Source organism: Oncorhynchus mykiss, chromosome 14 (genome assembly GCF_057628025.1).
Source record: "Oncorhynchus mykiss isolate SJ-2025 chromosome 14, ASM5762802v1, whole genome shotgun sequence".
Taxonomy (NCBI): domain Eukaryota; kingdom Metazoa; phylum Chordata; class Actinopteri; order Salmoniformes; family Salmonidae; genus Oncorhynchus; species Oncorhynchus mykiss.
The window spans coordinates 36,057,018-36,196,345 of record NC_143035.1 but is presented as its reverse complement, the minus strand read 5'-3'; the positions used below and the strand labels follow the sequence as shown (position 1 = coordinate 36,196,345).

The 139,328-nt window shown below is 43.6% G+C and overlaps 5 protein-coding genes across 46 annotated transcripts; 2 read left to right on the top strand and 3 right to left on the bottom strand.

Annotated features, from left to right (window-relative positions):
* Positions 1-2,427: 2,427 nt before the first annotated feature.
* LOC100305133 (TNFAIP3-interacting protein 1) lies at positions 2,428-44,002 on the top strand. Of its 32 annotated transcripts, none has more exons than XM_090198882.1 (19): positions 2,491-2,669; positions 8,397-8,687; positions 10,191-10,389; positions 12,386-12,535; positions 13,655-13,749; positions 22,865-22,921; positions 25,630-25,830; positions 27,825-27,919; positions 28,373-28,526; positions 30,922-31,023; positions 31,335-31,400; positions 32,407-32,538; positions 35,758-35,886; positions 35,981-36,124; positions 37,041-37,166; positions 37,400-37,483; positions 38,090-38,209; positions 38,549-38,639; positions 41,597-44,002. In XM_090198882.1, exons 3-19 carry the CDS (start codon positions 10,227-10,229, stop codon positions 41,659-41,661), a joined length of 1,974 nt encoding a protein of 657 aa, XP_090055008.1. In that variant the 5' UTR covers positions 2,491-2,669; positions 8,397-8,687; positions 10,191-10,226; the 3' UTR covers positions 41,662-44,002. The 32 variants fall into 32 exon arrangements, with proteins under 32 accessions (XP_090055009.1, XP_090055011.1, XP_090054995.1 ...); XM_090198878.1 differs by having other exon boundaries at positions 38,090-38,215; XM_090198868.1 differs by having other exon boundaries at positions 37,997-38,209.
* Positions 44,003-44,175: 173 nt separating this feature from the next.
* LOC110489202 (glutathione peroxidase 3-like) lies at positions 44,176-54,891 on the bottom strand. Its single transcript, XM_036943457.2, has 5 exons — positions 54,514-54,891; positions 51,252-51,402; positions 49,419-49,536; positions 48,502-48,601; positions 44,176-45,142 (listed from the first exon to the last, which is right to left on the bottom strand). Exons 1-5 carry the CDS (start codon positions 54,601-54,603, stop codon positions 44,912-44,914), a joined length of 690 nt encoding a protein of 229 aa, XP_036799352.1. The 5' UTR covers positions 54,604-54,891; the 3' UTR covers positions 44,176-44,911.
* Positions 54,892-59,510: 4,619 nt separating this feature from the next.
* gpr137 (G protein-coupled receptor 137) lies at positions 59,511-79,110 on the top strand. 5 transcript variants are annotated; one of them, XM_036943444.2, is made up of 8 exons: positions 59,511-59,721; positions 63,963-64,569; positions 64,811-64,866; positions 64,978-65,218; positions 74,229-74,378; positions 77,257-77,385; positions 77,512-77,627; positions 77,828-79,110. In XM_036943444.2, exons 2-8 carry the CDS (start codon positions 64,192-64,194, stop codon positions 77,925-77,927), a joined length of 1,170 nt encoding a protein of 389 aa, XP_036799339.2. In that variant the 5' UTR covers positions 59,511-59,721; positions 63,963-64,191; the 3' UTR covers positions 77,928-79,110. The 5 variants fall into 5 exon arrangements, 4 of the variants coding, with proteins under 4 accessions (XP_036799339.2, XP_036799341.2, XP_036799340.2 ...); XR_016486378.1 differs by having other exon boundaries at positions 59,634-59,721; positions 74,229-74,416; XM_036943446.2 differs by having other exon boundaries at positions 59,644-59,730.
* A 2-nt stretch (positions 79,111-79,112) lies between these two features.
* LOC110489190 (E3 ubiquitin-protein ligase synoviolin) lies at positions 79,113-95,213 on the bottom strand. 4 transcript variants are annotated; one of them, XM_036943438.2, is made up of 16 exons: positions 94,865-95,213; positions 92,714-92,865; positions 92,524-92,616; positions 92,067-92,219; positions 91,847-91,895; positions 91,323-91,426; positions 89,362-89,488; positions 87,338-87,437; positions 87,071-87,136; positions 86,787-86,903; positions 84,533-84,690; positions 82,602-82,751; positions 82,179-82,322; positions 81,715-81,898; positions 81,512-81,624; positions 79,113-81,375 (listed from the first exon to the last, which is right to left on the bottom strand). In XM_036943438.2, exons 1-16 carry the CDS (start codon positions 94,974-94,976, stop codon positions 81,176-81,178), a joined length of 2,022 nt encoding a protein of 673 aa, XP_036799333.2. In that variant the 5' UTR covers positions 94,977-95,213; the 3' UTR covers positions 79,113-81,175. The 4 variants fall into 4 exon arrangements, with proteins under 4 accessions (XP_036799333.2, XP_036799335.2, XP_036799334.2 ...); XM_036943440.2 differs by lacking the exon at positions 94,865-95,213 and adding an exon at positions 94,652-94,753; XM_036943439.2 differs by lacking the exon at positions 94,865-95,213 and adding an exon at positions 94,481-94,732.
* A 595-nt stretch (positions 95,214-95,808) lies between these two features.
* Positions 95,809-120,619, bottom strand: smad5 (SMAD family member 5). 4 transcript variants are annotated; one of them, XM_036943441.2, is made up of 9 exons: positions 120,242-120,458; positions 115,766-115,996; positions 115,336-115,529; positions 114,702-114,917; positions 113,728-114,006; positions 108,572-108,673; positions 104,334-104,555; positions 97,905-98,161; positions 95,809-97,595 (listed from the first exon to the last, which is right to left on the bottom strand). In XM_036943441.2, the coding sequence occupies exons 3-9, from the start codon at positions 115,520-115,522 to the stop codon at positions 97,452-97,454; spliced, it is 1,407 nt and encodes a 468-aa protein (XP_036799336.1). In that variant the 5' UTR covers positions 115,523-115,529; positions 115,766-115,996; positions 120,242-120,458; the 3' UTR covers positions 95,809-97,451. The 4 variants fall into 4 exon arrangements, with proteins under 4 accessions (XP_036799336.1, XP_090054987.1, XP_036799338.1 ...); XM_090198861.1 differs by having other exon boundaries at positions 113,734-114,006; positions 120,242-120,414; XM_036943443.2 differs by having other exon boundaries at positions 113,734-114,006; positions 115,336-115,996; positions 120,242-120,619.
* Between the last annotated feature and the right edge of the window lie 18,709 nt (positions 120,620-139,328).

The following is a 139,328-nucleotide window of genomic DNA, read 5'->3' as shown; positions in this document are numbered from 1 at the left end:
ACTGTATAATGTACTGTATGTTGTATGATGTACTGTAAGACGTACTGTTTGATATACTGTCTGATGTATGATGTTTAGTATGATGTATGATGTACTGTATGATGTATGATGTACTGGGTGATGTATCATGTACTGCATAACATATGATGTACTGAATGATATATGATGTACTGTATAACGTATGATGTACTGTATGATTTACTCTATGTGATGAGCTGTATTGGTGAGTGCAGCTGTTGTCAAGCCGTCTCAGAGTTAAAAGCGGAAAGAAGAAAGAAAGGGTTTTGAGAGAGGAGGAAATCCCCTACATCAGGCCAAGAGATCCATGGCAACATGTAGAGTGCAGTCTACACCGTGCAGCAGCTCAACACTGTTCATTTAAACTGCGCCGTGCAGCGGCTCAACACTCCTTCATTTACACTGCACCGTGCAGCAGCTCAACACTGTTCATTTAAACTGCACCCTGCAGCAGCTCAACACTCCTTCATTTACACTGCACCGTGCAGCAGCCCAACTGTTCATTTAAACTGCACCGTGCAGCAGCCCAACACTGTTCATATAAACTGCACCCTGCAGCAGCTCAACACTGTTCATTTAAACTGCACCGTGCAGCAGCCCAACATGGCTCATTTAAACTGCACCGTGCAGCAGCCCAAAACGGTTCATTTAAACTGCACCGTACAGCAGCCCAACACTGTTCATTTAAACTGCACCGTGCAGCAGCTCAACACTGTTCATTTAAACTGCACCGTGCAGCAGCCCAACACTGTTCATTTAAACTGCACCGTACAGCAGCCCAACACTGTTCATTTAAACTGCACCGTGCAGCAGCCCAACACTGTTAATTTAAACTGCACCCTGCAGCAGCCCAACACTGTTCATATAAACTGCGCCGTGCAGCAGCCCAACACTGTTCATATAAACTGCACCGTGCAGCAGCTCAACACTGTTCATTTAAACTGCACTGTGCAGCAGCCCAACACTGTTCATATAAACTGCACCCAGCAGCAGCCCAACACTGTTCATTTAAACTGCACCGTGCAGCAGCCCAACACTGTTCATTTAAACTGCACCGTGCAGCAGCCCAACACTGTTCATTTAAACTGCACCGTGCAGCAGCTCAACACTGTTCATTTAAACTGCACCGTGCAGCAGCTCAACACTGTTCATTTAAACTGCACCGTGCAGCAGCTCAACACTGTTCATTTAAACTGCACCGTGCAGCAGCTCAACACTGTTCATTTAAACTGCACCGTGCAGCAGTCCAACACTGTTCATTTAAACTGCACCGTGCAGCAGCTCAACACTGTTCATTTAAACTGCACCGTGCAGCAGCCCAACACTGTTCATTTAAACTGCACCGTGCAGCAGCCCAACACTGTTCATTTAAACTGCACCGTGCAGCAGCCCAACGCTGTTCATTTAAACTGCACCGTGCAGCAGCCCAACACTGTTCATTTAAACTGCACCGTGCAGCAGCCCAACGCTGTTCATTTAAACTACACCGTGCAGCAGCTCAACACTGTTCATTTAAACTGCACCGTGCAGCAGCTCAACACTGTTCATTTAAACTGCACCGTGCAGCAGCCCAACACTGTTCATTTAAACTGCACCGTGCAGCAGCCCAACGCTGTTCATTTAAACTACACCGTGCAGCAGCTCAACACTGTTCATTTAAACTGCACCGTGCAGCAGCTCAACACTGTTCATTTAAACTGCACCGTGCAGCAGCCCAACACTGTTCATTTAAACTGCACCGTGCAGCAGCCCAACGCTGTTCATTTAAACTGCACCGTGCAGCAGCCCAACACTGTTCATTTAAACTGCACCGTGCAGCAGTCCAACACTGTTCATTTAAACTGCACCGTGCAGCAGCTCAACACTGTTCATTTAAACTGCACCGTGCAGCAGCTCAACACTGTTCATTTAAACTGCACCGTGCAGCAGTCCAACACTGTTCATTTAAACTGCACCGTGCAGCAGCTCAACACTGTTCATTTAAACTGCACCGTGCAGCAGCTCAACACTGTTCATTTAAACTGCACCGTGCAGCAGCTCAACACTGTTCATTTAAACTGCACCGTGCAGCAGCTCAACACTGTTCATTTAAACTGCACCGTGCAGCAGCTCAACACTGTTCATTTAAACAAAGACAACAACCGCACAATTATCCCTATTTCATGTTAATTATTATACATTCATGGATTTTTTTTTTAATCTTTAATTTAACTAGGCAAGTTTAATATAAATGAGATTAAACTTGGTTATTAGGACTTGTGCAGTATGGACATTCATTTCTGTGTTATGTCAACTAAATGTGCAAAGAGACATTTAATTTCCAGCACACTTTAGTTTTGATTCGTAAAGAGTACATTGCAACACTAGTATTCCTGTGTAGAATATAACTAACACATACAGCAACAGACTGGGAGTATTTTGTGTCTGTTTCGCTGGTTGTGTTGTTCACTCTAGGCCAGACTACACTACTGCGCAGTTAGACGGAACCCAGGTCGTCCTGCTCTGTTCTCTTATGTTTAGGCTATGAACTGTATCAGGCCCTTTCTCTATGTGGGAATTCCCCACGTCTCTCTAAAAACATTGAAATAGCTTCCCCCGCTATTCACCAATTTCCTTAAAATGCGTCTCTCGGACACACGCTCAATGTGTGGGTGAGTTTATGTTTGTTCGCTTTTTTCCAAATTGTATATATAGATGTCATTTTGTTTGATGTCATAAGAGAGTTTGTCTAGGTTATAAAGAGTCCTGTGTTGAAGCTGTTTGACTCTGACTTGGTCACGCTGAATGAATCATCTAATGTGCGTACATGGGCGAATCAAGTTAGTAAAAAAAAAAATGCAATTTCATTTGTGAATGATTGTTAATATTAAATAGGTTAATTTAATCTAGAATAAAATTATAATTATTTCAGACAAATACATCAAAAATATAAATATGATACTCTTCCAGTAATCTAAAATTCATGTTTTGATGTTTATTTTACTAGGAAAGTCAGTTAAGAACAAATTCCTTATTTTCAATGACAGCCTAGGAACAGCCTTGTTCAGGGGCAGAATGACAGATTTTTACCTTGTCAGCTTGGGGATTCGATCCAGCAACCTTTCAGGTTACTAGCCCAACGCTCAAACCACGAGGCTACCTGCTGCCCCCAATGTAATATGGTATAAAAACATTTAATTCCATTTATGTGATGTCATAGTTTCTCTTTGACTGATTTGATTTGGCTTACCTTAGTATGGGAGTAATTATAGGTCATATTTGTTGTTTTAAGAAAAAATACATCCGAAATTATAACATAACATTTCTGTAATCACCCCCCCCCCCCCCCCCCCCCCAAAAAAATATGATAAACATGTTACTATTGGTGTGCATTAACAAGTAAATCTGAGTTATGAAAAACGAACCCTATACTGAACAGTGCAAATATCAGCCAGCTTTTCCAGACTTCCATTCAGCACATATCCAACCAAGCTACAGTCCAGGTGTGGACTTTTCACAGTATTTTGTGCTTGAGGAGAAGCCAAAAGTGAGCCATGTATTGCAGCAAATTCTTTGACGTTCATTCCTACAAAGAAGAAAATACATTTTGCTAACTTTTGATATTTAAAATATATAAATTTAAATGTTTTTGTGAAACTTGAATGACCAAAGTGCACAAGACCGAAATGAGAAACTGACCGTCTTCCCATGACCCAAATTGTCCTCCAACGACACAAATTAAGAAACAAAATTGTATGTGATTTTCAATGTTTTCTCATAACTGACGACCCACTTCTCACATGGCCACGGCCCACTAGATCAAGGGCCAGTGTCCACCTGGACAGATGAATCTGAGTCCTGGACTAAAAAAAATATTTAAATGGAGATTGGAGATGTGTGTTAGATCTGGCTCCATCTATTCTACTCTACTCTATTCTATTCTACTCTACTGTGCTCTATTCTACTCTATTCTATTATACTCTACTGTACTCTATTATACTATATTATATTATACTCTACTGTATTATACTCTACTCTGTTCTATTATACTCTACTGTACTCTATTCTCATCTATTCTACTTTACTGAACTCTATTCTACTCTACTGTACTCTATTCTACTCTACTGTACTCTATTCTACTTTACTGTACTCTATTCTACTCTATTCTATTCTACTCTACTGTGCTCTATTCTACTCTATTCTATTATACTCTACTGTACTCTATTATACTATATTCTATTATACTCTACTGTATTATACTCTACTCTGTTCTATTATACTCTACTGTACTCTATTCTCATCTATTCTACTTTACTGAACTCTATTCTACTCTACTGTACTCTATTCTACTCTACTGTACTCTATTCTACTTTACTGTACACAAAAAAATATATATTTTGAAATCACCTGCATTGAGCATGCTGGGAAACATGATGGCAGTGGTTTTGGTTAACATCGGTTATTAACAGACACTGGGGTCCTATTACACATTCTACTATACTCTATTCTACTCTACTGTACTGTATTCTACTCTATTATATTATACTCTACCGTACTCTATTCTACTATACTTTACTGTACTCTATTCTATTTTACTTTACTGTACTCTATTCTACTTTACTGTACTGTACTCTATTCTACTCTATTCTATTCTACTCTACTGTACTCTATTCTATTTTACTTTACTGTACTCTATTCTACTTTACTGTACTGTACTCTATTCTACTCTATTCTATTCTACTCTACTGTACTCTATTCTATTATTCTTTACTGTACTCTATCCTGCTCTACTGTACTCTATTCTACTCTACTGTACTCTATTTTACTTTACTGTACTCTATTCTGCTCTACTGTTCTCTATTCTACTCTATTTTACTTTACTGTACACTACTCTACTCTATTCTACTCTATTCTGCTCTACCGTACTCTACTATTCTACTCTATTCTGCTCTACCGTACTCTACTATTCTACTCTATTCTGCTCTACCGTACTCTACTATTCTGCTCTACCGTACTCTACTATTCTACTCTATTCTGCTCTATTCTGCTCTACCGTACTCTACTATTCTGCTCTACCGTACTCTACTATTCTGCTCTAACGTACTCTACTATTCTACTCTATTCTGCTCTACCGTACTCTACTATTCTGCTCTACCGTACTCTACTATTCTGCTCTACCGTACTCTACTATTCTGCTCTAACGTACTCTACTATTCTACTCTATTCTGCTCTACCGTACTCTACTATTCTGCTCTACCGTACTCTACTATTCTGCTCTACCGTACTCTACTATTCTACTCTATTCTGCTCTACCGTACTCTACTATTCTACTATATTCTGCTCTACCGTACTCTACTATTCTACTCTATTCTGCTCTACCGTACTCTACTATTCTACTCTATTCTGCTCTACCGTACTCTACTATTCTACTCTATTCTGCTCTACCGTACTCTACTATTCTGCTCTACCGTACTCTACTATTCTACTCTATTCTACTCTATTCTACTTTACTGTACTCTATTCTACTATACTCTATTCTACTCTACTGTACTGTATTCTACTCTATTATATTATACTCTGCCGTACTCTATTCTACTATACTTTACTGTGCTCTACCCTGCTCTACTGTACTCTATTATATTCTACTCTACTGTACTCTATTCTATTTTACTTTACTGTACTCTATTCTACTTTACTGTACTGTACTCTATTCTACTCTATTCTATTCTACTCTACTGTACTCTATTCTATTATTCTTTACTGTACTCTATCCTGCTCTACTGTACTCTATTCTACTCTACTGTACTCTATTTTACTTTACTGTACTCTATTCTACTCTACTGTTCTCTATTCTACTCTATTTTACTTTACTGTACACTACTCTACTCTATTCTACTCTATTCTGCTCTACCGTACTCTACTATTCTACTCTATTCTGCTCTACCGTACTCTACTATTCTGCTCTACCGTACTCTACTATTCTGCTCTACCGTACTCTACTATTCTACTCTATTCTGCTCTATTCTGCTCTACCGTACTCTACTATTCTGCTCTACCGTACTCTACTATTCTACTCTATTCTGCTCTACCGTACTCTACTATTCTGCTCTACCGTACTCTACTATTCTGCTCTACCGTACTCTACTATTCTACTCTATTCTGCTCTACCGTACTCTACTATTCTGCTCTACCGTACTCTACTATTCTGCTCTACCGTACTCTACTATTCTACTATATTCTGCTCTACCGTACTCTACTATTCTGCTCTACCGTACTCTACTATTCTACTCTATTATGCTCTACCGTACTCTACTATTCTACTCTATTCTGCTCTACCGTACTCTACTATTCTACTATATTCTAAACCAGTGAGCCAATGTTCAAGATAAGCAATAAAACAAAATTACTCTTGTTTAGCAAGACAACATTTGATGTTTTTCTTGATTCACAATATAAACATCGGTTACGTAACGCCAAATGGGAATTTTTGCAGCGCTAGAAGATTAATGTTGTCGAAAAACAGATTTGATTAAGCTTTAGCTCAGCGGGCTAACATTGTCTTTAGTCGCAACTGGGTTTGAACCTAGGTTGTCTGCGTGACACACGACTGGGTTTGATGGAAAGGGAAGAATGAAAAGATAGCAGTGTGCCAAGTTTTAACCATTGGGATGGTTACCTGGCCTGACATGAGTGAACTGTTGTGTCGCCCCCAGGGCCGCAAACAAAGTTTTTCAGTCTTGTAGGCCTTAAGGTTAGGGTGGAGTGCTGGTTATGGCCAGGGTTGGCTAGGTTACTTTCGAAATGTAATCCGTTACAATTTCTAGTTACCAGTCCAAAATTGCAATCAGTAATGTCAATTTTGCATTACCCAAACTCAGCAATGTAATCTGATTACATTCAGATGACCTTCCCTTTAAGAGGTATTCATTAGAAGATAAAAAGGATTCATGAAACACATTTGGTACGTTATCATAGTGGTCCCTGATTTGTAGTCAGATTCGCTGAGGTGGAACAAACTTAAACTTGCGCTTTTTTTCAATGCTGAATTGAATTTAGAAAACATCCTTTCAGAATTTAAAAGGAATCCAAGAAGTAATCATCTAGTTTTTCAAAAGCAGCGATAATCTGATTACAATATGTTTGCTGGTAATGTAACTGATTACAGTTACAGTTTTTTTTTGTAATCAGATTACATTACTCCTCAACCCTGAATATGGTGTCCAATGGGTCCTACAGACCATAGAGAATGAGAGAGGCCTCTAGTGGCCAAAAGGCTGTGTTAGCATGGCCAGCGCAATTTAGGGCTTCCACCATTTTAATGTAGTCAACTAGTTGGACTTCCAACTTCCTTGACTGATCCCTGTTGGTGACTCTGTACGACTCATGTCCAACCGGATCATCAGGAGGGATCAGCCAATCGTGAAGAAGAAAATGTATGTCTTCATAATGGAGATAGCCTCAATGACGCTGCCCATGCTGTCACAGACGCCATAATGGCACAGATACAAAAATTAGTGCTCTATCTATCTCTATGGTGCAGACGCACTGTCTCACCTATTTTTGTCAATAGCAGTTCATGTTTAGGCATTATTTTATTTTCATTATTGGTTTTGGTTGCATCTAGTGTTTGGAGGTCACCCATCATGAGATTCCAATCTTTATCAAGGTTGTTCCAAAGTTCATTGTGCATAGATAGAACATCATGGAAATAACAATTCAGCTTATTGTAGAGCTTTTAAAGAAGTAGTCAAGTCTATGTGACTGTACTACAGCCTCTGCCTAGAGGTGTGGAGCTGTGAAGGAGTAGTGAAGTCTATGTTACTGTACTACAGCCTCTGCCTAGAGGTGTGCTGTAAAGGAGTAGTGAATGTGTGACTGTACTACAGCCTCTGCCTAGAGGTGTGGAGCTGTGAAGGAGTAGTGGTCTATGTGACTGTACTACAGCCTCTGCCTAGAGGTGTGGAGCTGTAAAGGAGTAGTGAAGTCTATGTGACTGTACTACAGCCTCTGCCTAGAGGTGTGGAGCTGTGAAGGAGTAGTGAATGTGTGACTGTACTACAGCCTCTGCCTAGACGTGTGGAGCTAATAGCTAGAATCCATAGTTGCTACATCATTTTTTTTTACTAATAAATGAATTATATTTCCCGATTGATTCTTGAAGAATACAATTGGTAAATGCCTCATGAGATTAGTTTAACTGTCGTACCCCATCTGAACCCGAAATATAAACTTGTTTTACTCCAATGTTTATATGCCTCATAACAATATGTTATATCATGGATGGTCAGTCCTCCTTGCATCTATAGCTCTGTCTATGAATTCGAGAATGGTTACATAACTCCAGGTCAATATCAGAGGCGTGATAACAAAGTGTGTTGTCTGCTTTGTTATTGTTTCAGCTAACCGTTGTAGCTTTGAAGCCTTGGTGGTAGAAGGTAACCGGTCAAAGCCTTACTCTGACTGTAGTCGTGCAGTCCCAATCCCTACATTACCAAGGTTTGGAGCAAAACCCTGCACTGTCTCTTTAAAGATTACACCAGTCTGTGTCAAGCGTCTGCATTGGTCGGCCCGGTTGTCAACCACAGCTGTTTACATCAGACGAGAGCGAGGTGGACTTTCCCAGGTTACAGCAGAGACCACTTCCGCAATTGGTTGTCTGGGCAAATCGAAGGAGCCACTGAAGCAGAAAGGTAGCTAACACAAGCCAACGATCTCTTTGTTCTTTGGTTACCATGAAATTAATTTAAAGCTGGCTAGCTACGTTATCAGGAAACACACTGGTTTTGATGCGTAGCAAATGGCTAGTTAACGTTAGTTAGTTATCTGTAAGATATAATCTGTCATGTTAGCTAGTATTTGCATGACAATCAGCTAACGGGTTAGCCAGGTTATCTTGAAGAAATACTTTGACAGATAGCTAGCTAACGGATAATATGAATTAGCTATCGTTCAAGTAAGCATAATGTTAGCTTGCTAAACAGTCTGATGTCCTACTTGTTAGCTGACGGTTTTCCAACATCCTAGCATATAGCAACTGATGACTAACGTTAGCTAGCTTCATGGCTAGTCATTAACATGAACTAAACTAGTGTAACAGTCGGATGTTGCTACTAACTACTGAACCGCGACAGATGTTGTTCTCGCTTGTCATCTAATCAGGGACCTTTATATTTTCTGGACTGGACACTTTAGCCGTCTCTTCTAATCAATAATGAACGAAGAAAGAAAGAGAGGCCGAAAAGACGCCAGAGTGAGTTGGATGATGATGATGATGATGATGATGTGGTGTTGTAACGTGAGGTTGATGTCATCGCATCTCATGACAACATCCAGCTTCAATTGGTTGGAATGATGAAGTTTTCTAAAATAATGTCTTGTCTTTCATTTCATTATTATATTTTGCAACGGATGTCAACTGCACTAGCAAGGGTCTTTCAAATCATCTGGTTACTGTACAATGTCTTTGTTTCTCATCTGTCTGGCTGGAAGTTCAGTTTAAATATTGCATGGTCATTTTTCTGCGGGGCATTCTCCAGTGTGGCATTGTTACATCCTTGTTACATCCAACTCAATGACTTGAACACATCGGTGTGTGTGTACGTTACACATTCAAATGATTGTGTCTCAATAGCTTTTGCAGAAATCCCCTTTTGATGGTGGCGTTAAAGACTCTTTACTCTGTAAATGGTTTAGGGTGGGGAACCAACACAATGCTTGTTATATAACCAAACTTCTTCCCCTGTATAAGGTTAGTACTTCTCCTCCTGTATTAGGTAGTATGAGGTTAGTACTTCTCCTTAGGCAGTATGAGGTTAGTACTTTTCCTCATGTATGTGGTATGCATTTTGTTATGGCAGGCTAAACATCTCAATGTCTATTAGTTTCCCCCTTAGCCTTGTGTGATATAGCTATTGACTTAGCCTGGTCCCAGATCAGTTAGTTAACTCCTTGTCACTCATTGCCATGCCAAGGAGTTGATGTGATGGTAAAAACAGATCTGGGATCTGGCTACTGAAGTATAGGTTCTCCCATAACAAACGGTAAACATGACATTAGCCTATTTCCCCATACTGTCACAGAAGTTACTGAGCACAGTCAAAACACATTCCCTAACTGAAACCTCCCACACAGCTCTGCCTCTCTTTTTCTATTGGTTCTTTCCTATTGATGTTTCTGTTCTGTTGTTCCTTCAGTTCCCAGCACCATGCCTGGTAAGTGAATCAGTGGCAATGGAAGGAAAAGGGCCCTATCGTATCTACGACCCAGGCGGGGGTGAGGCTAAGCCCAGAGAGGCCAGGGAGGAGGGCAGCAGTGGTGGAGGGGGAAGCTACAGACTACTACTGGAAGAGAACAGCGTGCTCCGAGAGAGGATGAAGGGACTCAAGAGCTTAGGTCCGTACCTGCTTTTGTGATATAATACTACCTCTCTGGTCTAGATCACCAGCTCTTTATTAGGATCCTAATCTGATATATACTACCTCTCTGGTCTAGATCACCAGCTCTTTATTATGATCCTAATCTGATATATACTACCTCTGGTCTAGATCACCAGCTCTCTATTATTATCCTAATCTGATATATACTACCTCTCTGGTCTAGATCACCAGCTCTCTATTATTATCCTAATCTGATATATACTACCTCTCTGGTCTAGATCACCAGCTCTTTATTAGGATCCTAATCTGATATAATACTACCTCTCTGGTCTAGATCACCAGCTCTTTATTAGGATCCTAATCTGATATATACTACCTCTCTGGTCTAGATCACCAGCTCTTTATTAGGATCCTAATCTGATATATACTACCTCTCTGGTCTAGATCACCAGCTCTTTATTAGGATCCTAATCTGATATATACTACCTCTCTGGTCTAGATCACCAGCTCTTTATTAGGATCCTAATCTGATATATACTACCTCTGGTCTAGATCACCAGCTCTTTATTAGGATCCTAATCTGATATATACTACCTCTCTGGTCTAGATCACCAGCTCTTTATTAGGATCCTAATCTGATATATACTACCTCTCTGGTCTAGATCACCAGCTATTTATTAGGATCCTAATCTGATATATACTACCTCTCTGGTCTAGATCACCAGCTCTTTATTATGATCCTAATCTGATATATACTACCTCTGGTCTAGATCACCAGCTCTCTATTATTATCCTAATCTGATATATACTACCTCTCTGGTCTAGATCACCAGCTCTCTATTATTATCCTAATCTGATATATACTACCTCTCTGGTCTAGATCACCAGCTCTTTATTAGGATCCTAATCTGATATAATACTACCTCTCTGGTCTAGATCACCAGCTCTTTATTAGGATCCTAATCTGATATATACTACCTCTCTGGTCTAGATCACCAGCTCTTTATTAGGATCCTAATCTGATATATACTACCTCTCTGGTCTAGATCACCAGCTCTTTATTAGGATCCTAATCTGATATATACTACCTCTCTGGTCTAGATCACCAGCTCTTTATTAGGATCCTAATCTGATATATACTACCTCTGGTCTAGATCACCAGCTCTTTATTAGGATCCTAATCTGATATATACTACCTCTCTGGTCTAGATCACCAGCTCTTTATTAGGATCCTAATCTGATATATACTACCTCTCTGGTCTAGATCACCAGCTATTTATTAGGATCCTAATCTGATATATACTACCTCTCTGGTCTAGATCACCAGCTATTTATTAGAATCCTAATCTCTTGTGGACAGAATGTAATCAGGCATTTGACCACATTACGTAAGATTTTAGTTCGGGGAATTTCAAATGATTATATTCCATGTAAGACTACAGCTCTATAAACAACAACCCCCCCCCCCTTTCCATATATCTGTGTTAGTGTAGGTACTTGTGACGTTGTACCAATGCCACTGTAGACCTGAGACCATACCCTACACAACCACAACCCTCATCACACACTCATCTGTCTAGATTAGTGTTGTGACCTATACATTATAGCTACATATTCCATTCTCATAGCCTTGTAGGAACAATGTGGTTAGACCCGATTCCATTCTTTGGCTGTGTGCTGTAATGTTTGCACGGAGTTTCTCTGTCGTGACTTGGGACTAGTGAGTGTTGGCGTGGTCCATTCTTTGGCTGTGTGCTGTTTCTCTGTAATGAGTAATGTTCTCAGGGTCGGCATGATTTAGTTGTTAGTCATCAGAAACACTAGCTACTGTCTATCCATCACGTATTATAGGTCATGTAGACTGTGAATAACATATTCAGCTATATGCCACAACTCATAATGAACAAGTGACTAGGCCTACTTCAAATCAAGCTGTTTCTAGCTGTCTCTGGTGTGTAGGAGCAGTTTGTCACTGCTGTGAATACGGTTGTTACTAATGGTTTGGTGTGTAGGAGACCTGTTGGAGGAGTCTCAGTGGGAGGCTTCTAAGTTGCGTCAGCGTGTAGAGGAGCTGGTCAGAGACAACGAGGCCCTGAAGTCTTCTACCTCCAGCTTCGCTACCAGTCTGTGTATGGGAGGACCTGTTCAGACTGAGACACAAGGTATGCTATCAGAGATGGGTTTCTTACATGATTATTCATTATTTACAGCAGTACGTTATCATCAATGGCCCAGTGCAGTGAAAAACGTGATTGTCCTGTGTTTTTCTATATATTTACACTGTGAGTTGGAATAATTTTGTGAATATGACAATGCCATTTTAGTCTGCCGGCTGTTTGACAAGGCCGGCTGTTTGACAAGGCCGGCTGTTTGACAAGGCCGGCTGTTTGACAAGGCCGGCTGTTTGACAAGGCCGGCTGTTTGACAAGGCCGGCTGTTTGACAAGGCCGGCTGTTTGACAAGGCCAGCTGAAATTACAACCTGTTTTAGTTGGATGGAGTTTTGGCCTTCCATGGTGACATCACTATGCAGTCCATTTGTTATTAGACCAATAATAATCTCTCTGCCAACAATACATTTTCAGTTTCTCCCTCCCCGCTCAGACCACTCCCAGACAGTCCTAGCAAAATTCATTCTTGAGAAATTGCTCTTTGCTCAGGAACAATTTTTTGTTTCTTATTGACCAAATAATTTAATATTGAGGTAAAAACGTCTGCATTGGACCTGTAACAGCAAGCTTTTCCTGAGGTTTCTATAGGCGGTTGCTAACACTATATAATGACCATATAACGGCAGGTAGCCTAGTGGTTAGCGAGTTGAGCCAGTAACCGAAAGGTTGCTAGATCGCATCCCGAGCTGACAAGTTAAAAATCTGTCGTTCTGCCCCTGAACAAGGCAGTTAACTGTATAACGACCCTGTAGCAGTGGTGTGACTATATATAATGACCCTGTAACAGTGGTGTGACTATATATAATGACCCTGTAACAGTGGTGTGACTATATAACAGTGGTGTGACTATATATAACGACCCTGTAACAGTGGTGTGACTATATATAACGACCCTGTAACAGTGGTGTGACTATATATAATGACCCTGTAACAGTGGTGTGACTATATATAACGACCCTGTAACAGTGGTGTGACTATATATAACGACCCTGTAACAGTGGTGTGACTATATATAACGACCCTGTAACAGTGGTGTGACTATATAACGACCCTGTAACAGTGCTGCGACTATATATAACGACCCTGTAATGGTGACTCCTGACTGTTTCAGGTCAGGGGAAGCTTCACCGCCAGCCCAGTGTGGACCAGAGAGAGAGTCAGCCGTGTCTCTCAACGGGGAAGGCCCTAAATCATGAGCAGCCCAGCGTAAGTGAACAGATATTACTTTATAGCTTTAGAGTACTTCATATTTTCTAGATGTTATTTGATCAGGCTGAGCAGTCCAGCACATTAAGTACAGCCTTAGTAACCTACATCTGAAACCTAACATTCACATGTCAAGGTGGTGCTTTTAGGTCTGTCCCAACTGGTTTCTGGCTTCCAGCAAAGGCTAACTGAAAGTAGCAATAGTCTCTGGTTCTCTCTTTGTGTCCTGTTGTCTTACACTGCCGGGGTTAGTTAGACTGCCGGGGTTAGTTAGACTGCCGGGGTTAGTTAGACTGCCGGGGTTAGTTAGACTGCCGGGGTTAGTTAGACTGCCGGGGTTAGTTAGACCGCCGGGGTTAGTTAGACCGCCGGGGTTAGTTAGACCGCCGGGGTTAGTTAGACCGCCGGGGTTAGTTAGACCGCCGGGGTTAGTTAGACCGCCGGGGTTAGTTAGACTGCCGGGGTTAGGGTTGGTTAGACTGCCGGGGTTAGGGTTGGTTAGACTGCCGGGGTTAGGGTTAGTTAGACTGCCGGGGTTAGGGTTGGTTAGACTGCCGGGGTTAGGGTTGGTTAGACTGCCGGGGTTAAGGTTAGTTAGACTGCCGGGGTTAGGGTTGGTTAGTCTGCCGGGGTTAGGGTTGGTTAGACTGCCGGGGTTAGGGTTGGTTAGACTGCCGGGGTTAGGGTTAGTTACACTGCCGGGGTTAGGGTTGGTTAGACTGCCGGGGTTAGGGTTGGTTAGACTGCCGGGGTTAGGGTTAGTTAGACTGCCGGGGTTAGTTACACTGCCGGGGTTAGTGTTAGTTACACTGCCGGGGTTAGTTACACTGCCAGGGTTAGGGTTAGTTAGACTGCCGGGGTTAGGGTTAGTTAGACTGCCGGGGTTAGGGTTAGTTAGACTGCCGGGGTTAGGGTTAGTTAGACTGCCGGGGTTAGGGTTAGTTACACTGCCAGGGTTTGGGTTAGTTACACTGCCGGGGTTAGTTACACTGCCAGGGTTAGGGTTAGTTAGACTGCCGGGGTTAGGGTTAGTTAGACTGCCGGGGTTAGGGTTAGTTAGACTGCCAGGGTTAGGGTTAGTTACACTGCCAGGGTTAGTTACACTGCCAGGGTTTGGGTTAGTTACACTGCCAGGGTTTGGGTTAGTTACACTGCCAGGGTTTGGGTTAGTTACACTGCTAGGGTTAGTTACACTGCCAGGGTTTGGGTTAGTTACACTGCCGGGGTTAGTTACACTGCCAGGGTTAGGGTTAGTTACACTGCCGGGGTTAGGGTTAGTTACACTGCCGGGGTTAGGGTTAGTTACACTGCCGGGGTTAGGGTTAGTTACACTGCCGGGGTTAGGGTTAGTTACACTGCCGGGGTTAGGGTTAGTTACACTGCCGGGGTTAGGGTTAGTTACACTGCCGGGGTTAGGGTTAGTTACACTGCCGGGGTTAGGGTTAGTTACACTGCCGGGGTTAGGGTTAGTTACACTGCCGGGGTTAGGGTTAGTTACACTGCCGGGGTTAGGGTTAGTTACACTGCCGGGGTTAGGGTTAGTTACACTGCCGGGGTTAGGGTTAGTTACACCGCCGGGGTTAGGGTTAGTTACACCGCCGGGGTTAGGGTTAGTTACACTGCCGGGGTTAGGGTTAGTTACACTGCCGGGGTTAGGGTTAGTTAGACTGCCGGGGTTAGGGTTAGTTACACTGCCGGGGTTAGTTACACCGCCGGGGTTAGGGTTAGTTACACTGCCGGGGTTAGGGTTAGTTAGACTGCCGGGGTTAGGGTTAGTTACACTGCCGGGGTTAGGGTTAGTTACACTGCCGGGGTTAGGGTTAGTTACACTGCCGGGGTTAGGGTTAGTTACACTGCCGGGGTTAGGGTTAGTTACACTGCCGGGGTTAGGGTTAGTTAGACTGCCGGGGTTTGGGTTAGTTGCACTGCCGGGGTTTGGGTTAGTTACACTGCCAGGGTTAGTTGGACTGCCAGGGTTAGTTGGACTGCCAGGGTTAGTTGGACTGCCAGGGTTAGTTGGACTGCCAGGGTTAGTTGGACTGCCAGGGTTAGTTGGACTGCCAGGGTTAGTTACACTGCCAGAGTTAGTTACACTGCCAGGGTTAGTTACACTGCCAGGGTTAGAGTCAGTTACACTACCAGGGTTAGTTACACTGCCAGGGTTAGAGTCAGTTACACTACCAGGGTTAGTTACACTTCCGGGGTTAGAGTCAGTTACACTGCCGGGGTTAGTTAGACCGCCAGGGTTAGTTACACTGCCGGGGTTAGTTACACTGCCAGGGTTAGAGTCAGTTACACTGCCGGGGTTAGTTAGACCGCCGGGGTTAGTTAGACCGCCGGGGTTAGTTAGACCGCCGGGGTTAGTTAGACCGCCGGGGTTAGTTAGACCGCCGGGGTTAGTTAGACCGCCGGGGTTAGTTAGACCGCCGGGGTTAGTTAGACCGCCGGGGTTAGTTAGACCGCCGGGGTTAGTTAGACCGCCGGGGTTAGTTAGACCGCCGGGGTTAGTTAGACCGCCGGGGTTAGTTAGACCGCCGGGGTTAGTTAGACCGCCGGGGTTAGTTAGACTGCCGGGGTTAGTTGGACTGGTCATTCTTCAGCACCGTTGTACAACGGCTGTGCAGGTGCTTTATGTTCAGAGAGAGAGAGGGAGGGAGGGGTGGGAGGTCAGGGAGGGAGGGAGAGGGGGTGGGAGGGAGGGAGGGAGCTCCCGTCTCACTTTGTTCATGGTGCCAGCCGGACTTGTTTTCTTTGCAAGCAACTTTTTTGCCCAATGACAGTGAAGTTAAGAAATTGTCCGTGGTGCCAACCTAAGATACCAACAAGCCTCATCACCACATTCTCTGACACTCCCTCACCTGCGGCCTGATATGGATGTTTTCCTAGATATTGAAAGCTGTTCAGCATGTACAATTACACACACACACTCTCACTTTGTAGCCTGCTCCCAGTAGGCCAGAGCAGACTGATAAGACGGCTGGGATTCGGTGGACTGATATAGGGTACATACCTATTTAGAGATTTAACAAGGGCTCACAGTGTTCTAAATTCACAATTGATGAATATATAATTAGGCATGGTTTGTTAACCCCTCGCTCATCAACTCACCCATTTTCCTCAGCATACTACATTAGTTTCATCTGTTATATGTGTAAAATCAGTTTAGATTCAGTTTCAAGGCAATTATCGGGGTGATTATCATCTGGGCACTGCACTTTCAACTGCTGGGAGAAGTAGCACTGTTTACTGTCGGGAGAAGTAGCCCTGTTTACTGCTGGGAGAAGTAGCGGAGCAGGCCCTGTTTACTGTCGGGAGAAGTAGCAGAGCAGACCCTGTTTACTGTCGGGAGAAGTAGCAGAGCAGACCCTGTTTACTGTCGGGAGAAGTAGCCCTGTTTACTGCTGGGAGAAGTAGCGGAGCAGACCCTGTTTACTGTCGGGAGAAGTAGCGGAGCAGACCCTGTTTACTGTCGGGAGAAGTAGCAGAGCAGACCCTGTTTACTGTTGGGAGAAGTAGCCCTGTTTACTGCTGGGAGAAGTAGCGGAGCAGACCCTGTTTACTGTTGGGAGAAGTAGCCCTGTTTACTGCTGGGAGAAGTAGCGGAGCAGACCCTGTTTACTGTCGGGAGAAGTAGCGGAGCAGACCCTGTTTACTGTCGGGAGAAGTAGCCCTGTTTACTGTCGGGAGAAGTAGCAGAGCAGACCCTGTTTACTGTCGGGAGAAGTAGCAGAGCAGACCCTGTTTACTGTCGGGAGAAGTAGCAGAGCAGACCCTGTTTACTGTCGGGAGAAGTAGCCCTGTTTACTGCTGGGAGAAGTAGCGGAGCAGACCCTGTTTACTGTCGGGAGAAGTAGCCCTGTTTACTGTCGGGAGAAGTAGCAGAGCAGACCCTGTTTACTGTCGGGAGAAGTAGCAGAGCAGACCCTGTTTACTGTCGGGAGAAGTAGCGGAGCAGACCCTGTTTACTGTCGGGAGAAGTAGCGGAGCAGGCCCTGTTTACTGTCGGGAGAAGTAGCAGAGCAGGCCCTGTTTACTGTCGGGAGAAGTAGCAGAGCAGGCCCTGTTTACTGTTGGGAGAAGTAGCCCTGTTTACTGCTGGGAGAAGTAGCCCTGTTTACTGTCGGGAGAAGTAGCGGAGCAGGCCCTGTTTACTGTCGGGAGAAGTAGCGGAGCAGACCCTGTTTACTGTTGGGAGAAGTAGCCCTGTTTACTGCTGGGAGAAGTAGCGGAGCAGACCCTGTTTACTGTCGGGAGAAGTAGCAGAGCAGACCCTGTTTACTGTCGGGAGAAGTAGCAGAGCAGACCCTGTTTACTGTCGGGAGAAGTAGCGGAGCAGACCCTGTTTACTGTCGGGAGAAGTAGCAGAGCAGGCCCTGTTTACTGTCGGGAGAAGTAGCAGAGCAGACCCTGTTTACTGCTGGGAGAAGTAGCGGAGCAGACCCTGTTTACTGTCGGGAGAAGTAGCCCTGTTTACTGTCGGGAGAAGTAGCAGAGCAGACCCTGTTTACTGTCGGGAGAAGTAGCAGAGCAGACCCTGTTTACTGTCGGGAGAAGTAGCGGAGCAGGCCCTGTTTACTGTCGGGAGAAGTAGCGGAGCAAGCCCTGTTTACTGTCGGGAGAAGTAGCAGAGCAGACCCTGTTTACTGTCGGGAGAAGTAGCAGAGCAGACCCTGTTTACTGTCGGGAGAAGTAGCAGAGCAGGCCCTGTTTACTGTCGGGAGAAGTAGCAGAGCAGACCCTGTTTACTGTCGGGAGAAGTAATGGAGCAGGCCCTATTTACTGTCGGGAGAAGTAGCGGAGCAGGCCCTGTTTACTGTCGGGAGAAGTAGCCCTGTTTACTGTCGGGAGAAGTAGCAGAGCAGACCCTGTTTACTGTCGGGAGAAGTAGCAGAGCAGACCCTGTTTACTGTCGGGAGAAGTAGCGGAGCAGGCCCTGTTTACTGTCGGGAGAAGTAGCGGAGCAGGCCCTGTTTACTGTCGGGAGAAGTAGCAGAGCAGACCCTGTTTACTGTCGGGAGAAGTAGCAGAGCAGACCCTGTTTACTGTCGGGAGAAGTAGCAGAGCAGACCCTGTTTACTGTCGGGAGAAGTAGCGGAGCAGACCCTGTTTACTGTCGGGAGAAGTAGCAGAGCAGGCCCTGTTTACTGTCGGGAGAAGTAGCAGAGCAGGCCCTGTTTACTGTCGGGAGAAGTAGCAGAGCAGACCCTGTTTACTGTCGAGAGAAGTAATGGAGCAGGCCCTATTTACTGTCGGGAGAAGTAGCGGAGCAGGCCCTGTTTACTGTCGGGAGAAGTAGCAGAGCAGGCCCTGTTTACTGTCGGGAGAAGTAGCGGAGCAGGCCCTGTTTACTGTCGGGAGAAGTAGCAGAGCAGGCCCTGTTTACTGTCGGGAGAAGTAGCAGAGCAGGCCCTGTTTACTGTCGGGAGAAGTAGCAGAGCAGACCCTGTTTACTGTCGGGAGAAGTAGCAGAGCAGACCCTGTTTACTGTCGGGAGAAGTAGCAGAGCAGACCCTGTTTACTGTCGGGAGAAGTAGCAGAGCAGGCCCTGTTTACTGTCGGGAGAAGTAGCGGAGCAGGCCCTGTTTACTGTCGGGAGAAGTAGCGGAGCAGGCCCTGTTTACTGTCGGGAGAAGTAGCAGAGCAGGCCCTGTTTACTGTCGGGAGAAGTAGCAGAGCAGGCCCTGTTTACTGTTGGGAGAAGTAGCCCTGTTTACTGCTGGGAGAAGTAGCCCTGTTTACTGTCGGGAGAAGTAGCGGAGCAGGCCCTGTTTACTGTCGGGAGAAGTAGCGGAGCAGACCCTGTTTACTGTTGGGAGAAGTAGCCCTGTTTACTGCTGGGAGAAGTAGCGGAGCAGACCCTGTTTACTGTCGGGAGAAGTAGCAGAGCAGACCCTGTTTACTGTCGGGAGAAGTAGCAGAGCAGACCCTGTTTACTGTCGGGAGAAGTAGCGGAGCAGACCCTGTTTACTGTCGGGAGAAGTAGCAGAGCAGGCCCTGTTTACTGTCGGGAGAAGTAGCAGAGCAGACCCTGTTTACTGCTGGGAGAAGTAGCGGAGCAGACCCTGTTTACTGTCGGGAGAAGTAGCCCTGTTTACTGTCGGGAGAAGTAGCAGAGCAGACCCTGTTTACTGTCGGGAGAAGTAGCAGAGCAGACCCTGTTTACTGTCGGGAGAAGTAGCGGAGCAGGCCCTGTTTACTGTCGGGAGAAGTAGCGGAGCAAGCCCTGTTTACTGTCGGGAGAAGTAGCAGAGCAGACCCTGTTTACTGTCGGGAGAAGTAGCAGAGCAGACCCTGTTTACTGTCGGGAGAAGTAGCAGAGCAGGCCCTGTTTACTGTCGGGAGAAGTAGCAGAGCAGACCCTGTTTACTGTCGGGAGAAGTAATGGAGCAGGCCCTATTTACTGTCGGGAGAAGTAGCGGAGCAGGCCCTGTTTACTGTCGGGAGAAGTAGCCCTGTTTACTGTCGGGAGAAGTAGCAGAGCAGACCCTGTTTACTGTCGGGAGAAGTAGCAGAGCAGACCCTGTTTACTGTCGGGAGAAGTAGCGGAGCAGGCCCTGTTTACTGTCGGGAGAAGTAGCGGAGCAGGCCCTGTTTACTGTCGGGAGAAGTAGCAGAGCAGACCCTGTTTACTGTCGGGAGAAGTAGCAGAGCAGACCCTGTTTACTGTCGGGAGAAGTAGCAGAGCAGACCCTGTTTACTGTCGGGAGAAGTAGCGGAGCAGACCCTGTTTACTGTCGGGAGAAGTAGCAGAGCAGGCCCTGTTTACTGTCGGGAGAAGTAGCAGAGCAGGCCCTGTTTACTGTCGGGAGAAGTAGCAGAGCAGACCCTGTTTACTGTCGAGAGAAGTAATGGAGCAGGCCCTATTTACTGTCGGGAGAAGTAGCGGAGCAGGCCCTGTTTACTGTCGGGAGAAGTAGCAGAGCAGGCCCTGTTTACTGTCGGGAGAAGTAGCGGAGCAGGCCCTGTTTACTGTCGGGAGAAGTAGCAGAGCAGGCCCTGTTTACTGTCGGGAGAAGTAGCAGAGCAGGCCCTGTTTACTGTCGGGAGAAGTAGCAGAGCAGACCCTGTTTACTGTCGGGAGAAGTAGCAGAGCAGACCCTGTTTACTGTCGGGAGAAGTAGCAGAGCAGACCCTGTTTACTGTCGGGAGAAGTAGCAGAGCAGGCCCTGTTTACTGTCGGGAGAAGTAGCAGAGCAGGCCCTGTTTACTGTCGGGAGAAGTAGCGGAGCAGACCCTGTTTACTGTCGGGAGAAGTAGCCCTGTTTACTGTCGGGAGAAGTAGCAGACCCTGTTTACTGTCGGGAGAAGTAGCAGAGCAGGCCCTGTTTACTGTCGGGAGACCCACCTCTACGCAGACGACACCATTCTGTATACTTCTGGCCCTTCCTTGGACACTGCTATCTAACCTCCAAATGAGCTTCAATGCCATACAACACTCCTTCCGTGGCCTCCAACTGCTCTTAAACCTTAGCAAAACAAAATGCATGCTTTTCAACCTTTCGCTGCCTGCACCCGCACGCCTGACTAGCATCACCACCCTGAATGGTTCCGACCTAGAATATGTGGACATCTATAAGTACCTAGGTGTCTGGCTAGACTAAACTCTCCTTCCAGACTCATATCAAACATCTCCAATCTAAAATCAAATCTAGAGTCGGTTTTCTATTCCGCAACAAAGCCTCCTTCACTCATGCCGCCAAACTTACCCTAGTAAAACTGACTATCCTACCGATCCTCGACTTTGGCGATGTCATCTACAAAATAGCTTCCAATACTCTACTCAGCAAACTGGATGCAGTTTATCACAGTGCCATCCGTTTTGTTACTAAAGCACCTTATACCACCCACCACTGCGACCTGTATGCTCTAGTCGGCTGGCCCTCGCTACATATTTGTCGGCAGGCCCTCGCTACATATTCGTCGCCAGACCCACTGGCTCCAGGTCATCTACAAGTCCATGCAAGGTAAAGCTCCGCCTTATCTCAGTTCACTGGTCACGATGGCAACACCCACCCGTAGCACGCGCTCCAGCAGGTGTATCTCACTGATCATCCTTAAAGCCAACACCTCATTTGGCTGCCTTTTCTTCCAGTTCTCTGCTGCCTGTGACTGGAACGAATTGCAAAAATTGCTGAAGTTGGAGACTTACATTTCCCTCACTAACTTTAAACATCAGCTATCTGAGCAGCTAACCGATCGCTGCAGCTGTACATAGTCCATCTGTAAATAGCCCACACAATCTACCTACCTCATCCCCATACTGTTTTTATTTATTTACTTTTCTGCTTTTTTGCACACCAGTATCTCTACCTGCACACGACCTTTTGATCATTTATCACTCCAGTGTTAATCTGCAAAATTGTAATTATTCGCCTACCTCCTCATGCCTTTTGCACACAATGTATATAGACTCTCTTTTTTTCTACTGTGTTATTGACTTGTTTATTGTTTACTCCATGTGTAACTCTGTGTTGTTGTCTGTTGACACTGCTATGCTTTATCTTGGCCAGGTCGCAGTTGTAAATGAGAACTTGTTCTCAACTAGCCTACCTGGTTAAATAAAGGTGAAATAAAAAAAATTAAACTGTTGGGAGAAGTAGGGGGAAAACCATAAAAAAAATGACATGCCCTCCTGGAACTGCTTATAACTCTCGTTTTGTTTGTGATATTACGATTCTAACACCGACAGTGTGTTTATAGACTTATTTAGGAAAAATCAAGGACAGAGTGGGGCATGACTTACAAAATGGCAGAGACAAAAATCAAATTCACGAGCAGTCAAAATGACTGCTTTATCTGTTCTAGTGTTAAAGGGTTAGTTGTTTTTTTTGTTGCCATGAAGCCCTTTTTCTACTTACCTGGAGTCAGGCGAACTCGTGGATAACATTTTTATGTCTCTACGTGTAGTTTGAAGGAAGTTTCTAACTAGCGTTAGCGCAGCATGCTAGCTGTTCTCATAGACTTCCAGTGCCGTTGCGCTAATGCTAGTTAGCATTGGCTTGCCAAACTACCTCTAACTATCCTTCTCACTGGACGCAGATACATTAAAAATGCCATCCAGAAGTTCAGTCTGGATCTATTTACAGTTTGTCATTGTCCTGTTTGGTGCTTCTAGGAAGGTCTGTCAGAGTTTGAGGTGGTGAATATGGAGAAGACCTCTGATACCCAGACGGTAAGTACCATTTTTCACACGGGGCTAGCTAACAATAACGGGGCTCAAATGGGATGTTTGGAAACGATCCAGGTTCTTTATGTAATAGATTCAGTTTCATCCATAAAGGTGTGTGTGTGTGTGTGTAGCCTACATTCAGAACCACTCAATGCATCTGTTTGTGTCTAGAAGGATCACATTCAGCAAGATTGTAAAATGTGTATATTCAGTGCCTTCGGTTACAGACTTATTCTAAAATAGATGAAATAAATAAAAATCCTCAGCAATCTACACACACTACCACCTAATGACAAAGCGAAAACAGGATTTTAGACATTTTTGTAAATTTATTTTAAAAAATAAACATATGTTATTTACATAATTATTCAGACCCTTTGCGATGAGACTCAAAATTGAGCACAGGTGCATCCTGTTTCCATTGATCATCCTTGAGATGTTTCTACAACTTGATTGGAGTCCACCTGTGGGAAATTCAATTCATTGGACATGATTTGGAAAGGCACATCTCTGCAGCACTCTACCACAAAGGTCTGATTGGTGGAGCACTCCACCAATCAGACCTTTGTGGTAGAGTGGCCGGACTGAAGGCACTCGTCAGAGAAACAACATTCTCTTGTCTGAAAAGCTACTTGATGAAAACCTGCTCTGGACCTTAGACTGCGGGCGAAGGTTCGTCTTCCAACAGGACAATGACCCTAAGCACACAGCCAAGACAACACTGAAGTGGCTTCTGGACAAGTCTCTGAATGTCTTTGAGTGGCCCAGCCAGAGCCCAGACTTAAACCTGATCGAACATCTCTGAAAATAGCTTTGCAGCGACGCTCCCCATCCAACCTGACAGAGCTTGAGAGGATCTGCAGAGAAGAATGGGAGAAACTCCCAAAATACAGGTGTGCCAAGCTTGTAGCGTCATACTCAAGAAGACTCGAGGCTGTAATAGCTGCCAAAGGTGCTTCAACAAAGTACCGGAAGAAAGAGTCTGAATACTTAAGTAAATGTGATATTTCAGTTTAATTGCTTTATAAATTAGCAAACATTTCTACAATAGTGTTTTTGCTTTGTCATTATGGGATATTGTGTGTAGATTGATTTGAGGAATAAGGCTGTAACCTAACAATGTGGAAAAAACCCAAGGGGTCTGAGTACTTTCCAAATGCACTGTATTTGGTGTGTGTATATGTCATAACGTCTTGTCGAAACAGTTAAAACATACCTGGTGATGAATGTAAGAGCTTGAAAGCAGCTCCTCGAGTTTCATTTCCTTAGTTCTCTGTTCTCTCTGGTCATTTCTCCCATATCAGGAACTTCTGTCTCTTTTTGTTGTGAGTCAACCGCTAACTAACTCAATACTGGGAGCTCAACATGAGTCGTCAGCACAGGGAATGTCCACGATTATTACTGACTACACACACACACCTGCTGTTAGGGAATGCTTGACAGGGAAGAATATCAGTCACAGGATATTCCGGACAGATGTGGTATAGAGTCACATGGCATATGACCGTCACTGACATGCCTCATCACCCAAAGGATAGGAAACTAGGACGTATTTCCTCAAGGATAGGAAAACTATTTCTTCAAGGCTATACACTGAGCTTTTCTTATTTCATTTATTTATTTTGTATTTTATCCCCCCCCCCCCCCTTTCTACCAAATTGTTCAATCTTGTGTCATCGCTGTAACTCACCAACGGGCTCGGGAGAGGTGAAGGTGGAGTCCATACGTCCTTCGAAACATGACCTGCCAAACCGCGCTCCTTAACACCCGCCAGCTTAACCCGGAAGCCAGCCGCACCAATGTGTCGGAGGAAAACACCGTTCAACTGGCATCAGGGGTCAGCCCGAAGGAACCCGGCCCGCCACAAGGAGTCGCTAGAGTGCGATGAGCCAAGTAAAGCCCCGCCGGCCAAACCCTCCCCTAACCCGGACGACGCTGGGCCAAACCCTCCCCTAACCCGGACGACGCTGGGCCAATTGTGCGCCGTCCTATGGGACTCCCTACCGCGGTCGGTTGTGGCACAGCCCGGGATATGAACCCAGGACCGTAGTAACACCTCTAGCACTACTGCATGCAATGCAGTGCCTTAGACTTCTGCCCCACTCGGTAGCCCCCTACACTGAGCTTTTTAAATGTTTCCCCACCTCTGACTCAATCTTAATGGAGTTTTGCATTATAGGATAGGGAGCATAACTTACATGACCAGTCAATAGGACACAGTGGGACTGAGACTGACTATCTACAGGCTGTATGATTCAGATTGGACTTTTCCTTATTTTTATACATCCAGTATCCACAAAACTGGAGAGAGAAATCTGTTGTGTTTTGACATGACTTGATTAGTAGCCAGTCAGTATGGTGGTACAGAGACTCTGACAGTCCTGTCAGTATGGTGGTACAGAGGCTCTGACAGTCCTGTCAGTATGGTGGTACAGAGGCTCTGACAGTCCTGTTCTGTCCTGTCAGTATGATGGTACAGAGGCTCTGACAGTTCTGTTCTGTCCTGTCAGTATGATGGTACAGAGACTCTGACAGTTCTGTTCTGTCCTGTCAGTATGATGGTACAGAGGCTCTGACAGTCCTGACTGAGTCTTCTAGGTGTCGGTCTCAGGTCCTCTGTTGTTTTACTATTGTTTATCTTAATTTCATATTTGTCTAGAAATGTATTGTTTTGGAGGTGCTATATAAATAAAGTTTAATTTGATCTCCAGGCTGGTGCAGGAACAGGACAGCTTCCTCAGGAGAACCAGGAGTTAACCAGCCAGCTACAGCGTCTAGAGAGCTCCTTCAGTATCTTTGCTGAGGCGTCCAACCCCAACCAGCTCCTAGCCCACCTGGGACGCATGGCTGTCGAGTTCCACCACCTCTCCTCCAAGGTCCAGAAGAACGAGCAGAGGACCTCCCTCCTACAGGTAACTGACAGGGGAGAGGAGCAGCTTGGGAGAAAGCCAGGCAGGTAGACAAATGGCTAGGCAGGCAGAGAAGTTAACAGGTTGTGTCCACACAGGTATATTTTGAAAAGTAGAAATTCAGCATGTCACCTGTATAGCGAACAACAATTGTGTGTTTGTCATTCCCGAGGCTGAACTAAATTATGTTGCAAAACCATAGTCTTCCTGGGGTCCAACTAGTAAACACAACACCTCAAAATAAAATACAGAATATGCACAATATAATTAAAAATACAATACATATATATTTTTAAATGTCACGTGACAGTCCCTGTCGTGCAGTGAAGTGTTCTTATAATCTGGTTTCAATGCTAACTTGAGTTACCTGGAGTGGCAGAGTTCCATGTCGTCATGGCTCTATTTAACACTGCGTTTCCCAGCCTCTGTACAGGACCATCTGGCTGCATGGCTTGGTACTGATGAGTGTCTGGAACAGTGTACCAACTGCTTGAACGGACAGTTTGGTTCCAAGACCAACAGTGATGCAGGCTATCTCTCCTCAACTTTGAGCCCGGAGAGCTTGACATGCATGCAACTGACATTCGCCCTACATTTACATCTAAGTGCTGATCTGGTCTGATGAAACCAAGGTCTTTGGCCTGAATGCCAAGCGTCACATCTGGAGGAAACTTGGCACCATCCCTACGGTGAAGCATGGTGGTGGCAGCATCCCTACGGTGAGGCATGGTGGTGGCAGCATCATGCCGTGCGGATGTTTCTCAGCAGCAGGGACTAGGAGACTAGTTAGGATCGAGGGAAAGATGTACGGAGAAAAGTACAGAGATGCTTGATTAAAAACTTGCGCCAGAGCTCAGACTGGGGAGAAGGTTCACCTTCCAACAGGACAACGACCCTAAGCACACAGCCAAGACAATGCAGGAGTCGCTACAGGACAAGTCTCTGAATGTCTATGAGTGGACCATCCAGACCCCGGACTTGAACCAGATCTAACATCTCTGGAGAGACCTGAAAATTGCTGTGCAGCGACGCTCCCCATCCAACGTGGCAGAGCTTGAGGATCTGCAGAGAAGAATGGGAGAAACTTCTCAAATACAGGTGTGCCAAGCTTAAGTCTGCCTGTCCCTCCCGCTGAAAAACATCCCCACAGGACGATGCTGCCACCACCATGTACAACGTGGAAAAAGTCAAGGGGTCAGAATACTTTCAGACGGCGCTGTAATAGGATTTCCATGTCCTCTGCTGCTTATTATGACCGGGAGGACTGGAACGCTACCAAACTCACACCGTCAGTCTCTTAAGCAGTTCGCTGTGTTTGAGGTAATCCTTGAACCACTGCGGTTATGGTCACAAATGAGACATTCCTGTCCGAACCCCTTCTATAGCACGACATCGGGGCTGTAACGGTTCGAACCCCTTTCTATAGCACGGCATCGGGGCTGTAACGGTCCGAACCCCTTCTATAGCACGACATCGGGGCTGTAACGGTTCGAACCCCTTTCTATAGCACGGCATCGGGGCTGTAGCGGTCCGAACCGCTTCTGTAGCGCGACATCGGGGCTGTAACGGGGCGAACCCCTTCTGTAGCGCGACATCGGGCTGTAACGGTCCGAACCCCTTCTATAGCACGACATCGGGGCTGTAACGGTACGAACCCCTTCTATAGCGTGACATCGGGGCTGTAACGGTCCGAACCCCTTCTGAAGCGCGACATCGGGGCTGTAACGGTCCGAACCCCTTCTGTAGCGCGACATCGGGGCAGAGAGTGAGTGACTATGGTGCCAATATTAAAGAAATTGGCTGGAACAGTGGGGAGAAGGGAGGCCAAAGTCTCTCACCATTGATGTGCCCACGATGAGGATGGTGGATATGATATAATCTGATGGGGAAGGAAGTGCAGGAACCGAACAGGACTGCCTCGGTCAGGGGGAACGGTGTGTGACATGGTACAGGCGGAGAGTACTGTCTCACTAATGCGTGTCCCTCTGTTTGTCTAGACCCTTTGTGAGCAGCTCAGACAAGAGAACAGCGAGCTGAGAAAGAAGATGGAGGAAGACCTTCAGTACAGAAACGGAGACTTGGAACTACTGAGGTGAGTTGTATTTTCTGTGGATTCAGTTGGACTTCTTGCTCCCCAGGGGGAGAGGAGGCGTTTGAGTTTATTATTGTGAATTTAAACATGAATGTTGACTTTGCTGTTTTCTGCTCCCACGTGAAGTTTAGGACTTTGTTTGAGTTTAAATAAAGGCAATAAGCACTTGGTATTCGGTAAACAGTGAGTGGGCTTTTTCTTTTTAACGGTGATTCTCTGTCCAGCGACTACAGAGCTTCAAGTGAAGTGACAGTTGGTCAAAGTCTATCGTTTTTGATGATTCAGGAATTGCCCTAATATTCTCCCTACCTCAGTGTGGTCTTCCCAGAGGATGTCCTGGGGCTCTGCCAAGCTGCACATTACTCTACTAGACACTGGGATAGATATTCTAGATGTCTCTCTCTGTAACTGCCCAGTAACACTAACCCTGTTTTCACTGTCTGGTCACTGCAGACAGGAGAACCTGAAGCTGAAAGAGCTGGTAACGCTCTCGGGAGCAGGAGAGACCGCGGCAGAGAGCGAGGGGCAGCCAGAAGCCAAAGAAGATGTGGTGAAAGAGGAAACTGCCAGCGTTAGATCCAAGATGGAGGTCAGCACACCACAGAAGGTATGGAAATCCTGTGGCAGAATGGATGGAAGGGCACCTGTCTGGTTCAGAGGATTAAAAGCTGGGAGAGAGAGAGAGAGAGAGGGGGGGGGAAATGGATCAGCATAGATGTCTAGGAAGCCACAGCATCATTTCAGGATGTGTGTTGTTACAGTAAATACTGTAGATTTAAATCCTGTAATTTCCATATTGGGTGTTGTCAGTATGAGTCAGACCATTGCCAGGCATCACAGTAGTGGAGTAGTTAACGTGTTTACTTCATCCTCACGTACTGTACAGTAGGAGGATGTGACTGACTTCCCCATTTTCATATCACGTTGTAGTACTACTGTACTGTTGGTGTGTGATATTTCTCATATTGTCTCATTGGTCCGTGTAGAATGTCTGTGAGCGACTTCCCAGGTCTTTCTTGCAAATGTTTTAATTAAAAAAAAAGATCTATATGTTTTTTTTGTTTTATTCACAACATGTATAAATGGTGATCTGTAGTAGTAGTGCACGGAATTTAAGAGCAATAGCCCTGTCCTGTTGCAGTGGGCTCTGTGAATGATGTTTCATAGCCCTGTCCTGTTGCAGAGTGGGCTCTGTGAATGATGTTTCATAGCCCTGTCCTGTTGCAGAGTGGGCTCTGTGAATGATGTTTCATAGCCCTGTCCTGTTGCAGAGTGGGCTCTGTGAATGATGTTTCATAGCCCTGTCCTGTTGCAGTGGGCTCTGTGAATGATGTTTCATAGCCCTGTCCTGTTGCAGAGTGGGCTCTGTGAATGATGTTTCATAGCCCTGTCCTGTTGCAGAGTGGGCTCTGTGAATGATGTTTCATAGCCCTGTCCTGTTGCAGAGTGGGCTCTGTGAATGATGTTTCATAGCCCTGTCCTGTTGCAGAGTGGGCTCTGTGAATGATGTTTCATAGCCCTGTCCTGTTGCAGAGTGGGCTCTGTGAATGATGTTTCATAGCCCTGTCCTGTTGCAGAGTGGGCTCTGTGAATGATGTTTCATAGCCCTGTCCTGTTGCAGAGTGGGCTCTGTGAATGATGTTTCATAGCCCTGTCCTGTTGCAGAGTGGGCTCTGTGAATGATGTTTCATAGCCCTGTCCTGTTGCAGAGTGGGCTCTGTGAATGATGTTTCATAGCCCTGTCCTGTTGCAGAGCGGGCTCTGTGAATGATGTTTCATAGCCCTGTCCTGTTGCAGAGTGGGCTCTGTGAATGATGTTTCATAGCCCTGTCCTGTTGCAGAGTGGGCTCTGTGAATGATGTTTCATAGCCCTGTCCTGTTGCAGAGTGGGCTCTGTGAATGATGTTTCATAGCCCTGTCCTGTTGCAGAGTGGGCTCTGTGAATGATGTTTCATAGCCCTGTCCTGTTGCAGAGCGGGCTCTGTGAATGATGTTTCATAGCCCTGTCCTGTTGCAGAGTGGGCTCTGTGAATGATGTTTCATAGCCCTGTCCTGTTGCAGAGTGGGCTCTGTGAATGATGTTTCATAGCCCTGTCCTGTTGCAGAGTGGGCTCTGTGAATGATGTTTCGGGGTAGTATAGGTAGTTATTAAAGTGTATGCACAGATAATAAGAGTAGCAGCAGTGTAAAAGAGAGTGGGTGGGGCGGAGGCAATGCAAATAGTCTGGGTAGCCATTTGATTAGGTGTTCAGGGGTCTTATGTCTTGGGGGGAGAAGCTGTTTAGAAGCCTCTTGGACCTAGACTTGGCGCTCCGGTACCGCTTGCCTTACGGTAGCAGAGAGAACAGTCTCTCTCTCGGAGGACCTGAGCCCTAGGACCATGCCCCAGGAATACCTGACATGATGACTCCTTGCTGTCCCCAGTCCACCTGACTGTGCTGCTGCTCCAGTTTCAACTATTCTGCCTTATTATTATTCGACCATGTTGGTCATTTATGAACATTTGAACATCTTGACCATGTTTTGTTATAATCTCCACCCGGCACAGCCAGAAGAGGACTGGCCAGCCCTCATAGCCTGGTTCCTCTCTAGGTTTCTTCCTAGGGTCTGGCCTTTCTAGGGAGTTTTTCCTAGCCACCGTGCTTCTACACCTGCATTGCTTGCTGTTTGGGGTTTTAGGCTGGGTTTCTGTACAGCACTTTGAGATATCAGCTGATGTACGAAGGGCTATATAAATACATTTGATTTGATTTTGATTTGTGGCTGGAGTCTTTGACAATTTTTTTGGGGCCTTCCTCTGACACCGCCTGGTATAGAGGTCCTGGATGGCAGGAAGCTTGGCCCCGGGGATGTACTGGGCCGTCTCTTGACAATGTGATTGCTGACATGAAAAGATAAAATAAAAACATTTTGGGAATGTATCAACAAGGGACAAACCAAAAATAGTTTGAGTGCATTATTCCTTTTTAAAAATCGTCATGTTTTATATCCCTGTCCTACAGCAGAATGGGAATACCACAGAGAAGGAGAAAGCCCCGGCCAAGCCCTGTGACCCAGAGGCATACGAGAAGAAGATCAAGCTTCTAGAGAAGCAGAGGAAAGATGTGAGTCCCTCTCAACATTACATCAGCTGTCCTCTTTCCACATGGAAAGGTCTTTGAGAAGAAAAACAACATTTCTGGTTGCAGATCAAATGACACCCTATTCTCTTTATAGTGCACTACTTTTCACCAGGGTTCATACATAGTAGTGCACTATATAGGAAATAAGGTGCCATTTTGAAACGCACCCTTGCTTAGGTGTCCTGTTTAGTTGTTGGGAAGCCTGTGAAAAATGTATAAATTACGTATTGGTTTCAGTCATATTTCCGTTGTTGTGGTGGTGATGATGATGATGATGATGATGATGATAACAGGTACTGGAAGTGAACAAGCAGTGGGATGTCCAGTGGAACTCGATGAAGTCACAGTTTGAACAGAAGGTTTGTTATCTCACACACACACACACACACACACACACACACACACACACACACACACACGGAATACAGAAGAGATTATCTGAAAACACTCATAGTAACTTGATGGAAATGACATTAGTAACCTGAGGTACAGTCTTGTTTACTATGCAGTGTTTACACATAATTCGTAAAGTTTTCGGACCCCTTGACTTATTATTAAATTGTTTGTTTGTTTTTGAATCTACACACGCTATCCCATAATGACAAAGCAAAAACAGGGTTTTTTTGGGGGGGGGGGGGGGGCAAATGTATAAACAGAAATCGAAACTCGAAATCGAAACTCGAAATTGAGCTCAGGTGCATCTTTTTTTTCCATTGATCATCCTTGATGTTTCTACAACTTCAAGTCCACCTGGTAAATTCAATTGAGTACAGCTGGCACACATGTCATGAGCATGAAAGGGAATTGGTTATTATTGGAATGGCGCATACAAGAGGCTGTTGCTTCAAATCAACTGACTTTATTAAAACAAGGGACAGCAGGTTCTTTTAGATCGGTAAGGCTGGAAAAAGTTAGTAGTATCATGTGAAACGGTACTACGGTATTCTAAAATGTTTGGTATCATGACGTTTTGGTACTGTGATATTACCGTGGTACCAGTATAACATGCAACACTAGTTATAACTAACTTAAAGCAGGTACAGCCTTAGTGTTCACAGTAAACGCGGCCCTGGAAGTTGCACAGAATTTTCACAGCGTTCAAGATTGCACTTAGTAGACCAGAAATTTGCTCAGTGACAACAACAACAAAAAATTGAGGGAAAATTACCGTAGAATCTAACCCCCAAACCGCTCAACATATAGTTTTGCCATTTGGCCGTGTCTGTGGGTCTATACACTAACACAGCCCTGTGTAACTGCATAGACCTGCTCCAACACAGTTACTTTCTCTGCTACTCCAATCATCTCTATATAAAAAAAGACACCAATACCCCCTGTTTTAAAACTGTTTGAAAAAAACATCAGATCACAGACCTGCGTCAGCGGCTGGCGGACTCCCAGAAGGCCGTGCAGGAGCTGGAGGCAGAGCGAGAACAGAGGCAGCGGGACTACGATAAGAAGCTGCTGCTCGCCAAGTCCAAGATTGAGAACGTACAGGTGAGAACATACAGAAACCTAGTACAGACCCAACCATGTCAAGACGTATACAAACCCAACAACATTTTTGCTGTGTGTGTGTGTGTGTGTGTGTGTGTGTGTTGGTGAGTGTGCGGTCCTCACTGCTGGGAACTCATGCGTGTCAGTGTGGAGGAGAACTGCTCCAGCCCACTCAGCCACGGTCCATTGAGTGTCTCACCTGTCTGTTTGTCACAATGACCTATATATGAATGGACTCAATAGTGCATTTGAAGCCAAGGAAGTCATAGATTTATGTAGACATAACATGCACAGATTAAGCTACTCCAGGAAGTGACGTTGTAGGCTAGCTCAGTGCTACCCACTCTCATTGATTATCTCAAGTTGAGGGACGAGCGAGGTATTGCTAGGCTACCAGTAGTGACAATGGGCCTCTGTACATCTATGTAGATATTCTGTAAAAAAGCTGCCATTTCCAGCTACAATAGTCATTTTCAACATTAACAATGTCTACACTGTGTTTCTGATCATTTTGATGTTATTTTAATGGACAAAAAATATGCTTTTCTTTCAAAAACAAGGACATTTCAAAGTGATACCCAGTGAGGTTGCGTGCGCGCTTTAGCGCCTTGTTGCAAACAGGAATATATATGTATGTATGTATGTGTGTGTGTGTGTGTGTGTGTGTGTGTGTGTGTGTGTGTATGTATATATATATATATATATATATATATATATATATATATATATATATATATATATATATATATATATATATATATATATATATATATATATATATATATATATATATATATATGTGTGTATATATATATGTGTATATATATATATATATAACTTCATATATTTTATTTTTTTTGTAACTTCTGTTGTTGATCCATACTCATTTTTCTCCAATCACAGCCATTTAAACTCGGGACTGTTTTTAAAGTCACCATTGGCCTCTTGGTGAAATCCCTGAGCGGTTTCCTTCCTCTCGGGCAACTGAGTTAGGAAGGACTCCTGGATCTTTGTAGTGACTGGGAGTATTGATACACCATCCAAAGTGTAATAAATTTACCTCAAAGGGATATTCAATGTCTCATTTTTTTATTTGTCCCTGTCTACCAATAGGAGCCCTTCTTAGCAAGACATTAGAAAACCTCCCTGGTCTTTGTGGTTGAATCTGGGTTTGAAATTCACGACTTGACTGAAAACCTTTGCAATTATCTGTATTTGTGGGGTACAGAGATGAGGTAGTCGGTAGAAAAATCATGTTAAATACTATTATTACACACAGAAGCCGTGCAACTTATTATGTAACTTAAGCACACAACTTATTATGTAACTTAAGCACACAACTTATTATGTAACTTAAGCACACAACTTATTATGTAACTTAAGCACACAACTTATTATGTAACTTAAGCACACAACTTATTATGTAACTTAAGCACACAACTTATTATGTAACTTAAGCACACAACTTATTATGTAACTTAAGCACACAACTTATTATGTAACTTAAGCACACAACTTATTTAGGCTAACAAATGTGTTGAATACATTTCAGCTTTTCATATTTCATTTCATTTGTTTTTTAAAAAGCCACTTAGACATTATGTATGTGTGTGTGTGTGTGTGTGTGTGTGTGTGTGTGTGTGTGTGTGTGTGTGTGTGTGTGTGTGTAGGCCAGTGACAACAATCTAAATGTAATACATTTTAAATTCAGGCTGAAACAACAGAATGTGGGACAAGTCAAAAGGTCTGAATACTTCCTGAAGATGGTGTAGGGACAGGTTAAAGTGACTAGGTAAAATCAGGATAGATAATAAACAGTAGCAGAAGCGTGGGTGTTGTGTATTATGTGTGGGTAAAGTCCAGTGAGTGTACATAGAGCCGTTGCATGAGAGACCGTGCAAATAGTCCGTGTAGGCACTTGACTAACTGTTCAGCAGTCTGATGGCTTGGGGGATAGAAGCTGTTCAGCAGTCTTATGGCTTGGGGGATGGAAGCTGTTCAGCAGTCTGATGGCTTGGGGGATAGAAGCTGTTCAGCAGTCTTATGGCTTGGGGGATGGAAGCTGTTCAGCAGTCTGGCTTGGGGGATAGAAGCTGTTCAGCAGTCTGATGGCTTGGGGGATAGAAGCTGTTCAGCAGTCTTATGGCTTGGGGGATGGAAGCTGTTCAGCAGTCTGGCTTGGGGGATAGAAGCTGTTCAGCAGTCTGATGGCTTGGGGGATAGAAGCTGTTCAGCAGTCTTATGGCTTGGGGGATGGAAGCTGTTCAGCAGTCTTATGGCTTGGGGGATGGAAGCTGTTTAGCAGTCTTATGGCTTGGGGGATAGAAGCTGTTCAGCAGTCTTATGGCTTGGGGGATAGAAGCTGTTCAGCAGTCTTATGGCTTGGGGGTAGAAGCTGTTCAGGAGCCTTTTGGTCCCAGACTTGGCTCTCCGGTACCGCTTGCCGTGCGGTAGCGGAGCGAACTGGGATACACTCACTACCCTCTGTAACTCCTTATGATTGGATGCCAAGAGGTTGGCATACCAAGCGGTGATGCTGCAAGTCAAGATGCTCTCAATGTGCAGCTGTAGAATTTTTTTTTTGAGGATCTAAGGGCCCGTGCCAAATCTGTTCAGCCTCCTGCTGTGGAAGAGGCGTCGTCGTGCCCATCTTAACGACGGTGTTGTGTTCGGACCATGATAGGTCCTTAGTGATGTGGACACTGAGGAACTTCACTTTCGACTCGCTCCACTACTGTTGATGTGGATGGGGGTGTACTCTGCCCTCCGTTTCCTGTAGTCCACAATCAGCTCCTTTTTGTCTTGCTGACGTTGAGAGATGGTCAACAGACAGGTTTGAGGAAGGGAAAGGAGAAGAGGGGGAGAGTGGGACGAAGGGGTGAAAGGAGGGAGGGAAGAGAATGAGGTAGCGAGAGAGACAAAGGAGAAAAACGTCAACCCTCTGACACAGCTTTTCACATTGACTGAAAAAAAAAAAAGAAGCGAAAAACGTCAGCTACTGTGACATTTGACCTTTTTTTCAAAAACATGCCAGGATGATGTTTTCCTATGATATCATCGTTATTGAGAGAGGTGAACTTTAACCTGACAGTCTCTGACACATGGAACATTACTCGTCTGACTTTCACATCCTTCAGCCTGGATTTAAACTGTGAATGAACTCTGAAACAGTGGAGTTGAAGCAGGTTGTGCCAATGTTGTTGTATGTTGTGTTTTCAGGGGGAGAAGGAGTGTCTGAACTCTGAGACCACAGAGTTAAAGCAGAAGGTTCGTTACCTGCAGGATCAGCTGCTGCCCCTCAGTAAACAGAGAGAGTACCAGGAGAAAGAGATACAACGCCTCAACAGGGTCAGTACTGTGTGTGTGTGTGTGTGTGTGTGTACACTCTGTGTGTGTTGTGTGTGTTATCTAACTTACTCTCTCTCCCCCTGCCACCCTTCAGGCTCTAGAGGAGGCCTTGAACCTGCACCCTCCCCCCTCCTCCCAGCAGCCACCGGTCCAGGGCGCCAGCGGTAACCACGGTGATGGGCCTAGTAACTTGAGGAGGCAGGAGCTGCTCACCCAGATAGCAGTGTTAATGGAACAGGTCAGTCAGACACTTTCTGATCTAATTGATCCAGTTCAGTGATTGGCTATATTTCATGGACCAACTGGCATGTGTCTTTACTGATATTTTCAACCTGTCCCTGACAGAGTCTGTAATACCTACATGTTTCAAGCAGACCACCATAGTCTCTGTGCCCAAGAACGTGAAGGTAACTTGCCTAAATGACTACCGCCCCGTAGCACTCACGTCTGTAGCCATGAAATACTTTGAAAGGCTGGTCATGGCTCACATCACCATTATGTCAGAAACCCTAGACCCACTCCGCCTATAGGGAGGAGGTCAGAGACCTGGCAGTGTGGTGCCAGGACAACAACCTCTCCCTCAACGTGAGCAAGACAAAGGAGCTGATCGTGGACTACAGGAAACGGAGGACCGAACAACTCCCCCATTCACATCGACAGGGCTGTAGTGCAGCGCCAAGACAGTCGTGAAGAGGGCACGACAACGCCTATTCCCCCTCGGGGGATTGAAAAATGTGGCATGGGTCCTCAAAGTTCTACAGCTGCACCATCAAGAGCATCCTTTCTGGTTGCATCACCGCCTGGTAGGGCAACTGCTCGGCATCTGACCGTAAGGCGCTACAGAGGGTAGTGCGTACGGCTCAGTACGTCACCGGGGCCAAGCTTCCTGCCATCCAGGACCTCTATACTAGGAAGGAACCTGTACCCCTGCACATTGACTCAGTATCCCCTGTGTATATGCCTCGTTATTGTTAGTTTATTTTGTAATTTTCTTAACCAACAATGCACTTCAAGAAATAGAGTTTAAGGGCTTGTAAAGTAAGCATTTCACGTTAAGGTTGTATTCACGTACCTGGTGTCCCAGGTCTTCCCGAAAAAAAGTTGAACTCACCAACTTAGTATCCGAGGTAATCATCCTGCATCTACTCTCTCAGGTGAAGATCTTTGAGGAGGACTTCAGGAAAGAGAGGAGCGACAGGGAACGAATGAACGAGGAAAAGGAGGACTTGAGGAGACAGGTGGAGAGGCTGCAGGGTCAGGTGACCAACCTCACCAATCAGGTTAGGAGCTGCTTTCTGCTGTGTCCTAAATGGCACCCTATTCCCTATGTAGTGCACAATGCCACGGGCCCTGGTCAAAAGTAGTGTACCGTATAGGGATGAGGGCGCCACTTGGGACACAGACTGTTTCACAGCACTTTGCATTGAATAGGGAGGTTCTCATCTCCTCCACCTCCCATGTGTGGGTTTTCCTGATGTGTGTTCATAAATTTGAGTTGGTTTGTTCTTCTCAGCTTCACCAGGCCCAGAACGAGTGTCAGAGAGAGAGAACAGAGAGATGCAAGCTGGAGAGACTACAGATGCAGCATCATAAACAGGTACTGTAATCACCGGGCCTCAGTCCCTAATCATCTCCCATTATCGACAGATTTAGCTTGGCTTCAAATGGCTGTGGTGAACCTAGTCAATTAGCACAGGTGTTATAGGCTAACCCCTCAGTCCAACAGACAGACTTGTCTTCACATGGCTGTGGTGGTAAACCTATCAGTCTAGTTTCACCTAGCACTTAGACCCTCTTTTGAAGTAATGACAGCAATAGGATGGATTTAGATGAGTAAAAATGGCTGTGTGCTGTGCTTCACTTCCTTCCTGTCTGTTTTGAGGAGCACCAACTAGGGCATTGCTTTACTACAGTTATATCTCAAACTAGTGCAACATTCCTCTGCCTGCCTGGAAACAACCCCCTCTGTATTTCCAGACGTAGATCAACTAGATCTGTTGCATAAAATCCAAGTGACTGGGTGCTGTGCTTCCTCTACCTGCCTGCTTGCCCTGCATTACTCTGCTCTGACCGGGGTTACCGAGGTGTGTGTCCCTGTGTTCCCTGGTAGGGCCAGCAGCAGCAGGAGAGGCGTACCTCAGACCCCTCCTCAGGCAACATGAATGGCCCTCTGAGCCCTCCCTACTGTGGTCCCTTTGTGCAGGTGGCTCCAGGAGGAGGGCTGGACGGCTGGCCAATACACCCCAGGATACCCACCAACCCAACAGTTTCTGCCGGCAGCGTAGCGCCACCAGGACGTGGCGACTTCCCACCCCTCACAACGGTAAGGGTCCGTATCACAATATATCAGCGGGAAAAAAATATGTGTTTCTTCCTAGTTCAGGTAGTCTGTCCCCATTTCGGTCCTTTTGGTTCCTAGTGAATATGGTAACCTAATCCCAAATGGACCCCTAGCCGCTACTCTTAGATCATAGCTGCTGACAGAGGAGCTTTTTTCCCCCCTTGCCAGTAAGCAGCTACTTGCTCTTTGGAGGCTTCGGCCGGGTTACTGTAAAGCACTTTGTGACAACTTTGGATTACAGTTAAAGGACTTAACTTAAAGGACTATATGAATAACATGTGATTGACTGACGTTCTCTCTGTTCTGCTTTTGATCCATCAGGGAACCCCGTGGCAGCAATCGTTCCCCCAGCCCAGAGGCTCCAGGGGACCCGGAGCAGGGGAAGGATCCAGACCACCTCCAGAGAACACAGGTATGCTGACACAATTTATGGCCAATGGAAAAAAGGGTTGAAAAATTCTGGTAACATTTCCAAAATTCGTGGAAATTGCCATTTAGATTATAGCTTCTAATCAAAAGGTTCTATACTTTTTTTTTAAAGTAAGGGAAATCAACACAAAACCAGACATGTCACCACTTCAAACCCTTCATTCTGGGTTGTACAATCTAATTAGAATGGTAACTGTCATCATAATAAAGGTTCAACTTAGATTCACTCCCGTTAATCGATCATAAATACACACACATACACAGCGAGTTAAAAACACAATTAGGCAAACTAAGCTAAATAAAAAAACACAAGCTGCAGCCCATTTTGGTAATTTGGGATCCCCCACTTCCAAACAGGGATTCCAACCAAGTTGCAAGCCTCCACTCCTTTTGTGGTGAATAGTTTTAAGCTACAGTGGCAATGTGTTCGGCGAGATCAGTTATATTAGAAGAGTGATCTGGGACATGAGTATTGTTCCAGGGCAATTCAAGTAGCATTGCCAATGTTCTCTGCATGTCTAGAGATGTCACGAATTTGGTCTAGGGAAAAACACACCAAATGACCTGGAGGCAGGGGCCTGAGTGTGAGTGATGTCAGCTAGAGACCTCTTATCTCTCCTCATTCCAGGAGGTTTGCAGTCTCTTAAACAGAGCCTTCATATCTTCATTGTTTGGAACGGTTCTCGTAGCTGTCACTACAAACCCAACAGTGCAATCATTTGATCCATTAAGGGTGGGTTGCACCAACATGGATTAACTCTTAAATCAAGGTTTATATATTAATCTTGTTGCACCAAATGTTTAACCTAGTTTTAAATTAATCCTAGATAAATTAAATCCTTCCTCTAATTTAACTTTAGTTTTCATTTTAAACCTCGATTAATTTTAAGCCTGTTGCTCAATTAATAAAAAATAAAAAATGTAGGTTGGAGATTTAATTCTAAACTGCCACTTAATGTGGTTGAACTGATAACATGGCAGCATATCTACTGTGGAGAGACCAAAACAACAGTTCCTCAGAATAATTAGAGAATCCCGTTGAGTTTTATGATAAACTCATTTTTAGTAGGCTATTTACATGCCCATTTTGTATAACAATTGAATTGGGGCTTATGATATGCCCAGCCTTGGTACGAATGATGATGTTATGCAACATGCTATAACGGGCCACATAATGGTAACATTGTAGTGAAGTAGCATTAAAGTTACTTTTAACATGCATTATAGGCATCGATATTTACCAGTTATTTATGCTTACTAAATATTGGTGGGTTGTGCTGTCCGTCGTCATCACAGGGGTTATGGAGAGGGGCAAACTGCTGGGGAATCATCTCGCTTATCTTCTGGGTGATGGGATCAATTTCCTTGGACTGAGGCCCCCCTTCGGTCTGAAATAGCCCCCGCCTCTCTTTAAACTGTTTAAAATTTGGCTTTTGACAACAACAAAAAATCCAGCATGCTTTCATCCGATTTGGGTCCCTCTTCTCTTTAATCCGTGTCGATCCATTAAATAATATTTGTTACTATCCAAATTTCAATCAGCTTAATAACACATCCTTTCCGCACTCACACAACTCACAGCCACATTCACTTAGTACAATTCCCAAACACACTCAGTAATCTCTGCTATTACCCCATTTGCATCTTCAACGATTCTCTTGTCGTTACTTCCTATGCACCATATGTATCTTCCTATACATATAAAATGACACCTTGTGCTATTATCAGTGGCTGCAGATCACGTAGACACAGACAGATGTCAGCGGGGCATGGTACTGTTATTTGCTCTCGCTCTAGTCTTTTCTAGAAGACTAGCTTTAGCCTTCTTCCATGTCCATATGTATCTTCAAAGGTTCCTCTATAGTCTACAGTCACCATAGATTCTACAGTATCTATACTGTCTACAGTAGCTATAGTTTCGTGTATCTGTGTCTGTAATAGATGTTATAGACTCTCTAGTCTTGCCGCATCCCATACATATAGAATAACACCTCGTGCTATTACTTAAAAAATATATTTATTTATTTATTAATTTTACCCCTTTTTCTCCCCAATTTCGTGGTATCCAAATGTTTAGTAGCTACTATCTTGTCTCATCGCTACAACTCCCATACGGGCCCGGGAGAGACGAAGGTTGAAAGTCATGCGTCCTCCGATACACAAACCAGCCAAGCCGCACTGCTTCTTTAACACAGCGCGTCGGAGGAAACACCGTGCTGCAGAACAGATTGCAGGGTGCTGCAGTATTCTATGGCACATTATTTAAGTGTCAGCCATTGTTGCCAGAATTACGCAATTTACCACACACTGTCACCATCTACCACAAACAGTCACAGCATAAGCTCAAAACTTTTAAAGGATAAACCACTGTACTGCTTACAAGTTATATTTGCTTGATTTAGCTTATTAATTATTCATAAATAATGAATCATTAACATTTGGTTCGTGCATGTGACCGACCAGTACCTCACGAGGCGTCTTCTCTCCAAGTTGAGATCTTGAATCTGAGAGATCCCTTTCCGTTCTCAAAACAATGTTCTGTGCGTACTGCCAAGTTGCAGATACTGATGGTGAGAATTCCCCCACGCACGATCATTCAGTCACTTGCATGAACCCAGTTTAATTGGTTATTATAAACGCACAAACAATTTTCCTTCACACCTGGTTTGAAGGTCACCCGGAATAAGGCTGCATCAGCAGGAATTCCTGAATCCTCCAACCAGAATTTCTGGTTGGGAAAGTTCCCAGAATTTTTCAACCCTACCAGGGAAACATATTTTATTTTTGCAAATCTCTCACTTTTCCCCCCCCCTCTCTCATCCATTCACAAATGGTCTCTTTTTGCTTTCCCCATTCTCTCTTTTTTATTTTGTTCTCTGAGTGGCTGATTGTGTGATCAATGAGATGTTAAACAAACTTTTTCCTCTACTCTGTCTATAGATCAGTCCACAGCAACTGGGTTTGTAAAAAGAGAGCGACAGAATATTGACCCTGGAAAGCACTAAGGGCCTCGCCACCGTTGGTTCTTTCGTTGCCTCACCATGGAGCCAGCTGGGTGGTAGAAGCATGACTCACTTTTCTGTTGACCCGGTGTGATTTGAACTATAATTGTCCTACTGAACTGTAGATATCCTGTTGTAATGTTGTTTATACTTGCCTTTTTATAAGCCTACTTGTGAGACAAACACTGTTTTCGCTATTCAGAAATATAATACATCAATATTACCATTTTTAGATGTTTCTTTTTTTTTAACCTCCGTATTATTTTTGGGGAGATTCAATATCTGCTTTAAATGATTCTATGCAGGAACTGAAGTCATTTTGTGTAATAGGTTGAAATTATCGAAATGTAATATTAAAACAATATACCTAATGTGATTTATCAGCTGTTGACGATCGTCCCACTGCAAATATTATTATTTTATTTTATTTTTTTACAAACAGTTTTGTTACTTGTAGGGCTAAGGGGTCCATTCTCCCATGTCAATAACATCCAATCCTACTTGTATTCATTCCAACGATATATATAATTCTATAGATAAATTGCCTTGGAATTGGATTCATAGAAGCGTAACCGTGGTTGTTTTTTCTTTGTTTTTCAGTACCATTGGTGTTCTAGAACTGTACTATAAGTGTAACTGTTCATAAAGTGATCGTTATAACACATCAAACTTGGGAAGTGAATTTAGCTGGTATATCATGCCAAAAAAAAAAACGTGGCTGTGGTGATTTTATTGATCATTTATTTATAATCTACTGTTTTGATGGTTGCATTAACTAACTGTAGATCACTTGTCTTTCAGTAATGCTGTTCTTTCTATGTTAGTGTACTCCCAATATATTGTAGCTATTGACATCGTATGTTTGTTACACACACACACACACCCTCACAAGAGCACCTGATTGGCCAAAAATGCACCTTTGCTTTGATTTCATTGGGTTAAATATTTGATAATCGATTCCAATATATATATATATATATATATATATATATATATATATATATATATATATATATATATATATATATATATATATCCTCAACATATTTACCCACGAAGCTGTCCAGTCATGTCTGGAGAATTGGGTCATTGGTCGTAGTGTACCCAGGCTTTGTCCCAATAGTCTTGAATGGCTTCCTTTTCCTGGTCTCGTTTCCTTCCCTTCCTTCCCTACTGCTGACAGTTAGATAGTACTACTGTAATGTGTAGGCCTGTTCTGGTGACGTTAAACGTTAGCCTGCCTGAGCGCTCCGCTAGCAGTATGGTCAGTGTAGGCGCTGTAAGTGCATTAATATGTGAATTTATATCGCGTTAACAGGGTACAATTGGTCTCCGTCATATTGCTTTAACCTGTCAGTCATGTCCTTTTTGCATCAGTCAGAGGCGAGGAAATGAAGCGATTTTAAAACCCGAGACTCGACTAACCCCTAAGGTTCAGTCAGCCAGCCATTACCTCAGTAACAGCCCAGTGATAAACCACCTCCGCCAGACAGGGACTGTTACCCAAATGGCACACTATTCCCTCTATAGTGCACTACCCTTGCTCTCCCGGCTCTGGTTAAAGGAAGTGCACTATATAGGGAATAGGGTGCCATTTGGGTCCCATTCCTGACTCAGCTGGCTTCTGTCTCAATGCACCTCTCAGACCAGCAGCTCCATACTATCTACAGTATCTACCCGACAGTCCTGTGAACCTTTGTGACACTGTCAACAGAGCCGGGCTTGAATTCCCAGCCACGTACCTTACCCCAGGTACTTCTGTTGATTGGATAGGTGTTGACAACATGGCAACAATGAAAACTCCTTGTACGACAAGGTGGATTTATTGTTACCGTATTTGCTTATACCTTGCCAATGCTTTATGTCGACTAGTGTCTGGAGGTTAGGGGGCGAGGGGTTGATTTTTGGGGATTGGTCACTACCCTAGAGCTCCAATCCTCCCGATGTGTGATTTGGATTTGGTGGTGAACTAATGTTCTGTGTCTCCTCCTGAATCAAACCAATAACTCAAAGCTATATAGGGTTGAACATGTATCGTGTTATAATCCTTATTGTGTTTTGTTTCATTCAGACTGCTGGTAAAGATGGGTGTTTTATTCACAATGTTCACTGTAAATAGTTGGAACAGTCTTTTCTTTTAAAAGACCGATTCCAGAATGGTCCAATAGTTGAATGGTGACGTTTTAAAGGTTGAATTGCACTTTGAAAGGAAGACTTTGTTTTCCTCTGGCGGTTGTCTTTTTCTGGTTTGTAGTTCTGTAGTTTTTGCAGGAGGCAAAAGCACATTACTGATGTGATGAGACTTTTTCTATTTGACTGGCTTAATAAACATATCCTAAATGTCTTTGTACTTTTTTACTCTGGTGTTTATTTTCAATTAAAGTTTTTTTTTTTTTTTTCGACTTAAAAATAACATTCTCTTTAACAAACCATTGTTGACCTGGACATTTTGTGAAAGCATGTGATTGGCCACACACCACAGGGCATCATCGTTTACAGGAAGAAGTTGGCTCCATGTTGCATTGATGTGATTTATTGACATGAATTAGTCAGGCAGAAGCAGTGGATAACTAGGCGTCTGGTCTGGGTGGCAGGACGAGGAGGTAGCATGGCTCCTAGGGTTACCAGGCCCAGCCTGAATGCACTGAAGGACTGGCCTGGACCCTAGAACTCAGGCTTGGCACCACAGAATCACTGTTTTCAAGCCTCACCTTCATACAACATGCCACCTCCTTTATGACCTACAACCCTTACCCAGTACCACCATCAACTGATTTCTACTCTACGTATGGCTTGTCTGTTTTGTTTTTTACAAGAGGGGGGGGGGGGGGTTGAAAAGGATGGGGGGGGAAAAGTGTTGTAGGACCATTTTGGTTTTCCTGGTCCAGATTAAGCCTACTCCTGAAATTAAAATTTGAAACATAGTCATTGGAGGATTTCCATTTGAAAGTGCTGTTTAGTCTAGAAAGAAGTTTAATCTGAACCCTGGAAACCGTTCCACTGTGATTTCATGTATCTAAAGGAGCGATCTCTAAAAAATATATATATTTTTTTAATCAAATCCAGCCTATCGGGGATGGAATGAATTCCATTTCAATTCAGGAATTTACTCAACTGAAATGGAATTTGACCCCAGCCCTGATGACAACACAGGCTGAGTCGCAAATGACACCCTATTCCTTATGTAATGAATTTCCAGTAATGCACTACATAGGGAACACTGTGCCATTTGGGACACGACCACAGTAAAACTTTAGTCAATGTTCTGCTGGGTGGACTGGGATAAGAGTTGATTGAAGTATTTGATGATGTCCATCCGAACCTCAGACACTGTGACCCGGGGGAACCACCTCATCACGGGCTTTCCGTCCGGTCCGACCAGGAACTTCTCAAAGTTCCACTTGATGTCGTTCATCTTCAGGGGCTCCCAGAACAGCCTGTTAGTGGGGTTCCCAAAGCTGTCCCCTACCGGCGGGCAGGAGTTCTAGAAGACAGGGTTATAGTGTTAGAACAGTTCTAGAAGACAGGGTTAAAACGGTTCTAGAAGGCAGGGTTAAAACAGTTCTAGAAGGCAGGGTTAAAACAGTTCTAGAAGATGGGTTAAAACAGTTCTAGAAGACAGGGTTAAAACAGTTCTAGAAGATGGGTTAAAACAGTTCTAGAAGATGGGTTAAAACAGTTCTAGAAGATGGGTTAAAACAGTTCTAGAAGACAGGGTTAAAACAGTTCTAGAAGATGGGTTAAAACAGTTCTAGAAGACAGGGTTAAAACAGTTCTAGAAGATGGGTTAAAACAGTTCTAGAAGACAGGGTTAAAACAGTTCTAGAAGACAAGGTTAAAACAGTTCTAGAAGATGGGTTAAAACAGTTCTAGAAGACGGGTTAAAACAGTTCTAGAAGACAGGGTTAAAACAGATCTAGAAGACAGGGTTAAAACAGTTCTAGAAGACAGGGTTAAAACAGTTTTAGAAGGCAGGGTTATAGGGCTAGGACAGTTCTAGAAGACGGGGTTAAAACCGTTTGTTTTGGAAGACAGGGTTAAAACAGTTCTAGAAGACAGGGTTAAAACAGTTCTAGAAGGCAGGGTTAGAACAGTTTTAGAAGGCAGGGTTATAGGGCTAGGACAGTTCTAGAAGACGGGGTTAAAACAGTTTGTTCTGGAAGACAGGGTTAAAACAGTTTTAGAAGACAGGGTTATAGGGTTAGGACAGTTCTAGAAGACATGGTTAGAACTAGGGTTAGGCAGGTTGTGTTGTCCTCTCATAAGGATTTTACGGGAGCTACAGTAAGGATCCCATGTCATACCCGTTTTGGCCAGACAGCATCAGATACATGGGCTACAAATACAGAGACAGAGGGGCTGTTTTGCTCACTCAGATGCTTTCTCATGTGACATGCAGTTGAAGTCGGAGGTTTACATACACCTTATCCAAATACATTTTAAACTCTGTTGTTCACAATTCCTGACATTTAATCCAAGTAAAAATTCCATGTCTTAGGTCAGTTAGGATCACCATTTATTTTAAGAATGTGAAATGTCAGAATAATAGTAGAGAGAATTATTTATTTCAGCTTTTATTTCTTTCATCACATTCCCAGTGGGTCAGAAGTTTACATACACTCAATTAGTATTTGGTAGCATTGCTTTCAAATTGTTTAACTTGGGTCAAATGCTTTGGGTAGCCTTCCACAAGCTTCCCACAATAAGTTGGTTGAATTTTGGCACATTTCTCCTGGCAAAGCTTTTGTAACCGAGTCAGGTTTGTAGGCCTCCTTGATTGCACACACTTTTTCAGTTCTGCCCACAAATGTTCTATAGGATTGAGGTCAGGGCTTTGTGATGGCCACTCCAATACCTTGACTTTGTTGTCCTTAAGCCATTTTGCCACAACTTTGGAAGTATGATTGGGGTCATTGTCCATTTGGAAGACCCATTTGCGACCAAGCTTTAAATTAAACTGATGTCATGAGATATTGCTTCAATATATCCACATCATTTTCTTCCTCATGATGCCATCTATTTTGTGAAGTGCACCAGTCCCTCCTGCAGCAAAGCACCCCCACAACATGACGCTGCCACCCCCGTGCTTCATGGTTGGGATGGTGCTCGTTGGCTTGCAAGCCTCCACCTTTTTCCTCCAAACATAACGATGGTCATTATGGACAAACAGTCCTATTTTTGTTTCACCAGACCAGAGGACATTTCTCCAAAATGCACAATCTTTGTCCCCATGTGCAGTTGCAAACCGTAGTCTGGCTTTTTTATGGCTGTTTTGGAGCAGTGGCTTCTTCCTTGCTGAGCGGCCTTTCAGGTTATGTCGATATAGGACTTGTTTTACTGTGGATATAGATACTTTTGTACCTGTTTCCTCCAGCATCTTCACAAGGTCCTTTGCTGCTGTTCTGGGATTGATTTGCACTTTTCGCATCAAAGTACGTTCATCCTTCCTGAGCAGGATGACGGCTGTGTGGTCCCATGGTGTTTATACTTGCGTACTATTGTTTGTACAGATGAATGTGGTACCTTCAGGCGTTTGGAAATTGCTCCCAAGGATGAACCAAACTTGTGGAGGTCTACAATGTTTTTTTCTGAGGTCTTGGCTGATTTCTTTTAATTTTCCCACGATGTCAGCAAAGAGGCACTGAGTTTGACGTTTGGCCTTGAAATACATCCACAGGTACACCTCCAATGGACTCAAATGATGTTAATTACCCTATCAGAAGCTTCTAAAGCCATGACATTTTCTGGACTTTTCCGAGCTATTTAAAGGCACAGTCAACTTAGTGTAACTTCTGACCCACTGGAATTGTGATACAGTGAATTATAAGTGAAATAATCTGTCTTGTTAGAAAAATGACTTGTGTCACATGCAAAGTAGATGTCCTAACCGACTTGCCAAAACTATAGTTTGTTATTTAACAAGAAATTTGTGGAGTGGTTGAAAAGCGAGTTTTAATGACTCCAACCTAAGTGTACAAAAACTTCCCGACTTCAACTGTAGATCTCCTCCAATGGACTCAAATTATGTTAATTAGCCTTTCAGAAGCCACTTTCTAATTGAAGGTAATTAATGAAGAAGAAAATGTTTATCCTTTATTTTTATATATATTTTTGTTTTACATTTTTGGGGAAGCACGGCTTCCCTTGGTGTCCGTGATACACCTACTGTAGTAGACCTAGTGACAATCACTGAGTGTCATTACACTGTTTTTAACAGATAGTCTATTTCCATTTGTCAAAATGGCGCATGCACAGTGCACTGTTTGGGTGCTGTAATTATTTTGAAGTGGACAAACGTGTACAGCGGCAGGTAGCCTACTAAGTGATTTGTTTTTACAATCAGATGAAAACATAACCGGTTGTGTTCATGTCACATTAAAATGTCATACATTTTTACTGTTAAATGACACGTCTTTACTAATAAGCCTATTAAAAACTGGTGTGCACCCAATAGTCCCGTCCCCCCCCCGCCCCCCCCCCCCCAAATGTCATGATATAATTCCCACTCTGTGTAACCCAGTTGCATATCTGTTACAGGGTGATTTTGCCAACTGTCACTTCCACACAGTATCTGTCCAATAATTCAGTCAGGATTATAGTGGGAAGGAAGTAAATCGCCCAGAAAGGGTCATTGACCCCCTGTAGACGAGGATGACAACAGCAATCACCTGAAGGATGACCCATCCCTAAATGTTCCAGTTTTCCACAAGTCCTGGTTGGAGATTTTCGGGATTTCTTGCTTATTACCTCGTGATTCCAGGAATCTTCTAACCAGGATTTCGGGAAAAACTTGAACATTTTGGGTGTGTGTCCAGATTTTTGATACCCTAATCACTTGCTTACTTTGAGGAAAGTGTAGACTCCTTGTTCTGTGTCTCCGTTCACATCCCCCCTCTGGAATAGCAGGAAGTTTGGAACGAATCCATTTCCTGGTCGGACATGCCTGGAACCCAAGGAGAGATAGATACGCTTATCACTGGTGTGCTTCCCAAATGGCAATCTATTCCCTATATAGTGTGTTACTTTTGACCAGGGCCCCATGAGGCTCTGGTCAAAAGTAGTGCACTATTTAGGGAATGGGGTGCCATTTGGGACACAGCCATTGCCTAGACATGCTTTTGAGCCACTTAACGGACCTTTTTAATGGGTGCCTCACTCACTGAGCTATTATTGCCTTAGATAGATCGACTATGTGACACGAACACGAACCACAACACTGTTAAGCATGTTATACATACAATCTCTGCTTTCACTAGAGAGGTTAACAACCCAGGTTATAAACCCAAATATACTGAAGGCGGACACTGGTGAAACCAGGGTTTCTAGTCTGGTCTACATGGGGTTTAAGCTGGCCAGGAGTAGAGTCTAGGGTGGGCTAGAGGGACCAGATACCATAGGAATGTTGTATATGTTTCTCAGAGTGGGTTATACCTTAGGGATTTGTATATCGCTCCTTAGACGTTCTTTTCCAAACTAAAAGAAGCTCTATTGATTGACAGAAGTATTGCTGTCTTGTTCCCTGCATTCAGGCATGCAGGACAATTGGATTAGTTTCAAGTTTCAGGTTTATTTCCCCTATGTAATAAAACATTGGTCATGTATATCGTATACATTACACCACCATGTCTTTTTTACCCCCTAAGGTCGACGTCTGTGCCCCATCTAATTAGCATAATACACAATTCCCCCATCAAAATCTGTCAGTTTAAATGACGTACGTTTTTTCATGTTAACGGATCTCTGAGACAAACAATACTTACTTCAGAGAGGCCAGAATCTCATGATTGTCTCCTGGCTCCTGTTTTCCAAACTGATTGGAGGGGAACCCGAGAATGGTGAACCCATAATCCTTCATCTCCTTGTGTAGTGCATTCAACTCTGATTAGATGACACACGCACACACACACACACACACACACACACACACACACACATACACTGATGGATTAAAGGTTGTATAATAACAACATAATAAACCCTTGGGTAAATTGAAGACAAAATCAGATTTCAAAACAACGTACATTAAGTAGGGCGTACACTATAGTTCTTCCTCTTCTCGTCACATATGGCCTCTTTCTCTTTGTTGAAGAGCGCTTTACGGGCTTCATTCAATCAGATCCGCTTTAGCCGACAACCGCATTACGGGTTGTTTTGGCATGTCGGACTTGGAACTGCGTTAGAGCTGTCAAATCCAAAAGCGACTCCCGGCATTGTACCTAAAGCGGACATTGCCATTGGCTGCACGGAGATGCATTCACAGACACCTCACACAGCCTTTGTTTACAAGTCAACACTGGAATGTGAGATGTAATCTACACCTCCATTAGGCTGATAGAAATTCTCATTATTTTGTTTCTTGATTTTTCTATGTGATCGTCATTATTTCTACATGGCCTACACTTCCCTCCTTCTGACTGCAAACTCAAGTGAGGTGGGTGTGGCTTCCTGACAACGATCACAAGTACAGCTGCTCACTGATTTTGTCAGTCAGTCAAGCCTGTCAGTCTATGCATGGACCTGCTCGTTGTAAGAGGGATTTACAGTGAATCAGGTTGTGGGGTTTTGAGGGTAAGGTTGCTCTGTATCCAGATGTTCATGCCGTCTCAAAGTTTCTGTACCATACCAGGGTATACCGAATGTCTACAGCAGTGGCGGTATAAAAAACAACAAACAATTTAGGCAACAGGGATCTTGTTCCAGGAGGGGGTTGAACGTCTCTGCTGTAACCAAGAAGCTTGATCTTGACATCTAGCCACTTAGCCAGTAAGTTAGTTAACCAAATGCATAGCAGGAGCCCTGATATAATTTATTTGACACATCTTAGTTTTCTTATAAATATAAGAATTGGCGTAGCACGCAGACCCTGCAAGGCGGGGTGCCCCCCCCCCCCCCACACACAAAAAAAAACGTATTGAAAATCACACTGTGCGGGCCTCCCGAGAGTCAGCAGTCTGAGGCACTACAGCCCCGGGTTTGATCCCAGGCTGTTTCACAGCAGGCCGTGACCGGGAGACCCATAAGGCGGCGCACAATTGGCCCAGTGTCGTCTATGTTAGGTAAGGGTTTGGCCGGACGGGATTTCCTTCTCCCATCGTGCTCTAGTGACTCCTTGTGGTGGGCCGGGAACCTGCAAGCTGACATCAGTCATCAGTTGGACGGTGTTTCCTCCGACACATTAGTGTGGCTGGCTTCCGGGTTAAGCAAGCAGTGTGTCAAGAAGCAAAGTGGCTTGGCAGTGTTGTGTTTCTGAGGACGCGTGGCTCTCAACCTTCGCCTCTCCTCTCCATAGGGGAGTTTTAGCGAGGAGACAAGACTGTAAGTACCAATTTGATATCACGAAATTGGGGAGAAATAAGGTTAAAAGCACAAAAAATAATATATATAAAAAAAAAATATATAATAATCATACCAACGGTATATTGCCCAAGCTTAAGCGTGGGGCTAGTCTACTGTTAGCTAACTCTCCTGTTAGCCTATTGTTAGCTAACTCAACTGTTAGTCTACCGTTAGCTAACTCAACTATCAGCCTACTGTTAGCTAATTCAACTGTTAGCCTACTGTTATACTGTTAGTCTTAAGCCAGACAGTCTTACCCAGGTACTGGAAGGTGAGTCCTCAGTAAGAGGCTACGTTGACGAAGAGGACGGTCTTCCCCATGTACTCACGGAGGGAGACTGAACGACTCCCATTCAGGGTCTTAGCATTGTAGTTATAGATGGTGCCATCTTTTGATGGGTCACACACCTGAAGATCAAAACACACACACACACGTTTAAACATTTATGCATATTCTCTGCTGTATATTTATGCATGTGCTTTATTGTGGTGCTATCAGCTGTTAGTCTCAGAAAATAGGCCAAATGCATGTAGACCCAGTTTTCAATCTTCAACAAAAAATCTAAACTAATCAATGACATCCAATAGTGATGTTTACCACTCTAGTCTTGTAGACCAATAATGTAAGCACTATAATTCTACTTGTTTTACATAATAAATCATGTGTATTTATCTGTCTAGGGCTGTCCCCGCTTAAAATACATATTGGTCAACCGAGAGTCGTCTGTTCTTTCAACCAATTGATTGGTCTAAATTTGTAAATGTGTATTTTTCCATATATAGACCCACCCTATGTGTTTTTAATAAAATCATCTACATGCACTGAGCTTGTCTGGTGCTTTAAGACAGAGGTGTTAATCTCATTTCGAGGAGGGGCAAGTGTCTGCTGGTTTTAGTTTTTTCCTTTAGATTAAGACCTGGATGACCAGGTGAGGGGAGTTCCTTACTAATACCTAGACAACCAGGTGATGAGCGTTCCTTACTAATCAGTCACCTTAATTCATCAATCAACTACAAGGGAAAAGTGAAAACCTGCAGACACTTGGCCCTCTATGGATTGAGTTGGACACATGTGCTTTAAGCACACTGTTTGATTAAATAATTAAGACACACAAATTACTCAAAGAGGGAGCAAGAGATCAAGATAACCAGAACAAAAAAAGATATATTCCAAACCCTCCTCCTCCCACCTGTCATTATGCTCCTGAAGGGTAGTAGGCTACACCAGGAGTCACCAACCCTTTTTCATGTGGAGTGTCAATTTACAATTTATCTTAACATTTCTACCGATCTGCGGTGGAATGAACTTGTAACGTTGTATCAACAATGAACTTGCAACGTTGTATCAACTATTCTGGGCCCTCAGAGTTTCCCTGCCAGAGTGAGCTCTGGACAGACACAGTTGTAGGCTATTTGCGCAAAGGGATAAGAAGAAATCAGGTATTTTAAGATGAAAATACAATGAATAAATACACAAAACTCATAAATTGAATTAAATAAACCAAAACTATTTTTAAACCAAAAACACAAAACATCCACATCAAATTAAATATTTTTTATTTTATCAAATAACCACTTTTTGTGCCGTATTAATTTACAATCCTTACAAACCACTTAAAGTAAATGTACATTACTGTATTGTACATAGGCTGATCATCTAGGTTTGTACCTGTAGACTTTCTATCACCATGGAGATAAAAACAATGACCAATACAGTAATTGATTACATTGAGACATCAAGTAGTTTGTGATGTGATGACGTGGCTCAGTTGGTAGCGCACGGTGTTGTGGCAATGCTAGAGTTGTGGGTCTGATTTCTACGGAAATGGATGCACTCCCTACTTTAGATCTCTCTGAATAAGAGCATCTACTAAAAATAAATAAACAGACCATTTCAGTTCTCATAGAAATGTGTTGCATTTGCAAAGAAACTAGAAAATATACACTACCTTTTAAAAGTTTGGGGTCACTTTGAAATGTCCTTGTTTTTGAAAGAAAATGCTTTATTTTGTCCATTAAAATAACATCCAATTGATCATAAATACAGTGTAGACATTGTTAATGTTGTAACTGACTATTGTAGCTGGAAACAGCAGATTTTGGGGGGAATATCTACATAGGCCCATTATCAGCAAACATCACTCCTGTGTTCCAATGGCACGTTGTGTTAGCTAATCCAAGTTTATCATTTTAAAGGCTAATTAATCATTAGAAAACCCTTTTGCAATTATGTTAGCACAGCTGATAGCACAGCAGATACTAGTTGAGTATCTGGAGCATCAGCATTTGTGGGTTCGATTAGAGGCGACTCCGGGATGCTGGCTTTCTAGGCAGAGTTGCAAAGAAAAAACGATATCTTAGACTGGCCAATAAAAAGAAAATATTAAGATGGGCAAAAGAGCACTGGACAGAGGATCTCTGCCTAGAAGGCCAGCATCCCGGAGTCGCCTCTTCACTGTTGACGTTGAGACTGGTGTTTTGCGGGTCCTATTTAATGAAGCTGGCAGTTGAGAACTTGTGAGGCGTCTGTTTCTCAAACTAGAAACTCTAATGTACTTGTCCTCTTGCTCAGTCGTACACCGGGGCCTCCCACTCCTCTTTCTATTCTGGTTAGAGCCAGTTTGCGCTCTTCTGTGAAGGGAGTAGTACACAGCGTTGTACGAGAGCTTCAATTTCTTGGCAATTTCTCACATGGAATAGCCTTCATTTCTCAGAACAAGAATAGACTGATGAGTTTCAGAAGAAAGTTATTTATTTCTGGCCATTTTGAGCCTGTAATCAAACCCACAAATGCTGATGCTCCAGAGACTCAACTAGTTTAAGGTTCCGTTTTTTTGCTTCTTTAAACAGAACAACAGTTTTCAGCTGTGCTGACATAATTGCAAAAGGGTTTTCTAATGATCAATTAGCCTTTTAAAATTATAAACTTGGATTAGCTAACACAATGTGCCATTGGAACACAGGAGTGATGGTTGCTGATAATGGGCCTCTGTATGCCTATGTAGATATTCCATTAAAAATCAGCCGTTTCCAGCTACAATCGTAAATTACAACATTAACCATGTCTACACTGTATTTCTGATCAATTTGATGTTATTTTAATGGACAAAAAAACATGTGCTTTTCTTTCAAAAACATGGACAAGTATTTTTATATTCCACAAGTATTATCAGATGAACTGTTTTGTACAGATAATTATCAGACACAAGTTACAAATGTTGATAGTAAAATACCAGGCGCGTTTTGCGTAATGGTTCGCGTGACGCTCCAAGCATAGGTAAATATTTAGTTTTGTCACCAGATTGATTATTTCTATTTGAACAACAAGCACTGGATTGTGAAATAAACAGAATAATATTTTACTACACCGAAACGATAAAGCAAATATGCCACATTGTAAAAGATTAGCCTGTGTCGCAATTTAGTTATCCCAGCCATATTTTCAAATTAAATTATATTGTATCAATCGTAATATAACTAGGCTATATAATATATTCATCCATTTACAGCAGGAATTACCTGACTGAATGAGTCGCCTTCAGCCCAGTGCTGTAACAGCCCCAGTAGTATCAGAGGTAGGACCCACAGACTCTCCTGCATGCCCCGCATCGTGACAGTGAGAAGGACCTGTGTATGTCCGCTCCTTTTCCTTCCACAAGGATGTAGTTTACAATCTGTCCAGTATGATTTATCCCTCTCCACGCAATGACAACAAGCTGACGCACACTTCTTTCTCAGCCAATACAAATCCAGAGCCCAGTCTCTAATGTTTTTTTCTTTTCTTCTCTCACTGGGGTTCGTGCTGACGACTGCCTTTTGACAGAGTAGATAGACACCTAGACAGGTCAGTTACCACACACTGACAAATGGCAGAGTAGATATCAAGAGTCTGTCACCACACACTGACAAATGACTGACTGCCTTTTGACACGAAATTGGGGAGAAAAGAGGGTGATAGTACACCTTTTAATTTTATTTTTTATAAATCTGATGTCTGTCATCATTATCATGATCATGTTTGATGTGGCAAAGATAGTGCACTTACAATATGATGCAATTTATTAATTCTACTAAATAAACTACCATGTGTTGGGAGAAGTAGGCCTACCAGAATACAAAATGTCACTAATATTTAGCCAACAGGGGGGGAAAAAAATTGAAATTATATTTAACTGCCTCCTACAGTTTTCTGCTGTTTCCATGGTGAGCTGAGCCTCCAGCTGGCTACCCAGCAAACCCAAATTGGTGCAGTGAAAGTTCCCAGAACATTCATTAGGTTGCTGCAAATGTTCTCATAAAACAAAAACTGTCCAGTTGAGCAGATTATTCTACATTGCTTCTTTTAGGATGCAAAAAACATTCACCTGATGTTACAAGAACATTCCCAGAACACATTTGGTCAGTTCTTTAAAAGGTTCCCAGAATGTTTTGTTAGGTTGTGGGAAAGTGTGGACATGACAACTAGATATGTTCCCAAAACAAACAAAACTGTCCAGTTGTGCTGATTATTACAATTAGGTTGCAAAAAAAAAAACATTCTAATGTTGCAACATAAAAAAATCCTAAAACATTTCTTTAGATTGTGGGAACATTGTGGGGATATGACAAGCGATAGGTTCCCAATAACACTTAAACAGTCAAGTGGTCCTGACGTCAGGGTGCACAAACCATTCCTTAGATGTTACAGTGTTGACAGAACAGCCTTTCTGAATTTTTTAAATGTTCCCAGAACATTTCGACAGGTTGTCGGAACAGTGTGGGTATACATTACAAGAGATGTGTTCCCAAAATACAAAATATGCTTAGTTGTGATGACATTCCCTTAATGTTGTAAGAATGCCGTTTAAACGACGTTCATAGCATATTTGCAAAATATACCATTGAGGTTCACGCAATATACATTTTACCTTGTCTTGGAGGTACTCTGAGCATTTCAAGAACATTTATAAAATGTTATACTTAAGTTTAACCTAATATTACCACAACATTCTCAGTGCAAATGCGTATCTCCTTAAAGCATATTGGAATACATCCCAGATATGTTTCTCTCCAGATTTAATGGCAATTCACATTTGAGAACGGTATTGTAGATGAAAACATATATTGACAATCTGCACATGTGGGGTTTGAACCTGTATCGAGTTTGGTTCCTAAACCGGGTCCTTAATATTCTGCACCACCAGGGAAGCTCTCTTATTACTTATTTTTTCAGTATGGTTGCCATGGCAATATGGTCAATCAGCAAAAATCCACCCTTTCTTTTTAGCCTTTTTAGCCATAACCCAGGGAAATACTGGTAACTGTTATTCACCGTCATTTCACCCACCCTCTTGTTATGCTGCATACTTCTGGGCCCATGTTTACAAGGTGTCTAAGACTATGAGTGCTGATCTTGGATCATTGTAGCTCTCGAAAACCCTTCTTCGCCGTATGTCAGGTTTTCAGCGGTGACATTCGCCCACGATTGACTCCATTGTCAACTGCAATTCCGACGCTGTGTTTTAAAGTTTATAAATGTCAATAATCATTGAAGTAAATGCTGATATCCACCTTATCTTTTCAAAATAATCTTTCAAATAAAAAATATATTTTTATTGAACCTTTTTTTTAACTGTAGCAGTTTAGCACTGATCCACAAGCTATGTGTGTCTCCATTTGAACCACACTTCTTCCCCAGTTAGCTTATCGGTGTTCAGAGCACGCTAGATAGCAAATAAGCACAGGTAGTCTATGTCTTCCGTAACATGGAGATACTGTATGGCCGTGTGGAAACACTCCTGACCCCTCCTGTCTCAGCCTCCAGTATTTATGCTGCAGTAGTTTATGTGTCGGGGGGCTAGGGTCAGTTTGTTATATCTGGAGTACTTCTCCTGTCCTATTCGGTGTCCTGTGTGAATCTAAGTGTGCGTTCTCTAATTCTCTCCTTCTCTCTTTCTCTCTCTCGGAGGACCTGAGCCCTAGGACCATGCCCCAGGACTACCTGACATGATGACTCCTTGCTGTCCCCAGTCCACCTGGCTGTGCTGCTGCTCCAGTTTCAACTGTTCTGCCTTATTATTATTCGACCATGCTGATCATTTATGAACATTTGAACATCTTGGCCATGTTCTGTTATAATCTCCACCCGGCACAGCCAGAAGAGGACTGGCCATCCCACATATGCTCTCTCTAATTCTCTCTTTCTTTCTCTCTCTCGGAGGACCTGAGCCCTAGGACCATGCCCCAGGAATACCTGACATGATGACTCCTTGCTGTCCCCAGTCCACCTGACTGTGCTGCTGCTCCAGTTTCAACTATTCTGCCTTATTAGTATTCGACCATGCTGGTCATTTATGAACATTTGAACATCTTGACCATGTTTTGTTTTAATCTCCACCCGGCACAGCCAGAAGAGGACTGGCCACCCCACATAGCCTGGTTCCTCTCTAGGTTTCTTCCTAGGTTTTGGCCTTTCTAGGGAGTTTTTCCTAGCCACCGTGCTTCTTCACCTGCATTGCTTGCTGTTTGGGGTTTTAGGCTGGGTTTCTGTACAGCACTTTGAGATATCAGCTGATGTACGAAGGGCTATATAAAATAAATTTGATTGATTGACTAACCCTAACCCTGTAAATACTGTATGTGCAGTAATTTACCCTTTCGTTTTTATGAAAAAATGTCTCGCTAATATGGAAGATACTTTCCTTATGTTTCCAAAATCGTACCGCAAGTGATGCGTTTTAAGGTTCATAGTGATGCGTTTTAAGGTTCATAGTGATGCGTTTTAAGGTTCATAAAGAGTATCAGGGATCTTAACAACATTCCCCCGACCCGAAGATACTATCGTCAATAGGCGATAAAGCAGTTGGCATCTATGAATAGGTTAGGATGACTTTTGCTTTTCAGATAAAAAATAAAAATCAGCCATAGGGGACCATATCAAGCATCTCAAAGAAGGAAATATATCCGGTGCATTTTTTAATAGTTGAAAAGTCCATTTTTACACAATGTTTAATTTTTTTGTTTTTTTGTTTGTTTTACAGTTAGTCAAAATTAGGAATTTCTGATTGTATTTATATATCTGGATGATATAAAGACATCCTCTATTTTAATAGATTTTATCTGAGCCTCAATTTCATACATTTTCTTTTAGATATATGTTTTAAGAATAGGTGGGTTTCAATCTGGAATCTACAGACAGATCATAAACCCTCTGCGCCAGGGCTGTGGCCTCCTGGGTTATTAATCAATTTCTGAGTTATTCAAATGTTCCCATCCTCTTCATATGCTGTGTACTTATAACACTGTATTTTACGATTGTCTTTCTTGAAAGTCTTATGAAATTCTGATTTAGAAATTTAGAAATTGTCAAATTGTTTTCTTGTTAAGTTTGAAGGTTCTGAGTCTGTATTTAAGATACACATGATTACACAGAAAATACAAGTTATTTAAAGGAAGCTCTATCCAACTAAAATCACATTTCATAAGACTTTCAAAGCTTGATGAAGAAAGGAGTACAGAGATAAGAGAATGTAAAGGGATGAGAGGGAAAGTCAACGTACGCTGAGAGAGAGAGAGAGAGAGGGAGAGAGAGAGAGAGCGAGAGAGAGAGAGAGAGAGAGAATCATTACCACTTCATAGTGCATCCAGCCAATACTCTTGGTGAGTACGTATAGGCTGAGCGCGACAGAGACAGGCAACTCAAACACACCTTTTCATTTATTTAAAGCTGCATCTCGCTCCATCCTGTAACAATGTTCCACCCCTGTAAGAGAAAACTGCCTTCCCCTTGTTGAGTGAAACCTGAGGAAGGGATGTGGTATGATCATGGTGTACAATGGTTCGTATTTGTGTACTTAAAAAAATATATATATATACACTACCGATCAAAAGTTTTAGAACAATGTTTTTTCTTTATTTTTTACTATTTTCTACATTGTAGAATAATAGTGAAGACATCAAAACTATGAAATAGCACACATGGAATCATATACAGTTGTAAACAAAAAGTGTTAAACAAATCAACATATATTTTATATTTGAGATTCTTCAAATAGCAGCCCTTTGCCTTGATGACAGCTTTGCACACTCTTGGCATTCTCTCAACTAGCATCAAGAGGTAGTCACCTGCAATGCATTTCAATTAACAGGTGTGCCTTCATAAAAGTTCATTTGTGGAATTTATTTCCTTCTTAATGCATTTGAGCCAATCAGTTGTGTTGTGACAAGGTAGGGGGAGTATACTCCCTCATTCTGTTCTCTCTTCCTCCCCCTTCTTTCACCCCCTCCACCCTCTCCCTCTTCTCTCACTCTCTCCGTCCCTCTCTCACCCTCTCCATCCCTCTCTCCCCCTCCCTCAATCTCCCTCTTCTCTCTCTCTCCTTCCTTACTTCCCTCCCTTCACCTTTCAACTCTCTCCCTTTCCCTCCTCTCTCCCCGTCCCTCCTTCTCCCTCTCTGTGTGTGTGTGTGTGTGTGTGTGTGTGTGTGTGTGTGTGTGTGTGTGTGTGTGTGTGTGTGTGTGTGTGTGTGTGTGTGTGTGTAGGGTCATTACGCACCCCCTGGGGTCGACGTTGATCGAAAGAGTGATCACAGAGAGAATAGAACAAAGCTGACCCCTACAGGTTTGGTACTATAGTTGCTTTAAATGTAAACCCCGCCCCCACTGTACTACGTCATGTCTGACTACTAGGAAGTAAATCGACATTACATTTTGTAAACCTCCCTGTCCGGAGCGATATCTTCGAATAAGGTAACAAATGTTAGTATTTACTTATTTTGTAACTGGTCAAACTAACATTGCCACAGTGTATGTATTACTATTGAGCTAGAGAGTAAAAGAAAGATGTAACGTTAGCTGGCCCACATAACATGAGTTTTCACAAAGCCAGTTGATCTAATTAGCTGCTGACTGTAGCTGCCTGACTAACGTTATCGCGCTGTTATTTTAGCTACGCAGATAATCACACCGTCAGCATTGAAGATTAGGTTAGTTTAGCTAGTCTTCGGGTTATATTTTTCAGCTGCTAGTTTGTGAAGTTGTTTTGACATGCAGAGGGTTAAATTGAAAGGGATAAAGTCGCCTAGTTGGAGTGGGAAATCCCCAATGTAGAAAGTAAACAACACCGACTTGGCCAGTCTGATTAATCAGGCTGTAATACACAATTAGTTGGTATAAACAGCCTCAAACTAATGACTGCAACATCGTTGAAATGTTTTACTACAAGCCAGAATGTTGAATAAGAATACATTTGAACTTAATCTACCGGTTGACGGTGGTGTTGGTCCTATAGATGGTCGAAATTTGAGACAAGCCCTGCATTGTTAACCTGACTTCTTAGAGCGCCTTGTGTTTTTATTTATTGAACCTTCATTTAACTAGGCAAGTCAGTTAATAACAAAATCTTAATTACAATAACGGCATACCAAAATGTCTCCTGCGGGGACGGGGTCAAAATAGATAAATAAATACAATATAAATATAGGACAAAACACATATCACAACAAGAGACACCTTGGTTTGTTTACGTTTCTAGGTTTGTCTAGATCACGTAAGCCTACTGCTCTGTCTAGTGGTCACGCAGTTGTTGACAACTGTAGCAAACCCTAACTATGTTCCCTAACTGAAACCTCATTCTCCTTACCTGCTACGTTAATTCACTTAACCTCCACGTTAATTAACCTAACCTGCTACGAAAACAAACCATCTGTGCTGACAAATTATCTGTAAGGTCCCTCCGTCGAGCAGTGAATTTCAAACACAGATTGAACCACAAAGTATTACCACACCGGTACTGAAGTTGAAATTTCAATTACCTGGCACATGCACAAAACCATGTAAATGGCCTGCTTGACTTCATTAGACTGAGCCATAATAAGAACAACCTAGTTAGTATGCCCATTGCCTGCATGTACAGTGCCTTGCGAAAGTATTTGGCCCCCTTGAACTTTGCGACCTTTTGCCACATTTCAGGCTTCAAACATAAAGATATAAAACTGTATTTTTTTTGTGAAGAATCAACAACAAGTGGGACACAATCATGAAGTGGAACGACATTTATTGGATATTTCAAACTTTTTTAACAAATCAAAAACTGAAAAATTGGGCGTGCAAAATTATTCAGCCCCTTTACTTTCAGTGCAGCAAACTCTCTCCAGAAGTTCAGTGAGGATGTCTGAATGATCCAATGTTGACCTAAATGACTAATGATGATAAATACAATCCACCTGTGTGTAATCAAGTCTCCGTTATAAATGCACCTGCACTGTGATAGTCTCAGAGGTCCGTTAAAAGCGCGGAGAGCATCATGAAGAACAAGGAACACACCAGGCAGGTCCGAGATACTGTTGTGAAGAAGTTTAAAGCCGGATTTGGATACAAAAAGATTTCCCAAGCTTTAAACATCCCAAGGAGCACTGTGCAAGCGATAATATTGAAATGGAAGGAGTATCAGACCACTGCAAATCTACCAAGACCTGGCCGTCCCTCTAAACTTTCAGCTCATACAAGGAGAAGACTGATCAGAGATGCAGCCAAGAGGCCCATGATCACTCTGGATGAACTGCAGGGCCGAATACTTTCGCAAGGCACTGTACTTCCGTCATGTGCTCATGCCTTCAGTCATGAACAAACATGTGTGCATGCGATGCATGCATACTAACTGCAGTTTGCAGGTACAGCGGCTTCACAAAGCATTCATACCCCTTGACTTATTCCACATTTTGTTGTGTTACAGCCTGAATTCAAAATCGATTAAATCATATGTTTTTTTTCTTCTGTCGCCCATCTACACATAATGAATATGTTAAAACGTGTTTTTGGAAATGAAATACAGAAATATCTCATTTACATAAGTACTCGCACCCCTGAGTCAATGCATGTTAGAATCAACTTTGGCAGCGATTGCAGCTGTGAGTCTTTCTGGGTAAATCTGTAAGAGCTTTGCACATCTAGATTGTACAACATTTGCCCATTTATTATTTAAAAAATTCTTCAAGCTCGGTCAAATTGGTTGTTGATCATTGCTAGACAACCATTTAAGTCTTGCCATAGATTTTCAAGCCGATTTAAGTCAAAACTGTAACTCGACTACTCAGGAACATTCATTGACCGCTTGGTAAGAAACTCCAATGTAGATTTGTCCATGTGTTTTTCGGGTTATTGTCCTGCTGAAAGGTGAATTAACCTCCCAGTGTCTGGTGGAAAGCAGACTAAACCAGGTTTTCCTCTAGGATTTTTCCTGTGCTTAGCTCCATTCTGTTTATTTTTTATCCTGAAAAAGCTCTGCACTAACATGATAACATAACATGATACCCATAACATGATGCAGCCACCACAATGCTTGAAAAGCGTGGTACTCAGTAATGTGTTGTATTAGATTTGCCCCAAACACAACACTTTGTATTCAGGACAAAAAGTTCATTGCTTTGCCACATATTTTGCAGTATTACTTTAGTGCCTTGTTGCAAACAGGATGCATGTTTTGGAATATTTTTATTCTGTACAGGCTTCCTTCTTTTCACTCTGTCAATTAGGTTAGTATTGTGGTGCAACTACAATGTGGTTGATCCATCCTCAGTTTTCTCCTATGACAGCCATTAAACTCTGTAATAGAGCGGTTTCCTTTCTCTCTGGCAACTGAGTTAGGAAGGATGTCTGTGTCTTTGTAGTATCTGGGTGTATTGATACACCATCCAAAGTGTAATAAATTCACCATGCTCAAAAAAATAGTAAATGTCTGCTTTTTTATTTTTTTTACCCATCTACCAATGGGTGCCCTTCTTTGTGAGGCATTGGAAAACCTCCCTAGTCTTTGTGGTTCAATCTGTGTTTGAAATTCACTGCTCGACTGAGGGACCTTACAGAATTGTATGTGTGGGGTACAGAGATGAGATAGTCATTCAAAAATCATGTTAAACACATTTTTTTTTGCACAGAGAGTCCATACAACTTATTATGTGACTTGCTAAGCACATCTATACTCCTGAATTTATTTAGGCTTACCATAACAAATGGGTTGAATACGTATTACCTCAAGACATTTCAGCTGTAAATTTGTTTTTATTAAATTGGTAAACATTTCGAAAAATATAATTCCATTTTGACATTGTGTGGTATTGTGCATAGGCCAGTGACCCCCAAAAAATCTAAATGTAATACAAAATGTGGGAAAGGTCAAAGGGTACGAATACTTTGTGAAGGCGGTGTATATGAACTGTTTAGCTCATGTGCCAGGTGATAGAAACGCCAACGTCAGTACCTGGGCTCTAAAGGACGGCTGAACGATACTTTCCCGTGGATATTTTGTCTCACATTTCGAGCAGCTGAAAGACAAATCGCACAGAAAACAGGTAGAGAAAGTTAAAAATAAATGTTATTCAACATTTGGGCTTGGAAAGGCACATGTGCACGATTTTGCAGTTATTAGTTTCAGGCTGTGTATAAGTTACCAATTAATTGTGTGTTACAGCCTGATTTAATCAAACTAATTTGGACTGTTACTCAGCTAGCTATGTCTCAAACTCTCCAACCACGGGCTGGTGGCTCGTTAAGGCGCTTACAGATGGGCACCGAGGGTCTCATAGACTTCAATGGGCGTAGCGCAGTAGGCGGAAAACGCGAGAAGCACGGTCAGTGCTGTTCGCTCCAGTGAGCGGTGCTCATATATGAAATTAGCCGATGTCTTGAGCGGCGTTCATCTTGTAAACCAATCAAACCATGTTTTTAATGACAATATTCGAGCTGACAACAACCGGGACCGTTTGTCACTACACACGGTAGGCGGATTTCCTCGCGGTTCAATTGCCGTTTACCCGCGGCCCGTCTGTAAGCGCCTTAAGTTAAGTCAGCTGTACAACTTTTTCTTGTGACAACTTGTTCTGTACACTGAGTTCCATGTATTGCATAACGAGCTCCTTTTTTATAAAGATAGCCGTGCAGTCTACTGTAGGGTTTCTGTCTTTTTCACAACGTTTTTTTGTCTCTCTTTACAGTTGTCTCTACTAGCTCTACCACAGTGACAAAGTGTTGAGGCAGAGGACCATGTTATTCAAACCACTCTGAAGATAGTGTCACACTTTTTAAAAATGGACACACTGAAATCCTCCCGTGTTTATTTAGAACGCTAATAAATGTGATCATTATTGATCATTTTATATACAAGGGGAAATAACTATCTTATTGCCAGACAGTGAGTGACACAGTATATTCCCATTCACCTCAATGGAAGTTCCAGTCACACCAATTCTACCCTCTAACTCTACCCTGCCTACACCTTTCCCTCTGCACCCGGCCGTGGCCCCATCAGTCCAGCTTGGATTTACAATCCTCTACACTACTCTCTACGGAAGTCTCTTCTTGGTAGTCTACGTTCAGCTCTGGCTCCTCTTTCTCTACCGACACAAGCGCTGGAGCTACCAGAGTGGGTTTCTGTTCCTCTGTCTTCTCTGGGCGGCTCTTCGTACCACTCTGTTCTCTTTCTACTTCCATAATGCCCTGGAAGCCAATCACCTGGCCACAGTGTTTTATTGGCTCCTTTACTGCTTCCCTGTCTGTCTGCAGTTCTTCACCCTCAGTCTCATCAACCTCTACTTCACTCAGGTAAGACACACATATATTATATCTTAGATCACGTGACATGCTTGCTGGACAAGTGTTTCTGAGTTCTGATTTGTTATGAAAGCATTAGTCTTGACAGTCGTGACAGATTTTTAAATCGAGAAGCTGGCCGACGCACGCACGTTTTGGTTTTTAGGTTCTGAGACGATCTAAGTATTTGTTAAAGACTAGTATGTGTTCACTTCAACTATCGTCTGGTTTCTATTCTCCTTTGTGTGTACAGGTATTACTCAAAGTGAGAGAGAAGTACAACCCTGACACTGAGCCCGGCAATGGACTGTGAGTTCCACTTCCCTAAAAATGACTTGCTGTTGTGTGTCCTTTTTTTTTAGTGGTTTTGAAGTAGCTTTATTTAAAACATTTTGCATTGACACGTCTCGCTCTTCTCAGATGTTGGGCGCGGTGCTTCTACACCACCCTGAGTGGTGTGTTCTTGTGTGTCAACGTGGTGTGTGCTGCTCTCGGCTGGAACGGGGGCAGTGGAGGAGCAGGAACTAAAACATGGAGTCTGGTTCTGATACGAGTGCTGGTCAACGACCTGCTTTTCATCTTTGAGGCTGTCTGTCTAGCTGCACTACTGCTTCTGTTAACCCGACGCTCCCCATCCACCAGCCCTTACCTGCACAGTGAGGTGAGTCCTGACTGTAGATATTCACCTGCACAGTAAGGTGAGTCCTGACTGTAGATATCCACCTGCACAGTAAGGTGAGTCCTGACTGTAGCCCTTACCTGCACAGTAAGGTGAGTCCAGACTGTAGATATCCACCTGCACAGTAAGGTGAGTCCAGACTGTAGATATCCACCTGCACAGTAAGGTGAGTCCAGACTGTAGATATCCACCTGCACAGTAAGGTGAGTCCAGACTGTAGATATCCACCTGCACAGTAAGGTGAGTCCAGACTGTAGATATCCACCTGCACAGTAAGGTGAGTTCTGACTGTAGGTATCCACCAGCCCTTACCTGCACAGTAAGGTGAGTCCAGACTGTAGATATCCACCTGCACAGTAAGGTGAGTTCTGACTGTAGGTATCCACCAGCCCTTACCTGCACAGTAAGGTGAGTCCAGACTGTAGATATCCACCTGCACAGTAAGGTGAGTCCTGACTGTAGCCCTTACCTGCACAGTAAGGTGAGTCCTGACTGTAGCCCTTACCTGCACAGTAAGGTGTGTCCAGACTGTAGCCCTTACCTGCACAGTAAGGTGAGTCCTGACTGTAGCCCTTACCTGCACAGTAAGGTGAGTCCTGACTGTAGCCCTTACCTGCACAGTAAGGTGTGTCCAGACTGTAGCTCTTACCTGCACAGTAAGGTGTGTCCAGACTGTAGCCCTTACCTGCACAGTAAGGTGTGTCCAGACTGTAGCCCTTACCTGCACAGTAAGGTGTGTCCTGACTGTAGCCCTTACCTGCACAGTAAGGTGAGTCCTGACTGTAGCCCTTACCTGCACAGTAAGGTGAGTCTTGACTGTAGCCCTTACCTGCACAGTAAGGTGAGTCCTGACTGTAGCCCTTACCTGCACAGTAAGGTGAGTCCTGACTGTAGCCCTTACCTGCACAGTAAGGTGAGTCCTGACTGTAGCCCTTAACTGCACAGTAAGGTGAGTCCTGACTGTAGCCCTTAACTGCACAGTAAGGTGAGTCCTGACTGTAGCCCTTACCTGCACAGTAAGGTGTGTCCTGACTGTAGCCCTTACCTGCACAGTAAGGTGTGTCCTGACTGTAGCCCTTACCTGCACAGTAAGGTGAGTCCTGACTGTAGCCCTTACCTGCACAGTAAGGTGAGTCCTGACTGTAGCCCTTACCTGCACAGTAAGGTGAGTCCTGACTGTAGCCCTTACCTGCACAGTAAGGTGAGTCCTGACTGTAGCCCTTACCTGCACAGTAAGGTGAGTCCTGACTGTAGCCCTTACCTGCACAGTAAGGTGAGTCCTGACTGTAGCCCTTACCTGCACAGTAAGGTGAGTCCTGACTGTAGCCCTTACCTGCACAGTAAGGTGAGTCCTGACTGTAGCCCTTACCTGCACAGTAAGGTGAGTCCTGACTGTAGCCCTTACCTGCACAGTAAGGTGAGTCCTGACTGTAGCCCTTACCTGCACAGTAAGGTGAGTCCTGACTGTAGCCCTCACCTGCACAGTAAGGTGAGTCCAGACTGTAGATATCCACCAGCCCTTACCTGCACAGTAAGGTGAGTCCTGACTGTAGCCCTTACCTGCACAGTAAGGTGAGTCCTGACTGTAGCCCTTACCTGCACAGTAAGGTGTGTCCTGACTGTAGCCCTTACCTGCACAGTAAGGTGAGTCCTGACTGTAGCCCTTACCTGCACATTAAGGTGAGTCCTGACTGTAGATATCCACCTGCACAGTAAGGTGAGTCCTGACTGTAGCCCTTACCTGCACAGTAAGGTGAGTCCTGACTGTAGCCCTTACCTGCACAGTAAGGTGAGTCCTGACTGTAGCCCTTACCTGCACAGTAAGGTGAGTCCTGACTGTAGCCCTTACCTGCACAGTAAGGTGTGTCCTGACTGTAGCCCTTACCTGCACAGTAAGGTGAGTCCTGACTGTAGATATCCACCTGCACAGTAAGGTGAGTCCAGACTGTAGATATCCACCTGCACAGTAAGGTGAGTCTTGACTGTAGCCCTTACCTGCACAGTAAGGTGAGTCCTGACTGTAGCCCTTACCTGCACAGTAAGGTGAGTCCTGACTGTAGCCCTTACCTGCACAGTAAGGTGAGTCCTGACTGTAGCCCTTACCTGCACAGTAAGGTGAGTCCTGACTGTAGCCCTTACCTGCACAGTAAGGTGAGTCCTGACTGTAGCCCTTACCTGCACAGTAAGGTGAGTCCTGACTGTAGCCCTTACCTGCACAGTAAGGTGAGTCCTGACTGTAGCCCTTACCTGCACAGTAAGGTGAGTCCTGACTGTAGCCCTTACCTGCACAGTAAGGTGAGTCCTGACTGTAGATATCCACCTGCACAGTAAGGTGAGTTCTGACTGTAGCCCTTACCTGCACAGTAAGGTGAGTCCTGACTGTAGCCCTTACCTGCACAGTAAGGTGAGTCCTGACTGTAGCCCTTACCTGCACAGTAAGGTGAGTCCTGACTGTAGCCCTTACCTGCACAGTAAGGTGAGTCCTGACTGTAGCCCTTACCTGCACAGTAAGGTGAGTCCTGACTGTAGCCCTTACCTGCACAGTAAGGTGAGTCCTGACTGTAGCCCTTACCTGCACAGTAAGGTGAGTCCTGACTGTAGCCCTTACCTGCACAGTAAGGTGAGTCCTGACTGTAGCCCTTAACTGCACAGTAAGGTGAGTCCTGACTGTAGCCCTTACCTGCACAGTAAGGTGAGTCCTGACTGTAGCCCTTACCTTCACAGTAAGGTGAGTCCTGACTGTAGATATCCACCTGCACAGTAAGGTGAGTTCTGACTGTAGCCCTTACCTGCACAGTAAGGTGAGTCCTGACTGTAGCCCTTACCTGCACAGTAAGGTGAGTCCTGACTGTAGCCCTTACCTGCACAGTAAGGTGAGTCCTGACTGTAGCCCTTACCTGCACAGTAAGGTGAGTCCTGACTGTAGCCCTTACCTGCACAGTAAGGTGAGTCCTGACTGTAGCCCTTACCTGCACAGTAAGGTGAGTCCTGACTGTAGCCCTTACCTGCACAGTAAGGTGAGTCCTGACTGTAGCCCTTACCTGCACAGTAAGGTGAGTCCTGACTGTAGCCCTTACCTGCACAGTAAGGTGAGTCCTGACTGTAGCCCTTACCTGCACAGTAAGGTGTGTCCTGACTGTAGCCCTTACCTGCACAGTAAGGTGTGTCCTGACTGTAGCCCTTACCTGCACAGTAAGGTGAGTCCAGACTGTAGATATCCACCTGCACAGTAAGGTGAGTCTTGACTGTAGCCCTTACCTGCACAGTAAGGTGAGTCCTGACTGTAGCCCTTACCTGCACAGTAAGGTGAGTCCTGACTGTAGCCCTTACCTGCACAGTAAGGTGAGTCCTGACTGTAGCCCTTACCTGCACAGTAAGGTGAGTCCTGACTGTAGCCCTTACCTGCACAGTAAGGTGAGTCCTGACTGTAGCCCTTACCTGCACAGTAAGGTGAGTCCTGACTGTAGCCCTTACCTGCACAGTAAGGTGAGTCCTGACTGTAGCCCTTACCTGCACAGTAAGGTGAGTCCTGACTGTAGCCCTTAACTGCACAGTAAGGTGAGTCCTGACTGTAGCCCTTACCTGCACAGTAAGGTGAGTCCTGACTGTAGCCCTTACCTTCACAGTAAGGTGAGTCCTGACTGTAGATATCCACCTGCACAGTAAGGTGAGTTCTGACTGTAGCCCTTACCTGCACAGTAAGGTGAGTCCTGACTGTAGCCCTTACCTGCACAGTAAGGTGAGTCCTGACTGTAGCCCTTACCTGCACAGTAAGGTGAGTCCTGACTGTAGCCCTTACCTGCACAGTAAGGTGAGTCCTGACTGTAGCCCTTACCTGCACAGTAAGGTGAGTCCTGACTGTAGCCCTTACCTGCACAGTAAGGTGAGTCCTGACTGTAGCCCTTACCTGCACAGTAAGGTGAGTCCTGACTGTAGCCCTTACCTGCACAGTAAGGTGAGTCCTGACTGTAGCCCTTACCTGCACAGTAAGGTGAGTCCTGACTGTAGCCCTTACCTGCACAGTAAGGTGTGTCCTGACTGTAGCCCTTACCTGCACAGTAAGGTGTGTCCTGACTGTAGCCCTTACCTGCACAGTAAGGTGAGTCCAGACTGTAGATATCCACCTGCACAGTAAGGTGAGTCTTGACTGTAGCCCTTACCTGCACAGTAAGGTGAGTCCTGACTGTAGCCCTTACCTGCACAGTAAGGTGAGTCCTGACTGTAGCCCTTACCTGCACAGTAAGGTGAGTCCTGACTGTAGCCCTTACCTGCACAGTAAGGTGAGTCCTGACTGTAGCCCTTACCTGCACAGTAAGGTGAGTCCTGACTGTAGCCCTTACCTGCACAGTAAGGTGAGTCCTGACTGTAGCCCTTACCTGCACAGTAAGGTGAGTCCTGACTGTAGCCCTTACCTGCACAGTAAGGTGAGTCCTGACTGTAGATATCCACCTGCACAGTAAGGTGAGTTCTGACTGTAGCCCTTACCTGCACAGTAAGGTGAGTCCTGACTGTAGCCCTTACCTGCACAGTAAGGTGAGTCCTGACTGTAGCCCTTACCTGCACAGTAAGGTGAGTCCTGACTGTAGCCCTTACCTGCACAGTAAGGTGAGTCCTGACTGTAGCCCTTACCTGCACAGTAAGGTGAGTCCTGACTGTAGCCCTTACCTGCACAGTAAGGTGAGTCCTGACTGTAGCCCTTACCTGCACAGTAAGGTGAGTCCTGACTGTAGCCCTTACCTGCACAGTAAGGTGAGTCCTGACTGTAGCCCTTACCTGCACAGTAAGGTGAGTCCTGACTGTAGCCCTTACCTGCACAGTAAGGTGAGTCCTGACTGTAGCCCTTACCTGCACAGTAAGGTGAGTCCTGACTGTAGATATCCACTTGCACAGGAAGGTGAGTCCTGACTGTAGCCCTTACCTGCACAGTAAGGTGAGTCCTGACTGTAGCCCTTACCTGCACAGTAAGGTGAGTCCTGACTTTAGATATCCACCTGCACAGTAAGGTGAGTTCTGACTGTAGCCCTTACCTGCACAGTAAGGTGAGTCCTGACTGTAGCCCTTACCTGCACAGTAAGGTGAGTCCTGACTGTAGCCCTTACCTGCACAGTAAGGTGAGTCCTGACTGTAGCCCTTACCTGCACAGTAAGGTGAGTCCTGACTGTAGCCCTTACCTGCACAGTAAGGTGAGTCCTGACTGTAGCCCTTACCTGCACAGTAAGGTGAGTCCTGACTGTAGCCCTTACCTGCACAGTAAGGTGAGTCCTGACTGTAGCCCTTACCTGCACAGTAAGGTGAGTCCTGACTGTAGCCCTTACCTGCACAGTAAGGTGAGTCCTGACTGTAGCCCTTACCTGCACAGTAAGGTGAGTCCTGACTGTAGCCCTTACCTGCACAGTAAGGTGAGTCCTGACTGTAGCCCTTACCTGCACAGTAAGGTGAGTCCTGACTGTAGCCCTTACCTGCACAGTAAGGTGAGTCCTGACTGTAGCCCTTACCTGCACAGTAAGGTGTGTCCTGACTGTAGCCCTTACCTGCACAGTAAGGTGTGTCCTGACTGTAGCCCTTACCTGCACAGTAAGGTGAGTCCAGACTGTAGATATCCACCTGCACAGTAAGGTGAGTCTTGACTGTAGCCCTTACCTGCACAGTAAGGTGAGTCCTGACTGTAGCCCTTACCTGCACAGTAAGGTGAGTCCTGACTGTAGCCCTTACCTGCACAGTAAGGTGAGTCCTGACTGTAGCCCTTACCTGCACAGTAAGGTGAGTCCTGACTGTAGCCCTTACCTGCACAGTAAGGTGAGTCCTGACTGTAGCCCTTACCTGCACAGTAAGGTGAGTCCTGACTGTAGCCCTTACCTGCACAGTAAGGTGAGTCCTGACTGTAGCCCTTACCTGCACAGTAAGGTGAGTCCTGACTGTAGCCCTTACCTGCACAGTAAGGTGAGTCCTGACTGTAGCCCTTACCTGCACAGTAAGGTGAGTCCTGACTGTAGCCCTTAACTGCACAGTAAGGTGAGTCCTGACTGTAGCCCTTACCTGCACAGTAAGGTGAGTCCTGACTGTAGCCCTTACCTGCACAGTAAGGTGAGTCCTGACTGTAGCCCTTACCTGCACAGTAAGGTGAGTCCTGACTGTAGCCCTTACCTGCACAGTAAGGTGAGTCCTGACTGTAGCCCTTACCTGCACAGTAAGGTGAGTCCTGACTGTAGCCCTTACCTGCACAGTAAGGTGAGTCCTGACTGTAGCCCTTACCTGCACAGTAAGGTGAGTCCTGACTGTAGCCCTTACCTGCACAGTAAGGTGAGTCCTGACTGTAGCCCTTACCTGCACAGTAAGGTGAGTCCTGACTGTAGCCCTTACCTGCACAGTAAGGTGAGTCCTGACTGTAGATATCCACTTGCACAGGAAGGTGAGTCCTGACTGTAGCCCTTACCTGCACAGTAAGGTGAGTCCTGACTGTAGCCCTTACCTGCACAGTAAGGTGAGTCCTGACTGTAGATATCCACCTGCACAGTAAGGTGAGTCCTGACTGTAGCCCTTACCTGCACAGTAAGGTGAGTCCTGACTGTAGCCCTTACCTGCACAGTAAGGTGAGTCCTGACTGTAGATATCCACCTGCACAGTAAGGTGAGTTCTGACTGTAGCCCTTACCTGCACAGTAAGGTGAGTCCTGACTGTAGCCCTTACCTGCACAGTAAGGTGAGTCCTGACTGTAGCCCTTACCTGCACAGTAAGGTGAGTCCTGACTGTAGCCCTTACCTGCACAGTAAGGTGAGTCCTGACTGTAGCCCTTACCTGCACAGTAAGGTGAGTCCTGACTGTAGATATCCACTTGCACAGTAAGGTGAGTCCTGACTGTAGCCCTTACCTGCACAGTAAGGTGAGTCCTGACTGTAGATATCCACTTGCACAGGAAGGTGAGTCCTGACTGTAGCCCTTACCTGCACAGTAAGGTGAGTTCTGACTGTAGCCCTTACCTGCACAGTAAGGTGAGTCCTGACTGTAGCCCTTACCTGCACAGTAAGGTGAGTCCTGACTGTAGCCCTTACCTGCACAGTAAGGTGAGTCCTGACTGTAGCCCTTACCTGCACAGTAAGGTGAGTCCTGACTGTAGCCCTTAACTGCACAGTAAGGTGAGTCCTGACTGTAGCCCTTACCTGCACAGTAAGGTGAGTCCTGACTGTAGCCCTTACCTGCACAGTAAGGTGAGTCCTGACTGTAGCCCTTACCTGCACAGTAAGGTGAGTCCTGACTGTAGCCCTTACCTGCACAGTAAGGTGAGTCCTGACTGTAGCCCTTACCTGCACAGTAAGGTGAGTCCTGACTGTAGCCCTTAACTGCACAGTAAGGTGAGTCCTGACTGTAGCCCTTACCTGCACAGTAAGGTGAGTCCTGACTGTAGCCCTTACCTGCACAGTAAGGTGAGTCCTGACTGTAGCCCTTACCTGCACAGTAAGGTGAGTCCTGACTGTAGCCCTTACCTGCACAGTAAGGTGAGTCCTGACTGTAGCCCTTACCTGCACAGTAAGGTGAGTCCTGACTGTAGCCCTTACCTGCACAGTAAGGTGAGTCCTGACTGTAGCCCTTACCTGCACAGTAAGGTGAGTCCTGACTGTAGCCCTTACCTGCACAGTAAGGTGAGTCCTGACTGTAGCCCTTACCTGCACAGTAAGGTGAGTCCTGACTGTAGATATCCACTTGCACAGGAAGGTGAGTACAGACTGTAGCCCTTACCTGCACAGTAAGGTGAGTCCTGACTGTAGATATCCACTTGCACAGGAAGGTGAGTACAGACTGTAGCCCTTACCTGCACAGTAAGGTGAGTCCTGACTGTAGCCCTTACCTGCACAGTAAGGTGAGTCCTGACTGTAGCCCTTACCTGCACAGTAAGGTGAGTCCTGACTGTAGCCCTTACCTGCACAGTAAGGTGAGTCCTGACTGTAGCCCTTACCTGCACAGTAAGGTGAGTCCTGACTGTAGCCCTTACCTGCACAGTAAGGTGAGTCCTGACTGTAGCCCTTACCTGCACAGTAAGGTGAGTCCTGACTGTAGCCCTTACCTGCACAGTAAGGTGAGTCCTGACTGTAGCCCTTACCTGCACAGTAAGGTGAGTCCTGACTGTAGCCCTTACCTGCACAGTAAGGTGAGTCCTGACTGTAGATATCCACTTGCACAGGAAGGTGAGTACAGACTGTAGCCCTTACCTGCACAGTAAGGTGAGTCCTGACTGTAGATATCCACTTGCACAGGAAGGTGAGTACAGACTGTAGCCCTTACCTGCACAGTAAGGTGAGTCCAGACTGTAGATATCCACCTGCACAGTAAGGTGAGTTCTGACTGTAGGTATCCACCTGCACAGTAAGGTGAGTTCTTCTGACTGTAGATATCCACCTGCACAGTAAGGTGAGTTCTTCTGACTGTAGATATCCACCTGCACAGTAAGGTGAGTTCTTCTGACTGTAGATATCCACCTGCACAGTAAGGTGAGTCCAGACTGTAGATATCCACCTGCACAGTAAGGTGAGTCCAGACTGTAGTTAATCAGCTATTCCTTAAAAGCAAATTCAACGGAACAATTTTGTATTCTCTAGTCAGGGATGTGATTCTTCCTTAAAATAATGAATGCTTTTATGACATTCATTCTCCACTAACTGTAACTGACCTAGCTATTCCTAGCCGTATCCCCAAGCTAATTGGGAGGAAGTGTCTGGTGAATGAGAAATGGGACAACCTTATAGTAGAATATCTAGTTATAGTGATGGAGAAAGTTCTTATTGCTAAAAACATACCTGATAATATGGACCATGCATGGTCTAATATGTTAAAATAATTTTACCAAAATGTTATTGGGTTTATTTCTGGAGGTGGAAATGTTATATTTTAGATGGTGTCAGCGTAATTTTATTTTGAATTCATTCTGAAGTTGAATTGAATGAGTAGTTCCAATTGAATCAGTACTACGTGCAGATTGGTATGTGTCTTCTTCCCCCAGGGAACAACGGTGTGCCAGACTGCAGTACTAGGAGCAGGTGTAATATTGCTCTTTGCTAGTCGAGCATGTTACAACCTGGCAGTTCTCATACTGTCCCAGAATCACAGAGTGGAGTCCTTTGACTTTGACTGGTACAATATCTCTGACCAGGTAAAATATCTCTGACCAGGTAAAATATCTCTGACCAGGTAAAGCACTTTATTCATATACGCTGAACAAAAATGTCAAGGCAACATGCAACCATTTCAAAGATTTTACTGAGTTACAGTTCACATATACAGTGGGGAGAACAAGTATTTGATACACTGCCGATTTTGCAGGTTTTCCTACTTACAAAGCATGTAGAGGTCTGTAATTTTTTATCATAGGTATACTTCAACTGAGAGACACGGAATCTAAAACAAAAATCCAGAAAATCACATTGTATGATTTTAAATAATTAATTAGCATTTTATTGCATGACATAAGTATTTGATACATCAGAAAAGCAGAACTTTAATATTTGGTACAGAAACTTTTGTATGATCTCCGTAATTGTAAATGTTTCCTGTAGTTCTTGACCAGGTTTGCACACACTGCAGCAGGGATCCATACAGACCTTCTCCAGATCCTTCAGGTTTTGGGGCTGTCGCTGGGCAATACGGACTTTCAGCTCCCTCCAAAGATTTTCTATTGGGTTCAGGTCTGGAGACTGGCTAGGCCACTCCAGGACCTTGAGCTGCTTCTTATGGAGCCACTACTTAGTTGCCCTGGCTGTGTGTTTTGGGTCGTTGTCATGCTGGAAGACCCAGCCACGACCCAGCTTCAATGTTCTTACTGGGGGAAGGTGGTTGTTGACCAAGATCTCGTGATACATGGCCCCATCCATCCTCCCCTCAATACGGTGCAGTTGTCCTGTCCCCTTTGCAGAAAAGCATCCCCAAAGAATGATGTTTCCACCTCCATGCTTCACGGTTGGGACGGTGTTCTTGGGGTTGTACTCATCCTTATTCTTCCTCCAAACACAGCGAGTGGAGTTTAGACCAAAAAGCTCTATTTTGGTCTCATCAGACCACATGACCTTCTCCCATTCCTCCTCTGGATCATCCAGATGGTCATTGGCAAACTTCAGACGGGCCTGGACATAAACTGGCTTGAGCAGGGGGCCCTTGCGTGCGCTGCAGATTTTTATCCATGACTGCGTAGTGTGTTACTAATGGTTTTCTTTGAGACTGTGGTCCCAGCTCTCTTCAGGTCATTGACCAGGTCCTGCCATGTGATTTTGGGCTGATCCCTCACCTTCCTCATGATCATTGATGCCCCACGAGGTGAGATCTTGCATGGAGCCCCAGACCGAGGGTGATTGACCGTCATCTTGAACTTCTTCCATTTTCTAATAATTGCGCCAACAGTTGTTACCTTCTCACCAAGCTGCTTGCCTATTGTTCTGTAGCCCATCCCAGCCTTGTGCAGGTCTACAATTTTATCCCTGATGTCCTTACACAGCTCTCTGGTCTTGGCCATTATGTAGAGGTTGGAGTCTGTTTTATTGTGTGGACAGGTGTATTTTATACAGGTAACGAGTTCAAATCGGTGCAGTTAATACAGGTAATGAGTGGAGAACAGGAGGGCTTCTTAAAGAAAAACTAACAGTTCTGTGAGAGCCGGAATTCTTACTGGTTGGTAGGTGATCAGATACTTATGTCATGCAATAAAATGCTAAATTAATTACTTAAAAATCATACAATGTGATTTTCTGGATTTTTGTTTTAGATTCCATCTCTCACAGCTGAAGTGTACATATGATAAACATTACAGACCTCTACATGCTTTGTAAGTAGGAAAACCTGCAAAATCGGCAGTGTATCAAATACTTGTTATCCCCACTGTATACAGGAAGAATAGCCCTGTATGTCTGTGTCTGTGTATGTATGTGTGTATATATATATTTGTATGTGTGTGTATATATATGTGTGTGTGTGTGGAAATCAGTCAATTGATATGAATACATTAGGCCCTAATCTATGGATTTCCTATAACTGGGCAGGGGTGCAGCCATTGGTGGGCCTGGGAGGGCAAAGGCCCACCCACTGGGGAGCCTAGCAACAGCTCTGGTGGACATTCCTACAGTCAGCATGCCAATTGCACGCTCCTTCAAAACTTGAGACATCTGTGGCGTTGTTGTGACACATCTGCACATTTTAGAGTTTCCTTTTATTGTCCCCACACCTGTGTAATGAACAGCTTGTTCATTCGGCTTATTGAAATGCTCACTGACAGGGACGGAAACGCGTTTGTGCACAACATTTGAGAGAAATAATATGTTTGTGCGTCTGGAAAATGATTTCAGCTCATGAAACATGGGACCAACACTTTACATGTAGAGTTTTATATTTTTGTTCAGTATAGTTAACATACAAAATGGTTGAATTGATTCAGCGACATTGGCAAGATGTCACTGGGAAATCTGTCTAAGGGGATCTATTTGAGAAAGTCACAATCTCTAATGTTGATACATTATCAGTAGGGATGTCGTCCGTAGCGATGTCGCTGCGTCGTCGTCCGTAGCGTCGTCGTCCGTAGCGATGTCGCTGCTGCGTCGTCGTCCGTAGCGATGTCGCTGCTGCGTCGTCGTCCGTAGCGGTGTCGCTGCGTCGTCGTCGTCCGTAGCGGTGTCGCTGCGTCGTCGTCCGTAGCGATGTCGCTGCTGCGTCGTCGTCCGTCCGTAGCGGTGTCGCTGCTGCGTCGTCGTCCGTAGCGGTGTCGCTGCTGCGTCGTCGTCCGTAGCGGTGTCGCTGCTGCGTCGTCGTCCGTAGCGGTGTCGCTGCTGCGTCGTCGTCCGTAGCGGTGTCGCTGCTGCGTCGTCGTCCGTAGCGGTGTCGCTGCTGCGTCGTCGTCCGTAGCGGTGTCGCTGCTGCGTCGTCGTCGTCTGTAGTTATTGGGGATGCAAGCTGATTTTTTTTTTTAGATCAGTGACTCTGTGGAGTCCGTCTGCAATGTAGTCTCAACCTCAAACACGCACAATAACACAGTGCTTGTCTTTCCTCAGGCTGACCTGCGTAGTGAACTGGGAGACCGGGGTTACTTGGCGTTCGGTGTAATTCTCTTCATATGGGAGCTGCTTCCCACCAGCCTCCTCATCCTCATCTTCAGAGTCCGCCAACCGCCTCAAGAAGATGTTAGTTTCTGTTCTCTTTCTCTCCTGACCAGCCCTCTAGGGTCGCTCTCCCTATGTTTCACTTCACCTACGTTTGGTTTCCATTTGTGTAGTCCCATTCTGACGTGTTTCTTCCTTCTGTCGCAGGGCTGTAGTATGCCCAACAGCAACAGAGTACCGCGCCCGTACTTCTTTGATGACCCAGCAGGGGAAGACGCTGACTCGGGTGTTCCTTGGGTCAACAGCTCACATCCACACCAAAGGTAATAAACTGTTGAACATTACCCGGGTTGGGGAAAAACCATGTGAAAATTGGAATTTCAGTCTACTTTCTGAATTCAAAATTGTATTTATTGGCCCTAACCTTGGACTTTTACCTAATTTTGTAATAATCAATTCACCTGTATGGTTATTTACAACAACAAATGATTTACTCTTCACACTGTTGTCTCCTTTTCACCAGCTGGTATGGATCCATCAAGGAGACGACACCTCTCGTCTTCGCCAGTAACCCTCTGGACCAGAACCAACACCACTCCTTTTACTCTACACCACAGAACTAACTGACCATCTGTCCCAAATGGCACCCTAATTCCCTTTTTATAGTGCACTACTTTTAACCAGGGACCATAGGGCTCTAGTCAAATGTAGTGCACTATGTAGGTTAGAGGATGCCATTTGGGACGCGCCTTGATCCTGTCTGTCTGCAGTGAAATGCTGAAGCGCTCTATCTCAGGTTGCTAAAAAGGCGCTGCGCGGTCGATCCAACATCTACTTTGGTCATGCAGCATTTACAGGGAGTCGGCGTGTCCGTACTTCGCCGAGCTGTTGTCAAGGAAGTGAGTTTGTGTTTTTATACAGAACCTCCCGCCCTCGCCTACTGTCACCCAATCATGTCAATGCGGAGCTATGTGGAACCCTCCGCATTGTTACAACATTTGGGGAGGCGCACGGCGATTGTGGTCCGGCGCTCAGTTTGGCCTCTGGAGGCTCTGCAATTGTCACACCCTCCCATACGGAGCCTCAAACCACATTTTCAAATCCAGCATAAATTGGCTTTGATCGCTTCCAGCTGCAGACAGCAATACCTCCACTCCAATTGACTGGTGTTTTTGCACACAAAAAAAACAACCTCATCACTAAATAGAGTAACTATGCACCTTTTATTTTATTGATCAACTGATGTGTTTTTTTTGTGGGTTTTTTATTCCTATGATTGGTCGCAATGTGTTTTTGTCCTCTGACCTGTGTATTCATTAGATTTGATTGCAGTCTCATGTCAATGCCATGTCAACGGAGGTAGCAAGAGGACAAACACTGACACTCAGGCTATATTCATTCCATTATAGAAAGTTTATTTTTCAACTTTTCTGTCGGGACTAAATGTCATTTATTTTGTAAAGGTATTGTTTCCTACTTGCCGTCTAGCTTAAAGGCACTGTAAAATCGGCATGACCACTTTCATAAGTAATGCAGACAACAGATTAGTTGTCATTTTATGTGATGGTACATTGAAGTAAACTAACTTATTTAATCAGATATCACCTGTCGTTTTTAGCAGTTATGGACCAAATACCTCTTCCTTCTCACCAGCATCCATTTTATAAGGGAATTTTCTAGGTGCTTCATAGCTAAACAGAATATACTCAGATTGTGTGATGACACTGAACAAAAAAAAGCACATGTAAAGAGTTCTCGTGTTTTTGAGCTGAAATAAAAGATCCCAGAAATGTTCATGAATGAAAAGCTTTTTCTCTAATTTTGTGCAGTGAGCATTTTTTATTTTATTTTTGCCAAAATAATCCATCCACCTGACAGGTGTGGCATATCAAGAAGCTGCTTAAACAGTATGATCATTACACAGGTGCACAATCAAGGGCCACTCTAAAATGTGCCGTTTTGTCACAACACAATGCTACAGATGTCTCAGTTTGAGGGAGCATGGAATAAAATTGGCATGTTGACTTGAATGTCCACCAGAAATGTCAATGTTTATTTCTCTACCATAAATTGCCTCATGTCATTTTATGGCTGCACTCATGCCCAGTCGTGTGAAATCCATAGATTAGGACATTTTATTTCTATTGACTCAATTGTTGCATTTATATTTTTGTTCAGTATAATGTGTCTCAACACAAGTGAACAAAAAATCATTCTAGGTTGGTGCTCTTTTCCTCAGTTTAGGGCCGGAGACATCGCCTTAAAGGTCATTTCCTAGAGCCGACATGTGAATGCAGTCTCTGGGACTCCGGGAACATTACCTTTAATTGTCAATGCTATGGATTGATTGAAGAGCCCCTACACTACCACTATAGTAAATGTGAAAAAAACAAAGAGGGAACACAGAGGCGATAGGTTTTCCACCAGCTGAGTAGTTTGTGTTGGTCTGTCTTTTCTAGATAGCAGAGATGAATATTCGGCTCCTGATAGTGAACCCAGCCATGAATATTCGGCTCCTGATAGTGAACCCGTTGATGTAGTACATCCTGACAACAGCAACATTTCATTGGTTTATTCTGCAGTATGTACAGATCATCCTAGTAAAACTTTACAGTATGTACAGGTTAAATCAACCCACTTTCCTGTTATAATAACCCCGCCCCCAGCAAAATCTTGACAAATCAGAAATGACAAAAAACAGAAAGTATAATCTCATCACGCTATGGCTACACCCTATTCCCTAGATAGTGCACTACTTTCAACCAGAGACCTATGCACTACATAGGGAATAGGGGGGCCCATTTCAGACATTGCTTTAACTCAAAAAGGGTCAGGCCTCCATGTAACACAGTCTGACAAGCAGGACAATAAGGGGGATACATTTTACAGTGACGAAGAAAAAGCAACCGCTCACAGTTGGATTGACTCCACGGTAGAAGGAGAAGTGACCTGAGATTTAAAACACTTGTCCACTTTTCTGTCACTGACCAAGAAATCAGCTCTCAGGTAAGGTCTGTATTTGAAGAAGTCAAGTCAGGTCTATTTAAAGAAGTCCGGTCTCCGGTCAGGTCTGTATTTGAAGAAGTCCGGTCTCCGGTCAGGTCTGTATTTGAAGAAGTCCGGTCTCCGGTCAGGTCTGTAATTGAAGAAGTCCGGTCTCCGGTCAGGTCTGTATTTGAAGAAGTCCGGTCTCCGGTCAGGTCTGTATTTGAAGAAGTCCGGTCTCCGGTCAGGTCTGTATTTGAAGAAGTCCGGTCTCCGGTCAGGTCTGTATTTGAAGAAGTCCGGTCTCCGGTCAGGTCTGTATTTGAAGAAGTCCGGTCTCCGGTCAGGTCTGTATTTGAAGAAGTTCGGTCTCCGGTCAGGTCTGTATTTGAAGAAGTCCGGTCTCCGGTCAGGTCTGTATTTGAAGAAGTCCGGTCTCCGGTCAGGTCTGTAATTTGAAGAAGTCCGGTCTCCGGTCAGGTCTGTATTTGAAGAAGTTCGGTCTCCGGTCAGGTCTGTATTTGAAGAAGTTCGGTCTCCGGTCAGGTCTGTATTTGAAGAAGTTCGGTCTCCGGTCAGGTCTGTAATTTGAAGAAGTTCGGTCTGTGTGTTTGAATATCACTCCTCAGTATTGGGTGAAGAGTGGTGAAACAAAACACCTGCATATGGATCATAAGATGTCAGGCAGTTGAAAAATAATATGTTCCAACAACAAAAACGGTTGTTCCTTCTTCCTCTCTCTTGGCTGTCTGAGTTTAAACAGCACGAAAACGCAGAGCCCAGGAGGGGAAAAAGAGAAAAATAAAATACATCTCTTATTATTGATTGGTAATCAATAATGTATTGATTGATAAGTCAGTTCCCAGAATGCATCAGTAGGCATGTATCAGTGGTCAGGAGGAGGGGGTGTGGTCTCGAGTTTGCGGAGACGACGGCGCCTCAGCTCTGAAGGGTTGGGCTCTCCGTCTTCGCCGACTTCCTCTCCATCTCCTTCCTCTTCATCCCGCTTGTCTTCACTGTCGCCCAACGTGGTAGAGTCTGGCTGGGAGAAACCTGCGGCCCCATTCACAGCTTCAGGTTCAGCGGCTGGAGAGTAAGAGACAGAGGAGCGAAACAAAAGTGAGAAAATGTGTCTACAGTGTAAAACATACAGCTAGTCCGGATTCCTACAAAATGATTCATGTTCACTTCACAATATCAGTCAGTCAATAGGAGGACTTACCTGTACTGCTCTGAGAGTCATTCTCCTGGTTCTCCTGGGTTTCTGCACTAGTGGAGGGAGGAGATGATCCGCTGGCCTCGCCGGCAGCGCTGTTGGTTTCTGACTGAGGAGGACTGAGGAGCAGAGGAGGAGCATGATAATCATAGGCCAAACAATAAATGGAAATGTTGACCCGCGTAAAAATGAAAACGAGGCATCATTACGTGAGCGTGGCGACGGTAGTGAGGTAGTGGTGGATGTTGAGCATGGCAGCGTCCAGTAGAGTGTGGATGTTGTGGAGACACTGCAGTCTGGCCTCCAGGCCTCTACGGCCCTCCTGCTCCAGCTCCCTCAGCTCAGTCTCTGACATGGTGGACAGGGCCGGGGGAGGAGGGGGCATGGATGACACTGGGACAGAACACACAGCATGACAAGGTTATTCAAGATGCCAGCCTTGATACAGATTTGTGAACATCTTAGCCCTCCCTCAGCAACAGCCCTCCCTCGGCAACAGCCCTCCCTCGGCAACAGCCCTCCCTCGGCAACAGCCCTCCCTCGGCAACAGGGTAGATAAGAACAAAACTGTTGATAGAAATGTTGAAAATGGTGGCCCATCTACAATACTATTTTCATGATGGAGGCTTCCTTTATAAGTGAAGGAGTAAGTAGGAATGAATCCAGATCTTACCAAACGGTGGAGGTGGTGGCATAGTCAGCCATGGAGCTGAGGGGAACGGTGGGGGTGGGAAGGAGGGGAAGGGGAACCCAGGCATAGGGCCTCCTGGAGCAGGAGCAGCACCGACTGTACTGGCCCCTGTGGAATGACTGGTACCTGATTCACACAAGGAGAAATTATGACTTCAATGTTCACAGAATGTTAGGACAGACACTTTAGGGCTGGTCTTCCAGACCCAGAGGAAGTCTAGTCCTGGACCAAAAAGCATGCTCAATTGAGAATCTGTATTGAACGGACCATTTCATCATCTAGGTCAGAGAAACCTCTAATTGACTAGAATGTGAAGATTGGTCTGCGTCTACCCTCCCATTCAGAAAAGATAAGACTGACAATTTGACAGATGCCTTAGTACCAGAGAGTAGAAATGAGACTCACCAGCGCCCTGAGTCTGAGCTGCCTCTGTGGCCCCAGGGGCGTCTGTGGCCCCTGGGGCACCGGGAGCACCAGCAGGGGGAGCCGCTCCAGGGAAGGGGCCCCAGAAAGGAAACAGTCCTGGGGGGAAGTGGGGCATCATTCCAGGGCCAACTAGATGAGACAAGGGGACAAGAGGACGCATGTCAGTCAGCCGCTTGGGAGTCAACCCAGTTTACAGCTAGTAACTTCATGAAACTATTAGTGGGTTTCTATCAGATATCTACTAACTTCATGAGACTATTAGTGGGTTTCTATCAGATATCTAGTAACTTCATGAAACTATTAGTGGGTTTCTATCAGATATCTAGTAACTTCATGAAACTATTAGTGGGTTTCTATCAGATATCTACTAACTTCATGAAACTAAACTCAGAAGAAAAAAAGAAGAAACATCCCTTTTTTTAGGACCCTGTCTTTCAAAGATAATTTGTAAAAATCCAAATGACTTCACAGATCTTCATACTAAAGGGTTTAAATACTGTTTCCCATGCTTGTTCAATGAACCATAAACAATTAATGAACATGCACCTGTGGAACGGTCGTTAAGACACTAACAGCTTACAGACGGTAGGCAATTAAGGTCACAGTTCTGAAAACTTAGGACACCAAAATAAACATGCCCAGTGTCCCTGCTCATCTGCATGAACGTTCCTTTGGCATGGGCTTGTAGGCCTGTTGTAAGGCAGGTCCTCACCAGACATCACTGGCAACAACGTCGCCTATGGGCCCAAACCCACCATCACTGGATCAGACAGGACTGGCAAAAAGTGCTCTTCACTGACGAGTCGCGGTTTTGTCTCACCAGGGGTGATGGTCGGATTCGCGTTTATCGGCGAAGGAATGAGCGTTACACCAAGGCCTGTACTCTGGAGCGGGAGCGATTTGGAGGTGGATGGTCCGTCATGGTCTGGGGCGGTGTGTCACAGCATCATCAGACTGAGCTTGTCGTCATTGCAGGCAATCTCAACGCTGTGCGTTACAGGGAAGACATCCTCCTCCCTCATGTGGTACCCTTCCTGACATGACGCTCCAGCATGACAATGCCACCAGCCATACTGCTCATTCTGTGCGTGATTTCCAGCCAGACAGGGCGGCAGGGTAGCCTAGTGGTTAGAGTGTAGAGGTGGCAGGGTAGCCTAGTGGTTAGAGTGTTTGACTAGTAACCGGAAGGTTGCAAGTTCAAACCCCCGAGCTGACATGGTACAGATCTGTCGTTCTGCCCCTGAACAGGCAGTTAGGCCGTCATTGAAAATAAGAGTTTGTTCTTAACTGACATGCCTAGTTAAATAAAGGTTAAAAAAAACATTTTTTAAATAAAAATGGCCAGCAAAGACCCCGGATCTCACACCCATTGAGCACGACTGGGACCTGTTGGATCGGAGGGTGAGGATTAGGGCCGTTCCCCCCAGAAATGTCTGAGAACTTGCAGGTGCCTTGGTGGAAGAGTGGGGTAATATCTCACAGCAAGAACTGGCAAATCTGGTGCAGTCCATGAGGAGGAGATGCACTGCAGTACTTAATGCAGCTGGTGGCCACACCAGATACCGACTGTTACTTTTGATTTTGACCCCTCCCCCTCCTTTGTTCAGGGACACATCAGTTGTTGAATCTTGTTACGTTCATACAAATATTACGTTTGGCGAAAATAAACGCAGTTGACAGTGAGAGGACGTTTCATTTTTTGCTGAGTTTATTACTAGGTTCCTATCAGATATATAGTAACTTCATGAAACGACTACAAGGTTACTATCAGATATATAGTAACTTCATGAAACGACTACAAGGTTACTATCAGATATCTAAATATTTAACCTGTTCCAGTTTAACAGATGGAGCCATTGCGATATTTGACGTTAGACAATGGACGTGTTGCTCTGTGTGGTGCTACCCACCGTTCCCAGGGACAGGGACAGGGGCGTTGGCGGGTGCTGCCGGGGCAGGAGGCTGGGCAGGCACTGGGGTGGGAGGCTGGTTGGGGTTAGAGGCCCGGAGGACATCCATACGACATGTAGGACACGTCTGCTGTCTCTGGAACCAGGAACGAAGGCAACTGGGACACAAAATGAAGGAAAGGGTTAGTTAGCTACACAGAGTCTGGAACCAGGAACGAAGGCAACTGGGACACAAAATGAAGGAAAGGGTTAGTTAGCTACACAGAGTCTGGAACCAGGAACGAAGGCAACTGGGACACAAAATGAAGGAAAGGGTTAGTTAGCTACACAGAGTCTCTGGAACGAAGGCAACTGGGACACAAAATGAAGGAAAGGGTTAGTTAGCTACACAGAGTCTGGAACCAGGAACGAAGGCAACTGGGACACAAAATGAAGGAAAGGGTTAGTTAGCTACACAGAGTCTCTGGAACCAGGAACGAAGGCAACTGGGACACAAAATGAAGGAAAGGGTTAGTTTGCTACACAGAGTCTCTGGAACCAGGAACGAAGGCAACTGGGACACAAAATGAAGGAAAGGGTTAGTTAGCTACACAGAGTCTCTGGAACGAAGGCAACTGGGACACAAAATGAAGGAAAGGGTTAGTTTGCTACACAGAGTCTGGAACCAGGAACGAAGGCAACTGGGACACAAAATGAAGGAAAGGGTTAGTTAGCTACACAGAGTCTGGAACCAGGAACGAAGGCAACTGGGACACAAAATGAAGGAACGGGTTAGTTAGCTACACAGAGTCTGGAACGAAGGCAACTGGGACACAAAATGAAGGAAAGGGTTAGTTAGCTACACAGAGTCTGGAACGAAGGCAACTGGGACACAAAATGAAGGAAAGGGTTAGTTTGCTACACAGAGTCTGGAACGAAGGCAACTGGGACACAAAATGAAGGAAAGGGTTAGTTAGCTACACAGAGTCTGGAACCAGGAACGAAGGCAACTGGGACACAAAATGAAGGAAAGGGTTAGTTAGCTACACAGAGTCTCTGGAACGAAGGCAACTGGGACACAAAATTAAGGAAAGGGTTAGTTTGCTACACAGAGTCTGGAACCAGGAACGAAGGCAACTGGGACACAAAATGAAGGAAAGGGTTAGTTAGCTACACAGAGTCTGGAACCAGGAACGAAGGCAACTGGGACACAAAATGAAGGAAAGGGTTAGTTAGCTACACAGAGTCTGGAACCAGGAACGAAGGCAACTGGGACACAAAATGAAGGAAAGGGTTAGTTAGCTACACAGAGTCTCTGGAACGAAGGCAACTGGGACACAAAATGAAGGAAAGGGTTAGTTAGCTACACAGAGTCTGGAACCAGGAACGAAGGCAACTGGGACACAAAATGAAGGAAAGGGTTAGTTAGCTACACAGAGTCTGGAACCAGGAACGAAGGCAACTGGGACACAAAATGAAGGAAAGGGTTAGTTAGCTACACAGAGTCTGGAACGAAGGCAACTGGGACACAAAATGAAGGAAAGGGTTAGTTAGCTACACAGAGTCTGGAACGAAGGCAACTGGGACACAAAATGAAGGAAAGGGTTAGTTTGCTACACAGAGTCTGGAACGAAGGCAACTGGGACACAAAATGAAGGAAAGGGTTAGTTAGCTACACAGAGTCTGGAACCAGGAACGAAGGCAACTGGGACACAAAATGAAGGAAAGGGTTAGTTAGCTACACAGAGTCTCTGGAACGAAGGCAACTGGGACACAAAATGAAGGAAAGGGTTAGTTTGCTACACAGAGTCTGGAACCAGGAACGAAGGCAACTGGGACACAAAATGAAGGAAAGGGTTAGTTAGCTACACAGAGTCTGGAACCAGGAACGAAGGCAACTGGGACACAAAATGAAGGAAAGGGTTAGTTAGCTACACAGAGTCTGGAACCAGGAACGAAGGCAACTGGGACACAAAATGAAGGAAAGGGTTAGTTAGCTACACAGAGTCTCTGGAACGAAGGCAACTGGGACACAAAATGAAGGAAAGGGTTAGTTAGCTACACAGAGTCTGGAACCAGGAACGAAGGCAACTGGGACACAAAATGAAGGAAAGGGTTAGTTAGTGACATAGAAATCAGAAAACCAACAGGACCAGCAAAAACACTAAATGGGACAGAAATGACAAGTCAAATATCAAAAACATAATCTTATTTTCTACTTTCTGATACCGTTCTGTCTAAAACAGGAATAGTATAGTAAGTATCCAGAAAATACCTAGAGTGGAAGATATGGTTGCAGGGAAGTTTCTTGGCTCCAGTCACCATCTCTTCACGACAGATGATACACACGTTGTCTGAAGCCAGCAGATCTTCAGGAGTGGCATCTGGGTAACTGCAGAGACACACATCCAGTTCATTGACCATGGACTAAGTCCACGGATGTTTAGTCAATGTTTTTCATCCTAAAATGATGAAAATGGTAAGAGGAACGATTTTTTTTTCTCCCCCCGTTGTGGATACCCCAAAATAACAAACAAAACAGATGAATTGCACACTCACAGTGTATTCATGTTGCGGATGGCTCGCCGTGACATTATGGCATCCGTTACTGCTTTCTTGAACTGCCTAAAGAACAGAGGACAGAATCCAGAAATTCCGGTGTTCTAATGGTTACATCTGCCTCGTATAACAACAAAAAACGATAAGAGAAGACAATCCGTTGGCCAGGTAACATACGGAGTCGTCAGAGAGCCCTGGCTTCCGGGTCTAAGAATTTTAGAACGGTATCTTTTAATCTAGGGTTTAGAGAGTAACGGTGGTGCTCACCTCATAGCCAGGTACATGGGCCGGATGGCGAATAGGGGGAAGGTGTGCACCTTTATCATGATGGTCATGAACGCCATGTACAGGAGGACCTTGATGAAACCTGGGAGGGAAGAGTGGAGAGATTTTTTACTGAAGTGGGATGTTATACATACATACATACATATATATGACCAGTTTCCTGGACACAAAACAAGCCTAGTCTTGGACAAAAACATGCTCAATGAACATGCTTTTCATTCTAAGAAATGCAGCTTAATGTGAATTAACGAAGCTCAATGTGGACCCAAGAAACTGGACCTTTAAAGTTGCATAGCAAGTGTAGAGCATCTTTAGCAATATAGGTATCATACCAGTGTAGAGCATCTTTAGCAATATAGGTATCATACCAGTGTAGAGCATCTTTAGCAATATAGGTATCATACCAGTGTAGAGCATCTTTAGCAATATAGGTATCATACCAGTGTAGAGCATCTTTAGCAATATAGGTATCATACCAGTGTAGAGCATCTTTAACAATATAGGTATCATACCAGTGAAGAGCATCTTTAGCAATATAGGTATCATACCAGTGTAGAGCATCTTTAGCAATATAGGTATCATACCAGTGAAGAGCTTGGTGTAGAGACTATATTTAGTGATACAGGTATCATACCAGTGAAGAGCTCGGTGTAGAGAGTATATTTAGTGATACAGGTATCATACCAGTGAAGAGCTCAGTGTAGAGAGTATATTTAGTGATACAGGTATCATACCAGTGAAGAGCTCGGTGTAGAGAGTATATTTAGTGATACAGGTATCATACCAGTGAAGAGCTCAGTGTAGAGAGTATATTTAGTGATACAGGTATCATACCAGTGAAGAGCTCAGTGTAGAGAGTATATTTAGTGATACAGGTATCATACCAGTGAAGAGCTCGGTGTAGAGAGTATATTTAGTGATACAGGTATCATACCAGTGAAGAGCTCAGTGTAGAGAGTATATTTAGTGATACAGGTATCATACCAGTGAAGAGCTCGGTGTAGAGAGTATATTTAGTGATACAGGTTTCATACCAGTGAAGAGCTCGGTGTAGAGAGTATATTTAGTGATACAGGTGTCATACCAGTGAAGAGCTCGGTGTAGAGAGTATATTTAGTGATACAGGTGTCATACCAGTGAAGAGCTCGGTGTAGAGAGTATATTTAGTGATACAGGTATCATACCAGTGTAGAGTATATTTAGTGATACAGGTATCATACCAGTGTAGAGTATATTTAGTGATACAGGTGTCATACCAGTGAAGAGCTCAGTGTAGAGAGTATATTTAGTGATACAGGTATCATACCAGTGAAGAGCTCGGTGTAGAGAGTATATTTAGTGATAAAGGTGTCATACCAGTGAAGAGCTCAGTGTAGAGAGTATATTTAGTGATACAGGTATCATACCAGTGAAGAGCTCGGTGTAGAGAGTATATTTAGTGATACAGGTATCATACCAGTGAAGAGCTCGGTGTAGAGAGTATATTTAGTGATACAGGTATCATACCAGTGAAGAGCTCGGTGTAGAGAGTATATTTAGTGATACAGGTATCATACCAGTGAAGAGCTCGGTGTAGAGAGTATATTTAGTGATACAGGTATCATACCAGTGAAGAGCTCGGTGTAGAGAGTATATTTAGTGATACAGGTATCATACCAGTGAAGAGCTCGGTGTAGAGAGTATATTTAGTGATACAGGTATCATACCAGTGAAGAGCTCGGTGTAGAGAGTATATTTAGTGATACAGGTATCATACCAGTGAAGAGCTCGGTGTAGAGAGTATATTTAGTGATACAGGTATCATACCAGTGAAGAGCTCGGTGTAGAGAGTATATTTAGTGATACAGGTATCATACCAGTGAAGAGCTCGGTGTAGAGAGTATATTTAGTGATACAGGTATCATACCAGTGAAGAGCTCGGTGTAGAGAGTATATTTAGTGATACAGGTATCATACCAGTGAAGAGCTCGGTGTAGAGAGTATATTTAGTGATACAGGTATCATACCAGTGAAGAGCTCGGTGTAGAGCATGTAGACTGCTTTGTTGTCCCAGGGGTTGTCACTCTGAAGGTGAACAGTGTGGAGGGTGTACTTGATGAAGGTGGTGAGCACCATTGTCATCAGGATGGCATACTAAACAACAACAGTGTTATTATTCTGAGAAGTGTGCTGAAGTATAACCAACTGCTTTGATTCATCAAGACAATGAAAACGACTAATATATATATATATATATATATATATATATATATATATATATATATACACAGTGCCTTGCGAAAGTATTCGGCCCCCTTGAACTTTGCGACCTTTTGCCATATTTCAGGCTTCAAACAAAGATATAAAACTGTATTTTTTTGTGAAGAATCAACAACAAGTGGGACACAATCATGAAGTGGAACGACATTTATTGGATATTTCAAACATTTTTAACAAATCAAAAACTGAAAAATTGGGCGTGCAAAATTATTCAGCCCCCTTAAGTTAATACTTTGTAGCGCCACCTTTTGCTGCGATTACAGCTGTAAGTTGCTTGGGGTATGTCTCTATCGGTTTTGCACATCGAGAGACTGACATTTTTTCCCATTCCTCCTTGCAAAACAGCTCGAGCGCAGTGAGGTTGGATGGAGAGTATTTGTGAACAGCAGTTTTCAGTTCTTTCCACAGATTCTCGATTGGATTCAGTTCTGGACTTTGACTTGGCCATTCTAACACCTGGATATGTTTATTTTTGAACCATTCCATTGTAGATTTTGCTTTATGTTTTGGATCATTGTCTTGTTGGAAGACAAATCTCCGTCCCAGTCTCAGGTCTTTTGCAGACTCCATCAGGTTTTCTTCCAGAATGGTCCTGTATTTGGCTCCATCCATCTTCCCATCAATTTTAACCATCTTCCCTGTCCCTGCTGAAGAAAAGCAGGCCCAAACCATGATGCTGCCACCACCATGTTTGACAGTGGGGATGGTGTGTTCATGGTGATGAGCAGTGTTGCTTTTACGCCAAACATAACGTTTTGCATTGTTGCCAAAAAGTTCCATTTTGGTTTCATCTGACCAGAGCACCTTCTTCCACATGTTTGGTGTGTCTCCCAGGTGGCTTGTGGCAAACTATAAACAACACTTTTTATGGATATCTTTAAGAAATGGCTTTCTTCTTGCCACTCTTCCATAAAGGCCAGATTTGTGCAATATACGACTGATTGTTGTCCTATGGACAGAGTCTCCCACCTCAGCTGTAGATCTCTGCAGTTCATCCAGAGTGATCATGGGCCTCTTGGCTGCATCTCTGATCAGTCTTCTCCTTGTATGAGCTGAAAGTTTAGAGGGACGGCCAGGTCTTAGGAGATTTGCAGTGGTCTGATACTCCTTCCATTTCAATATTATCGCTTGCACAGTGCTCCTTGGGATGTTTAAAGCTTGGGAAATCTTTTTGTATCCAAATCCGGCTTTAAACTTCTTCACAACAGTATCTCGGACCTGCCTGGTGTGTTCCTTGTTCTTCATGATGCTCTCTGCGCTTTTAACGGACCTCTGAGACTATCACAGTGCAGGTGCATTTATACGGAGACTTGATTACACACAGGTGGATTGTATTTATCATCATTAGTCATTTAGGTCAACATTGGATCATTCAGAGATCCTCACTGAACTTCTGGAGAGAGTTTGCTGCACTGAAAGTAAAGGGGCTGAATAATTTTGCACGCCCAATTTTTCAGTTTTTGAATTGTTAAAAAAGTTTGAAATATCCAAGAAATGTCGTTCCACTTCATGATTGTGTCCCACTTGTTGTTGATTCTTCACAAAAAAATACAGTTTTATATCTTTATGTTTGAAGCCTGGAATGTGGCAAAAGGTCGCAAAGTTCAAGTGGGCCGAATACTTTCGCAAGGCACTGTATATAGCAGGCATATAGGAGTAAAGTGTCACATGACAGATTCAGAAAATGACAATTTATAGTTTAACAAACCTCAAATCCAAAGACTAGTTGGACAGAGGCCCCTCGGGTGATGATACTGTGACAGGCATGGTTAACAAACAGGAAGTCCAGGATTCCCAGCAACACCATGAGAGCTGTGTGAGAGAGACACAATGATTTAGATCATCTGTCCATTCCTCCCAGTCATTTTGACTGAACACACTAGTACAGGCCGAGATGTTCTTGGCCCAGATATGCCAGTTGCGTTATCAAGCTACAATGTCGATGTGTTGTTTTACTGATGTGCACCAGGTGCATCAGTCTGATATATTTGCCTATAGCTTTATTTTAAGAAACACACTTGGTACTAAAAAACACCAGTTTCACATGGCTGTGACTAAATCACTAACACTCCAATAAGTAGTAACAATTACAGCACTGAGATACACTGTAGGGTCTATTAAAAGACAGTATAACCCATACTGTACTGTAAACCACTGAAGGGCCCATTACAAAGATACTGAATTTCACTGGGTGGGCCTTTAACACCTTGAAGAGATATAACCCATACTCACAGAACACCCTGAAGTGGAAGACCCAGGATATATTAGGACTTCTCTCCATCTGAGTGAGAAGGTGGGAAAATACCATCAGAACAGACAGACACACACACATGCTTTCCTTTCACATTCATTGTCACTTTATAGATGGTAAACATGTTTCTTGTAAAGTAACAAAAATGTCTGAACTATGTGAAATATCTATACAAATGTGTTTAACATGTAACAGCCTCACAAAGTCAACCCTGTCCTCAGCCAGCCAGTGGAAGCACTTGATGAAGAGCAGCAGGGTGAAGAGGGCTACGAAGCGGGGAGAGAAGTCATCCCTGAACACGGTAAAGGCCAGACACGTCTCTGTGACAGCATACCAGGATCGCTCTATCAGATGCTGAAGGAAGAGGAAGTTGAATCTTAGTGATAACCTTTTTACACTATCGTACTGACCCAACCTGTACTGGCTTTGACATTTTGTTTTCAGATTTTCCTTTCCAGCGTCAGTCTAACAAATATGGTGGATGTGTAACCAAGACAACACAGCTCGGGAATGAGTAGAGGGTATGATGGTTGCCTAAGCAACAACAGCATTACATTACATAGAAGTCCACTGCATTTATTGAGAAATACAGATCTGGTAATCTAATAAACCAAGCAGGAGTAAACAAACGCTGAAATAATATATCATTGGTCCATACCTCCATCTCTGCAGCTCTCAGCTGTCCGAAGAAGATTTTACGCATGAACTTTCCCAATAGGAACACCAACACAAACGCCTGGATGTACAACACCTGGCACAAAGAGGAGAGGGAGGGAAAGCCACGTTACAGACCATACATCTGATAAACGTATCAAACAGGGGAATGTAGAGAACTAGTGTGTACTCACTGCCATACTGGGGCTACTCTTAGTGAGGTAGACCACAGTGGGGTAGAACTGGTGTTTGAGAAAGTAGGCATGGGCAATCACAGCGCCAGTCAGAGCCAGACTGGTGGCAGTCACCAGTCCTGCACGCACCATGGTGTAGGCAGTATCTACAGCTGTGTGGTAGGATGACAATCAGAATGTAGAGCAGGTTAGGATATTGTAATTTCATAATCCTGGCTGTTGGATAATCCAATTGCTTCCTTATATCTCACTAGATAGCTAACAAGTAACAGTCACTGAATAAATACATGTATGTTGACAGCTGCCTAGGGGCCAAGTGTAAACAGAGCAAGGTTTCAACTGTACAAAAATATAAAAACGTAACATGCTACAATTTCAAAGATTTTACAAAGTTAGTTCATACAATGAAATAAGTCAATTGAAACAATTTTCAGCTTCCATTGAATTGTGTACAGATCCTTGTGACACGGGGCTGTGCATTATCCTGAAACATGAGGTGATGGTGGCAGATGAATGGCACAACAATGGGCCATGAGATCTCGTCACGGTATATCTGTGCATTTCAAATTGCCATCGATAACCTGCAATTGTGTTTGCTTTCCGTAGCTTATGCCTGCCCATACCACCCCACTGCCACCATGGGGCACTCAGTTCACAACGTTGATATCAGCAAACCGCTCACCCACACGACACAATAAACGTGGTCTGCTGTTGAGAGGTCGGTTGGATGTACTGCCAAATTCTCTAAAACAACATTGGAGGAGGCTTATGGTAGAGAAATGAACATTCAATTCTCTGACAACATCTCTGGTGGACATTCCTGCAGTCAGCATGCCAATTGAACACTCCTTCAAAACTTGAGACATCTGTGGCATTGTGTTGTGTGACAAAACTGCACATTTTAGAGTGGCCTTTTATTGTCCCCAGCAAAATCAAATCAAACTTTGTCACATGGGCCGAATACAACAAGTGTAGACCTCACAGTGAAATGCTTACTTACAAGCCCTTAACCAACCGTGCAGTTCAAGAGTAAAACATTAATTTACCAAATATACGAATGTACAAAATGATAAAAAGTAACAATAAAATAACGAAGCTATATACAGGGGGTACTGGTACTGAGTCAGTGTTCGGGGGTACAGGTTAGTTGAGGCCATTTGTACATTTAGGTAGGGGTGAAGTGACTATGCATAGATAATAAACAGCGAGTAGCAGCAGGGTACTCAGCTTCTTGATATGCCACATCTGTCAGGTGGATATATTATCTTGGCATAGGAGAAATCCTCACGAACAGGGATGTAAACAAATGTGCGCAGGATTTCATAGAAATAAGCTTTTTGTGTGTATGAAACATTTCTGGGATCTTTCATTTTTGCTCATGAAACATGGGATCAACACTATACATGTTGCGTTTACATTTTTGTTGAGTCTAGATTGACATCTTCACTCAATTTAACCAAGCCTTAATTTCGTCCAAACTAAAACTGCATTGTTGATATGCCATATTTAAATCTACCAAGCTAGGTAGATGTATCGGATGACAAGTTAATAACAAGATAGCTAACAAGACAGCCAATTCATAGCTAGTTAACAATGCAATGTTATAGCTGAGGGGGTGTGTTAGCTAATATGGGTTGGAAGGTACAGCTAGCTTGGCTGCTCTTGCTCTGCATAGCCAGCTATTCTGGTAGTTAGCTGTACAGTAATGTTACTGCAGTGCGAAACTAATATGGACAGCTAGCTAGCTAGCTAACGTTAGCTACTCACGGACTCGATTTCGTTTTTGTCACGGAATTCACTTGTTGATCTTGTTCCAACGCCTTGATTGGGGCGTTCACTATGATTACAAGATGTATCAAGTCCCTCAACTATATTACGACCAATTACTTTCCCCTTCTTCAAGCATTTCGCTGTATATTTTAACTAACATTTATATACCCCAAGTCCCAAAGACGCCTGAGTCTCCGATACGTGTTTATCTTTGGCTTGCTCCTCCGAGTGGCCACCTCACTTCCGGGGAAATCCAAAATAGCAAGAGAGATTGAAATGAAGTGTGCAGAGAACAAACCCATTTTCACATTATTTAAAGATAGAATTGAAATATTTTTTGAAATGATCAGTAAATGTAAAAACAAAAAAAGCAATACGCACCACACAAGTATTTAACAAATTGAAAATGAATCTTGATATGTAAATACTCCCTCCCTGTCTGTTTTAATGCACTCGTTTGTATATTTGTTTTTTTTGTATTTGTTGTGTTCATAATACATAATAAGAGATTGAAGTGTATATGCACTCGATGGAAACCGTTTGTTGGCTGTTAAACGAAGAAAAGCAATTAGATAACAAGCTGACGTTGCATTCCAATAGAAACGGTGACACGCGATTTACAGAATTTCCGTCGGTGTTGCAGCGAACTACCGTTAGACTGTTATCAATGGGAGTGCATGGGTTTTCACACCAGCGTACCCCGGTTTATTTTTTTGGGCATTGGATTTGTACCCTGGTGACAGTTAAGACCATATTTTAGTAGATATACGGTAACTCAACGCGGACCAATAGATGAACAGGGATATATATTTTACCAATGGTGGTCTGGCAAGTTGATTTCCTACCACGTACTAGCGCCAATCAAATGATGGGTTTTATTAACCGTAATAGACTGTAGTGCCGCACCATTAAAATGTCAGCATCGCAACTAAAGTATCCACCAATGCTTGTTTTTCAATAGAAGTTGTCGTGACAACAGACAAGTATTCACAAAAGTGTTAAAACATAATATAAATCAGGTGAATAAACATGTAGTCACTGTTACCCATTACCGGTTAACTTTGTGCTAATGAAGTTGATTCTGTCATATCAGAATAATGCCACAAACTGTACCCTACACAGAAAACTTACCTCCACAAGATAAAAACATAAAAAAGATGGTTAATGAATACAGAAAGTCATTCTGTCACTTGAACATATACGGTATGTACAGAGAACAGACCCAGCATCATTGACAACTTCATTGATCAGTTCTCCTCTGAGAAGTGTGATGTTTCTCGCTTGTCACCTGCTCAAAACATTCATTAAATGAACTCATATCATAGTTATCAGTTAGACATACTTTATTTAAAAATGGCAGTAACTCAAGTTTTTCTAGTGATAGAAACTATAAAATGGAAACATTGAGATCTGAGTCTTAATAGTAAACATAATGATATCTATACCTTAGATGTATAGCATTAGAAAACATGGCAAAAAAAAAAAAAGTTTGCAAAGTAGTTTGACTGTGGTAAATTTGTAGTAGTAGTGATATACATTTCATTATTATTATTTTTTAACTAAAAAAAAAAAAATACAGAAAGAAAATATTTCAAACATTTTATGCAAAATCCTTAAAAAAAAACATTTAAAATATAAAGTAAGGTACATGCTTTCCAGTCCTACTACTCTCAATAGAATAAGCACATGGTTGGTAGTTGATGACTCAGAGCAGTACTTTGTTCATTATTTTGTGCCGCTACTCTACTTTAATCTTCTGCTTGTAGCCTCCATTTTTCTTTCTTTTAATTCTGCTGCCCTGGGTTCAACATCCCTTCTGCAGACAGATACTGTAAACAGTTCAGCCTTTTAACATCTCCTTTTACTCATTAAAACATTAAAATAAAATAAACAATGTAAAAAAAAAGGGGGGGGGGCACCATTAAGACACTGAAGAGATGGGGTTGAGAGTCTGGTCTAGGGGTGGGGGACCATTAAGACACTGAAGAGATGGGGTTGAGAGTCTGGTCTAGGGGTGGGGGACCATTAAGACACTGAAGAGATGGGGTTGAGAGTCTGGTCTGGGGGTGGGGGACCATTAAGACACTGAAGAGATGGGGTTGAGAGTCTGGTCTAGGGGACCATTAAGACACTGAAGAGATGGGGTTGAGAGTCTGGTCTAGGGGTGGGGGACCATTAAGACACTGAAGAGATGGGGTTGAGAGTCTGGTCTGGGGCACCATTAAGACACTGAAGAGATGGGGTTGAGAGTCTGGTCTAGGGGTGGGGGACCATTAAGACACTGAAGAGATGGGGTTGAGAGTCTGGTCTAGGGGTGGGGGACCATTAAGACACTGAAGAGATGGGGTTGAGAGTCTGGTCTAGGGGTGGGGGACCATTAAGACACTGAAGAGATGGGGTTGAGAGTCTGGTCTGGGGGACCATTAAGACACTGAAGAGATGGGGTTGAGAGTCTGGTCTAGGGGTGGGGGACCATTAAGACACTGAAGAGATGGGGTTGAGAGTCTGGTCTGGGGGACCATTAAGACACTGAAGAGATGGGGTTGAGAGTCTGGTCTGGGGCACCATTAAGACACTGAAGAGATGGGGTTGAGAGTCTGGTCTGGGGGACCATTAAGACACTGAAGAGATGGGGTTGAGAGTCTGGTCTGGGGGACCATTAAGACACTGAAGAGATGGGGTTGAGAGTCTGGTCTGGGGCACCATTAAGACACTGAAGAGATGGGGTTGAGAGTCTGGTCTAAGGGGGGGGGGGGACCATTAAGACACTGAAGAGATGGGGTTGAGAGTCTGGTCTGTTGGGGGGGGTTAACCATTAGGGCACTAAAGAGATGGGGTTGAGAGTCTGGTCTGTGGGGTACCCATTAGGACACTGAGGAGATGGGGTTGAGAGTCTGGTCTGTTGGGGGGGGTTAACCATTAGGGCACTGAAGAGATGGGGTTGAGAGTCTGGTCTGTGGGGTAACCATTAGGACACTGAGGAGATGGGGTTGAGAGGAGAGCCCATCTGTGTCAGCACTTTATCCAGCCACTGCAGAGGGCCGTGAAGGTGCACTTCTATCCAACAGGGGGTGCTGGTGACATCTTGTCGGTGATACTCGGCTCCCCAGCCCTGTTGGGGGGGGGAGCGAGAGAGAGAAAGTTAAAGATGGGTCATATTCAGTAAATGGTAAAAAAAAAAAAAGGAATGAAACAGCGAATTTGTCCAATCAGAAATGCTTGTTTTCCATTTCAGTGTTACGCCACAGTGTGCCCCAGTGTTATTCTCAACATTGCCGAGTTGCTCTTTCAATGAAATTAAGATAACTGTTTCAAATTATTTCCACAAAACATCTTTTTTTTTTTTTATCATAAAGCAGTGAACTGTACATAGTACTGAAACTAATATCATTGTTGAATCAAAATGTAAATTGTATATCACCTTTACAAAGCTCATGCGGATGGTGCACATCTTGGTCAGTTCGTAGACCGCCTCAAAGCCATGGTTCACAGACTGGGCCAGCAGCTGAGCAAATTCCTGGTTGTTAAAGATCTTCAGACTGCAGCCACTAGGGATCTTACACACCGTGGTGGGGTGGAAACCATGATGATAGTTACAGTTACGACTCTGAACGAAGATACTGGTGTCACTCAGACACTCTGCATACACCTCACCTCCTACATAGTACAGGTGGACACCTGAGGGAGTGAGAGAAAAAAAAGAGAAAAATGCTCCATCAGTACAGTAATATCTAATGCTTGTGTTTCTAGCTCCATCAGTACAGTAATATCTAATGCTTGTGTTTCTAGCTCCAACAGTGCAGTAATACCTAATGCTTGTGTTTCTAGCTCCAACAGTACAGTAATATCTAATGCTTGTGTTTCTGGCTCCATCAGTACAGTAATATCTAATGCTTGTGTTTCTGGCTCCATCAGTACAGTAATACCTAATGCTTGTGTTTCTAGCTCCAACAGTGCAGTAATACCTAATGCTTGTGTTTCTGGCTCCAACAGTGCAGTAATACCTAATGCTTGTGTTTCTAGCTCCAACAGTGCAGTAATACCTAATGCTTGTGTTTCTAGCTCCAACAGTACAGTAATACCTAATGCTTGTGTTTCTAGCTCCAACAGTACAGTAATATCTAATGCTTGTGTTTCTAGCTCCATCAGTGCAGTAATACCTAATGCTTGTGTTTCTAGCTCCAACAGTGCAGTAATATCTAATGCTTGTGTTTCTAGCTCCAACAGTACAGTAATACCTAATGCTTGTGTTTCTAGCTCCATCAGTACAGTAATACCTAATGCTTGTGTTTCTAGCTCCATCAGTACAGTAATATCTAATGCTTGTGTTTCTAGCTCCATCAGTACAGTAATATCTAATGCTTGTGGTTCTAGCTCCAACAGTACAGTAATATCTAATGCTTGTGTTTCTAGCTCCATCAGTACAGTAATATCTAATGCATGTGTTTCTAGCTCCATCAGTACAGTAATATCTAATGCTTGTGTTTCTAGCTCCATCAGTACAGTAATATCTAATGCATGTGTTTCTAGCTCCATCAGTACAGTAATATCTAATGCTTGTGTTTCTAGCTCCATCAGTACAGTAATATCTAATGCTTGTGGTTCTAGCTCCAACAGTACAGTAATACCTAATGCTTGTGTTTCTAGCTCCATCAGTACAGTAATATCTAATACTTGTGTTTCTAGCTCCATCAGTACAGTAATATCTAATGCTTGTGTTTCTAGCTCCAACAGTACAGTAATATCTAATGCGTGTGTTTCTAGTTAACAGTACAGTAATATCTAATGCTTGTGTTTCTAGCTCCATCAGTACAGTAATATCTAATGCTTGTGTTTCTAGCTCCAACAGTACAGTAATACCTAATGCTTGTGTTTCTAGCTCCAACAGTACAGTAATACCTAATGCTTGTGTTTCTAGCTCCAACAGTACAGTAATATTCTAATGCGTGTGTTTCTAGCTCCATCAGTACAGTAATATCTAATACTTGTGTTTCTAGCTCCATCAGTACAGTAATATCTAATGCTTGTGTTTCTAGCTCCAACAGTACAGTAATATATAATGCTTGTGTTTCTAGCGCCAACAGTACAGTAATACCTAATGCTTGTGTTTCTAGCTCCAACAGTACAGTAATACCTAATGCTTGTGTTTCTAGCTCCATCAGTACAGTAATACCTAATGCATGTGTTTCTAGCTCCAACAGTACAGTAATATCTAATGCTTGTGTTTCTAGCTCCATCAGTACAGTAATATCTAATGCTTGTGTTTCTGGCTCCATCAGTACAGTAATATCTAATGCTTGTGTTTCTGGCTCCATCAGTACAGTAATACCTAATGCTTGTGTTTCTAGCTCCAACAGTACAGTAATACCTAATGCTTGTGTTTCTAGCTCCAACAGTACAGTAATATCTAATGCTTGTGTTTCTAGCTCCATCAGTGCAGTAATACCTAATGCTTGTGTTTCTAGCTCCAACAGTGCAGTAATATCTAATGCTTGTGTTTCTAGCTCCAACAGTACAGTAATACCTAATGCTTGTGTTTCTAGCTCCATCAGTACAGTAATACCTAATGCTTGTGTTTCTAGCTCCATCAGTACAGTAATATCTAATGCTTGTGTTTCTAGCTCCATCAGTACAGTAATATCTAATGCTTGTGGTTCTAGCTCCAACAGTACAGTAATATCTAATGCTTGTGTTTCTAGCTCCATCAGTACAGTAATATCTAATGCATGTGTTTCTAGCTCCATCAGTACAGTAATATCTAATGCTTGTGTTTCTAGCTCCATCAGTACAGTAATATCTAATGCATGTGTTTCTAGCTCCATCAGTACAGTAATATCTAATGCTTGTGTTTCTAGCTCCATCAGTACAGTAATATCTAATGCTTGTGGTTCTAGCTCCAACAGTACAGTAATACCTAATGCTTGTGTTTCTAGCTCCATCAGTACAGTAATATCTAATGCGTGTGTTTCTAGCTCCAACAGTACAGTAATATCTAATGCTTGTGTTTCTAGCTCCAACAGTGCAGTAATATCTAATGCTTGTGTTTCTAGCTCCAACAGTACAGTAATATCTAATACTTGTGTTTCTAGCTCCATCAGTACAGTAATATCTAATGCTTGTGTTTCTAGCTCCAACAGTACAGTAATATCTAATGCGTGTGTTTCTAGTTAACAGTACAGTAATATCTAATGCTTGTGTTTCTAGCTCCATCAGTACAGTAATATCTAATGCTTGTGTTTCTAGCTCCAACAGTACAGTAATACCTAATGCTTGTGTTTCTAGCTCCAACAGTACAGTAATACCTAATGCTTGTGTTTCTAGCTCCAACAGTACAGTAATATTCTAATGCGTGTGTTTCTAGCTCCATCAGTACAGTAATATCTAATACTTGTGTTTCTAGCTCCATCAGTACAGTAATATCTAATGCTTGTGTTTCTAGCTCCAACAGTACAGTAATATATAATGCTTGTGTTTCTAGCGCCAACAGTACAGTAATACCTAATGCTTGTGTTTCTAGCTCCAACAGTACAGTAATACCTAATGCTTGTGTTTCTAGCTCCATCAGTACAGTAATACCTAATGCATGTGTTTCTAGCTCCAACAGTACAGTAATATCTAATGCTTGTGTTTCTAGCTCCATCAGTACAGTAATATCTAATGCTTGTGTTTCTGGCTCCATCAGTACAGTAATATCTAATGCTTGTGTTTCTGGCTCCATCAGTACAGTAATACCTAATGCTTGTGTTTCTAGCTCCAACAGTGCAGTAATACCTAATGCTTGTGTTTCTGGCTCCAACAGTGCAGTAATACCTAATGCTTGTGTTTCTAGCTCCAACAGTGCAGTAATACCTAATGCTTGTGTTTCTAGCTCCAACAGTACAGTAATACCTAATGCTTGTGTTTCTAGCTCCAACAGTACAGTAATATCTAATGCTTGTGTTTCTAGCTCCATCAGTGCAGTAATACCTAATGCTTGTGTTTCTAGCTCCAACAGTGCAGTAATATCTAATGCTTGTGTTTCTAGCTCCAACAGTACAGTAATACCTAATGCTTGTGTTTCTAGCTCCATCAGTACAGTAATACCTAATGCTTGTGTTTCTAGCTCCATCAGTACAGTAATATCTAATGCTTGTGTTTCTAGCTCCATCAGTACAGTAATATCTAATGCTTGTGGTTCTAGCTCCAACAGTACAGTAATATCTAATGCTTGTGTTTCTAGCTCCATCAGTACAGTAATATCTAATGCATGTGTTTCTAGCTCCATCAGTACAGTAATATCTAATGCTTGTGTTTCTAGCTCCATCAGTACAGTAATATCTAATGCATGTGTTTCTAGCTCCATCAGTACAGTAATATCTAATGCTTGTGTTTCTAGCTCCATCAGTACAGTAATATCTAATGCTTGTGGTTCTAGCTCCAACAGTACAGTAATACCTAATGCTTGTGTTTCTAGCTCCATCAGTACAGTAATATCTAATGCGTGTGTTTCTAGCTCCAACAGTACAGTAATATCTAATGCTTGTGTTTCTAGCTCCAACAGTGCAGTAATATCTAATGCTTGTGTTTCTAGCTCCAACAGTACAGTAATATCTAATACTTGTGTTTCTAGCTCCATCAGTACAGTAATATCTAATGCTTGTGTTTCTAGCTCCAACAGTACAGTAATATCTAATGCGTGTGTTTCTAGTTAACAGTACAGTAATATCTAATGCTTGTGTTTCTAGCTCCATCAGTACAGTAATATCTAATGCTTGTGTTTCTAGCTCCAACAGTACAGTAATACCTAATGCTTGTGTTTCTAGCTCCAACAGTACAGTAATACCTAATGCTTGTGTTTCTAGCTCCAACAGTACAGTAATATTCTAATGCGTGTGTTTCTAGCTCCATCAGTACAGTAATATCTAATACTTGTGTTTCTAGCTCCATCAGTACAGTAATATCTAATGCTTGTGTTTCTAGCTCCAACAGTACAGTAATATATAATGCTTGTGTTTCTAGCGCCAACAGTACAGTAATACCTAATGCTTGTGTTTCTAGCTCCAACAGTACAGTAATACCTAATGCTTGTGTTTCTAGCTCCATCAGTACAGTAATACCTAATGCATGTGTTTCTAGCTCCAACAGTACAGTAATATCTAATGCTTGTGTTTCTAGCTCCAACAGTACAGTAATATCTAATGCTTGTGTTTCTAGTTAACAGTACAGTAATACCTAATGCTTGTGTTTCTAGTTAACAGTACAGTAATACCTAATGCTTGTGTTTCTAGCTCCATCAGTACAGTAATACCTAATGCTTGTGTTTCTAGCTCCATCAGTACAGTAATACCTAATGCTTGTGTTTCTAGCTCCAACAGTACAGTAATACCTAATGCTTGTGTTTCTAGCTCCAACAGTACAGTAATACCTAATGCTTGTGTTTCTAGCTCCATACGTACAGTAATATCTAATGCTTGTGTTTCTAGCTCCAACAGTACAGTAATATCTAATGCTTGTGTTTCTAGCTCCATCAGTACAGTAATATCTAATGCTTGTGTTTCTAGCTCCATCAGTACAGTAATATCTAATGCTTGTGGTTCTAGCTCCAACAGTACAGTAATATCTAATGCTTGTGTTTCTAGCTCCATCAGTACAGTAATATCTAATGCTTGTGTTTCTAGCTCCATCAGTACAGTAATATCTAATGCTTGTGGTTCTAGCTCCAACAGTGCAGTAATACCTAATGCTTGTGTTTCTAGCTCCATCAGTACAGTAATACCTAATGCTTGTGTTTCTAGCTCCAACAGTACAGTAATATCTAATGCTTGTGTTTCTAGCTCCAACAGTACAGTAATACCTAATGCTTGTGTTTCTAGCTCCATCAGTACAGTAATATCTAATGCTTGTGTTTCTAGCTCCATCAGTACAGTAATATCTAATGCTTGTGTTTCTAGCTCCAACAGTACAGTAATATCTAATAATGCTTGTGTTTCTAGCTCCATCAGTACAGTAATATCTAATGCTTGTGTTTCTAGCTCCAACAGAACAGTAATATCTAATGCTTGTGTTTCTAGCTCCAACAGTACAGTAATATATAATGCTTGTGTTTCTAGCTCCATCAGTACAGTAATATCTAATGCTTGTGTTTCTAGCTCCAACAGTACAGTAATATTCTAATGCTTGTGCTTCTAGCTCCAACAGTACAGTAATACCTAATGCTTGTGTTTCTAGCTCCAACAGTACAGTAATACCTAATGCTTGTGTTTCTAGCTCCAACAGTACAGTAATACCTAATGCTTGTGTTTCTAGCTCCAACAGTACAGTAATACCTAATGCTTGTGTTTCTAGCTCCATCAGTACAGTAATACCTAATGCTTGTGTTTCTAGCTCCATCAGTACAGTAATACCTAATGCTTGTGTTTCTAGCTCCAACAGTACAGTAATACCTAATGCTTGTGTTTCTAGCTCCATCAGTACAGTAATATCTAATGCTTGTGTTTCTAGCTCCAACAGTACAGTAATACCTAATGCATGTGTTTCTAGCTCCAACAGTGCAGTAATATCTAATGCTTGTGTTTCTAGCTCCAACAGTACGGTAATACCTAATGCTTGTGTTTCTAGCTCCAACAGTACAGTAATACCTAGCAAATAAATAACACAACCCAGAATACAATTTTTTTTTTTTTAAATGCATGTTTTAGTTGAATATCATGCATGTTTGTCACCATTTCTTCCCCACACTTTCTCTAAACCCCTCATCTAATTTCAATCTTCACAACCTCATCAACTAATCTATTAATCTCAATGTGATGCCGTGTTCACCTTCGCCGATGTGGCACCGCGCGCGTGTGTTTGTTTATTTATTTATTCTCACCTTTGCCGATGTGGCGGCGTGTGTTCTCTATGGTTGAGTTACGGTTGACGTTGGAGAGCAACCCCAGGCAGAAGCGGTTCTTGTTGTTGGAGGGGTCGGTGAAGCCGTCCACCAGGACGCTGGTAGAAGAAGCATGGTAGGCCTCACCCACTCTGTTGTTCAACTCATAGTACACAATACTGCACCAGTGGCTCGGTTCCTCGTACTCCACTGGCTGCACATCTACAGGGAGAAGGTGGAGCGGAGGTTTAACTCATAGTACACAATTCTAGACCACTGGCTCGGTTCCTCATACTCCACATCTACAGGGAGGAGGTGGAGCGGAGGTTTAACTCATAGTAAACAATTCTAGACCAGTGGCTCGGTTCCTCGTACTCCACATCTACAGGGATCTTTCTTTGTTGTAAAGGAAAATGGATGCGTAAATCTTGAAATGTACCATTTCAAATGTGATCAATTCATGAATGATGTGGTGCATTGGTAGTGCCCATAGTTCCTTTTCAGTCAGTCAACTTCGGTACAACATATTATGGGCAGTCGCGCCTGACGAGGCCAATGAAATCTGTGCCTCACTGGGAGCCAAAGCCTTCCACAGGTGATAAACGTGAGGCTTGGATTCATTCCTTCAATTGTTCAGCTCATCACTTCGGCGTGAACACTACCTTAAAACAAAACTGGAAAACGAGACAGTCTTACGTTGCGCCGACTAAACGGTCCCTAGGTGGTATATTCTCATTCTAAAAAGGGAATAAGTTCCAAGATGTTATGTCTCTATTTAAGGCTCTTATACATGTTACTACGGCCTCTGCTGGTATAAGCTGCAATTGGTCTGGTGTCAAGTTCACCAGTGTCGCCATACTTGAGTTACCGTCTTCGCCATAATTAAAAATGAACGGTATGTAGAAAGTTGTGCTCCACTCCATTTTGGGATATAACATGTTATAATCCTTTATAAATTGTCTCGTCTAACTGTATAAAGTGCCTTATGAATGTATACGGAGCAAACTATCCCTAGTGGTTAGAGCGTTGGACTAGTAACCGGAAGGTTGCAAGATCGAATCCCCGAGCTGACAAGGTACAAATCTGTCGTTCTGCCCCTGAACAAGGGGCAGTTAACCCACTGTTCCTAGGCCGTCATTGAAAATTTTAATTTGTTCTTAACTGTCTTGCCTAGATAAAAGGTAAAATAATAAAAAAATATATATAATAATTGCCAGGTATGTTGTAATTTATGTGGTGAATATTTTTTATAATGGCATCTCTGAAGCTAGCTGATTGGTTGTATTTTAAACCTTGGTTCACGTTACTGTAAAATACAGCACGTGTTCTCGTGATGTGCATTCTTTGTAAAACTATACGATAGCATTGTGTTATTATATCCATGTTGGTCGTTCATTTATGACTATGGTGAAGACCGAGCTGGAGGAATGTAAATTCATTAACTGAACACCTACGCTGTGTGTTTCATTGCCAGACTAATAACACAGGGCACTCGTCTGAACTAGATGATCCTGTGTGCGCGTGTCAGTCCTGCAAAGTAGTGACAGTCAAGAATCTAAGGGGTTACACTAATAAGCCCGGGTACGGGTTTGTAACACTCACGTTTATCGTCTCGTATGTCTCGGCGCACGGTCAAGCTGCCCTCAGTTTGTGCTCGAGACTAGGGGAAGGCTGGCACTGTTCCCCTACTAGTCCGCAACGCAGGTTCTCTTGACAATTGTGTAGCATTCTTTAGGGGGCTTGGTGTTCCCAATACGGACTTCCTCTTTCGGGTGGCCGTACCTCAGCTGAGTCGAAGTTGAGGGACGCGGAAGCGGTTTGGGTCGGTCTGGTCGAATGTCTCCCGGCTCCTGTATGCTCTGTCCCCGGTTACGGGGAAGTATCCGAAGAGAGAGGGTGACCAGGTTCATGCATTTGCCTTGGTTAAGCACCGCTTGACTCTCTTTCCAAGAAGGGTCCAGGTCCCACCTTGGTGATCCATGTCTTACGTAGACCTGAGACCAAATTAGCGAACAAGCGCTGCATATCGTGCTAGCCAGGTTTAACCAACTTGCAGAGGCAAGCTAGCTACTGGCTAGCTATTCCGGCTTCCTTTAACAGTGGAATTGCGTCGATAGCTCGCTTGTTTAGTATTAACGTAGCTAGCGTTAAATCGCTTGGTTATTCTAAACGGAACATGCTGCTGTCAGAAGCCTTAATGGCTAACATCAGCTAACATACATAACCTCCGGCGAATGCAGCTCATTGTCTTTCCCCCGGCGTTATGGCAATCACATTTCTATTTCCAATTCCTGGGAGTTGGAGGGAGTGGGGCTTACGGGCACCTATCAATGAGGAAGGAGCCGCCGAGCGCTCGGCTCAGGTAACCCCCCCTGGAGCGAGGGGCCTTAGCATGGGTCTGAGCCCCTCCACAAGAACATTACAGTAACATCAATTCCCCCCCCCCCCCCCCCCCCGTTTGGTCCCAGCCAAACAGGGTGCTACGTCAGTCATTGCCGGAGCCCCGTGTACATAGATGAGGTAAAGCAGAAGTTGTAGCGGTAAAGTGGCCAATGGAACGCAGACGTTGTAAACAGGCCCACAAATGTGGTTACTTAAGTCCGATTTGGCTGCATAACATTTAGAATAGGGGTGTGCAGACATGGCCATACTTGTTTTGAAATTGAAAAGTTGATAGTCGGATAGGATGATAGTTGTGATAAAAATACATTAAATTATTTTTTTTAAAGTGTTAAAATATGCGTTTTAAATTGATTTTGGCAAAATACCTCCCTGCTTAATAGCTGCAGATTAGGAGCAGCGCGCGGATGGGTGTGCCCTCAATTTGCAGCGGGCAGCCAACTTTGTCGGATTAAACATCCTCATTTTCATACCCTTACCCTGCTTATTAGATATTATGCACATCGATAGCTTGATAGCAAACGTCCTCGCCATGTGATGCATCACAGTAGCAGGCAGCAGTAAACTAAATGATCAGACCGAAAACATTAGCGAAAAAAGTGATAGGGGTGTAATTATGAAGCGAGTGGGCAGAGAAATACAGCGTCACTCTATCCAATCAGAGCAGCAGGATCAACGTACAGCCCACCCTTCTCTTTACAGACAGGTAAACTAGCCAGTTGAGTTAATTAGACCATGTAAAACCTTAATACGACTGACTGACATGAGAAAGTGTTTTTTGTAATTATCAGTGATCATAAATCGTATCCAGGAAATTGCCCATTTCTGTTACAAGACCCGTTTTGGCCAACTACTCAGCACACCCCCTAATGTAGTAGTAGTCTCCTTTCATGTTTAGAAGAAGTGGCGGCTAAATGCTAATTCCCGTTCCTATAAGGTGATTAGCATAGCTAGCATACAGAAATCGGTGATGTTTTTTAATTTTATTATTACTGTAATGCAGTTCATTGGTGTTGACATGTGTTGGTCTTGACATCCATACAAGCATTATACTCCGATTTTTACTTCAACATTGTGACATACATGTAAACAATTCCCTAAATGTAGGTTCGTTTTTCGGGGGGGGGAGAGAGACAATGAGGAGATACTGGATTCCCCCCCAAACGTTTCCATGGCAATTCCATTGTTTGGTCCAGTTCAATTGACCTCTTTACTGCATCTATAAGGGGTCTGACTTCATCCAGGCTGTACAGTCTCACGTTTGAACACCTGTCCATGTTAAACCCCTAAAAGTATAAGCCATTGAAGGGGGGGGGGGGCTGTCCCTGTTCCAACTGGGTTACAAACCTGCCCATTTTAGAGTGGCCTTTTATTCTCCCCCAGCACAAGGTGCACCTATGGAATGATTCCGCTGTTTAATCAGCTTCTTGATATGCCACACCTGTCAGGTGGATGGATTAGCTTGGCAAAGGTGAAATGCACAGGGATGTAAACAAATTTGAGCGTAAACAAATTTGAGCAAAATCAGCTTCCATCTTTCATTTTAGCTCATGAAACCAACCCTTTACATGCTGGGTTTATATCGTTGATCAGTATAGATCCTTCAACCGAAGTCACGAGAGTGCGACTCCCCGTAGTATGTTGTACCTCGTTTCTCTCCTTCAGGGAACAGTAGGATTTCAGTTTGTATTGACTGCCATGTGATCAGGTCAACGTAGACAATTAGGATAAATCAGTTCCAATGAATGAAGGATATGATGTCAGGAATCAGGAATTCCTGATTGATTAAAGTGGAGAATATTTTTTATTGTGTAAAAGTTGAAGGTCAGACTCCTCACCCCCACTAGGCATGTTCCTGGGCCCGCTGCTGCTGGTCTCCATGGACCCCTCCTGTCCCATCTGCTCGTCAGGGGGCATGTAAGCCGGGGGTGGGGTATCAGCTGGAGAGAAAAAACACCACAAATGGACAGATAGTTAAGAGACCAGATGCAGCTGATGACAAATGGCTGTCCACACACACACACACACAGAGGACTGACAACTCCCAAGAGGAGTTAAAAACCCATCCGCCACCACAGGATCTTTCTCTACCCGGAAACAGGTGTAGGGTTTCACACACATCCGCCACATGGAACACTAATGTATGGACAAGTCCCATAAGTGTTGTATTACACAACCACTGATGAGGACTGAAATTGAGAAACGTTTCAAGTGGGGTATGGGTGGGGACTGTTGGTAATGTTTTCTAATGAGAAGACTGGTCTTCCTACAGACCAAGCACCAGTGACTCAGTCAATAATTTAAAAAATAAATAAAGTGGTCAGATGAAGCAGATGCTAAGCTACAGCTTTGTTGTGCTAGCACAGACTGGTTATATGTTCCGGGATTCTTCCAATGGCATTGAGGAGTACACCACATCAGTCACTGGCTTTATCAAGAAGTGCATCAAGGACGTAATCCCCACAGTGACCGTACGTACATACCCCAACCAGAAGCCATGGATTACAGGCAACATCCGCACTGAGCTAAAAAGGGTAGAGTTGCCACTTTCAAGGAGCGGGGACTCTAACCCGGAAATGTAAGAAATCCCGCTATGCCCTCCGACGAACCATCAAACAGGCAAAGCGCCAATACAGGACTAAGAGCGAATCGTACTACACAGGCTCCGACACTCGGATGTGGCAGGGCTTGCAAACCATTACAGACTGAAGGGAAGCACAGTCGAGAGCTGCCCAGTGACAGGAGCCTACCAGAAGAGCTAAACTACTTCTATGCTTGCTCCAAGACAAATAACACTGAAACATGCATGAGAGCACCAGCTGTTTCCAGACGACTGGGTAATCATGTGATCCGCAGCCAGTGTGATTAAGACCTTTAAACAGGTCAACATTCAAAAGGCCGCAGGGCCAGACGGATTACCAGGACGTGTACTTCGAGCATGCGCTGACCAACTGGCAAGTGTCTTCACTGACATGTTCAACCTCTCCCTGTCCGAGTCTGTAATACCAACATGTTTAAAGTAGACCGCCATAACGTTCTTGGACACAGGGACTAAGGTAACCTCCCTAAATGACTACCGACCCGTAGCACTCCCGTCTGTAGCCATGAAGTGCTTTGAAAGGCTGGTCATGGCTCACATCTACACCATTATCCCAGAAACCCTAGACCCAATCCAATTTGCATAGCGCTCTAACAGATGATGCAATCTCTATTGCACTCCACACTGCCCTTTCACACCTGGACAAAAGGAACACCTTTGTGAGAATGTAATTCATTGACTACAGCTCAGAGTTCAACACCCTAGTGCCCTCAAAGCTCATCAATAAGCTAAAAACCCTGGGACTAAACATCTCCCTCTGGACATCCGCCAAGCTGATCCTCAACACAGGGGCCACTCAGGGGTGCGTGCTCAGTCCCCTTCTGTACTCCCTGTTCACTCATGACTGCATGGCCAGGCATGACTCCAACACCATCATTAAGTTTGCCGATGACACAACAGTGGAAGGCCTGATCACCGACAACGATGAGACAGCCTATAGGGAGGTGGTAAGAGACCTGGCCGTGTGGTACCAAGACAACATCTCCCTCAACGTTTCCAAGACAAACAAGATGATTGTGGACTAGAGGAAAAGGTGGATCGAGCACACCCCCATTCTCATCGACGGGGCTGTAGTGGACCATGTTGAGAGCTTCAAGTTCGTTGGTGTCCACATCAACAAACTAACATGGTCCAAGCACACAAAAACCATTGTGAAGAGGGCAAAACAAAACCTATTCCCCCTCAGGAGATTGAAAAAATTTGGCATGGGTCCCCAGATCCTCAAAAGGTTTGACAGCTGCACCAGAGCATCCTGACGTTGCATCACTGCCTGGTATGGCAACTGCTCGGCATCTGACTGTAAGGCGCTACAGAGGGTAGTGAGTAAGGCCCAGTACATCACTGGGGCCAAGCTTCCTGCCATCCAGGACCTCTATACCAGGCGGTATCAGAGGAAGGCCCCAAAAAAATTGTCAAAGACTCCAGCCACCCTAGTCATATACTGTTCTCTCTGCTACCGCACGGCAAGCGGTACCCGAGTGCCAAGTCTAGGTCCAAGAGGCTTCTAAACAGCTTCTACCCCCAAGACATAAGACTCCTGAACATCTAATCAAATGGCTACCCAGACTATTTGCATTGCCCCCCCACCCACTCTTTTACACCAATGCTACTCGGTTATCTATGCATAGTCACTTTAATAACTCTACCTACATGTACACATTACCTCAATTAACCGGTGCCCCTGCACATCGACTCTGTACCAGTACCCCTTGTATATAGTCGGCATTGTTATTTTACTGCTGCTCTTTAATTACTCGTTCCTTTTATTTCTTATTCTTATATTTTAAATTGTATTGTTGATTAGGAGCTTGTAAGTAAGAATCTCACTGTAAGGTCTACTACACCTGTTGTATTCGGTGCATGTGACAAATAAAATTAGATTGGATTTGGAAGTAGATTTTTTTATTTTTTATAAAAGCAACAAATAATTGAACAGCAGCAGTAAAAGAACAGTAGCGAGGCTATATACAGGGTATTACGGTACAGAGTCAATGTGGAGGCTATATACAGGGGGTACCGGTGCAGAGTCAATGTGGAGGCTACATACAGGGGGTACCGGTACAGAGTCAATGTGGAGGCTATATACAGGGGGTACCGGTACAGAGTCAATGTGGAGGCTACATACAGGGGGTACCGGTACAGAGTCAATGTGCGGGGGCACCTGTTAGTTGAGGTAATATGTACATGTAGGTAGAGTTAAGGTGACTACGCATAAATTCTAAACAGAAAGTAGCGGCAGCGTAAAAGACGGGGTCTGGGTAGCACATAGAAGTGACAGTACTAGCACTGCAGTGATTCAACCCTGGGGGTAATTCACCACAATTAAAAAGGCAAAAAACTATTTTCCCTGCTGCCATTATGCCTGACTACAGCAGCCCTTTTCACCAGCAAATCTCACTGGCTGGGGATATATAGTTGAAGTCGGAAGTTTACATACACTTCGGTTGGAGTCATTAAAACTCGTTTTTCAACCATTCCACAAATTTCTTATTAACAAACTATAGTTTTGGCAAGTCAGTTAGGACATCTACTTCACGCATGAAAAGTAATTTTTCCAACACTTGTTTAGTCAGATTATTTCACTGTATCACAATTCCAGTGGGTCAGAAGTTAACACACAATAAATTGACTGTGCCTTGGAAAATTCCCAAAAATGATGTCATGGCTTTAGAAGCTTCTGATAGGCTAATTGACATCATTTGAGTCCATTGGAGGTGTACCTGTGGATGTATTTCAAGGCCTACCTTCAACCTCTGTGCCTCTTTGCTTGACATCATGGGAAAATCAAAAGAAATCAGCCAAGACCCCAGATTTATTTTTTTAGACGTCCACAAGTCTGGTTCATCCTTGGGAGTAATTTCCAAACGCCTGAAGGGACCACGTTCATCTGTACAAACAATAGTACACAAGTACCATGGGACCACTCAGCCGTCATACCTCTCAGGAAGGAGACGCGTTCGGTCGCCTAGAGATGAACGTACTTGTGCTAAAAATGCAAAATCAATCCCAGAGCAACAGAAAAGGACCTTGTGAAGATGCTGGAGGAAACAAGTACAAAAGTATCTATGTCCACAGTAAAACAAGTCCTATATCGACATAGCCTGAAAGGCAGCTCAACAAGGAAGAAGCCACTGCTCCAAAACCGCAATAAAAAAGCCAGACTACGGTTTGCATCTGCACATGGGGACAAAGATCTTACTTTTTGGAGAAATGTCCCCTGGTCTGATGAAACAAAAATAGCCATAATGACCATCGTTATATTTGGAGGAAAAAGGCTTGCCAGCTGAAGAACACCATCCCAACTGTGAAGCACGGCGGTGGCAGCATCATGTTGTGGGGGTGCTTTGCTGCAGGAGGGACTGGTGCACTTCACAAAATAGATGGCATATTGAGGGAGGAAAATTATGTGGATATATTGAAGCAACATTTCAAGACATCAGTCAGTCAAATTAAAGTGAGTCTTCCAAATGGACAATGATCCCAAGCATACTTCCAAAGTTGTGGCAAAATGGCTTAAGGACAAGAAAGTCAAGGTATTGGAGTGGCCACCACAAAGCCCTGACCTCAAGCCCTGACCTATAGAACATTTGTGGGCAGAACTGAAAAAGCATGTGTGAGCAAGGCGGCCTACAAGCCTGACTCCGTTACACCAGCTCTGTCAGGAGGAATGGGCCAAAATTCACCCAACTTATTGTGGGAAGCTACCCGAAACATTTGACCCAAGTTAAACAATTTAAAAAGGCAATGCTACCAAATACTAATTGAGTGCATGTGAACCTCTGACCCACTGGGAATGTGATGAAAGAAATAAAAGCTGAAATAAATCCTTCTCTCTACTATTATTCTGACATTTCACGTTCTTAAAATAAAGTGGTGATCCTAACTGACCTAAGACAAATAATTTTTCCTAAGATTAAATGTCAGGAATTGTGGAAAAACTGAGTTTAAATGTATTTGGCTAAGGTGTATGTAAATTCCGACTTCAACTGTATATATACACACACACCAGAATAGGAGCTATGTTGGGCCCAGCGATGAGCACAGTGACTGACAGTCAACCTGATGCCGGGCTTTGTGACACTCTTTAGTTGGCATTTTGATTGTTCCCCCTGGCTGTCAGAGGACCCTGGTTTGTATCATGGACCATCATCCCAAACTGTTAGAAATCAAACCAAATTGTCCTCCACTGATTTCTAAAAATCACATTTTCACCAGGAAAACACTTTTTTTTTTTTACATACTCAGAAGGTCAAAGGGCAGTGTGAGACCAGGTGAAGTGTACAAGTGTGAATATATGACATAAGCTAACAACATATTATGTTGTAATAGCAGCCATGGTAACGGACTATCAATAAACACATAGGTGCATGATATATGATAGGAGTGTATACTGACATCTACCTGGAAGCTGGAAGGGGCTGGAGGGTCCGGAGCTGGCAGGAGAGTTGGGGTAGGTGCCCACCCCTCCGCTGGAGGCTGGGGAGGGAGGGTAGGGGGAGTTGGGGGAGATTGGGAAGGAGGAGCCGCTGCCCCCGCTGTGCTGCTGGAAGGACTCTGGGAAGGTGGCGTTCAGGGGCATGTGAGGCTCGTTGTGAGTCATGTTCCTGAACTGGACCAGGAGGCTGTGTTGGGGGTTGAACTCACTGTGGCGAGGCACCAACACCGGAGGCAGCACTGGTGGAGAAGAGATTTTATTTTTGAAATAATATATACATTGGGATTGAAGAGACTTTAAAAAGAAACCTTGAGACACTACAGTATTTCATCTGAAACCAGTGAAAACATATGTTCTCATCAGCATGACCGGTCGTCATTTGGAACTGTTGTGCATGTCAATTGAAAGGACTTGCCATCTAGCCTTTACATCTGAATGAAAGTGCTTTCAATACCAGTTCTCTTCTTATTTCCATTACATTCAACAACAACAACAACAAAAACAAACAATATACTATGATGCAGATCCTATTGATCAGGTCATTTTGAAAGTCCTTGTCCTGTGCTCTGCTCCTCCCCCTCCCTGCCTGACAGCTCCGCATGAACCAATTCAAGGGTAGATATCACGTCACTCACAAGGAGACAAGAGAACACTTCCTATCTCTAAGGAAGCAGTCAGAATGTCCCATATTGTTTTGATGAAATCACCTTGAGGGATATTTATTGGAAACTCTAATCTATATAGTGTGAAAAGTCCGTACTCTCCTTCACTTAACTTAAAACGGTAACTTAAGACAGATTAGCCTTACCGTGTCCTACACATTTCTTGTTGAAAGATGTGGACAACAGCCACAAATTAATCACACGTTTAGACTAAGGTCTTGCAATGCATTAGATTGAGTCAATACTGTAATAGGAATGAACACATGATGTACCTGGGCTCTCTACTCTCTTGTAGTGGTAGGGGTTAATGCAGACCTCCTTCTGCTTGGAGCCGAAGGGGTAGTCGCACACCTCCAGAGGTTTGAGCTCGTGGTGAGACTGTAGGTCGGGCCACCTCCACACTCTGCAGTAGATAACGTGGGGGAGACCCTTCCTGTGAGACACCTGGAGACGACCGTCCAGAGACCGAGGGATGGTCACACACTTACCTGGCAGGGCAGGAGATTAGAGAGACGGGTTTTAGGGGAAAGGTGAGAAAATATCTGGACCAAAGTATTATGATGATCACTTTCTTAAGTCATCTAGAATACTCTATGATCCAGAGAGAGAAAGACACACACACACACACACACCTGGCCTGAAATGGACCAAGTATGACACCGCACACACACAGTACACTGGGGCGGCAGGGTAGCCTAGTGGTTAGAGCGTTGGACTAGTAACCGGAAGGTTGCGAGTTCAAACCCCCGAGCTGACAAGGTCGTTCTGCCCCTGAACAGGCAGTTAACCCCCACAGTTAACCCCCAGGCCGTCATTGAAAATAAGAATTTGTTCTTAACTGACTTGCCTGGTTAAATAAAGGTAAAATAAAAAATAAAAAAACACTACAGACAGACAGACACTCACTGGGTTGTCCTGGGCTGCTAAGGGCTTTCTCCAGGTCCTCCATAGCTCCTTTCTTCTTCTTCAGTTTCTTGACCAGAGCGTCAACAGCCTTCTCAGCCCATTTCTCCTCCTCGTCCCCCTGCTTCCACCCCAGCAGACGCTTCACAGCTGGACTGGTGAAGGAGAACAGGCTGGACATAGAGGTCATGGTGCCGCTGTCCAGGGTGAGAAGGAGTGGAGCGAGGGAGAGAAATGTACCAGGAAGTTAAGGGATTGACGATTCCTCTTCTTGGATCGTGTACAACAGGGAGAGTGTGTGTTTGGGGAAGGGGAGTGTAGAGAGGAGGCTTGGCCTTGCACACCAAGGACAGGAAATAGAGGCAGGACGCAGGCAGGACACAGCTGCTGCTGCTGCTCAGGAAAGGAAAGCCTGCCGTGAGGTGGGATGTACCTTGGAGCTGGGTCACAACCAACCTCACTGAGGGGAGTGCAGTTTGGGGAACAAGTTCAGCTGAGATCAGGCCTCTGGGACACAACAGCCCAGAGGATTTACAAACGTAGCTAGTCAATAGGCAGACATAAATAGGAAAAGGACCTATTCTCTCCCTCCTCTTCTCCCTCTGGTTAGGTCCGTACCATATGATGAGGTGGCCAGAGCCTAGGTAAAGGTCTAGTGTGGAACCTGGAGGGGGAAAAAGAAGAGAAGCTGTGTTGGAAATATATTGCACAACAGAATCCTCAGGTCAGGTGACATCTACTGCCACTTAATATAATGTTTACATACCCCACATTACTCGATATCATCTACTGCATCTTGCCATCTTTATGTAATACATGTATCACTAGCCACTTTAAACTATGCCACTTTTATGTTTACATACCCTACATTACTCATCTCATATGTATATACTGTACTCGATACCATCTACTGCATCTTACCTATGCCGTTCTGCACCATCACTCATTCATATGTCTTTATGTACATATTCTTCATCCCTTTACACGTGTGTGTATAAGGTAGTAGTTGTGGAATTGTTAGGTTAGATTACTCGTTGGTTATTACTGCATGGTCGGAACTAGAAGCACAAGCATTTTGCTACACTCGCATTAACATCTGTTAGCCAGGTGTATGTGACAAATAAAATTTGATTTGATCTAAGCCCGGGACGATACCAGTATCACCATACTCCTTAGTATCATGGCAAGGAAACAAAACACTTAGTGGATTTGACTTGTTTAGGAAAACAGCCCTAATGTTGGAAACAAAACACTTAGCGGATTTGACTTGTTTAGGAAAACAGCCCTAATGTTGGAAACAAAACACTTAGTGGATTTGACTTGTTTAGGAAAACAGCCCTAATGTTGGAAACAAAACACTTAGCGGATTTGACTTGTTTAGGAAAACAGCCCTAATGTTGGAAACAAAACACTTAGCGGATTTGACTTGTTTAGGAAAACAGCCCTAATGTTGGAAACAAAACACTTAGTGGATTTGACTTGTTTAGGAAAACAGCCCTAATGTTGGAAACAAAACACTTAGCGGATTTGACTTGTTTAGGAAAACAGCCCTAATGTTGGAAACAAAACACTTAGTGGATTTGACTTGTTTAGGAAAACAGCCCTAATGTTGGAAACAAAACACTTAGCGGATTTGACTTGTTTAGGAAAACAGCCCTAATGTTGGAAACAAAAGTCATCATGCGGTTTTGTCATTTACCACCCTATAGCAGACAATATTTCACATACAGCCGCTTTTTAAGGACCAAAGAGTTGGTCGCCCAAGATTTTTTTTTGTCGAGCAGTGGCAAATAGTTAAGTAATAAGACACGAGGGGGGTGTGGTTTATGGCCAATTTACCACGGCTAAGGGCTGTTCTTAGACACAACGCAATGTGGAGTGCCTGGACACAGCCCTTAGCAGTGGTATATTGGCCATATACCACAAACTCCCGAGGTGCCTTATTGCTATTATAAACTGGTTAACAACGTAATTAGAGCAGTAAAAATAAATAATTTTCTCAAAACCCATGATATACAGTCTGATACATCGCAGCTGTCAGCATTCAGGGCTCGAACCACCCAGTTTATAAATTAAAATATTTTATGGCACACGAGATGCCTGTCTGAGTGGACTAGTCTATAGTGGAGGCCGCAGGGATGGCACACCAGTGAGGAAAGTTACGCTTTATTTCATTCCATTTATGACTTGTTAATTTAGTAGTGGCCTTCTGTTTGGCGCGCTCCTGTCAATCTTGAGTAAGGATGTGCACCCGATTAGGCCTACTTCTACGCCCATCGGCTACCTGGCCTGCGTGCAAATGTAGGCCTATAAAAATGTGTCCATTTGGGGATCTGATACTGTTTCTGGATTGGCTTAACGCACCACCACTAATGAGTTGTTGAGCTTCTCAAAGTAGTGTTTTCTTTACCTCAAAAACTGGCAAGTAAACTAAGTTTGTCTGTACATCCAATGAGAATGACAATAGTTCCTCAACGTAGCCTATTTGACAAATCTTTCCAGCTCTCTTCCCCGTCGATGACCACTCAGCATTGAAATGGGGGGGGGGATGTCACGCTCTGATCCGGTGTAAACGTCATAAAACAGGCCTACCTGATTACTTCTTATCCCTTGCACAAATAGCCTACAGCTGTGTCTGTCTGGGGCACACTGGTGTTAATAGTTCATACAATGTTTCAGGTTCCGTGAAGACAGACCATGCGTGGCCAAGGTGATTTATAGGATTTTTTTATATTAAAATTTTTTTTTTTTTTTTCAATTCTGGCTATTTTCTAACGGTGAGCTGCAATGTTTATGATGTTGGCTTTATGTAGGCTACTTTTACATATTGCCAATGGCAACAGACGTTACATTTAAATAGAATTTTGATTAACCACATGCCATTGATTTTGAGCTATGAAGACTATAAATTAAACTGTTCCACGAAAATGTGCATATGAAAATCGTAACTGACACACAGACCAGCGAAAATGGTACGTTAATAGGCAACTAAGTGCCAAGTTACCGGCAACTGCAGGAACATAAAAGGCAGAATCTGCAAAGGCCAGCAGCAGCAGAAGGATCAGGAAGAGGTTTATTTGCTATATTGATCACTGGTTCGCAGTACTTAAAGCATCAGACTTGCTCAGTAGCCTACATAAAGTTGATTTTATTCAAACACAGGGTGTGTCTATATTTGGAAAAACGTTTTTTTTTTTTTAAAAGGTGTTGAATCGATTGGTTGAAAGAACAGACTCTTCTCGGTAGACCAAGATTATTATTTTTTTTTGTCTGGGACAGCCATACTGGGTGGACAGAGACAGAAAATACAGGCATTGCTGCACAGCTGTTGAAAACAGCCCTAGCAGAGAGGATGTGAGGCCACTGAAAGCTCCTTTCTCATCATATCCCTTCCCTTACTGCACACAGCTGTCCAACAGCACCAGGCAGTTTAGAGCTTCATGTTTCATTGTTACAATAGGGGAAAAGAGCAATAGTGGAGTCCTATAGGGAATGAAATATACCTTACACTTCAGTCAACACAGGAAAAAAAAAAATTGTGAGCTTTGCATGTGTGAAGAAGTGAGATGGCAGGGTATACAAGGACAACAAAATGTAGCAGATACTAGCTAGGCTATTCACGCACTCTCTAAAGATCCATGTAGGTGTGTTGTTTCATCCATGAATATATGGATAACTTGGTAAGCAAGCTCTCCGGACACAGCCTGTCTGGTTTCTGTTGCTGTGAGGCTGTAATGCCAAGTGAGCGATGACAGCAATACAATAACGTTAACGACAGGAAACGAGGTGCACAGAGCCCCGAGTCCAGTGACTGATAACATCACTTCACACCTAAGTCTTTTCCTGCCTGGCTGTCCTGTAAGCAGGGTCAGGAAGCAACAACACAAACAAGTGTGTGGATGAAGAGTTTGACCGTCACCATGGGTACCAGGTTTGGAGAGTGCCTCTCTTCAATAACCATTGGGCAGAACAGAATCTTGTTGAGATAAAGCTGAGAAATTCAGCAAAATGTATAGCAACATTCAACAGACTTGAGAAAATAATACTGAACGTTGAGACAATTCTGACATGGCCATGCTCTGGCTACACGATGAAAGTGAAGGGCGAAACAAAGGATGGTTCCGGTAACTAAGCATGAGATGTCTCCCCATCCCCACCCAAGGTGATACTCATTAAGGTACTTGACCCATAATCAACAACCATTATACCACTGAAGCTTGAAAGCAACACATGTCCCGATTCCCTGGAATACACCTTTTTGTCGACGTTGAACAAAGTAGCTAACTTCCAAAGTAGACATTACAGTAACATTACAGTTAACTAGTACGTTTTCAATTTGATTCAATACACATAGCTAGCTAGCCATGTGTATTTCGTTTTCAGATATTCTTTATTCATAATTTTACGTATGTAGCTAAGGTTAAGTGATTATGGCTAAGAGTGGAAAATATGAATTTTATTTCCATTTCGCTAATTTTGCTAGTTCGTTAGCTCGTTGGTTAAACTCGTAGGCTAAACTTGGCTAAACGTAGCTACCGTTAGCTAGCTCGACACGCTACAAGTGAATTAAGTCAGCCAGTTGGGTTATCGAGTTGAACCGAATTGATGGCACAATCAAAAGTTGTTCGTGTGGTTTTATATGGCTGACGTTAACGAGAACACGTCCTATTTTGACCACAAATATCGTCTTTATCCCCACCCCCCCACCCCAATTCCTAGCTAACTAGCAATGTTCTCCTTCTCCACCATTCCAGAGATAACTTTTTCAATCACTTCTCCAGCTAGCTACACCCCACCCCCCTCTGGAAAAGTACCCAAGCCTAGCTTTACTGATTAAAACTTGGTAATTGTGTAGCCTACCCATGGAAACATGCTTATCTAGTGGGTAAGCTATCATTTCATCGCATACCTTTCAAGAATTGAGGCAGGCTGGTCGCTTCCTTAGTACTTTTCTCTATTTAAAGCCGGGTTTTTTTTTGCTTTTTTTTAATGTGACTTTTTTTCCCCTCCAAAGCCTTCGCCTAACTCTCCCGACTCATCTGTCCCAGCGTCAAGTAGACTGGGAGGCGGAGCGCATATCCCTCCGCTAAATGAGAGATTTGACTCTCAAATGTTCTTCATCATCTGTTTCTTCTTCTTCTTCTTCTATTTTACACTTTGTCACGAGTCTTCTTCAGATGAGGGCTATTCCATGTTAACAGAGTGATGCTGATACATTTTAAAGTGAAACATCTGGGTATGTCAAACAAAAGCCGACGATTGCAACCATACACAACTCTATGTAAAATGATGACTTTTAAACAATTTCCACAGAACATTTGACAAAAATAAATTTACTTAAAGAACAGTGCAGATGCAAAGTTTGGTAACAGAATGACGGTTTGTGCTGTTTGTGCTGTCATTCTGTTACCAGAATCTGCACTGCTCTTTAAGTAAATAATAATAATAATAATTTATTACATTTGTAAAACACTTTATTATATAAAATAATCTCAAAGTGCAGAAAATATAAAATAAAACCAAATAGAAAAAAAATACAATAAAAATGTGTTTTTATGTAAAATGTTCTGTGAAAATAATTTAAAGCAGTCCTTGTGCATAGAGTTGTATGAAAATGTCTTTATTGCACATACATTTAATGAAAAATGAAAAATCTGAGTCTCAGCATCACCCTGTTCTTGTGGAATTGCCCATGAGCAGCTTTTGTAAAAAAAAAAATATTGTAAAAAAAAATGATCATAATCGTACATCAGCAGATGCTGTGATCTGTGGTCCACTGAAGCAGACAACACAGGACTGTTTCGCTAGCACAGACTGGAATATGTTCTGCGATTCATCCAATAACATTGAGGAGTTTACCACATCAGTCACCGGCTTCTTCAATGAGTGCATCGATGACATCATCCCCACAGTGACTGTACGTACATACCTCAACCAGAAGCCAATGAATTTACAGACAACATCCGCACTGAGCTAAACGCTAGAGCTGACCCTTTCAAGGAGCAGGACACTAATCCAGACGTTTATAAGAAGTCCCACTATGGCCTCCGACGAGCCATCAAACAGGCAAAGCATCAATCCAAGACTAAGATTGAATACGCCGACTCTGACAATCACGTGTGTTCCCTCTCCAGCCTCTAGATCACCAGGCTGCTCGTTATGTGCACACCTGTCACCATCGTTACGTACACCTGCGCGTCAGATTCACCTGGACTCCATCACCTCCTTGACTACCTGCCCTATACAGTGGGGCAAAAAAGTATTTAGTCAGCCACCAATTGTGCAAGTTCTCCCACTTAAAAAGATGAGAGAGGCCTGTAATTTTCATCATAGGTACACTTCAACTATGACAGACAAAATGAGAAGAAAAAAAATCCAGAAAATCACATTGTAGGATTTTTTATGAATTGATTTGTAAATTATGGTGCCCCACTGTATGTATATGGATATTTTTACGATATGGAGGATTGGAAATGATGCAGACAATTACATTGATGGAAGCAACAATCTTTCCACAATATTAAGCTGATCCACCCCTTAAATTTAAAATAAATAATCAAATAAAAATAATCTGTCCAAAAATGATGCAGAAAAATTAATCCATGCTTTTGTCACTTCTAGGTTAGACTACTGCAATGCTCTACTTTCCGGCTACCCGGATAAAGCACTAAATAAACTTCAGTTAGTGCTAAACACGACTGCTAGAATCTTGACTAGAACCCCAAAATTTTATCGTATTACTCGAGTGCTAGCCTCTCTACACTGGCTTCCTGTTAATTAAGGCAAGGGCTGATTTCAAGGTTTTACTGCTAACCTACAAAGCATTACATGGGCTTGCTCCTACCTATCTTTCCGATTTGGTCCTGCCGTACATACCTACACGTACGCTATGGTCACAAGACGCAGGCCTCCTAACTGTCCCTAGAATTTCTAAGCAAACAGCTGGAGGCAGGGCGTTCTCCTATAGAGCTCAATGTTTATGGAATGGTCTGCCTATCCATGTGAGAGACACAGACTTGGTCTCAACCTTTAAGTCTGAAGTTGGAGACTTTTATTTCCCTCACCAACTTTAAACATCAACTATCTGAGCAGCTAGCCGATCGCTGTAGCTGTACATAGTCCATCTGTAAATAGCCCACCCAATCTATCTACCTCATCCCCATACTGTTTTTATTTTATTTACTTTTCTGCTCTTTTGCACCCCAGTATCTCTACTTGCACATCATCATCTGCTCATTTATCACTCCAGTGTTAATCTGCTAAATTGTAATTATTCGTTCTTATGGCCTATTTATTGCCTACCTCCTCATGCCTTTTGCACACACTGTATATATACTTTCTACTGTGTCATTGACTTGTTTGTGTTATTAGCTTGTTTATAGTTTACTCCATGTGTAACTCTGTGTTGTTGTCTGTGTCACACTGCTTTAGTTTATCTTGGCCAGGTCGCAGTTGTAAATGAGAACTTGTTCTCAACTAGCCTATCTGGTTAAATAAAGGTGACATTTAAAAAATGTAAGACCCATCTCTTCAGTAGGTCCTATGATTGAGTGTAGTCTGGCCCAGGAGGGTGGTGAACAGAAAGGCATTGGAGCAACGAACCACAGTTGCTTTCTCTGCCTGGCCGGTTCCCCTCTCTCCACTGGGATTCTCTGCCTCTAACCCTATTACAGGAGCTGAGTCACTGGCTTACAGGTGCTCTTCCATGCCGTCCCTAGGAGGGGTGCGTCACTTGAGTGGGTTGAGTCACTGACGTGATCTTCTTGTCCAGGTTGGCGCCCCCCTTGGGTTGTGCCGTGGTGGAGATCTTTGTGGGCTATACTCGGCCTTGTCTCAGGATGGTAAGTTGGTGGTTGAAGATATCCCTCTAGTGGTGTGGGGGCTGTGCTTTGGCAAAGTGGGTGGGGTTATATCCTGCCTGTTTGTCCCTGTCCGGGTGATTCATCAGACAGGGCCACAGTATCTCCCGACCCCTCCTGTCTCAGCCTCCAGTATTTATGCTACAGTAGTTTGTGTCGGGGGGCTAGGGTCAGTCTTATATCTGGAGTATTTCTCCTGTCTTATCCGGTGTCCTGTGGGAATTTAAGTATTCTCTCTCTCTCTCTCTCTCTCTCTCTCTCTCTCTCTCTCTCTCTCTCTCTCTCTCTCTCTCTCTCTCTCTCTCTCTCTCTCTCTCTCGGAGGACCTGAGACCTAGGACCATGCCTCAGGACTACCTGGCCTGATGACTCCTTGCTGTCCCCAGTCCACCTGGTCGTGCTGCTGCTCCAGTTTCAAACGGTCTGCCTGTGGCTATGGAACCCTGACCTGTTCACCGGACATGCTACCTGTCCCAGACCTGCTGTTTTCAACTCTCTAGAGACAGCAGGAGCGGTAGAGATACTCTGAATGATCGGCTATGAAAAGCCAACTGACATTTACTCCTGAGGTGCTGACCTGTTGCACCCTCAACAACCACTGTGGTTATTATTATTTGACCCTGCTGGTCATCTATGAACATTTGAACATCTTGGCCATGTTCTGTTATAATCTCCACCCGGCACAGCCAGAAGAGGACTGGCCACCCCTCATAGCCTGGTTCCTCTCTAGGTTTTTTCCTAGGTTCAGGCCTTTCTAGGAAGTTTTTCCTAGCCACTGGGCTGTCTTGGGGTTTTAGGCTGTGTTTCTGTACAGCACTTTGTGACATCAGCTGATGTAAGAAGGGCTTTATAAATACATTTGATTGATTGATGTGCACGCTCTAGCCGTGCAGTCTCTCCAGGTCCTGATTGGCTAGCCAGTCTGCCTCACACTCTCCAAGGGAGTAAATATGGGCTCCCGAGTGGCGCAGCAGTCTAAGGCACTGCATCTCAGTGCTCGAGGCGTCACTACAGATTCTGGTTAGATTGCCGACTGTATCACAACCGGCCGCGATTGGGAGATCCATAGGGTGGCGCACATTTGGCCCAGCATCGTTATGGTTTGACCCGGGGTAGGCCGTCATTGTAAATAATAATTTGTTCTTAAAACCTCTTTGGGATAGGGGGCAGCATTGGGAAGTTTGGATAAAAAGCGTGCCCAGAGTAAACTGCCTGTTACTCAGGCCCAGAAACTAGAATATGCATATAATTAATAGATTTGGATAGAAAACACTCTGAAGTTTCCAAAACTGTTAAAATAATGTCTGTGAGTATAACATAACCTGAGAAAAATCCAACCAGGAAGTGGGAATTCTGAGGTTAATAGTTTTCAAGTGAATGCCTATCGAATATCCAGTGTCTGTGGGGTCAGATTGCACTTCATAAGGCTTCCAGTAGATGTCAACAGTCTTTAGAAGTTGTTTCAGGCTTCTATTGTGAAAGGGGAGAGAATAAGACCACTCAAAGCAAGTGGCTCAGCTGAAAGCCATTAGTTGTTTATCGCGCGTGGCCGTGAGCGCGAGCTCCGTTCCCTTTCCTTTCTAATGAAAACAGTATTGTCTGGTTGAAGCAGTATTGAATATTTATGATAAAAACACCCTAAGGATTGATTCGAAACATCGTTTGACATGTTTCTACGAACTTTAATGGAACTTTTTTGACTTTTCTTCTGGACTTTGTGCCCGCGCTTATGCATTTGGATTACTGGACTAAATGCGCAAACAAAAAGGAGGTATTTGGACATAAAGATGAACTTTTTCGAACAAAACAAACATTTATTGTCTAACATGGAGACCTGGGAGTGCCATCAGATGAAGATCGTCAAAGGTAAGTGATTAATTTTAACGCTATTTCTGACTTTTGTGACATCTCTCCTTGGCTGGAAAATGGCTGTATGGTTTTCTGTGGCTAGGTGCTGACCTAACATAATGGTGTGCTTTCGCGGGAAAGCCTTTTTGAAATCGAACAATGCGGCTGGATTAACAAGAAGTTTATCTTTAATCCTATGTATAACACTTGTATCTTTCATCAATGTTTATGATGAGTATTGCTGTAATTTGATGTGGCTCTCTGCAATTTCACCGGATGTTTGTTTGAGACAATGCATTTCTGAACATAACACGCCAATTTCAAATTAGGTTTTTAATTATCGAACAAAACAAACATTTATTGTGTAACATGGAGTCCTAGGAGTGCCACCAGATGAAGATCATCAAAGGTTAGTGATTAACTTTAGCGCTATTTCTGACTTTTGTGATACCTCTCCTTGGCTGGAAAATGCCTGTATGGTTTTTGTGGCTAGGCGCTGTCCTAACATAATCAATCGCATGGTGTGTTTTCGCCATAAAGCCTTTATCTTTAAAATGGTGTATAATACTTGTATGTTTGAGGAATTTTAATTATGAGATTTCTGTTGTTTGAATTTGGCACCCTGCAATTTCACTGGCTGTAGGCCAGGTGTTCCGCTAGCGGAACCCCCTTCACAGAAAGGTTAACTGACTTGCCTAGTTAAATAAAATAATATTGCTGTACCTGAACGGTGTTATTCTAGTCTGTGAGTGTGGGTGGACATACAGTATGTACTTGGGATGTGTGAACACCGATTAAGTTGTTGTTTAGCTTGTCTTTATATATCTCTAAGTAGCTATTACAATGTTATATGTTATTATTATTAGTTATTAGTATTGGTCATTAATACCATTTGTGTCATGCTTGCTTTTTATGTTGCCCATTTCCTTAGACTCATTGTATGGCATTAAGTAAGATGTTTACATTAACTCTGCTGTTATAATTGTAGTGTTATGTAAACCCTGGTTATTTACAGTCCTAACCTATTGTGCCATTGCAGTTCTGTTCCATTTCATTCTGTGATTCATCCATAACATCTCCCCCATTGAAATGTTCCTCATTGACTGACCTTCATGTCTTAAAGTAATTTTTATTTGATTTAATTTCACCTTTATTTAACCAGGTAGGCTAGTTGAGAACATACTCTCATTTACAACTGTGACCTGGCCAAGAATAAAGCAAAGCAGTTCGACACATACAACAACACAGAGTTACACATGGAGTAAACAAACATACAGTCAATAACACAGTTGAAGAAAATCTATGTACAGTGTGTGCAAATGAGGTAAGAAAAGGGAGTTAAGGCCATTAATAGGCCACGGTGGTGAAGTAATTACAATATAGCAATTAAACACTAGAGTGATTGATGTGCAGAAGATGAATGTGCAAGCAGAGATACAGGGGTGCAAAGGAGCAAGATAAATAAATAAATACAGTATGGGATGAGGTAGTTGGATGGGCTATTTACAGATGGGCTGTGTACAGGTGCAGTGATCTCTGAGCTGCTCAGAAAGCTGGTGCTTAATTCTAGTGAGGGAGGTAAGAGTCTCCAGCTTCAGTGATTTTTGCAATTCATTCCGGTCATTGGCAGCAGAGAACTGGAAGGAAAAGCGGCCAAAGGAGGAATTGGCTTTGGGGGTGACTATGATGGATGATGGACTGTTATTTCTCTTTGTTTATTTGTGCTGTTCTTGCCATAATATGGACTTGGTATTTTACCATATAGGGCTATCTTCTGTATACCCCCGCTACCTTGTCACAACACAACTGATTGGCTCAAATGCATTAAGAAGGAAAATGTGCCAAACTAGCTTGACACAGCAATTAAATGTTGCCTTTACAAACATCGCATGCCACAGATTTAGGACTTGCATATAGACATTGTGGTCTGCTGGCCAGTGCCAAAATTCATTATGTTCAGTATGTAAATCTTGGTAGGGCAAACTCACATTGTTTATTTATATGCATGCTAGCAAAGCCACAACACAACACAACACTACACAACACAACACAACACTACACAACACAACACTACACAACACAACACTACACAACACAACACTACACTACACTACACTACACTACACTACACTACACAACACAACACAACACAACACAACACAACACTAAACAATTATTGGATGGGCACTTCTAATGTAAATCTATGGCAGCACCCAGTGGTGGAAAAAGCAAGGCGGCTTAAACCTCGTAGCTCTCTATGTAGATTTTGCAGTGACATAGTGTCCCCATGAGTGACAGAACACTGAGCCAATCACGGCGCAACTAGAGAAGATTACTAACCCCTACACTCTGTATTTTTTGCTGGCTGTCCCTCGCTGGCTCTCCCTCCTCCACTGCATTTTGGAGCGGCCTTACTCAAGAAAGCAAAAAGAGACTACTTTATTAACTCAGTACATTAAATTTTTTTTTACATTGTTTGCAAACTGTTATGTGTCATGACTCTCATGTGTGGATCCAAGGATCGGGTTACAGTGGGTCAGCGTGGGGGGATTAATGTGGGGGTTTTATGACACCTGACGTCGATCGTAAATTGTAATGCAGCAGACCGACTCCTTCCTGGTTTCTAGTTTGGGTGAATGGAATGTTCTGTTTTTACAGAAGATGTTGCCGCCCAAAACTTCAACATCAAACAATGGACACTGTGACAATATATTTCAACATCCGAATGTTGGGAATGATGAGAGATGGAATATGGAAAATTTAGTTTTTGTGATGCCATTAAAATTGTTGAAAATACATTATAATAAAAACATTGTAACTTGAAGAGCATTTACACAGTGTATAGGTTTATATTCTTTACGTTGTGTAGAAAATATCAAGGATATTTTTTTGTGATTGATTATAGGATTGTGATTTTAGTTCTATAACGAGATCATAGTAATTATGATGCCTTGCCTCGTAACTAGCCACGCCCCCAGAGAGCGTTTTACCCGAGGGTATAAAAGATTGAGTTAAAAACGAACATATCAGACTAAAACGGACCACAGCTGCAGCGAGGTCTATGGTAGTCACGACCCCCGGAACGCAACACGAGGTTGAAGAAGACAAACGATCCTCTAACGATCCGATGCTACGGTTGAGCACTGTATCTAAGAAGGGGAATCAAGATCATCCGGTTATTCTCTTCAAATCATCGTCGCCTACCACTGCTCTCATCACCACTGCTTACGTCCCTGCATATCAGTCCCTTTCAGATGATCCCCCCCCCCCAATTAATTTTGACCTGACGTTCCCCTTTTTACCCATGTTTTAGACATGAGGCGTGACATCAGGCTCCTCCCACGAGAAGCAGTGCATGATCAATAACACCCTCAAAAATGAGATCTGCTGGAAGTGATGTACTCTCTCATCTGGCATTTACCAGAAAAGGAAGATCCACACAACAAAAGGGGCTAAGAAATAATTTACATTTGTATGTAATATAACCTATTCTGGCAGCCTAGTGTGTGTGTGTGTGTGTGTGTGTGTGTGTGTATGAACTATGTGGAATATTGGCTTCCTTGAAAACAGTTACTGACAGGAGTACCGATGAGAACGCTGATTCAGTGCCCCAACCAAAAACTGATTGGAATAAAAAAAGATTTACAAGAAACTTACCTTTATTTAACTAGGCAAGTCAGTTAAGAACAAATTCTTATTTTCAATGACGGCCTAGGAACAGTGGGTTAACTGCCTGTTCAGGGGCAGAACGACAGATTTGTACCTTGTGAGTTCGGGGATTTGAACTTGCAACCTTCCGGTTACTAGCCCAACGCTCTAACCACTAGGCTACCTAGCTACCTGCCGCCCCAGATGTCCACTGATCAGTGCCAACTTTGGGAGCATGTGGTCCTTGACAAAATCCTGCAGTCCAGCAATATGTGTCTCCCAGCAGTCGTCATGGGAATGGTGATGGAGGCTTTGGTGGTCCACACGACGAAGAAGCAAGAGTCTCCTTCCAGTGATGTACACCTGCCCTTGGACCTGGTCTCCTCCTCCTGGATATAGAAGTCCTTCGACTTAAATGCCTCTGCAATGGTTCAATGGTAAGGTCGCCTTGCACCATACGGACACTTGACGTCCACCACTGCCGTGGTTCCCACCAGACCGTCCGGTGAGGCAGGATCCCAGACCCAAAGCCCTGACTCCTGCATATCCATCCCTGTAGACATTTTGAATGCCTTGATACCTTCATCTTCATTATCTGGGTGGCAGGGTAGCCTAGAGGTTAGAGTGGTGGGCAGGTTCAAGTTCAAATCCCCCACCCGTAGCACGTGCTCCAGTAGGTATATCTCACTGGTCATCCCCAAAGCCAACACCTGCTTTGGCCGCCTTTCCTTCCAGTTCTCTGCTGCCAGTGACTTGAACGAATTGCAAAAATCGCTGAAGCTGGAGACTTATATTTCCCTCACTAACTTTAAACATCAGCTATCTGAGCAGCTAACCGATCGCTGCAGCTGTACATAGTCCATCTGTAAATAGCCCACCCAATCTACCTACCTCATCCCCATATTGATTTTATTTACTTTTCTGCTCTTTTCTACACCAGTATTTCTACTTGCACATCATCTGCCCATTTATCACTCCAGTGTTAATTTGCTAAATTGTAATTACTTCGCTACTATGGCCTATTTATTGTCTTACCTCCTCACACCATTTGCACACACTGTATATTGACTTATATATTTACTTTTTTTCCTATTGTGTTATTGACTGTATGTTTGTTTATTCCGTGTGTAACTCTGTGTTGTTGTTTGTGTCGAACTGCTTTGCTTTATCTTGGCCAGGTCGCAGTTGTAAATTATAACTTGTTCTCAACTGGCCTACCTGGTTAAATAAAGGTGTTCTCAACTAGCCTACCTGGTTAAATAAAGGTGTTCTCAACTAGCCTACCTGGTTAAATAAAGGTGTTCTCAACTAGCCTACCTGGTTAAATAAAGGTGTTCTCAACTAGCCTACCTGGTTAAATAAAGGTGTTCTCAACTAGCCTACCTGGTTAAATAAAGGTGTTCTCAACTAGCCTACCTGGTTAAATAAAGGTGTTCTCAACTAGCCTACCTGGTTAAATAAAGGTGTTCTCAACTAGCCTACCTGGTTAAATAAAGGTGTTCTCAACTAGCCTACCTGGTTAAATAAAGGTGTTCTCAACTAGCCTACCTGGTTAAATAAAGGTGTTCTCAACTAGCCTACCTGGTTAAATAAAGGTGTTCTCAACTAGCCTACCTGGTTAAATAAAGGTGAAATAAAAATAAAAAATAAAATAAAAAAATAATGGGGAAAAAAGGATTGGAACCATTACCGGGTTTTAACGCTAGGTTTTATGGGTATTATGACACTTCCACTGTGCCGGACTACATGGAGGAGGTCAGAGACTGCCAGGACAACAATCTCTCCCTCAACGTCAGCAAGACAAAGGAGCTGATTGTGGACCACAGGAAATGGAGGATCAGGCACGCCCCCCATCAACATCGATGGGGCTGTAGTGGAGCAAGTCGAAAGCTTCAAGTTCCTCGTGTCCACATCACTAAGGAATTAACATGGTCCACATAAACCCACACAGTTGTGAAGGGGGCACCACAGTGCCTCTTCCCCCTCAGGATGCTGAAAAGATTTTGGCATGGTCCCTCACATCCTCAAAGACCTCTATACCAGGCGGTGTCAGAGGAATGGCCCAAAAAATGTCAGACTCCAGCCACCCAAACCATAGACTGTTCTCTCTACCACCGCACGGAAGGCGTTACCAGTGCACCAAGTCTGGAAACCAACAGAGCCCTGAACAGCTTCTACCCCTAAGCCATAACACTGCTAAACAAGACTGCTAAATAGTTAATCAAATGGCTATCATTTTTTGCACTAACTCACTTGCACTGACTTTGCACACATACTGGACTATACCCACACACTCACACATACTCACGCTGACACCCCAACACACACATACTGGACTCTACCCACACACTCACACATACTCACACTGACATGACACCCCAACACACACACTCACACATACTCACACTGACACCCCAACACAAACATTCACACTAGGGGAGGCTGCTGAGGGGAGGACAGCTCATAATAATAACTGAATGGCATCAAACACCTGTGTTTATACCTTCGTACTGATTCTGCTCCAGCCATTAGATCGAGCCCGTCCTTCCCAATTAAGGTCCCACCAACCTCCTGTGATACACACACTCACACACACATCCATACTGATGCCACACACACTCACACACACATCAATACTGACGCCACACACACTCACACACATGCATACTGACGCTACACACGCGTTCATACCCACCATATACAGTGCCTTGCGAAAGTATTCGGCCCCCTTGAACTTTGCGACCTTTTGCCACATTTCAGGCTTCAAACATAAAGATATAAAACTGTATTTTTTTGTGAAGAATCAACAACAAGTGGGACACAATCATGAAGTGGAACGACATTTATTGGATATTTCAAACTTTTTTAACAAATCAAAAACTGAAAAATTGGGCGTGCAAAATTATTATTACTTTCAGTGCAGCAAACTCTCTCCAGAAGTTCAGTGAGGATCTCTGAATGATCCAATGTTGGCCTAAATGACTAATGATGATAAATACAATCCACCTGTGTGTAATCAAGTCTCCGTATAAATGCATCTGCACTGTGATAGTCTCAGAGGTCCATTAAAAGCGCAGAGAGCATCATGAAGAACAAGGAACACACCAGGCAGGTCCGAGATACTGTTGTGAAGACGTTTAAAGCCGGATTTGGATACAAAAGATTTCCCAAGCTTTAAACATCCCAAGGAGCACTGTGCAAGTGATAATATTGAAATGGAAGGAGTATCAGACCACTGCAAATCTACCAAGACCTGGCCGTCCCTCTAAACTTTCAGCTCATACAAGGAGAAGACTGATCAGAGATGCAGCCAAGAGGCCCATGATCACTCTGGATGAACTGCAGAGATCTACAGCTGAGGTGGGAGACTCTGTCCATAGGACAACAATCAGTCGTATATTGCACAAATCTGGCCTTTATGGAAGAGTGGCAAGAAGAAAGCCATTTATATCTTTATGTTTGAAGCCTGAAATGTGGCAAAAGGTCGCAAAGTTCAAGGGGGCCGAATACTTTCGCAAGGCACTGTAATACTGCTGCTACCGTCTATTATCTATCCTGTTGTCTAGTCACGTTACCCCTACCTACAGTATACTGCTGTTACTGTCTATTATCTATCCTTTACCCCTACCTACAGTATACTGCTGTTACTGTCTATTATCTATCCTTTACCCCTACCTACAGTATACTGCTGTTACTGTCTATTATCTATCCTTTACCCCTACCTACAGTATACTGCTGCTACTGTCTATTATATATCCTTTACCCCTACCTACAGTATACTGCTGTTACTGTCTATTATCTATCCTTTACCCCTACCTACAGTATACTGCTGTTACTGTATATTATCTATCCTTTACCCCTACCTACAGTATACTGCTGTTACTGTCTATTATCTATCCTTCACCCCTACCTACAGTATACTGCTGTTACTGTCTATTATCTATCCTTTACCCCTACCTACAGTATACTGCTGTTACTGTCTATTATCTACCCTTTACCCCTACCTACAGTACACTGCTGTTACTGTCTATTATCTATCCTTTACCCTTACCTACAGTATACTGCTGCTACTGTCTATTATATATCCTGTTGTCTAGTCACTTTACCCCTACCTACAGTATACTGCTGTTACTGTCTATTATCTACCCTTTACCCCTACCTACAGTATACTGTTGTTACTGTCTATTATCTATCCTTTACCCCTACCTACAGTATACTGCTGTTACTGTCTATTATCTATCCTTTACCCCTACCTACAGTATACTGCTGTTACTGTCTATTATCTATCCTTTACCCCTACCTACAGTATACTGCTGTTACTGTCTATTATCTATCCTTTATCCCTACCTACAGTATGTCATGTATTGTCATGTTGTGTCTTGTTTCTGTCCTCTCCCTTCACCCTGTCTCCCTCTGCTGGTCGTTATTAGGTTACCTTTTCTCCCCCTCTTTCCCCCAGCTGTTCCTTGTCTCCTCCTAACTACCTCGTCACCCCTTTTCCCACCTGTTCCCTTTTTCCCTCTGATTAGTCCTCTATATCTCTCTCTGTTTTTGTTTCTGTCTTTGTCGGATTCTTGTTTGTGTTTTTCATGCCTGAACCAGACTATCGTCATGTTTGCTGCAACCTTGTCCTGTCCTGTCGGAATCTGCCGGTCCATCTGAGCCTACCTATGTTTTGTTATTAAAGAAGTTCTGTTTACGTTAATTCGCTTTTGGGTCCTCATTCACGCACCGTAACACAGTATACTGCTGTTACTGTCTATTATCTATCCTTTACCCCTACCTACAGTATACTGCTGTTACTGTCTATTATATATCCTTTACCCCTAACTACAGTACCTATATGTACATAAGTTAGCTACATATACCTCATACCCCTGCACATTGACTTGGTACTGATACTCCCTGCATATAGCCATGTTATTACCTCGTACCCCTTCACATTGACTTGGTACTGATACTCCCTGTATATAGCCATGTTATTACCTCGTACCCCTTCACATTGACTTGGTACTGATACTCCCTGTATATAGCCATGTTATTACCTCGTACCCCTTCGCATTGACTTGGTACTGATACTCCCTGTATATAGCCATGTTATTACCTCGTACCCCTGCACATTGACTTGGTACTGATACTCCCTGTATATAGCCATGTTATTACCTCGTACCCCTGCACATTGACTTGGTACTGATACTCCCTGTATATAGCCATGTTATTACCTCGTACCCCTGCACATTGACTTGGTACTGATACTCCCTGTATATAGCCATGTTATTACCTCGTACCCCTGCACATTGACTTGGTACTGATACTCCCTGTATATAGCCATGTTATTACCTCATACCCCTGCACATTGACTTGGTACTGATACTCCCTGTATATAGCCATGTTATTACCTCATACCCCTGCACATTGACTTGGTACTGATACTCCCTGTATATAGCCATGTTATTACCTCGTACCCCTGCACATTGTCATGGTACTGATACTCCCTGTATATAGCCATGTTATTACCTCGTACCCCTGCATATTGACTTGGTACTGGTACTCCCTGTATATAGCCATGTTATTACCTTGCACCCCTGCATATTGACTTGGTACTGATACTCCCTGTATATAGCCATGTTATTACCTCATACCCCTGCACATTGACTTGGTACTGATACTCCCTGTATATAGCCATGTTATTACCTCGTACCCCTTCACATTGACTTGGTACTGATACTCCCTGTATATAGCCATGTTATTACCTCGTACCCCTTCACATTGACTTGGTACTGATACTCCCTATATATAGCCATGTTATTACCTCGTACCCCTGCACATTGACTTGGTACTGATACTCCCTGTATATAGCCATGTTATTACCTCGTACCCCTGCACATTGACTTGGTACTGATACTCCCTGTATATAGCCATGTTATTACCTCGTACCCCTGCACATTGACTTGGTACTGATACTCCCTGTATATAGCCATGTTATTATCTCGTACCCCTGCACATTGACTTGGTACTGATACTCCCTGTATATAGCCATGTTATTACCTCGTACCCCTGCACATTGTCATGGTACTGATACTCCCTGTATATAGCCATGTTATTACCTCGTACCCCTGCATATTGACTTGGTACTGGTACTCCCTGTATATAGCCATGTTATTACCTTGCACCCCTGCATATTGACTTGGTACTGATACTCCCTGTATATAGCCATGTTATTACCTCATACCCCTGCACATTGACTTGGTACTGATACTCCCTGTATATAGCCATGTTATTACCTCGTACCCCTTCACATTGACTTGGTACTGATACTCCCTGTATATAGCCATGTTATTACCTCGTACCCCTTCACATTGACTTGGTACTGATACTCCCTGTATATAGCCATGTTATTACCTCGTACCCCTTCGCATTGACTTGGTACTGATACTCCCTGTATATAGCCATGTTATTACCTCGTACCCCTGCACATTGACTTGGTACTGATACTCCCTGTATATAGCCATGTTATTACCTCGTACCCCTGCACATTGACTTGGTACTGATACTCCCTGTATATAGCCATGTTATTACCTCAGTACCCCTGCACATTGACTTGTCCCTGTATATAGCTACGTCATTTTTTCCCCTTATTGGTATTCGTTATTCCATTGTGCATTTATTCCTTGTGTCATTATTTAAAATGTTTATTCTATTTGTATATGTATCTTTTCTCTGCATTGTTGTAGATGGACCCGTAAGTAAGCATTTCACTGTTAGTATACACCTGTTGTTTACGAAGCATGTGACGAATACGATTTGATTTGATAAAAAAATAAGATAAGATAGATTTTGATTCAAGAATAGGGCTAGCTAGAAGAACGTGTTTGAATGAATTTATTTTCATAGATGAAATCAATTCTAATCATATTTCATTCATATTTTGAACATATGTGTTATGTATACTTGCAATAGGCTCCATTCCCTGTAACAATGTTTCGAGATTTGAATTCCTGGGTTGTGCTTCGGCTCTGGTACGTCACACAAGTTGGCTCCATGTTGTCTGGGGGTCACTTCACGACAGAGAGAGGGGCAACTAATAGAAAGTGTGTACGCAAGTTATATTGCAATCCCTACCAAATTAATTGACTTACTTGTGTTCCCGTGACACACGTTTTCCAGCTGCTATCTTTTCTACGGCACTTGTCTTTTCACCTTAGAAAAAAAGTATAAAGTTATTTGTATCCTAGTGAGAATCACGTCAAGCCGTTTGCACACCCCCACAACAAACTGAAACAAACGCCATTGCACAAAAAGCAGAGTTGGTGATATGTGCTCCGGCTCATCTGTGTGGCGTTTTGTTTTGTCTCATTCGACACGTCCAATCGGCGTTTGTTAAGACAGTGGCTACAGCTGCTCCAATAGATTCTGAACTGGAACTGGAAGGAACAGCCACTAGTGGGCAGTCTTCCTTCACACGTAGCAAGTTCTCTTATGATGAGACAGCCTGACAGAGACAGACAGGAAGGCAGACAGACAGACAAATTCCCAACAATATATTAAACAGTGGAATATTGAAGATAATTTATTTTAAAAAATGAAGCATGTAGATTAAATTATATCTTAATCAGACAATGGACATGATACAGCTGTAACCTATGCTGCCCTACCAAGCAAAAAATAGTAAGTGCTCTTTTTTTTTTATTAAACAGGCAAATCAGTTAATAACAAATTCTTATTTACAATGACGGCCTACCAGGGAACAGTGGGTTAACTGCCTTGTTCAGAAGGGCAGATTTGTACCATATCAGCTCAGAGATTTGATCTACCAGGGTAGCCTAGTGGTTAGAGTTCAAACCCCCGAGCTGACAAGGTACAAATCTGTCGTTCTGCGCCCTGAACAGGCAGTTAACCCACTGTTCCTAGGCCGTCATTGAAAATAAGAATTTGTTCTTAAGTTCTTAACTGACTTGCCTAGTTAAATAAATAGCAACCTTTCAGTTACTGGCCCAATACTCTAACCACTAGCCTACCTGCCACTCACTGCATGGATCTGAGAAAAATTGCTTTGGTTTTACACTAACTAAGCAGTTACTGCTAACATGACCCCCATTTTCTCCAAAACACAATACAATAGAGGCAGGATACTTGTCCACATGATTAAGCATATATTTAATGTAGCAAAAAATGACATTAACTCATTTTCGACCATTTTCGACCAGTTACAGTCTTTTTTGCTTGGTAGGGCAGTTTGGGAGAATCATGTACCTACAGTATCCTCAGAATGAAAAAGCCTAACAGTAAGATAAGGCTGTCGGGGAGGTAATGCTGTCGGGGAGACCCAAACTCCTTCAATTGGTTCTAGAACAGAACTACGAGGGACGGCGCGTTCTGCAACAGAATGTAAGTACACAGCAATGTAAATAACAGACGAAAGAGACATGGTGATACTGTATTCCCAAGGCTTGAGGTACAGAAAACCTGTTTGGTGTCTGTCTGTTTTGTGGTTTTCATTCATTCATTATCTCTCATTTATGTTAATATCTTTTTTTAATATGGTTTAAAATAGGACTACAGTTTACTCTGTCCTCCTTTATTTACTTAGCCTATGGGCTATTATTTTAGCCAATAAGGTCTCCTGAGTGGTGCAGCGGTCTAAGGCACAGCATCTCAGTGCCATGGGGTGTTACTACAGACCCTGGTTTGATTCCAGGCTGTATCACAACCGACCGTGATTGGGAGTCCCATTGTGTGGCGCACAATTGGCCAAGTGTTGTCTGGGGTAGGGCCGTCATTGTAAGTAATAATTTGTTCTTAACTGACTTGCCTAGTTAAATATATATATTTTATGTCCCATGTTCTATGAATCACCCAATACACAGATACTCTCCCTTTGATGGAAGGAAATTAATTGGTTTGTAGATCTTCATTGACAGCTCTTTCACAATAACGCAAGAGATACAATACCTATTTGATCTGTTCCCTAAATTACCGTCCGCATCTTGGGTGTTCTCTTGACATAAGTGGGCCATTGTAGGTCAAGCCTGGCCAAGCCTGGTCAAGTTAATAGGGTGTATCAGAGGGCAATAGGTGGACCACAGATCAACTATGGTACAGGGAGGCTGGAGGCCTTCCGTTCTGGGGAGAGACATCTGCCTCTATCAACACAGAGAGAAGGACATCATCCTATGTAACAAGTCTCTGAGGAGCAAAAGCTTAGTCCCAGATCTGTTTGTGCTGATCATCAATATGGTGATCACTGACCTTTAGGAGTTGCAAATACAGCATAGACTGACCTGGGGCCCCACAAGGGTGCGTTCTCAGCCCCCTCCTGTACTCTCTTTTCACCCACGACTGCGTGGCCACGCACGCCTCCAACTCAATCATCACGTTTCCAGACGACACTACAGTGGTAGGCTTGATTACCAACAATGACGAGACGGCCTACAGGGAGGAGGTGAGGGCCCTCGGAGTGTAGTGTCAGGAAAATAACCTCGCACTCAACGTCAACAAAACAAAGGAGATGATCGTGGACTTTAGAAAACAGCAGAGGGAGCAGCCCCCTATCCACATCGACGGGATAGTAGTAGAACATGTGGAAAGTTAAGTTCCTCAGCGTACACATCACGGACAAACTGAAATGGTCCACCCACACAGACAACGTGGTGAAGAAGGCGCAACAGCGCCTCTTCAACCTCAGGAGGCTGACGAAATTTGGCTTGTCACCAAAAACACAAACTTTTACTGATGCACAATCGAGAGCATCCGGTCGGGCTGTATCACCGCCTGGTACGGCAACTGCTCCACCCACAACCGTAAGGCTCTCCAGAGGGTAGTGAGGTCTGCACAACGCATCACCGGGGGCAAACTACCTGCCCTCCAGGACACCTACACCACCCGATGTCACAGGAAGCCCAAAAAGATCATCAAGGACAACAACCACCCGAGCCACTGCCTGTTCACCCCGTTATCATCCAGAAGGCGAGGTCAGTACAGGTGCATCAAAGCTGGGACCGAGAGACTGAAAAACAGCTTCTATCTCAAGGCCATGAGACTGTTAAACAGCCACCACTAACATTGAGTGGCTGCTGCCAACATACTGACTCAAATCTCTAGCAACTTTAATAATAAAAAAATTGGATGTAATAAATGTATATCACTAGTCACTTTAAACAATGCCACTTTTTAAAATGTTCACATAACCTACGTTACTTATCTCATATGTATAGACTGTACTCTATACCATCTTGCCTATGCCGTTCGGCCATCGCTCATTCATATTATTTATATGTACATATTCTTATTCATTCCCTTTACACTTGTGTGTATAAGGTAGTTGTTGTGAAATTGTTAGATCACTTGTTAGAGATTACTGCACAGTCAGAACTAGAAGCACAAGCATTTCGCTACACTCCACATTAACATCTGCTAACCGTGTGCATGTGACCAATAAAATTTGATTTGATTTGGTACCAAGCTATTAAAAAAAAACTTTAGGTATAACTGGTGAATGTTAGGTCAAGACTCCCTCTTCACTGATGTCGTGAAACATCCTGCTCTGTCAGAGACGAGTGATCATTGTTGTAATTTCAACTTTTAATATAGGAAGAACAAAGCTCTTAGGCTTAGTAAGCTACCTGTCTTTCCTCTACTAGGA

Excerpts from the sequence above, each read along its gene's own strand:
- LOC100305133 (XM_036943449.2), top strand. The coding sequence starts at position 9,209 with ATGAACGAAGAAAGAAAGAGAGGCCGAAAAGACGCCAGA. Across the intron at positions 9,248-10,190 it reads GAGGCCGAAAAGACGCCAGA|TTCCCAGCACCATGCCTGGT; the intron begins GTGAGTTGGATG and ends TTGTTCCTTCAG. Across the intron at positions 25,831-27,824 it reads AGAGGACCTCCCTCCTACAG|ACCCTTTGTGAGCAGCTCAG; the intron begins GTAACTGACAGG and ends CTGTTTGTCTAG.
- gpr137 (XM_036943444.2), top strand. The coding sequence starts at position 64,192 with ATGGAAGTTCCAGTCACACCAATTCTACCCTCTAACTCTACCCTGCCT. Across the intron at positions 64,867-64,977 it reads ACTGAGCCCGGCAATGGACT|ATGTTGGGCGCGGTGCTTCT; the intron begins GTGAGTTCCACT and ends CGCTCTTCTCAG. Across the intron at positions 77,386-77,511 it reads GCCAACCGCCTCAAGAAGAT|GGCTGTAGTATGCCCAACAG; the intron begins GTTAGTTTCTGT and ends CTTCTGTCGCAG.
- LOC110489190 (XM_036943438.2), bottom strand. The coding sequence starts at position 94,976 with ATGAACACAACAAATACAAAAAAAACAAATATACAAACGAGTGCATTA. Across the intron at positions 92,617-92,713 it reads AGAGTAGCCCCAGTATGGCA|GTGTTGTACATCCAGGCGTT; the intron begins GTGAGTACACAC and ends TCTTTGTGCCAG. Across the intron at positions 91,896-92,066 it reads CTGAGGACAGGGTTGACTTT|ATGGAGAGAAGTCCTAATAT; the intron begins GTGAGGCTGTTA and ends CTTCTCACTCAG.
- smad5 (XM_090198860.1), bottom strand. The coding sequence starts at position 115,522 with ATGACCTCTATGTCCAGCCTGTTCTCCTTCACCAGTCCAGCTGTGAAG. Across the intron at positions 114,918-115,335 it reads TAGCAGCCCAGGACAACCCA|GTAAGTGTGTGACCATCCCT; the intron begins GTGAGTGTCTGT and ends CTGCCCTGCCAG. Across the intron at positions 104,556-108,571 it reads CAGGAACATGCCTAGTGGGG|ATGTGCAGCCAGTGGAGTAC; the intron begins GTGAGGAGTCTG and ends TTCTCCCTGTAG.